The sequence below is a fragment of the Leptinotarsa decemlineata genome, unplaced genomic scaffold (genome assembly GCF_025532065.1).
Source record: "Leptinotarsa decemlineata unplaced genomic scaffold, Ldec_3_MD MMD2_tig00000026_RagTag_RagTag, whole genome shotgun sequence".
In the NCBI taxonomy this organism is placed as follows: Eukaryota; Metazoa; Arthropoda; class Insecta; order Coleoptera; family Chrysomelidae; genus Leptinotarsa; species Leptinotarsa decemlineata.
The window spans coordinates 8,527,658-8,671,836 of NW_027412539.1; the positions used below are offsets into that span (position 1 = coordinate 8,527,658).

Consider the following 144,179-nt stretch of genomic DNA (forward strand, 5'->3'; position numbering starts at 1 on the left):
TTATCTAAGCTTTGCAACCTTATAGGTCTCTATAAGAAATTTAATGTTTGGACTGATGTTTGCAGAATTACTCTTATTGGATCTGGGTGTTTATCGAAGAAAACCTTAACAAAAAAGATCTACGAGTACTTACGATATTTTGACGAGACACAATCGATCTAATAATAATGATCATGCTGACGCGGCTGATAACAATATTTCGTGATGAACTTAGTCGTTTTCAAATTTAACAATTTATTGAAAATAAATGATACCATATAGAAGAAATACCAATTGAAATCGTTCTGATGGATCTTCAATTCCAATTCAACGTGATAGAAATTTTCAGAAGCTTGTTAATAAAAGATCATCTGCCTTTGTATGATTGGTCTTGCATTTGTTTCAGCATATTGAAATACCCATAATATGCAAAAGTGATGACTCGGGGTTAATACAGGGGTCAAAATAAACTATCTTCAAGTTTATTTTGTGAAGTTTTTGTTTACTGAAAGAAGGATTTGCAATAATTAGTGTAAAAAATCCCAAAAATCTTATAGGAAACTGCAAAATAATACAACGTTGTTACAATGTTGTTATTTGAGTTTTAGTTTCATTATTTTCACACGCAGTTAGGGGTCTCCAAGTTCTTGAAAATTTCAAGATCTCGTTTTGCCAAGAAGTAATTTCAGATTTCAAGATTTCTTGTTAAGAAAAAAGAATTCTTGAAATATCTTGACTAACAATGAACACTTTAAAACGTATTTATATGTGAAAAAGATAATATATTTCAACGTAACATAACATATTTTAATTCATTGAACACTTTTTTTGCTAAAACGTTTTACATTAATGTAAATTAGAAACAATAAAGGATATTTACCTAATTCTAGATTTTATTTTAATTAACAAACTAAAATTCTCTTTACTCTGACTTCGGTTCAATTAATCTAAAATACTATTACTTCCACTTTCACTTGCATAACATTGAAACTTGCTTCAATCAGGCACCCCTTGAGAAAAACCTTTGTCAAATAACATCCCATGAATTGCTTTCAAGTGTCTTTTTGACCCAGAAGTTCCAGAATATTTCGTTTTTAGAAAAACACAATTATGTTTTTGAAAACATGGTATACATTCGGCTATTTTATCATTTTTTTGCCATTGGTACTGGTGTCCACCTCAATTTAAAAAAAGTCGCAGATTTTGTTTCATGTCTGTAGTGCCAGTATCGCCTCTAGTACTACTACTATCTATATCCTGCATTGATAAATGCTGCTGCTTTTTTCTTCTGCTGCCACTATCGCAGACATATTTGTCATTCTCAATATACAAGGTGTTCCTTAAACACATGCTAATATTTAAGGAGGTAATTCTTAGACCCATTTTAAGGAAAAAACGTCCTATGGACGTATGTCCTAAACGCCTTAACTTTTGAGATACAGGGTGGAAAAGTTTTCAAAAATAATCAGTTTTTTAATAATAACTGAGATAATTTTGTAGACATCTTTGGCATATTTGATACATATGTTCCATGCCTCAAGGCGCATTTTCTGATGTACAATTTTATTAATTTTCTCTGCGAGTGGCGTACGTACGAGTTTTGAAATGTATATTTTTGGCGAAAAAAATACTACGCCACTGCTTTATCTTGAATTAAAAATTATTTTTAAAATCTCCATACATTTTTGAGCACATTTGATTTGCTGGGTTTTCTTTGGCCGACGCATGGTTTTCGCTCAAAAAATTTAAAATTGCTTTACTTAAGGATAAATTCCGCACGCAGCACCGCTTAATAATTTTTGAAAACATAAATTTAGTTATCCCGGAATAAATGACGTGTAGCAGAATTTATTTACTGCACCTCTTGGAAATATGGAGTTTGTCGATATGTGATTTCTTTTAAAGATTAAAAGCAGAAAAAACAGCGTACCCACCATAGCAATAAAAAACGAATTCTCTGTATGTACAAACGTCAGTAGCTAATATTGATGTTGGTTTAAAGTAAGGTGTTGGTGTTATTGTTATTGAAGTTATTTTGGTAGTCCGCTGTTTTTCTGAATATCAGTAAATATGGTAAATTATACGAATGCGGAAATGGCGCAAATGCATTACGTATATGGCCTTGCCGATGGTAATGCAACAGAAGCCAGGCGCATTTATCAGGAAAGATATCCTAATCGTGCCTTACCAGATAGCCGAACCTTTTCAAATATTCATCGTCGACTTGGGGAAACTGGTAGTTTCGAGAAAGGGACTCCGGAAGGTAGACCTCGTGTAGTAAGAACTCCTGAAATTGAGGAAGCGGTGCTGCACGAAATTGAGGAACATCCTGAGACGAGTACAAGGAAGATCGCTAGAACTCTAGATATTTGTCATCAAATTGCTTGGCGCATTTTGGTTGATTTTTTTTTATACCCATACCATATTTCAAGAGTGCAGGCATTACTCCCCAGAGATTTTCCACAGCGTGTGAACTTCAGTCAGTGGTATCTACAAAGTATTGCACTAAATCCACAGTTTGAGACACAAATTTTGTTCACAGACGAAACAAATTTTTCTCGGAATGCCATTCAAAATTTCCATAACAATCATGTGTGGGCTGAAGAAAATCCCCATGCAATAACCGAAACCCATTTCCAACACGAATTTTCGGTTAATGTATCGGCAGGAATTATAGGTGATCATCTAATAGGCCCATTTTTTCTGCCAGGACGCCTTGATGGTCGTTCTTATTTACACTTTCTCGAAGAAGACTTACCTAGGTTATTGGAAGATGTGCCACTTGCGTTAAGGAATCGAATATGGTACATGCACGATGGCGCCCCTGCTCATTTCAGTGTAATTGTCCGAAACCGTTCAAATACAGTTTATCCTAATCGTTGGATAGGTCGCGGAGGACCTCAGCAATGGCCAGCAAGATCTCCCGATCTCAACAGTTCAGATTTTTTTTATGGGGTCACCTTAAAACTCTTGTGTATAAAACTCCCGTTAATACTTTAGAAGATTTAAGAGAGCGAATAGTTGCCTAGTGTGAAACTATACGAAATACGCCGGGAATATTTGAACGGGTGCGTAATTCCATGCGTAGAAGGGCGGAAGCATGCATACTAAGTGCAGGTGGCCACTTCCAACAATTTTTATAATCAGTTTTGGTATTATTACTAATTAACAAATTTGTACTATTCGTTTAGACTTACTGTCACAAAATAAAATAAAACTTGTTTTTGTAAAAAATTAATTTTTTTGCAGATTATGTTTTCAAATATTATTAGGGAATTGGTAATGCGTTATGAAGCAATTTTCAGATTCTCATTCATTTTAGAATTGATCTAATTTCTTAATTTGCTTTCTGTCGATTTTTATTTTTTTGAGTGAAAATCATGCGTCGGACAAAGAAATACCAGGAGATCAAATTTTCTCAAAAATGAATGAGGATTTTAAAAACGATTTTATTTTGAAAAGAAAGCATTGGCGAAGTACTTTTTCCCCAAAAATATTCAATGCGAAACCCGTAGGGATGCCACTGTTTGAAAAAATACAAATTTGTGTACATCAGAAAATGCGCCTTGAGGCATGGAACATATGGACCAAATATGCCAAAGATGTCTACAAAATTATCTCAGTTATTGTTAAAAACTGATTATTTTTGAAAACTTTGCCACCCTGTATCTCAAAAGTTAAGGCGTTTAGGACATACGTCCATAGGAAGTTTTTTTCTTAAAATGGGTCTAAGAATTACCTCCTTGAATATTAGCATGTGTTTAAGGAACACCCTGTATATTCATTCACACTCGCACTAGTAGTCTCGTTAGTCTCACTGATTATTTCATATTTACTTAAACCGTAATGCTTACGTTTCTATCTATTGCTTTTTGTTAAATATTCTGAGCCAGAATCGGGACCAAATAACTCGGCAGACGATCAAAAATAAAACGAATTTTGCGTTCGGGAATCACCGGACCGGGTAATAAGGAAATTGAAGATCCTGAAATTTCTTGAGTCAAGACAAGATATAAGACGTCAAGAAAACGTCCAAGATAATTTTTTTTTTAATTTCTTGATTTTTTCTCAACACAAGAAGTTGTTATTAAGACAATAATTCTTGTCTTGCCGACCCCAACACACAGTATTCTATTTTGTGTCCCTGGGATATACATGGAAGATAATGATTGGATTGTCTTTGGGTGGAATTTTTATAACTGCCAAGGAAGTTTACTTTTTTGAACGCACGCAATTTGTAAACATGGCTGCTGCTGAAGTTGCCATGACCTTTCCCTACGTTATTAACATGCAGATAAGCAATCCAACTATTCTGTGACAGTTGATGTTTGTTTCGCCGTCTGAATTCGAAGAAGGAGAGAAATATAATATTTACAGCCATCTTGATATACTCATGAAATATGCATTGCCTGGTGGGAATTGCACATAAAAGTTGAGGAAATATAAAATGCGTTTTAAGGACAAGTGCAGTTTCAACTCAGCCTGGCATACTGAGTTTATTATTTTTGATACGATATAAAATGAAATAATGACATTTATTTATCGAGAGATCGACTAGTGACTATGATTTTCCTGTTCATGATATATCAAAACCCGAAACATTTTCTCATTTTACAATAATCAAATAAAATTAATGGTCTCTACTCATTACATTCAATTGATCAATTATTTCGTTTTAGAAAATATGCATTTCCAATATCTAAGATTCATGATGATGTATAAATATTCCAATTATTAAATATTTTCATTCAAGTCTTTTGACAACAGTAAAAAACTATTTTTTTGCTACGGGCACGAATCTTTCAAATTGTATTTCAGTTACACAAATACGCCTGTAGCTGTACCAAAATGAGTTATTTGGCGTATTTGCAGTATTATATGTGAATTCTCTCAAGTGATTAGAAAATAAAAATACTTTATCAAACTCTTATGCTTTTAAACAAGTTGTGGCTTTACAGTTTTTGAAAGATTCAGAGAGACTGCCCGAGTCACTTGTCCATATCTAGGTTAGGTTAGATTGGGTCAAAAGTGAGGGGGTCTATTCGACCTTCACCGCAAGCCGCAAGGGTTTATTGTGGCTCACCTATTAAGACCAAATGAACCCAGCTTCTTATTGAAGCCGATTACTTCATATGGTAAGCGATCTTTCAGGTCAGATGGTAATAGCGTGGCTCTGCCAATCTCTGAAAACCTGATCTGGTCTGCAGCGGGGCAGGTACAAAGTTTATGCTCTGCTGTTTCATCATTTTCCAAACAGAGGCGACACATACTGTCTTCAGACAGTCCGTAGATCATCCCTACTGTAGTTCAACAACTGTTTTGTTTCAAGCTTAGAAGGGTGAATGAATGTTTTGGAGTGAGCCAATCCTGAAAGATTTTTTTGCCATCCAAGTGTGCAATGTTTGCTGCTTGCAACTTGCAACACCCTCCTTTACAAGGGAGTCAGCAGCCTTATAGCCTTCCAGCCCAGTATGGCCAGGAATCCACCCCATAGACAATTTGTTGAGTTTTCTAACTGGGGAGAGTCTCGTTTTTGACAATTTGCTACCAATTTAGACGTTGTTCGGTATAGGAGCCAAGAGCTTCCAACGCCGCTTGACTGTCCGAGAATATTTTTATTAATTTGTTTATGAGGTTGGATTCTACAAATCTCTCCGCACACAATTCAACAGCATAGAATTCCCCTTGAAATACAGTCGCAAAGGTCCTTAGACAGGTTGATATCTCTATCCTGGGTCTACAACTGAAAACACTTGCACCAGAGCCTGAAGGTGAACCAATAGCTATCTGCTTTCAATATTTTTCCTTCTCCTGGAGGATCCAGTTCTTTCTACTCTGGAAAAATACTGTATAAGGCAGTTCGTAGTTGACAGTTAGAGGCATAAAGTCAGAGGTCATTTCTAGAATGCTGTGACTTCCAGTGTCAACCAGCAGTTTAGTGTACTCTGCATTAGATTGATTTCTGCAATTGGCGATGTGCAAAAGTATATATGCAGTCCATCTAGCATTCTAGCCTTTCTTTCTCTAGAAAAGTGTGGAGAGGAGGTAGACCTAGAAGTATGATAAGGGCATAAATAAAATAAATGTATTGAACACTAGAATAAAAATACTGTCTCTGTCACACGTTTCGCTGATCAAGTTAGCATCATCAGGAGATGAGTAGGGTAGTTTTACAACAAAAACACGTTTATTCGTTTATTCAATGAACTCCTTCCTTCGTATAGGCTTCGTTAACTTTTTTATGTTTGGATGGAATGAAATTGTTATAGAAGTTGATAATCATAGCAGATAATCGCGGGTGATAATAATTTATTTACAAGTACTAACATGACAACAAACAATAATAAAACGAAATTGATTCAGTGATATATACGTATACAATATACGCTGTTATTCCGAATGAGTGTTGACCATTGGCAACTTTGTAATTATCAGATATACAAAATTGTTTAATGTAGCAAACTAATAACATTTTTACCGCCGATCAAGAAGATAGAAAGAAAAAATACAATTGAACTTCGTGTTTTTTCAGGTTTGGAGAGGAATAACATTTGTTTTCACATCAAATTTCAAACAAAATGTATCACATCCGGGATAAAAATGAATGAGTTTATATGACCATAACTAAAATTGAAAATTCTCAAACTCTCTTGTACACTACAAAATGAATTGATTTGTATTTGAAGAAGATGTTCAACCCCTTGTTCAATACATGTTTGTTTGCGTTTTTCAACTGCTTGAACTTTGTTATGATTCTACCTTCGACTTTACCTGACTGATTTTTTCCTCCGGCAATCTTTGAAGTATCGATCTGTTTTACCCTTGCATGTCAGTCAGTTTCTTTCTGTTAACGTCGTTTGTATACATCCATTTCCAATTGGGAATTTTCTTCATGAATTTCACATAAGTTTCAGTTGAAGTAGTTTCATAAGAGAACGAGCCAACAATTCTTGAACCAATCACGACGTATCGAAGGCTGGAACTAAAACGATTTTATGGTCCGTTTTTTTGTTGATAACATTAAAACTATGTATACTTATTCAAGTAATGAGACATAAAGAAGTGGAGGAAGTTTTCCATAAAAAAAGTTCCAACTCCCGAAATGTACTTCATTTTTCCTCGGTTATTTCGTTTTTACAGTCGTAATTTTTCATTCACTTCGAAGACATTTTTCTAGAAGTCATTCCAAATCTAATTGACAATAATAATACGCAAGGAATCGTTTTTATTGATAGTACAAGAAACAGTACAAAGATTAATGACAAAAAAAAGTTACATGAGATTCTGGTAACTACTCATTGGCGAAGTATGGTTCAGAGGATCGATACTAAGTGGGAAGCATCTGTACACCGAAAACCCATTCTCACGGGTCATTATATGAATCAGAGTCCAACCACCATCAATCTACCAGAAGTCTCTAGTGAATCGTGCTTTCATTCTCTGTTATACGAAGTAAGGTCTCAAGAAGGAACTAGGCATCATCAGAAAATATTTTCAACGGAATGGCTACTCCAAAGCGATGGTAGAAAAGATCTTGGCTAAAAGACAGCAGGAGCCTCGCAAGGAAGATAAGCCGTCACAACCAGTGCTTGCACTTCCCTACGTCAGAGGATTATCGGAGAGGATAAAAATAATTGGTTGCAAGTACCTGGTTCCAGAACCTGCTTCAGATCCGGTTACACTATCCGTAGCAGCCTCACGAAAACCAGACCACCAAACGCGGACTGCGATTCCAAGACTTGCATTGATCGGATACTCTATGAATGCGGCAAATCCTATATCTGTGAAACTAAGAGACCATCCAAAGTCCACATTGCCGAAGACAAGAGAAACACAGCGAAAAGAAACCAGCAAATCGGAAATAGCAGAACATGTTTGGACTCATCATCAAAACGTTATTGCCTAATATAGTTGATATTTTTAGCTATTCATTCTAATTTGATTTTTTTCTTTCATAGATTTTGAACACTTTCAAACAAACTATTCAAACTCAACCAACAAGCACCACTCCATAATGAATGCTACCATATATAAAAACATTATAAAAACAATTAACGGTGATGGTAACAAGACAAAAATAAATAAAAATAATTTTATCGGTCTGTTGCTTATTTATTATCGATTTGTCCAACAAGCAAAAATTGATATTAACGACTATCGTAGATATAATCTTTATATTTTTATGCGAATTTCCTGATATTGAATATCTTCAATTGCTCAGGCAATAAATTGTAGAGTTTTACATCCCCGAAAAGACATTTTCTCTAAAATTGTGCAGTGCGATGTCGTGGCATAAATTTGTTTTTATTTCTAATTCTAATGTTTATTGAGTGGATATCTTCAAGCAGAATTAGTTTTTGTATCAAAAGGAAAGACTGGGGAATAGTAATCAATTTATGAACCCAAATGAAGCCATTTAAAGGCTTCAGAAACGAATTCCATAAATTAGGCAACAAGAATTTGGTACTGTGTGTATTCTTTCATTATCTGAATCACGAGAAAATTTCCACCCGGAATCATTAATGTGTGTCGGCAAGTGAAAGTGTGTTCTTTTTGTGTTTTGTTCTGGTGTTTGGAAAAAGTACTTGTTCCGGTTTGAATTTCACGTCTAGGAAGTAGATATGATTTTCATGTGTCGTTCCCAAAAACTATACTCTTAGACGGAGATGGATGTATTATAAGTGCCTGCAGTCTTATCATCCAGCGACATCTTCTCCTTTCAGTTTATGACATACGGTAAAACAATCTTGCACAACATGGCAAGGAATGATAAAAACATCACGGTCACTACTGTGACTGGTAAGTTTATTGACTCGCGAATGATTTACGACCTTCGCTGCTTGTTACTCCCGTGTCTATCGTTATTTATGGTATTTTAATTCAAGTGTACGATCTGCGAAATGACAAGTCGTAATGATTGATTATTGGTGCTTCTCTTATGTTGATAACGAACAAAACAAATAACTGCTATCGGTCGACATCAGGAAATATTAAGAAGAAGTTAGAAATACGAGAAGAGTGCAAAAGTGACTTGATTTCAATGATGGGCTCAGAATTAGAATTAAGTAATTCATTCCTTTGTCAGTGATGAATATGCCTTCTTTTTTTGTATACAGATACTAACATTTATTAACTTCGACTGAATTGAAAAAATAGGTACTGGAAGTACCTATTCTTGATGACGGAATGTGAAGTATCGACGAATATCTGAACAGCAGAGAATAAAACTTTCTGTATGCGAATTGTTTACCTATTTTAATTTTTTGAAGCTTGTGTTGTTAATTTTTTCTGACATGTGAAAATTTTTCACATAATATTACGTTTCCTTTGGGTATCACAAAAAAAAGGGATAACCGGTCAAGCTCTTTTCCCTGACGCTACGATACCACGGAGAGGGCTGTTATCAATATCCAATCACCATTTTCTGCAGCGTGAGGTCTACAATTGCCTTGCGAAAATTTATACCTTAGAGCGACAAACCGGTATGATCTAGATCGATATAAATTCGTCTCACTCGAAGCTGAAAACTCTAACGAATTTCATGATGAAACATCACCAGTGTCTTTTCCATACTGCGAACGTAATACCTGGTTTCGGGAACCCGATACGCATCCAGGCAGCTAACTATACGGTTCATCAAGGTATTAAAAACGCTATCTTGTCAGAATATGATGAATCCTTTCTTTTACGACTTCAAACTACTCGCCTGAGAAAAGCAGTGGTCGGGTACTTTGATCAACTGAGTTATTCAATGTTGTTGGTGAAAATTCCATGTATTAGCTTAACATTGTGTAACCGCAGGAGAAAAGTGTTATCTGAGGCTTTGATATGAGTCTTTTGGTGAACGTGTGATTACCACATTCAATGTCGAAAACTAAACCAAATTCATCAGTTGCTCGGACAGCTGTCTCTTAAAGAAATGCTCTGAACTCCTGATGACTTTATATACAGACTCGATTCAGACTGGATGATTTTATGTAGGTAATTCTGTTACGTAGACACGTCCACGTCATCTTTGTTATCAGGGGAAGTAATACTGTGGATTCGGGATACAAACTAATATAGAAATACATAGGTTTTCGGACTTTTACGGTCGAGTTCATACAGCTCCGCCCGAGTCCATTTCACTACTCCAAAATAGTAGAATAAAAAGGAAACAGTAAGCAAATTTGTGTCAGCATCAACTTTATGCTTTCTCGACAGTGTCGATGACCAGATCTATTTGAGTTTGTGCCATGAGGATAGTTTGAAATCCTCCATATGGAGCAGATGGGTGACCTTGTGCCTCTGATCTGCAGGTATGCCATAGTTAAACCTTCAATTTCTCCAGAATAATGGCACTATTGAGATGCAGAAAAGTAGGAGATCGAGGGATTCTCACTGAAATACACCCGTTTTGGAGGTGATCGGCTCAATGTGGACCAGATGTTATGATGAAGCGAGCCCTTCAGTGGTACAAGTTGTTCACGGCATGTCAGTATATTGCCAATTACCGCAAAACATCTGAATTGATATAAGATGAGCTCATGTGATATTGTATGACTGAAAAAATCAATCCAAACCATATGGAGGTTTCGTATCAGCTGTCTTTTTTTTCGACCATGATTGGAAAACTTTGTTCACATGGAGGTGGGTGTTTGATAGTTTTTTACACCAATAAGTGTTTAGGCTTTCTCATTCTGAAGCTGCATAGTTCTTCGAACTCACAAGGGTTATCCAAACGTCACCTGGGTTTTTTGTTTCTATAAAAGTATAATACTTCTTTGTTGAGATGTTGCCCTTTCTACTCGTGTAGAGAGTTCTTACCGGCCCCTCGAATGACAGAGCTGTGAAAATGATGTAGTGTTCATTGTCTGTTCATTTTAAACTGACGCCGATGAATAACATACCTATTGCTAGGCGGGTTGAAAAATTCTTGTACGCGCGGTTGAAATATTTATTTCAAAAACCATAGATAAAAACACTCGAGTAATGATTGAAATCCGAAATAGAACCGTAACTCCTCATCGGCTTAGGTTAGGTTGATGAAAGAAACCTTTTTGCTCAATTTATCATTTTAAATTCTAAAAAGAATCTTTTTGTGGAAAAAAATGGAGACATATCACAATACTTTGCTGATTTTCCGAAATTCCTGCTCGAAAAAACATATTAGTTTTATTATTGAGCAAGACATTTTTTCACTTCGTCAATTTGACTTAACCACGATATTTCAGTGGGTAACAAATACCGAATTCGTTTTTTTTTCAAAGACGTTCTGTCCTACAGGAAAATTCTTAAGGCGGTCTAAGAGCGAAGCTTGTGTGAAAGTAGCGATTCACGTTGGATTTGAATCGTTAGAGATTAAATTCATTTGGAAAAATGTTATCAGAAAGTTTATTCCACATGCACGAAATTCTCCAAAGCAGTGAAGTTCAAGGTGTATTGAGTTGAACATCAAAACGATGAGTAGCCACCGGATGTCGCGTATTTTTTATATGTAATGCTTTTAGGGGAATCAAATATGCCAAGTTACTTGAACACCTACCGGAAAAGTATCTATAGAAGAGAGACAAATCTCCAACCTTTCTTTGATGTTCTAGACTATCAAGGTGGCAAGTGATGTTCCTGTTTCCAATCAGGTGGATGGCTCTTTTCTGGATAGAATCCAACAGCTTCAGGGTATGTTTAGGGGCGGAGCTCCATACATGGGAACAATTCTACAAAGAATGCTTTATAAAGCATCAAAGGTTGCTGAGGAGTGTACAGTTTTCTGATTCGGAACAAGCTTTTTAAAAGCACCCTTTGCAATTCTAGCAACAGGAAATGACTATCACCCTCTATCAATAGATCGATTCTGAAACCAGGGTTCCACAGGATTCACTATTTGGTATATAGGTATATAGGTGATATCTTGAGTAGGGATAGACACGTACTGGAAGAATATTATGAAACAATAACAAAATTTTAATTCAATGGTGTGTCCATAAATGTTTTGTATATTAACTGCAGAAACTCACAATGTATTACCGTCTTTATCAAAAAGAGAGAATGTGAAAATCATGCCTTTTGTGACATCAACATCTATCGAAAACAAACAGTTCCAAGTTTTTGAGAGTCTTTTTGGATCAATGTTTGTCATTGTGATTGATTTCTCAGTCGAATTCCATCGCGTATCAACTGAGAAATCTCAAGAATACAGTAAGTACATATAGTTATGCTACTCAAAGAGAACTTTGCCCAGGCCTACAGAAAAATTTTGGACTGGCAAAGAATATTGACAAATGTACCTTCAGAGAGGTAAGGGTATATATTTTAACTTCTACATTTCTCAAGGAACTATTTCTATATATTTTCAGAAATATCTGAAAGTTTTAGGCCAGATCAGACATTCATAATGTGCATACCAGACAAAAAAGATACACTAGATGTTTTGTATGCAATTCTCCATACAATGTATGCGAAACATTCTGAAATGCATCACCAGTTGGAATAAAAGTAAGCCAGAACTTTTTTCTGAATGAGTATAGGTAGTATAGGTATTGATACGTATTTAGTTTACAGGGTGTTTGTTAAACATTCGGCACAAAATTAAAGGACTATTCTAAGGATATTTTGTCCTTTGATTTTTGATAGGGAGCTTTGTTTCGAAGATACGGAGCGAAAAATAATATCGACAAAAACAATGTTGGACTGAACCTACCAAGTGATAGAAAATCTAACAATTCTGTTGGTATCTATCAACAACATTCTGATTAGGTACTACAAACGGCTGCAGACATTCAATTTGCTGGGTGTAATGGAATCTTCTTGTAGATTTTTGGTGATAAATTTTTATTGTCGAAATTTTAATTCGCCCCGAATCTTCGAAACAAAGCGCCCTATTAAAAATCATCAGAAGACAAAATATCGTCAGAATGGTCCAAGGAATAGTCCCTTAAAATTTTGCCGCATGTTTAACGCACACCCTGTATGTGTATGTTAATGTCGAAACTGATGTAAAATTGACGAATCCTATAACTACAATTATGTATTAAATGTAGGATAAAGTCTAACAAAACGAAACCGGTCGTAACAAATAATAAACTCAAATGGAAATTAGACAATACATACAATTTTCGTTTTAGGTATTTAATATAGATGAACTTTGTCTCTTACACTAAGTAATTTGAACTATTCGTCACGATAAGAATAACTGGACGCAACACAGGCCATTACGCGTCGCGTCTACTGTAAGGCTACTGCGGATGATGCGCGAGAGTAGGGGGGCGGGCTAAGCAATGAAGCGTCATCGCCGAGAACGCGACCCAAACGCAGCAGACGCGTGAGGGCAGACGTCGTTGACGGTTGTGTTAGTTTTGCGAATTTTTTTATAGGTAACATAATTCGATTCTCGAAGCTATTCATCATTCAGTGCGGTTGGCATATTTTTTCAGTTACTGTATTCTCAAAGTAAAAAATATAAATTACTAGCTGTTGCCCGCTCTTATATTAATGTACAGCCGAAGTTACTGAACCTAGAATCTTGAAATATGCAGGTAGGTTCTTTGTATAGAGTAAATAAGCATCAAGAGAGGGAATAACGAATTCTCACCCCCCGAGAGGGAAAAATAAGGGTTCAAAGATCTAATTGAATTTGGTCAGTTTTGAAGTTGACAACCTGAAGTTTTGGGTTATTAAATGAATATTGCAACTATTTGTGGGCAACAACTAGCCTAAAATATTTGTAAGACCAATTATAGTTGCAGTCAGTGATTTTTTATTTAATTTTCAGCAATTCTGGAAATATGTACTTGAAAAGCAGTTACTTCAAAAATTAATTTCTCCCGTATGATTATTGACACATGCGGTTTTTATATTACATGTACATTTTTGTAACAAACTGGAAATTTTACTAGCCATTGTAGCTCATGGAGAGGAATTATTTGAGTTTTTTTTTGAAAATCGAATAGACGCGAAATATTTCAGCTTTTATGTTGTTATTAAAACTCCTATAAAATACTGACAGCGCATAAAAACCTTTTGAAATGGCGTGCATATGCCTTCCGCCGACTTTGAAAATTTCACCGTGTAACGACCCTTTCAGCCACAGTTGAAGGGCTATTTGAGTTCGGCATGGTGGAGGGACAATTAAAAATATATAGCCGTAGGAGGGATTTAACACTGTATAGTTTCTTTCTCCGGATATTCCACAAATCAGTTCTGTTTCTGACTCTACAAAGTTTAGTGCGAAATGTATTTCGTTCAAGTTTAATTTTATGTCGTCGAGATAAAAACAAGTTTCAATGTTGAGAACCATCATATTCGTTTATAGCACGAGGCAGGTAGGAATTTTTATTGGAAACTGCGTTCCTTTCGAAGCGATGTGCTGGTCTTTTGCTGTTCACGTAAACAGGTATTGAACGCGTTCTGTTTTATCCAACGCATACTTGCGGTTTTTCGCATAAATCTATTTTGCAGTTATTTTTTCATTAGTTTGTGACGTACACTTGCTACTGTAGGTACTACATTAACTACACTTGCTAATAGTATTGCCCAGCTGGAAGTGACTAGCTCTTCAGTTTGCGGAGGTAAGGGCGCGGTTTGACTTTCGATTTTTATAGGAATTCAATTGAAAGTATTGAAAATGGGTCGCCAAAATTATTGGTCTAATTTGGACGCCAACAGCTGTTTGGTATCAACCTTCGAAGAGTAAATAAACGCCTTGGAGTGAGCCAATCCGGGAAGACTCTGTCAGAAGTAAGTCCATAAATCTTCTTGCCATCTAGGTGTTCAATGTTCGTTTGGCAAAGCCTAAAGCGTTGCCAATGACAGGTTCTGGTGCGATGAAGCTGCTTGCAGCACCCTCCTTTGCAAGGGAGTCAGCAACTGCATTGCCTTCCAGGCCATTATGGCCAGAAATTCAGACCAGAGAAAATCTGTTGAGTCTTCCTATCGTAAAGAATCGTTTTTGGCTATTTTCTACCAATTTAGACGTTGCTCGGTAGGAGCCAAAAGCTTCCAACGCCGCTTGACTGTCCGAGAATATTTTTATTGACTTGTGTATGACGATGGATTCATCCAGTCTGTCCGCACACAATTCAATTGCGTAAATTTCCGCTAAATGGTCGCATAAGTTCCTAGATAGGTAGATATCTCTGTCCTGGGTCTGCGACTAAAATCACCTGCACCAGAATTGGAAGGTGTTTTTGATCCATCTGTGTACCAACAACTATCTGCTCTCAATATTTCCTTCTCCCGGAGGATCCAGTATTCTCTACTCGGAAATAGTACTTTATAAGGCAGTTCGTAGTTGACAGTTGGAGGCATAAAGTCAGAGGTCATTTCCAGGGGTTTGAGAGCATCAGTATTGTATTGCACACATATAACTATAATAAAACAATATAAATTTAACTTATCAGGTACACAAATACATATTTGAATATAAATATCAAATATATTGGAACAGGAGCAATAAGAAACTTTCCTCCAGTTATCTCAAAGGTGCGATTTTGTTCCATCCTTTTCAAAAAAGAGAACGTATGCTTCTTCACTCACAAGCGGTTTTGGGGTGTGAATCGTTGTATTTGTACCACGTGCCAGTATATGGGTGTCTGCAGTATGCTGTGTAATGCCCTCTGGAAGTAGTCCCACTGTGATTTATAAGTACATATAGATTAGCTACATTTTCTGCTGCAAAATTGTCCATATCCAATCCTTCTAGAGGAAATTCGATAAAAACATTTAATTTGCCTTTAAATATTTCTGTCAGGTAGAATCTTTTCAAATGAAATACTAAAATATGGGAAAACTTATGGATTGTTAGGGACTTTGTGCATGCATTTTCTCCCTTTCTTGCATTTCGGTTTTTCATTTCCATCCAAAGTTTCTTCTCTTTTGAACGAATCCAAGCATTGCCACAAACTCAATTGATCAGTTCTTTGTGGTATGGAGAGAGACAAATCCCAGAAAGGATCAAAGATTACTGATGAGTGTTCACAGTGTGTGTATTTCATCGTGGACTTCAATTGACCTACGAAATTATCTACAATCTTTAAGTTATGCATCCTCAAATATGTGAGCCATGAATGACTTTTGTGCATTTCCGCTGTCGCTCAATTTTTCGTCAGTCTCCGTTAAAATTGGTTTAGGTTTCTCATTATTTATATTAACGTCTTCATGTAAACCTTCTAAAAGATAACGAAAGAAAACGTGGGCGTCTTGATGGGCATTACCCATGAATCGAGGAGCAAAACTTTAAATCTGATATTTTTAGGAGACTGTATTTACTACTCTATCAAATTAATCTTCCGACCACAACTCCTTGATGACTTCTGCAAACGCTTTGATTAAAGTACCCTCCATACTAGAAATACTATTATCGATATATTTCATGAATTCATCCTTTTTCAAATATTCGAATAACCATCTCGTATTTGATAAACATTGGATTACGCTGTTCATGCAACAGGAGTTACCAATATTTTTCAACACATTTAGCCCAAGGGTTGTGATTGAAGAATTTATTACTGGACAATTCGAAATATCTTTGAAAACCATTTCAGAATTTGGCTGAGAGAAAGTATTTTTTCCATTTTCTTTTGTTTCAGTTCCATGAAAAGGTTTGTTATTAACTCTCTTTTCTTTATAAAGTTGGTTTTCAGGAAACATGTAAATTTCAATTCCTGGTCGTAATCATGTCTTCAAAAACCATCAAGGAAACAACAATCTTTTTTTGTTTTACTCCAGCACTGATATGCGATCTAATAATTTGGCAATCTTTATCAGCAGCGGAGCGGCTGTGAAATGTAATACTGAACTGAAGGTCTTCTACCTAGTGAAAAATATCAACATTATAACAACCTTCAGAATGTCCTGTAACTCACCTCGATAGCAACTTCAATAGAATTATTGCGACAACATTTGCAAAATTATGCTGGCAGTTTCTTTTATCATGTGACAGATATGTGAAGACAATGGGATGGTAAAAAAGGTAACTGTCGTTCAAAGAAAATCTACAAGAACTTTTGCCCTTCTCTAGTTATACAGGAAAAAATGCGCTTGCGCTGTTTTTGTTTTTTTAAGGAATATACTTGTTATTTAAGAGAATATAAAAAAATGGAAAACGAAAGTTTTATTGTGTATTCAAAATGAACTATAACGATGTAACAATGGATCTTTGATTAAACGTTTCGTGTTAACGAGGCCGCCATCAACCCTTTTTTGATAGTGACTTGTTTCAATCATTACAAATAATAATGAGGCGGTAAAATCACAATTCAGTGGTTTGTTACACTTGATATTTTACATCGTTTCATTTATAATAAATAGTTTCTTATTAGTCAATGGGCTATATTTAAAGACTGGCAGTAAACAAATCTAAAGAAATGAACTTTAAACGTTCAAGCCAGTCTCGAATATACCTACACAGTCGGTTGAATGGACTGACGCCTATCAGAAAACAACTACTCCCCTGGCCAATTCCACGAAGGGCGTTGGATTATATCCAACAGGCGTCAGTGCAGGAATCTTCTGTATCTCCTGCATATGCAATTGGCAACACAACTGAAAAAGTCGACCTTCAATTTTGGAACGGGCACACTTGCAAACCGTTTTCGGGCTCATTAGCCACTCATCAGTGTGAGATAGTGGCCATCATCGACCAAATATGATATTCCATATTTGAAATGAAATACTCTGAAATAATTCCGATTTTCAGTTATGGAATATCATTGACTTTGGGTGGATGATGGCCACTATCTTGCACTGATGAGTAGCTAATGAGCCGAAACCGGTCTGCCAGTGTGCCCGTTCCAAAATTGAAGGTCGACTCTTTCAGTTGTGTTGCCAATTGCATATGCAGGACATTTTCTGTGAAGATTCCTGCACTGATGCCTGTTGGTTATAATCCAACGCCCTTCGTGGTATTAGCCAGGGGAGTAGTTGTTTTCTGATAGGCGTCAGTCCATTCAACCGACTGTGTAGGTATATACGAGACTGGCTTGAACGTTTATAGTTAATTTCTTTAGATTTAAAATAAATAGCACCATTAGTGACAACAAACAAACAGATAAACAATTCATTTTATAATAAATTTTTGGTTGAAATGAAACCAATAAAGAAATATGACTAACTCCATTATACATGCTCTTTATTGGATGCACATTAGGTGTCTGTCCATACAGTTTCTGTGGCAATTTTTTTAGCATGATGGGTGTGATGCATCTCATATTTTGTGTTTGAGATTGTTGATATATGTACTAGGGATCTAACAAACTTTATCCTTCTGGAGTCTGGGGATCGAGCTGGCCAAGATATTGTTTCATTGTTTCTATTTCATTTTTTTGGGAATAATGCATCTATATGTTGGAGGGTTGATGGGGAGGGCCACCGTATTGTTGAAAATATTGTATTTCACTGCGGATGTTCAGTGACATATCATCTAAGTAGGCATCAACCTCATTGGATGAAAATGTAGATCCATTTCACCATTGAAATGTTTATCGTGAAAGGAAGAAATTAGTATGTTTTTGCCCAAAATTCCCAACCAAAAATATATTCCGAACCTTTCCCGGAAATTGGTTTCTATATGTAAATATTTATTTGTATTATTCCACCTATAATGGACCTTCCTCTCAAACTAACCATTGTTGGTTACTTTTGATTCGTCCGTCCAAATTATTTTTTCACAAATATTTCTTCCCTATTTCTACGTCTTAAACACTTCGCAAAGTGTACTTTCCTTTCGCAATTTATTTTATTACGATGTATTTGTATTTGTTTTTTTGTAATGTTTCTGGTATATTCGTTGCATAATCTTCAGCTGAGGTCTCCGTTGTACAGCTCCATTTTATTCAGGTGTCCTCTAAGCGGACAATGACCGGTTAGTAACCCTGTAATTATTCTGAGCCGATCCCTACTATATTGAAGTAGTTCTTCGGTACTTTTCTCGGACGGTTCCCTAATGAAGGTTCTACTGTGTTTGTTACCAGCTCCAGAGCTGGTTCAGGACCTATATATGAAGTTGATGATCTGCGTCTAGCGCATTCATCAGCTTTATCATTACCTGTGATTCCTGAATGCCCTGGCACCCAGTACAAAGTTAATTTGTTCCTGTTTGCAAGTTCATTCAGTTCTTCATGGCATTCCCTGACCAGTTTTGATGTCACCTGCTGTCTGTAAAGATATTGATCCGCTCATTTCTTTGAGGTCTCAATTTAATAAGCCTTGAACACTTCCGCCTGAAAGACGGATGTGTACAGTCCTACCGGATAGCTGTAGTTTAGATTTCTATCCGCTCGGTATATTCCAGCTCCCGTTCCATGTTTGGTCTTCGATCCATCTGTAAACCAGGTGTTTTTTCAAACAAATTGGTCCATTCTGGCCTCCCACATTATAACAAAGTGTAAAGGAGGTAGATTTAGGAGTGTCTCCAATGCAGCTGTTAGGGTAATTCCCATTGCTCCCGGCATTCCCAAACATGCAAGTCTTTGCACCTTGCCTAGTTTGTTGAGGGCGGTCGCCTGCTTCATCTTTGGTCAACAGACCAGATATACCATGTCTGTTTTTAGCCCCCATGTTTTTCCATAGGTGCATCTGGCGATGCTTTCCTCTTTATCCTGTCAAGTGTTAGTTCCAGGTCAGTTTGGAATCTAGGATTACTCCCAGATATTTAACCTCCCCCGACACTTGTATTTCTTCACCTCGAAGTTTTAGAGGTTCGAGACCCTCCGTTTTAGTCCTCTTGGTGAATGCTACTATGGTCGATTTGGATGGGCTTATGTTAAGCCCTTCTTCTTCGGTTCATCATGTTATAATGTTGTAATGTAGTTAAAGGGGGCATGCATGCCTTCTCTACATTATTGTATTTACCCTGGACTAAGATGAATAAGTCGTCTGCATAGCCCAGTGCTTTATTCCCATTATGGTCCAAGAGACATAGTAGCTCGTCCATTACAAGGTTCCATAAATTGTACCTAATTACACAACAATCGTATTTGGACCAAAAACTAATATTTTCGTAACTTACCATGATTGATAATTATAAAAATATTCTTTTGTTCCCTTGAATGTTTTATTGATGACCCATTCATTTTGTGGAAATTAATATTAAATTCAGGATAATGAAAATAACTTTTATCTAATTTCTACTAAGATTTTTATTTGTTATGATCGGTTTTGGTTCATTAAACCATTCTCAAGTAAATAGTTTCTCTCAATCGTTTCTCAAGAATGGTCTTTCAAGAAATTTTGTAGGTCCTTGTAAAATATCTGTCATACCCGTCCAATATTGAATTATATCCGACAGACATTTATACAAGATACTTCACATAAGTTAGTCTCGTAGATATTTCTCGTTCACCCAGCAGCAGGACCATTTTTTAAGGACAAAACCCAGCACTACAGGAAAATCCTTAAGGCGCTCTGAGAGCGGTAGCTGTGCAAAAGTAGCGATTCATATTGGATTTAAATCGCTCTTGGTGAAATCAGTATATTGGATTCTTGGTTTTTTACCAATAGGCCGTTGATAAAAAACAAAAAGAGGGTTGGAGACAATATGAAATCCTGGGGAGCACCAGCGTTGATGGTGAAAGTATTCGAGAAATATCCATCGACTACCACTTGCAAGTAACGTTTTTTCAGAAAACTGGATGGCCATATACAAAAATAATCCGACAAGCCGTAGCATCGGAGCTTGGCCAACAAACCCTCTTGCCACACAAGGCCAAAGGCGTTAGAAATAAAAAGCGCAACAGCTCTGGACTCTCCATGATTCTCGATGGCGTTATTCCAAATATGGCTGACATACGATAGAAGGTCGCTTGTTGATCTTTGTTTCCGAAAGCCATATTGATGATCGCTCAAGATGTTGAAGCCCTCCCAATATTTGAGGATATGGTGGTTTACGACTTTCTCCATGATTTTTGTTATCAGTGATAGCAACGCTGAAATTATGAACGAGATGAATTTTGATAATCATATGAAATGGGTGTTGGACCGGTTGAATTGGCCGTCAAGTACGGTTGTATAGTGATCGATAATGCACCATATCATTTCAAACAAATCGTTTATACTATATCGACCATAGCCGATATGCAATCATGGTTTCAGAGAGGAATATTCCATTTGACAAAAAATGTAAAAACCTGAATTTAATGCCCTCATGAAGAACTATCATGCAAAATTCAAGCGGTATGAAATAGATCAGCTCTTTCTACCAGCAAATCACAACGTTGTAAGAGGATTACCACCATATCACCCGAATTAGAATTCAAATGGGTCTCTAAGAACTGGACTGCAAGATTACGTCGCAATAAGAATGGTACTTTCAATTTCATTGATGTCATACAATATTGCGACTATTTGTTTAACAGTTTTTTCCAAGCAAAAGAAATCTTGTTGTGAACGACAGACTGAATTTGAGAAGGTACTATTTCATGTCAAATGAACCCATGATAGACATCATGGTTGATGACCATTGATTTCCATGATGAGGATAACGACACTACATCGGAACAGGAATATGGGGATGATGTTATAGAGGATGAAGATTGTAATCTATCCGGAATCGAAACACTTCCTGACAAAAACTGTGTATCAACATTAGTCGAAAAATCATATTATAATGTTCAGGCAACCAAAATTCGTATCTTTGTGTATATATAGTGATCAATATTGTATATTATCTACCTGCACGTTTTACAATCATTTCTAGTAACTATGCATTCAATATTTGTTTGAAGGTGATAGACAATGTTTCATGATGAATTTCATTAGTTCGCACTTTCATTGAATAACTATAAATAACAATTATATTGAGCAAAAAAAACGTGAAATGAAATAACAGTGAAATAAAATACCAGTAAAAATAGCACAATTGAACAAAAATTTGGCAATGCGAACATTTAATGGTCTCTTAGTTTCACCGATATAGGATTTTCCGCACTAACAGAGTATCTGGTAAATGCAATTCTGGGAATCGCAGTCCGCGATTTGACGCCTGGTTTTCGTGAGGCTGCTACGGATAGTGTTTCCGTATCTGAAGCTGATGTTGTACTTGGACACAATTCCTCTCATCCTTTCCGATAATCCTCTAGTGTAGGAAAGTGCAAGCACTGGTTGTGACTGCTTTTCTTCCTTGAGAGGTTCCTGCTTTCTTTTAGTCAGAGTCTGTTCCATCATCGTTTTGGAGTAGCCATTCCGTTGAAGATCATTTTTGATGATGTCTAGTTCCTTCTCCCATGGTTCCATATTATGAAGGTGTCGTCAACGTATCTCAACCAGACACGAGGTTTCTTGTAGACTTCTTCAATGGCCAGAGTTTCAAACCACTCCATATATATGTTGGCTATGACTGGTGAAAGTAGCTATCCCATTGGCAGTCCCTCATCTTGTGTAACGAATTTGTCCTTTAGTTGGAAATAACAGTTTCGTACACAGCATCCTAGTAATTCCATAATTATTTCTCTAGGTAGGTAAATTCGTTCTATTCCAGGTCCCGGTCTTCGGATAGCTTCCTCTGTATGATTTTATATATCAGACATTGGAAGTCCGAACTAAAGAAATTTATACATTCAATTGTCCATCAATTATCGGTTGTAAGTTTATTCATTTTCTCTTAATTCATTTATATCTAATGAGAATGTTCGTATCTATGTAATACTCATTATTTTTCAATTATTTTCCACCTACACAAAAGGAAGAATTGGGGTTCCCGTTTCCTACTGGTAAATGTGTAGCCGTATTTATTTGTGCCAAAATCTTTAATCGATTGCACTTCCTGATTACAGTTGGTAATGAATAATTACCATCTCTCTTTATCGTTCGCGAATCTGGGAGGCACAGCTAGATTTGCCAAAGTGTATGTCATAATTCCATGGGTCCTCTGTGTATCAACGAGTGTTATAGTTTTGTGAGACTCCTTTGATTTGATCTGTTTAAATCTGCTCAAAATCTGGTTTTCCGTTAACCAGCTGTCGCACCCCTACGAACGACAACCCTCAGAAGTCGAAACTTGCGAGCTAAGGACTAACGAGGTCTTATCTTTGACCGTGGGATTCCTTACACGACGTGTGATTCCTAATGCGACGTTTATTCATGAGAGACTGTGTAAAGACTTATGTTTTCTGAATTGTTTGCGTTTATTGGATAAAATGAGTATTTCCGGTAGTCAGCTATCGCCCACGTTCGAACAGCAACCCTCCAAAGTCGAAACTGGCGTTGCGCAAATTGAGGATTAACGAGGTGTTGTCTTTTATCGTGCGACTCATATTGCCACTGAATTAAACTTTGAATACTTATGGCTACCATAGAATTTGTACATTGCTACGGAGCTCCATGGAAGTAATCGAGTATATCAGTAGGCATTATTATTATGTACAATTATTAATTATGCAATTTTTCTCAGGCATTGATAAAAAGAAAATTCTATCACTACAATTTACTTTTTTTGACGATATCCACAAACAACTACATTCATCCATATTTTCAGTTAATATTTAATTTTTATGTTATCATTTTCAGTAACGATTATATATTCGAATGATTATAAAAACTCATCATATACCTAAATTACTTATAAATAAACATTCACCGCCCCCTGTTTTTTCCTTGTCTCCCAACTATTTATGTTAAAACTGTCCCATTTGGCAATCCTTCTTTCTGGGAATTCTCGAAAGTTTTCCGTGAATCGTGCTTGAAGGCTTTTTCTGAAACGACTCGATTTGGAGACGTCACCTACATCTAGTAGTGAAACTCAAAAGCAACATTCACTGGAAAATCATAAAATTTTAACTATTCATCATCCAATGGTATTCTTTACAACGTATGTCTGTCTCGGTTTTCGATCGTCCCGCACGCTATCTCGGTCTCGCTTCAATAGGCGGGACCCTATCGGTTGCCATGGTGATATCGACCACTTCCCGCGGCTTATTGGCGGCAGAGGCATTAGAGTGGCCACGTGACTGCATCATTCACTTTTCACCATTATGGCTGAAACGCCAGGACACGGGTTCTCGTCGTACGATTCAGTCACGACCTACGTTGAGAAACGTCTTCTTCTTACTTGTTGGAGGGTTTGGTGATTGTGTAATTGGCTGTTAACTACACAAAAATGGGTTTTGATTCTGTGTTTTTTTAATTGTCCCCCTACCTTATCAAACCCTTTTCTTTTTGTGTAGTAGGTAGCACTTGTATGAATTTTTGTGGGTTAATTGGTTACAGGGTGGCTGCCGGTATTTAACAATCATTTACAGGGTGAAACATGTCGATTATGACTCGAATGTTTTTTTCTGCGATCATTCTAGCATCAAGAACTGTAACGAGCTGCTAACTTGGCTCAAATTTTGTTTCCGAGGCGTTTAGGAAGTTTTGTTTTGTTATATGATTGTTTATGATTTATTTATTCATACAAGGTTTCAAAAATTATCTGAAAAAGTTGTACTCACGTTGATTTTTTGATTTTCTCCGTCTGAAAATCAATTTTTGTTCTTTTCATTTCAAACTAAAATTAATTATGCCAATTGCTGTTTACGAGGTATATCATAAAATTGTATTGTGCTATAATCGAGTGCATTATGGCGGAGTTCCATTGTAGGTATTTGAATATTTTGAATCTATCCAATGAAAACAGGCTCTGGTGTGGAAAAAGTACTTTCATTAGATCCATTTTAACGCCAATGGTTTCAATCCTAAATCCATATTTTTTGAATCCATTTTGTTTGAGTCCAACTTATAAGAAAACAGTTACAGATTTTATAAAATCATGTTTCATGGAAAGATTAATTCATATGAAATAAATTGTTTCCTGATAACATTCTATCGTATATTGATATCACCAAAAGTTTATTACATTATTATTATAGTTAGAATCCAAATATCTGATATCAAAAGTTGTTTGTGTTCATTCTTTTTTTTTTAATATTTTCAGTACCTATATTTTTGGTATGTATTTTCATATTCACAAACTTTTTTACTCTCTGAGTTCCTTTGAATAAGAAACTGAATGTGTCGTACATAAGTGGGTATGTATGTTACATACAGAAAACCAGATGCCTATACCATAAATCATTACCAATTATAATATTGTTATCTACATCAACGCCAAAAAATAAACACTCATCTCCAGACTGCCATTATAGCGAAATTCCTCACAAGTAGAGTTAGAATCCCGGTTATATCTACTATGCATGTTGGTACACAGCCACGATCTTCCAAAGATATATATTTCATTGACGTCGCCCCTCAAATGTAACATTTAGTTCGACGTTTGGCCGCTAGACCATTAAGGCAGCACAGTCCCGGCACTTGAATATTTTGTTACCTGCAGGAGATTCAAAGAAGATTAAATTTCTTGAAATTTGTCGGAAATATTTGAGTATTGTTAATAGGCGTGAAATATGTTTTGGATGGAATTATTCGAATGTATCATATGGTTGGTTTAGAGGTGGTGAGATTTTGAATTGTATCGCTTAGACCATGATTAGTAGTAGGTATTCATATGCGGAACAAATTTAGATGTTTTCCTAATTTATATAATACAATTTGAACTTCAGAGGACGTTGGCTCATGGAAGGTTTTACGTTGGTCATCATGACTCCCATTTGGGCAATATTTTTTTGCACCTTTATAGATTTTTGCAATTGGAAGTATTCCTAACAATATGTTTCTAGAATAGTTAGTATTGCAGCAAGTATATCTGTTTAAAAAAATCTGTTTTAAAATCTGTTTTTCCGTTAACCAGCTGTCGCACCCCTACGAACGACAACCCTCAGAAGTCGAAACTTGTGCTATTTGGTAAGCTAACATAATAAGAATTGCCTTTAATAAAATGTAGCTATTGTATGAAAATCTGTCATTTTCACATCGTGGTGTAACAAAATAAATGATGCACTTATTTACTATACTATTGTTTCACAATAGTGGGCACTAAATTCTTAGAAATGACTGTGACGTTTTTGCCTCAAACTGCCACTTGTAGTGGCGTACGAAAATTATATACTGAACATATGAGAAAAATCATGATTAAATATACAGGGCTTTTCAAGATGAGCGTTAATTAGCCGTTTCTGGCAAACTATTCAACGGATCAACCTGAAAATGCCACAGTATGCATAAGTCAATATGACCTACACGCCTAGAATTTTAGACGAAGCGGCGTTGTCGCTTCTACTATAAAGTAGCGGCTTCTTTCATTTTTCAAATGGAACACCCCGTATATAATATCATATTATGATTTATTATCACTTTGTCAACAAATTTATATACTATTTTCCTATACCTATCCTCATAGTATCACTCCACTCCATTTCAAATTTGATCGTTTTAGTGCAAGAGAGTTCAAGATTATCAGCATTTATAAAAGTTCATGTTTGGTAAAAAAAAATATCGAAATTAATTATTATCTTCTAAACGGTAATAGATAGGTATAGAGAAATAGTATATGAATTTGTTGACAAAGTGATAATGAATCGTAATATGATATTACATACGGGGTGTTCCATTTGAAAAATCAAAGAAGCCGCTACTTTTTAGTAGAAGCGACAACGCCGCTTCGTCTGAAATATTTTAGGCGTGTAGGTCATTTTGATTTATGCATATTGTGAAATTTTCAGGTTGATCCGTTAAATAGTTTGTCAGAAACAGCTAATTAACGCTCATCATGAAAAGCCCTGAATAGAATCACAACCTTGACAGCAATGTTCAATGCAATAATATTCTTGAGAATTCAGTGCCTACTATTTTGGAATTGTACTTTGGATATATACTACGGGGTGTCCCATATAAGTCAAATGTAAGTCAAAATGAATGCAATAATATTAGTTTAATAAAATTAATCCATCAGTTATGATTTCGTTGTCTGTTCAATTTTATCTAGTATTTCTGTACAATTCAAAATAAATGTTTCAAATTACCAAAAAAATTATTATATTACATTTATTATTATAACATTATGATAACGAAATCAATTAGTGATCAAAAGAATCGTTTTAGTGAGTGTTCGAACTGCCTTCCTTCACGTAGATGACACATATTGCATCTTTTTAGTAATTCCCGATTCGTAACAGCTAAAAGCGTCTCTCGCGTTATGGAAGCACAAACATTTGTGATACTATTTTTCAAATCCTCTACATTTTGTGGAAGTCGCATATAAACTAAATCTTTGATGTACCCCCACAAAAAGAAATCTAGTGGAGTAATATGTGGATTTCGAGCTGGCCATGGTATTGGACCCTTATTTCCAATCCATTTCTCATTATAAGTATCATCCAAATATTGAGTAACTATTCTATTACTATGTGGAGGTGCTCCATCTTGTTGAAACCACATATTCATTCGAGTTTGTATTGGTAAATTCTCCAAGAGATTCGGCAACACAAGTTGTAGAAAAACCAAGTACCTCTCCCCATTGAGAATTCCTTCGAAAAAATGAGGTCCTGTCGAATAACCATCAATGATTCCGCACCAAACATTAACCCTCCACACTGACTGAAATCTCGTTTCTTGCACCCAATGAGGGTGTAAGAAACGGTCAGACCAATAGTGACAATTATGTTTGTTTATTATACCGTTGTTATGGAAACGGCTTTCATCACTCCATAATATTTTTTTTCAGAAAGTGATCATCATCATAAATACGGGTGGACAACCATGCAATGAAGTTCAATCTTCTATCACCACCTCCTGAATATGGGAATATATTTTAGCTATTAAAAATGAAACATGAAGATTATTACCTGGATGTAGTTCTTGAACCAAATGTATTTTGTATGGATGGAATTTGTTCCGTTCATCAAAACATCCATTTCGTGCCAAATATTTGGCTAAGTCAGCGAATGTTTTGTCTGACGGTAATTTTCTGTCAGGATACCGATTAGCGTATATTCTCACTGTTTCTTTTGAATTCCTTCTTGCTTCGACATAAATACATTTCATATCCAACTTTTCTGCATTTGAAAATTGAACAATTTTTCGATTATATATACGAAAAACCAACACAAAACTTTCGTCAAATCTGACAGGTCTTCGACAGATCGATAAATATATGATTGCATTCATTTTGACTTATTCATGGCCCTCTTTATAATACGCAATAAAATTGCCTTTTTTCATCAGTATTCAAGGGAAACTACAAGTATATTACATGGCTGAAATCAGAATAAGTTTAAGTTGTTTAGAGATTCAAAATTGTAGAGAGATTCAAAATTGTTAGCCTCAGCCTTCAAAATTGTTATATCATTATCAAAATAAGTAATTATTTGAATAAATTTACCTATCTATTTATATAAGAAATCGGTTCTGCTTCATAAAGCATGGAAATCGAAGAACTTTATTATTTCCTTTTATATCTCAATGAAAGAAAAACATTTAAACTGCTTATTTACCACAACGTTATTTGAATTCCATGATGACAGTTTGGAACAATTTAAACAAAGAAGTAAACAAGTTTTATATCATATTCATCTTAAAAAATATTTTTCTGTCCTAGAATATTAGATATTGATAAGGAAATCTACATGATTATGCTAATTTATTTTTATAGACAATTTCGAATGAATAGTCTAGGATTCGTAAACTGATTTGAAGTTTTTCTCTTCTTGAGTTTTATACTGAAAATGAGAATTCAACAAATGTGTTTGCATGAAGTACCTTTCATTATATATCTCAACCATTAAAAAAACCTCTCCTGATAAAATTTTGATGGCCGAATAAATATTTTTTGAAATTGTTCTGACCCAAACGTCAAAAATAAACGTTGCCTGAGCTCATAGGAGTTTGTTTTGTATATTTCAAGTGATGAGCCATCGTGACTCAATAACATCTGATATGCCTCTTTAGTCTAAGATCCTGATCAGAAATGACTTTCATCTATCTGTTCAATCAATTAAATAAAAATAAATCGCATGTTGGATGAGAAAATGCTGACCAGAATATGATCAATTCAAAACTCGTGTCTTTTAACATTACCCTCAATTGTTGAATGAATACATTTTATGCTAATCGAAAATATGAAGCCCATAGAATATAAAAACATTGGGTTGGGTAGTTTTTTTCTCTCGTGACGATTGAGTTGGCAAAACAGGTAAATTTATTCCATCTCATATATTGTTTAAAACAGAATTTTTTTCATGAAATGTTATATATTTTTTCAAAGTGCCATCATCAAAATCAATACCTAGCAGAGACGTCGGAGTGACACCAAATCACTTTTGAAGCCATTTTTGATCACGACATATTGACAATGAATAACTATACTTACGTAGAAGCACGTTCTCTCAAATCTGACAGTTGAGAGCCCTTATCAGAAAAAAAAATTAAAGAAAGAAGTTACTTTTCCCAAAATCCAGGGGTGAAACCCAAATCTCCCAAAAAATTCCATGTATATAACATTTATCTCATAAAGTTTGAATGCTACTTGGTACCGAACAAATCAAAGTGTCCTTTTCAAAGAAAAATACAGTTGGAAAGCATTTTTTTCTCGAAACAAAAAGCAATAACGGCACAAGAAATACAATCCAATATAGTGTACAAATTGAACTGTGTAAGCTGTCACAAATGCTATGTTGGTCAAATCGGACGGTATCTTAAAACACGAGTTTTAGAACAATTTGCGAACAATTTGGCTTCAATTTTAACCGAATTTCAACCTGGCCTAATTGTTCGCAAACAACCCAGTATTTCCTTGTTCGCAATGAAATAGCGGTTATTTTGATATGATATTTATTTATGTATGTTAATATATGGATGTATATTACTATAATATCGTCTTTCCTTTCTTCACTTGCTAATGCAATATTTACCTACGTAATAAAATATATTCAACCCAATGTTTGTATGTTTTATGTATGGTGTATGTATGGTGTAACGTTAGTTCTAGAAGCAAATTAGTTGATAAGTAGAGTTTGGAACCTCTTGTGTGAAAGGAATCAATGGAAAACACTTTTCTCTCATAAAAAAATACTGTATTAGATAACCAAGTCAGCATTAACTACGTTTAAGTCATGTCCTGATGATGTCAAGTTGGTTAGCGAATCTTGCGTCAAGTTTCATTATTTTTGTTCTGGTTTCTATTATTGTTATTGCTTTTTTTTGAAACTTCAGGTCAATAAACTAGCAGTAGTAAAATCTGAATATTGTTCATATCAACTTTTGCCGGTGAAAACGTATTTATTTAGATAAAACTTCCACAAAGTTCCCAATTATAATTGCCCTTCCACAACTACTGATTTGAATCGTAACAAATTATTGATCTGTATGATATCATGAATCGATTGTTTTGAGGCATAGAGACACTCTCATCACTTGTCCAATACAAATATTCATCTGTGAATTATAGAATTCAGTGAAATTCTCGAATTTTTAAATAACGTAAACAAATTTTCCATCAATAATTTTTATTTTTTAGATGACTCAAATATTCGATTTTAAATCAAAACTTTGTTAGAGGATAATAAATCTTTCGAAAAAAGCATTTCCTTCATTCTTTGTCGAGCTATTCGTGGCTGTCGGAACTTGGCTCTGTGACGTCAACAATGCCATTGGAGACGCAATTCATTCACATTCCAGTAACTTTACTTCTTTCTTGTGATGTGCTCGTCTTTCCCATTTTTCTTACTCGCTCTGAATTCTATTGTCGACACAGCCAGATTGGCGGGAAGCTAATTTAGTTAATAGAAAAATTGGAAAATGTATTTTCTCTTCACGATCGATTTAAAAAACATTGTTTGGTCGTTGAATATCACGAGTTGTTCAATAATTCATTGGGGTGCACTTACTTATATTTTTTTGAAACTGGAATCTATGTTCGAATATTCATTTCACCATAAATTCATCACATCACTAATAGGTATATCAGCCTAATTCAACTTTGTCATTATTTGAAATCATAAAAAATTTAAGTAGAAGTTAGGAATATTTCCAAGATTTTTTGTCAGTTCTTATAATAAGCCTTCAGGTAAGGAATACTGTATATTACTGGAGCTTTTTCCCAACACCAAACCGTTATTTTAATACCTCGACACGTGTTTCGATCACCAGGATATCATCTTCAAGAGGAAGATCAAATCAGTTTGATCTTCCTCTTGAAGATGATCACTTGGTGATCGAAACACCGGTCGAGGTCTTAAAATAACGGTTTGGCCCAAAGAAAGCCTAGTGGAAAGATGATTGTCAAAAAATTATGTTATTCCATGTGACATCATTTTCATTTCTTCACGGCATTCTAAAGTTTATCCGTATTGATATAAATATTTTTTTCGTGACTGTCTACACTCATAATTTATGTTTCAAATACAAAACTAACATCTAGTCAACAGAAACAGTATAAGTGCCTTTATTGGTCTGGACAAAAGTTGTTCCTACTCCTCCTTCTTTTTTTGTAAAAACTTCGAAATAATTCAGTCGGAGAAGAGATATTTGTATATGTGATGTCATTGATCACGGTTTTGTGAAATGTCAATTTTTTGAGTATGTTCTTAACTTTTGAATATTCATTATAATGTTTGTGAACCCAAAATCAACAAGTTTTCCAACTATACTACCTATCAACCATAACATTTTTAATTACACTTTCATTTGACTATTTTATGTGGTACAGTTTCCCAAAATATCTTGTCTGTATCTGTCTGATAATTTCTTCATAATTTCATGATAAGGTCGCTGATGACAGTTTCACTACTGAAATTTATCTTTTCGTGTTCAGTAAGTTTCCTGGTCAATTTCTAAATCTGCATTCCCGTTTATGATATATTCAGTTTCATTAGTTCGGACTTCAATTGTCTGATATCATATGAGGTTGAGTGGAAGAACAACTCAGTAGCACTCGTGCTGAGTTGAACTTCGCCTTTTGTTATGTCAGCAACTAGCTCTCTAATTTATTTAAATATTTGTATGTAACTACAGCTGGGTAACAATAAGGACGCTTATTATTATTATTATATGAAATGATTTGAAATCCCTGAAAGAACTAAAAAAGAAGAATTGAAATGAATAGCTGCAAATAACAATTATATAAAGAAAAAAACGTGAAATGAAATAATAGTGAAATGAAATACAAGTAAAAATAGAACAATTGAACAAAAAATAAAAATAAAAAGTTGAGAGATTCCAAGCCAAGTTACTTCGCGATGTTTCGATTGTTAGTATCCACAATCGTCTTCGTTTTTTTTTCAATTTTTTTTTAATTATTCGTTTTCAGTTCTTTCGGGGATTTCAGATCATTTTATATAATATAAGACAATGAAAGTCCGAACAAATGAAACTCATCATGAAACATTGTCAGTCACCCTCAAACATATATTCAGGCGCTTAATTTTAATACCTACTTCTTTTAGGAAGATTGGATAGGGTAAGGCATTAAATGTTGGATTCATTTCGTTCGTATCAGGATTCAATTAATTACAAATCATTATATAATTATTTTATCAGATTTTATTATTCACTTGTGAACACTCAGTGATTGATGTTTGGATTTACCATAGTAGTGTATCTTACGTACATTTCCTATAGTAGTGTATCTTACGTACATTGAAAGATTATAGAAATAATTTATCCCCATTTAATTTAGCTCCAATGTCATCAAAGATGAGTGTTCATCTGAAAAAAATGACCAGTTGGTAAAGCGATTTTAATGCTTCCTATAAAGATTCTATATCTTCCTGATTGAGGTGTCACAATTTGTATGATTATTATTTTCGATCAAACCAATAATATTGAAAATATTTTTAGTACATTTTCGTCAAATTTGTACTCGCAGGGTTGTCAATATATTTTTCTATCTTTGTTGATTTTCCACCCATATGAAACTTGATGTGGAAGGATGATAATGGACGAAAATGGTCGATAATTGATAAAAATTCATGATAACTTATTTGAGCAATACCTTATTGTGATATTTTCACTGAACCGTTTGCAAAACAGCAATAAAAATTTCACTACACAGCAGCTTCTCCAGTCGAGTTAACAGTTCCATACCAATTAGTTGGTAAATACTTACTGATTAGTTATAACTCACCAGAAACAGCTGGAAACACGTGGTTGGGTTTTGTAAACTGTTTGTTAATTGAATACGTTAATATCGAATATTTTCAGCATGTTGAAAACAGTTGCCAAAAATGTTAAAGACATCGCTCCGAATATTCTGATTTAAGTGGTTTTTCTGTGTAAAAAATGAGAGTTTGTACTCTGTAGAACCTATTCAAATATGTTAATTATTCACTCATTTCCTTGAGTTTTACACTTCAATTCGTATTCAAAACACTCAGTATGCTACTTCTAAGTTCCCTCAAAATTATGTTTTGCGTACTAGTATATCCTTAAAATAATTTATTGTTTTATAACAACTGTTTTGCAACTTACCTTGGTCATATAATAATGTTTTGATAAGAACAACTTTTTTTAACCAATTTTTCCCTTTCGTTATTTCAAATTTTAGTGTCTATTGGTTCTCGAAAAGGTAGTATAAAGTTATTGTGGTGGAGGCTAAAATGCAATATTCAATATTTCCGTGAGTAAATATAGCTTTAGCATCTTTTTAACTTTTGATGTTGATAAATAATGAAAGCTTTACACAAAAGGTGATAATTCATTAATGAAATGACAGTTCATTGAAGAAATACATAGGTAAAATATCTCCTTCTCCATTTGAACATTTTTATACTCGGTTGTTCCGAAATATTTTTCAATGAACGGTATTTTAATTTTTGTTCACAAATATTAAAAAAGTACCTGAAAACCAAAAAATAAAGAATGCATCATTCGAGGGGGATCTTGTCGAACCAGTTTTAACATATTTACGTGCTTGAAAAAACTCAGTTCGAAATATGTTATATTCAGAATTTCCCTTCAACCTACGTATTTCGATATTGAGGTAATATAAGGAGTAAGAATCAAGTATTTCTGTCATTTTGTATTAAACCAAAACACACTTTTTGTTTGGCCTTGTGATGTCGTCCGACGGTAGAAGAGGCTGAATATACCATGAAAATCCCTTTTGATAGTCTTCAGAAATATTTCAAATGTTCTGTTCAATGAAATAATTTCTGATGAGTGAGATGCTACTAAAATAATTTTTTTCAACACAGAAAGTCTATGAAAAATTTGTAGTCCAGGCAGGTTAAGTTTTACAGCCTTTGAATGAAACAGAAAAAGAGAACAGCAGTAGTAACATATTTTATCACATTTTCTTATACCTCTTGCATACAAAGATAAATGGAATAAAAATGCATAACACTTTTTTTCATGATAATACTTGCTGCTACCTACTCAAGTCATTTGCTTGGCAAAATTTTGAAAATTATCCTTCGTGAAACGTGATTCAGTTACAGTTTCCAATTCATATTCGAAAATGTAAATTTTCTCCCAAATAATATTAGTGACCCTTCCCTCCTTTCTAAGTTTATTATAAATATTCAGAACAAGCACTATTATACATAAAATCATTACAATTCTTGTAAAATCGATTTCTGATCATGAAACTTAATTATTTCAATACATTGATGGATATAGCGTGGTAGGCAATTATGAAGAAAAGAGAATTGAAACTTTCTATGTTTTTTAACCACTTTTATTTGTAACTGACGTTATTGCAGTTTAGTTAAATAATGTCCTTATAGGACGAAACTGCAGTAACGTTAGTTACAAATAAAAGTGGTAAAAAACAAAAAAGTTTCAATTATCTTTTGTTCATAATGAATTATTTCTATCCCCGAATGAGTAATTATATCCTTTTTTGTCTGGGGAAAGGCTAAAATGCATCAGTCACAAATACCTACATTAGAATTCTCTCAAGTGCACGAACATCTCGATATTTAAATAAAAAAACAATTCAGAAGAGAAATAATTGAGCTATGCACTTCATTTCAATGGCTTCTCTTCTACGTGCTTCGTTGAATTCAATTATTTCTGGAATTTGAATGGAAATGAAACAAAGAGACGCATAAAGTTTTATTGACTCGTTCTTGATTCATTTACAATATGTTTTCGACCTTCATAGCCCTTCAGGTTCATTGCAGTGGACCTTGAACAAACAAAAGTAAATAGTAAGTCTGATGACATTCAACATTGTGACGGGAAATATCGTTATTATTGCAAAGATAATTATTATTGGAAAGATAATTTATCGGAATTGTATATATTTCACTAGTTCGGACTTCTATTGTCTACTATATAAGATGATTTGAAATTCCTGAAACAACTAAAAAAGAAGAATTGAAAATGAATAGCTGAAAATAACAATTATATTAACCAAAATAAACCTGAAATGAAATAATAGTGAAATAAAATACAAGTAAAAATAGAACAATTGAATAAATAAAAAAATACAGAAATGAAAAAAGAAAATAAAAAGTGGAGAGATTCCAAGTTACGTTAGTTCACGACGTGTCGATTGTTAGTATCTACAATCGTCTTCGGGTGATGACTGGACTGATTCCTCCGAGAGATGACTATTTATAGGTCGTTCGAGTACTTTCACTTATCCCCGCTTTCCATTTTCCGCTTCACTGGTTCCGTGGGAGATGACCGTTTTGGCGGGAGTTGGCCATTTTTCGCTTGATGATGGGTTTCCATATGTTGCGTATTTCTACGCTGGCTTGGCTGAATACGTTGTTGGACAACTTGTATGCGGCTTCCTTGAATTTTCTCCTAAACCAATATTCAATTGTTCTATTTTTACTTGTATTTTATTTCACTATTTTTTCATTTCAGGTTTATTTTGGTGAATATAATTGTTATTTTCAGCTATTCATTTTCAATTCTTCTTTTTTAGTTGTTTCAGGGATTTCAAATCATCTTATATAGTAGACAATGGAAGTCCGAACTAGTGAAATTCATCATGAAACATTGTCAATCACCTTCAAACAAACGGAATTGTATATGTTATGATTTTCGTGCTTTACGTATTAAAATTTTTGGTTATACGTAATGTATCTAATTTACGATTGAGAAATACTACAGGAAAGAAAAGAGATGAACATGATTAGAATATATACGTTAATATAAATTCAAAAAAGTTAATACTGAGCTAATTTTTTATTTAACGTACTTATTTAATGTTTTATACAGTTTTGAAATTAAAAAAAACATGTATTTTTCAGATCAAATAATCATTTCACGCTGGAATAATACTTTACTTACTTTTCAAACGATCTAATGATGTTTTGTTAGAAATAGAATCCGTACTCCATGCATTTAATAATGTACATTTCAAACCTATCAGTTTTTTGACATGTGGTATTGGGTTCTATACTTATGTTCGTTTAAATCATCTATGGCATTCGTTCCTCAAATTTCATCAAACTCTGAAAACAAAAAACTATGTTATTCAGAATGTACACTGAAGGTGGGGTTTATAATTATATTCTCTTGTAGAACGAAGAAATTACAAGTTGATAAAATAATGTTGAAAAATAGTGAATTAGTTGCTTTACTCGAAAAACATTGTCCCAGATTCAGGCAGTTTTTTTTTCAACTTCAAAAAAGGAGGTTATGAATCCAACTCATACGTATGTGATATTATCAAAACTGCAATATGTCCACATATAATAATAATTAATTAGAGCTTCCAAACAAATGTACAAGTAATAGGTATTTCAAAATCAACTCGCAAATATTTGGCAGATACATTTTTTACTAATAGGTATATCGAAATTCATCAATACACGTTGTTTTCACTTCTTTGATTGACGACTTGTTTATTTTGAGGAAATTCATGTTCACTGAGGATACACTACAGAAACACACTTGTCTATTTTCCACGATATTTCTTTATTGTTGAGTAGTTTCGGCTATTACACCATTTTGAAAATGGTGTAATGAGTAAAGTATAAGTATAATAAGTATAAGTAAAGTAAGGTTCTTGAGAATGGTCTAACAAACCGAAACCATCCTCAACAAATAATAAACTTAGTAGAAATTAGACACAAGTGTTTTTTTATTTATCCTATATTCAACAAGAATTTCTATAATATAAATAGGTTATATTATTCGAACAGGAAAAATTCATTTAATTAATAACAATACCATTATGCTCGTATGACGAAGTGGGACAAGAACAACAATAAACAATTCTGATGACGGACTTGAACTAATGAAACAAATTAATGAAGCCACGCCAATGATATCGATTTGAATCCTCATATAATTTCGTAAACCATTGAATCGATATTTTGATCGATTTTCAATGTAATATACCTGAACTTATCAATGATTTGATTCCTCTCAAAACCAAGTGATTCCAAAAACGTTAAGGGGGTATAATTTAATTGAAAATTCATAATTTTTACATGTTTGTGCAATGTATAACAAGAAATGATACTGACAGGTAACCAATCCTTTCTACTCAATTTCTTCAGATGTAATGATTGTCTCCCCATATTTGATATAATTTAATAACCTTTTCTGATATTTTCGAAAGAATCTCGTTATTGTCAAATAATAAGAGAGTGTAAACTGCAGGTTTTCATATCTAACATTTCATCTACGACTGCGGTAGACATTTAAAAGCAGTACTCTAATTGTCCTCACAGGATATACAGACAAATATACACCAGCGGGTGCTGTAAACTCAATTAGTATTTGTCAAAAAGTATTTATGCATTATTTACAATGTAATGGATATTCATCAAATTCGAAGATTCTCGAAATCACGGTATTTTCAATATTCTCAATCAAACAGAATACTCATCATTATACTTTCCGGCAGCAACCCTGTATGAATACATCCTATTCTGAACTAATAAGGAAGAAAAGCAAACAAACAAATTACCAGATTGGGTATCTTTGATCGCACATTCCCTGATTCGGTATCACAGAGAAGTTGTTGGAGCGCCCGAAACTTATTGATTGCCGACCCAGTTCTCAAGTCTTCTCTGCTAAGAGACAAACTTTTAATAATTTAGATTCACAATAGGAACCGATTGCTTGGGCCATCACATCCCAAGCTCTAATGAAATTGGGACAATAACAACAGCCGGAAGATATATAAATACAGGGAAGTATTTGGAAAATATATTGGTTGTTGAATCTAACATTTGCTCGGGGTTTTGTTCTTTTGAAGTGGTGCGCGGGCAATGTGATTAAGTTCAATTTGCACTTTCAGAATGCCTTAAGCAAATTTAACCAGAATGGAAAATTTCCATGATCCCTTCCTTCGTTTCTCTTCGAGGAAAACTTTAGTTTTCTCACAAGATTTATTCTAATCTTCAAGTTTCAGGTGGAAGTACAGGGTGTTTCCTAACTACGGTACTTAACTTCAGAGGGTGATTCGTTTCAAGAAAAAATAGTTCTCATGAACATATGTCTGGAGTTGTTTCGTTTCTGAGATACAGGGCGTTGAAAAGAAACGGTATTTACAATATATCATGAATATCCTTACTCCGATTTGGTTGAAATTCGCTACAGTTATTTGAAGTAATAAGGCGCTTATTTAGCTCTAACTAGGTTGAAATTAATAATTAATAGGTCCAGTGGAGTGTCAGTGGGCACCACAGTCGACAATATTGGGAAAAAAGTACGCCACTGACTTGCTGTAGTTTTTCATTTTTTTTTGATCAATCAATTAAAAATAGAACTTTTTCGTCGCTTGTGTTTTCTTCATATCTAGCTTCGTTTTCGAGAAAAAAATTTTAAGCCACTTTGCAAATCATGAACACCTGCTTTGAGTGATAGTGGTGTCATATCAGTGAAAGTAAGAGATGTCAATTGGCAGTGATTTCATCATGAATAATTTTACTAACGCTGAAATGGCTGACATGCAATTTGTTTATGGATTAGGAGGGTAGATACTCGTATCTTAACAGAGTAATCCCATTTGCTAAAACATTTAGTATGTGAAATATGAGTTTTAATAAAAAAGCAGGAGGTGGAAGATCTGAAACTGTGACAACACTTGATCAAGAAGAAGCTATACTTGATGCGATATAGAAAAAGATCCTTCAAAAAGTACCAGGAAGAATGCATTGCAGCTGAAAGTCAGCCTAAAAACCGTATGGACAGTTATAAAAAGAAACCCCCTATACCCATATCACAAATAGCGGTTCCAAGTTCAACTGCCTCGGGATTTTCACCCAAGATGGTTGCAGATTCATACGAAAGCACAGAGTGTTAATTTTTCACCAAACATTTTATTTACGGACGAAACAAATTTTTCACGAGATGCTATTATGAACTTTCACAATGACCGTTTTTGGGCCAACGAAATTTCGTTGAAAGAAGAAAGTCATTTTCAGCAACAATTTTCGCTGAACGGTAGAAATGGTTGGTGACTTCCTAATTGGGCCATTTTTTGCACCAGCAAAGTGAATCCTGCACGGACTTTTTGCGAGATCATTTACCCATTTTGTTAGAAGAAGTAGCGGTACTTGTAAGAGGCAACATGTGGATTATGCTTGTCAGCATCTCTACATCACCTATATCATAATCGCTGGATTGGACGTGTAGGACCTTAAAATAGACCAGCTGGTAGTCTTGATATGCATTCTCTAGATTTCTATCGATGAGGTCGTCTAAAAGCTCTTGTTTATAAAACTCCTGTACTAGATGTAAACGACTCGAGGAATCGAATAATTGACAATTGCAATGTCATGAGGAATACTCCAGGTATTTTTGAACGTGTCAGACAATCAATGACAAATCGAATGCAGTCGTCTATTTCATCAGAAGGTGGACATTCAGCTCATTTACTTTGAAGTCGAAATTGTTTATTTACTTTTGGTTGTTCGTGGATAGTTTTCAGAAGTGATGTTGTTTCTCGAAAACAAAGTTTGATATGAAGAAAAAGTTATATTTTAAGTTGCCTGATCTAAAAAAATAAAAAACTACAAAAACATTCAGTGGATTTCTTTCATTTCTCAATATTGTTGGCTATAGTGCCCACTGGATGCCACTAGACCTAATAATTTCAATCTAGTTCGGAATAATAATCGCCTCATTACTTTAAATAACTGCAGCAAATTTCAACCGAATCGGTGTAATTTATAATATTTTATAAATACCGTTTTTTAAAACTTCAACGCCCTGTATCTCAGAAACGAAGCAACTCGAAGTTAGGAAACACCCTGTATACTCAATATAATTTGCAGCATTCTGCAAATCAAATATACCGAACTCGTGATGCTGACGGTGAATTATCCTGGCGTCGTAGAGGAACGAAGAACGTTTCGAAGAGGATTCCCGAGCTTTCGGTCATTGTATAATATAAATTAAAGAATATGTTGTGGAAACAGATTTAGTTAAGTAATTACGAGAGCAATGAGAGAAATAAGTGAAGTGATGAAGTTTTCAATCACAATTTGTGATCTCTATCGACGTGGGGTTTGTATTGAAACTGAAGGGCGACATTTTGGAGATTTTCTTAAACTAAAATATTTTTATTACTTTCGTTTCATTATTAGTGATCCTGAAAATGATATAAAGTAACTCTTATATAGCGAAACGAGTAAATTCAAAGTGTTTATTGAATTGAATTAATAAATATTTATTTGGAAGTTATGTCAAGTTTTTTTGGTTTTCTGGGGTAGGTATTTCTCATTTGCTGAGGGTTTCGCAAATCCCCTTTATAGAAACTATGAAATATTCGAATTAACTGATACTCGAACGTTTTGTAACTTTCTAATGAAATTCTGAAAAAAAAAGTTCATAACTCGCAAACTACAAAAACTTTTGGGGTATTTGATGTCTTCCTTGCGAGAATTTTTTTTTCTTCAACATCATGTTGGTTTGAACCACCCGGTAAATTTTCTAACAATGTTACTTTATATGCAATTTTTAGGAGGTTGTAGGGTGTGACAGTTATTGAAACTATTAGTTTACTTATTCTTTTCCATACAGTCTATGGTGAACTTTCCTAATGAATTTGAGTTACCAAAAAATTAGTTCTTATTTCGAATTCAATTGAATTTCTTGTAAAAAATGTTGATACCAGTGAAAACATTGCAGGCAGCGTCGCCGTCGTACTACAATGAAAGTGAAACAAACTTTTGTGATTTTGAAACTCATTTTTGAAAATGTTTCATATATTCAGAACTCAGGTTATTGTTCAATATTCAAATTAAACATGTTCAGATTGATACTGAATAACAGTCATTTATAGTGCTGATTTTTAGCGCATTGTACTCGCCTAGTCGAGCACAAGCGGAGTTGCCGATTGGGACAGACCGAGAAGTCTGCAGTCGCTAAAAATGCACTGTCCGACGGGGAACACAAAATCCTTTCGAATACCGAGAGGCTAGCAACTTCGAATATGTATTCAACAAGAATGTACTTGTAAGCCACAGAAATACACAAACACCAAGAGGACTTCAGGAAGAGAGAACATATCTACAACGATCTGGCACAGAGCATTGAAAAGCGCCAAAACGAAACCAAGTCACCCAAATCGCGCGGGAAGCACGTGCGAACCCGCCATTATAGAAAGTGTGCGGAAAATTAGCGCTAAAAATTACATGGCAGAAATGAGAGCTTCAGTTTCAGTTAATACATCAAGAAGAGTACTTCGACAACGCCACCGAAGATGACTACACCGCAGTTGCGATTGAAACATTTGGAGATTATAACCAAAGAAGACTACGGCAAAATCCGGAAACATTGACACCAGCCGCGAAAGTCTACATTCTTATATTCCCACGTTTATTTAACTTTTCGTATCTTTTGATATTTAGTGAGTTGCTCAATATTTCGCCTTAACAAAATCCCATTAGTTCCTTATCTGAGAGGCGGCTACTAGATATGCATTACGCCGCATCCAATAATCATAATCAGAAATTGAAAGCAATATAATCAAGGGTAACATCGATTCGGTGGGGGCGAACAACCCTTCCTTGCATATATATACATTTATCATGATGAAACCGTGAGATCGTCGGTCGACATTGCATCCTCACCTATACGGTGCGCTCGGGGCCATTTCAGAGCTCAAACGAATCTCCTATTCGACGTTGAAATACGGCCAAAGGTCCTAAAAGCTCTATGCCAGGAGCGAGCCGTCTACTAAACTGATGAGAAATGAACATATAAAGCATGATGTCAGCCGGGCTGATGGACGAGTCTTTCACGTGTCGCCAGAAGTCTGTTCTGTCTGTCGCGAGAATTTTTTGAGTGCCTGCTAGCCCGTTCTGTATGCTTCGAAGCCCGGTTGGAGCTTTCTGTAAAGCTCGAGGGTGTTTTGGAAGCGTCCAGCGTGTGTATCGGTAAGAAACGCGTAGTGAATCGCACAGAGATGGGATGTGTTTGATTTGAGTGAATGGGTTTGTTTGAAAGTAATTACTTGTTTATTTGATCCAATCGACCTATTGCTTGATTCTACGCGACCGTTTATTTGTTTTGAGGTAACTTCGATTCATTAAAACTAATGAATTAGTTGGATCAAGGGCGGATTTACGAGTACAAATCAGGCATATCGAACAAATCTAGAATGTTAGTTTATGCCATTATTTCAATAGGAAATTGGTAGTGACATTGCAAAGAGGACGTTCTTCTAATGGGCGGAACAAAATGCGTATAATTGAAGAAGTGGATAATTGAAGTTTGTTATTTATTATGTTTTACCGCATATACCCTCAGATGACACAATAGAAAAGAGGTTTATTGAATGTTCCATGAACGATAGCCTTCTACGATTAAAAATTGTTAGATAAATATACCGTTTCCACGGATCTTTCTGAGAATTCTCATCTTTCGCAATCTGTAAGAATAAAAATTATAAATTAATGTATAAGTGAAGAGAAGACAAACTTTTAGTTCACCCAGATAAGTTACGTCTAGTGAATCGTGGTTTATTAGAGTCGAAATTGAATTTTGCGATATACCGGGTGACACAGACTCATGGTACCTACCCCCCCCTTTTTCACGAAATTCTAAATAATAAATATGCTCACAAAAAGGTATCTTTTAGCGTACAAGGAGATTTTTTATAACTCCCTACATGATTTTCTAAATTCAATGATACCCCATATTTCATATTAGAATTATGAATTGGAACATATGGTTCTGTCACTAGACTTAATCCCTATAGACCTCTTTTAGGTCCTCGCGGGTTATCGAAGGAATTGCCATGAAACACATAGGATAGGGAAAAACTTTTGTCTAATTTCTACTGAGATTTTCATTGGTTACGTCCGGTTTCGGTTTATTAAGTTAACGTCTCAAGTCCAGATTTGAAACACTTTTCTCAACACCAATCGAATTGGTGGAGATGAACCATACTCATTTCTAACCAGATCTTCGACTATTTATATTTAACAGTGTACAGTTCCACTTTTAATTATACATCAGTGATTCCTTGAGAACAAATTAGCAGAAAATTTTTCGTGAAAGTTTCGATTTCAACAGAGTGATTCATTCATGTTGGGCTGTTCGGATCGGGATTCTTGTGCCTGATCATATTCTCATGTCACATTCTATTACTGCCAGACATTCGAATGTAACCAAAAGCCAATCTCAACATTCTCAAACCGACCTAATTCATTCTATGATCATTCTCCGAAGTGTGTGGACTTTTCATATCGACGAAATAGGATATGTGCGCTGTGGTCTTTAAAACGAATTTCAACGGCTCGTTTCGTCTGACCAATATACTTTTTGTTACATGCCTCAGCGCTTATTTTATGTATTATTATCCACCATTTTGTTTCCAGAGTTGTCTTGTTAAAGTGAACAAGCAGTTTTGAGAGGCACTTTCAGGTCCAGTAGAAAATTCGATCTATAGTCCATTAGTGTCTCTTCGTTCATATGGAATAACAATGACCTTTGACTTGGCATTTCCTTGAAAAATCGAAAATTTACGAAAATGCTCTTTAAATTCAGATTTCCTTAATTCCCATTTAGAAAGCTATCAAGAATGTATCTAAAAGTACTGGTACTCTTCCTGGAGACATCAAATTTAAAAAAATGGTTGCTTCTAATCGCCGTCTAGATAATTATAGACCAAGTGATGAACAATTTTTCCAACTCATTATATTCAATGTTACCATTTAAGTAGGTACGATTTCTTGTTTTATTGCCATAATTTTTAAACCAAATTGGCACTTAAAAAGCTTTAGAAAATGTGAAATTTTGAAAATTTCAGTCAAGTCTGTCTAGCAATTCCTCAAACCTACTAAATTGTATCATTCGCCTTGGTAAATTCCCAACCCACTCGGTAATTAACATGTCAACAAGTTTGCGTTAATGAAGTGAATTCAAGAAAATTAAACGCGAAACCGTCGACATTTCATCGGTACCACTTTCATAAGGATGAAGTAGTTGCCATCTTGATATCTACTTTATGCGCATGGTTCGCGAAATTGTACAAATCTGATAATGGAAAAGCGTATTTTTCCCCGTTTTATCATCTCGATTCTGTCCAGATCTATCGAAATTTGCATGCGAATCGTCGATCGGAATCGAACGAAGCGATATTTCTACTTAGGTTTTGCAATAAAAACTTTGACTTTATGTTAATTAAGCGGCATATATTCTTCGGAATATTGTCGTGGATAATTAAGACTTGTCGTGTTATAGGCCCGGCTCGGATGTTATGAGGATTTGCATGGTAATGCGTCGTTATCGGCCGAATGACCTGGCAGAACTGGCATGGTGTTTGTTTAGCAGATTGATCGAAATACGGTTTGCTCGAAGGCCCGTCCTTCTGCAGAGTATAATTGAATTGCCATGTGGGATTGGTCAATCTGGATTGGTTTTTTGTAGATTTTTTTTGTATCAGGGGAAATATAATTTGCACGTTGTTTCTTCATTTGAAGAAACCTTTGGATGAATTTCACTAGTTCGGACTTCCATTGTCTAATATATAAAATGATTTGAAATCCCTGAAGCAACAAAAAAGAAGAATTAAAAATAAATAGCTGTAAATAACAATTATATTAAGCAAAAAAACCTGAAGTGAAGTAATGGTGAAATAAAATACAAGTAAAAATAAACCAATTGAACAAAAAATAAAAATAAAGAAATACAAAATGAAAATGAAGATAAAAATAAAAAAGTTAAGAGATTTCAATCCAAGTTTTTTCACGACTGATTCCTCTGAGAGATGACTATTTATGGGTCGTTCGAGTACTTTCACTTATCCCCGCTTTCCATTTTTTCCGCTTCACTGGTTTAGTGGGAGATGATAGTTTGGCGGGAGTTGGCCATTTTTCACTTGATGATGGGTTTCCATATGTTGCGTATTTCTACGCGGGATTGGCTGAATACGTTGTTGGACAACATGTATGCGGCTTCCTTGAATTTTCTCCTAAACCAATGTTCCTCTCTTTGTAAAATCTCAGCTTGGGACCACTCGATGTTGTGTTGATGGGTCCAAACATGGTCTGCTATTCCTGATTTGCTGGTGTGTTTCTTGTGCTCGGCAATGTGAACATTCAATGGCCAATATAGAATTTTCTGCACTCACAGGGTATTCGGTAAATGCAATTCTTGGAATCGCAGCCCGCGTTTGGTGGCCTGGTTTTCGTGAGGCTGCTACGGATAGTGTTACCAGATCTGAAGCATGTTCTGATTTCCATCGTCTAATATAATATAAATTGATTAGATAACCCTGAAAAAAATCAAAAAGATTAACCGAAAATAACAATTTTATAAAACAAAAAACTGAAATTACAAAAAAATAACATACAACAACAACCAAACAAATAAAAATTGAAATATTAATAAAAGCTGAAAAAATTGGAAAAATTAAAAATATTATTAACAAAAAATGAAAAAACAAAAATTAAGAGATTTCAAACCAAGTTATGTCACAACGTTTCGATTGTTAGTATCCACAATCGACTTCGGGTGATAACTGATGAAATACACCAAGAAACATTGTCAACCACCTTCAAACAGGTTCTGATGTTGTACTTGGAACCAATTCTGATCCGATAATCTCCTGATAATCGTCTTAAGTAGGGAAGTGCAAGCACTGGTTGTGACGGCTTCTCTTCCTTGCTAGGCTCCTGCTGTCTTTTAGCCAAAATCTTTTCTCCATCGTTTTGGACTAGCCATTCTGTTGAAGATCATTTTTGATGATGTCTTTTAGTTCCTTCTCGAGACCTTCCTTCGTGTTACAGAGCCCGAAAGCACAGTCTAATAGAGTCATGATGATTCCTCTTTTAGTTGATTGACATAATTGATATAATTGTTATTTACAGCTATTTATTTTTAATTCTTCTTTTTTAGTTGTTTCAGGGATTTCAAATCATTTTATATATTAGACAATGGAACTAGTGAAATTCATCATGGAACATTGTCAATCACCTTCAAACAAACCTTTGGATAGTATTGGTAGATTTTCAGGAGAGATACGTTTTTAGAAAAAAAACTATTCGGCTATCATTTCTCTATTTTCATTAAAAAAACTGGGGATCTTTAGAAGGGTGGAAGAAAGTATTTAACTCACCTGGGCTGAAAAGTGCCGGTACTAAGAACGAAACAAGCTTATTGTTTTTAAATTGGCTTAATTTATCAACGTTATCTTCATCAAGAGCCACACAATTATTCCAGGGCCGCTCTAACATTTACATTTCAATACCACTTTCGTAGAACGATTTATCTTTCGCCTCAAAAGGCCCCAGTTCAAGCGATATCCTCTGCATTCAAGCGAAATTTCTCATCGGTGAGCATTTTTTAAGGTCTGCGAAGAGACAGTAGTCGCTGGGAGCCAAACCTGACGAATGCAGTGGATGTGGAAGCAATTTGAAGTTGAATTCAGGTAGTTTCGTCATTATTGAACTTGTGACACGGTGATTTTTGACAAGGTTCCTTGTCTTGATGAAACAATTTTTTTCTTTGCCATGTGCGGTCGTTTCTTTGCAATTTCGGCCTTTAAATGCTTCAATAACGTTATATAATGTTCACTGTTGATAGTTTTTCCCTTCTCAAGATAGGCGATAAATATTACACCGTGCACATCCTAAAATACCGAGATAATTACCTTTCGAGCCGAGCTTTGGACAAGATTTGCCAGTTGCTCTTCACTTATATGATGTTTTTTTTACTTCCGGAGTGAACTTTTGAGATATGTGTATTTTGTAACATTTTAAACCGCTTTTTTGAGATGTCTTCAAGGTGATTAACGGATTTTAAACAGATTTTTTTTAAACTTGTGTGACAAATATTCATTTCGGAGGAAATTTGACGTGTAGATTTCGCCAGGTTCATGTTTATCTGCAAATTAATATTTTTTTTGAGAAGGACACATTACCTCATACATACCTCATTTATCAAATTTTCTTTAGTTTCCTGGTCCATTCTGTCTCCGTGTTTTTTCATTGGCTTTTCAAACGAACCAAACTCGGTGAGATTTCGATCCAATAACTTGAACATAGTTCGATGTGGTTGTCATCTTCTGTATCTGTAGAGTAGGGAGGGTGAGTGTAAGACCACGCACTTAGGCCACATGTGACCCATTGTATATCCTCCCGAGGAGTTGTCCTCCTAGGTCATCGTCCATCCTGTCCTTTCCAGGAAGGTGGACAGGTCGCTGGAAGACATATCTCCTTTATATCGGCAGGTGTAGGCCAAGACTCGCCGAACACACTCTCTTATTGACGATAACTCCGGGCACTCGCACAGGACATGCCTGACAGTCTCATCATCCTGTTCACACATCCTGCATTGAGGTGTGTCCACTAGCCCCATATTATGGAGGTGTTTCCTTAGTTGACAGTGGCCAGTCAGAAATCCTACTGTAAGGCGTAGATTTTTCCTGGTCATCGCCAGATATTTCTTCGGCGCTAGCTTCCCAGGGTCGCCCAAGGTGATCCTGGCAAGATTACATCCTTTGATCCCATTCCATCTCTTTAAGGATTGAGCATGGGTGTAACATTTGACTAGTTCCGCAATTGTCGAAGTCATCAGGCCGTGGGTGCCACTGGGTCCTAAAAGTTTTACTCCAGCCGCTTCCTTGGCTAAAGAGTCGGCAATGCGATTACCTTTACTCCTGTCCTGCCCTTTAACCCACCTCAGGATAATTTTATTATCTACCGAGGCTTTGGCTAAATCTTGGTGGCACTCAAGTAATAGCCCTGAGGTAACACGTTGTCTGTTCAAGGCTAATAGGGATTGTCTGCTATCAGTGCAGATTGTTATGTTTTTGCCAGAAATTCCTTTCTTGGTTATTTCTTTTGTGGCGATTGAGATACCAGCCAGTTATGTTTGGACCACGCTGGTATTTCTTCCCATTCACCACTTAATCCTTAGGCTTAGTGACCTGGAGTACACTCTACATCCTGAGCTTTCTTTGGTTTTTTAGCCGTCTGTATAAATCCGTATTGCATTTGTAGCATCTGACTCTATGTTCTGCTTAATTTGTATTTTGTAGGGTTTACTAAACACAAACCTGGGTTCAATTGCATCACTTGTTGCCTGCAGCAGCGGTTGCGCAGTAAGCGCTTCTCGCCATAGGCCCAGCCTCAATTGACCCATTCCTACTTCGGGGTTTATACCAGCCGTGCGCAATCGTACCATGGCCATTAACGCAACCTCCTTAAAGTACAGATCCAGAGGGGTCAGACCCGTGATTAATTCCATTGCCGCGGTTTGTGTTGTTCTCATGGCTCCTGTGATGTTTAAACAAGCCAGTCGCTGTATTTGATATAATTTTTGGATGGTTGTTGCTTGTAGAACTTTCGGTCCCCATGCATTGGCTCCATGCGTTAACATAGGTCTTATTATTGCAGTGTAGATCCAGGTGACCACACGGGGTGAAAGACCCCATGCGCGTCCCACTGTCCTCCGACATTGCTCATAAGCGACGTATGCTCTTTTTGCTCTACCTCTTCAGAGAAGTTTAGTTTGCTTTTGAAGATTTCGGGAGGTTTTAAGCCCGTTAAACTTCTTTTCCTGGTGAAAAGGACCATCTCAATCTTCTTGGGATTGATCGACAGTGGATGTTCCTTACACCATGTTTCTATTAACTTGCACAGTGTGTTTACAAATTTGCCGGTCTGCAAGATAACTATATCATCTGCTTTGTGGTTGTCATCTTAATAAGGTGATTCAAATATCTGAGATTATATCTGTTCAAAATCTGATTTTCCATTAATCAGCTGTCGCCCCCATACGAACGACAACTCTCAGAAGTTGAGAAACTTGTGCAAGCTAAGGAGGTCTTACCTTTCAACGTGTGATTCCTAACACAAATTCATCATAAAAAAAGTGTTTTTCCTTCAAATGATAGCATCCTGTAGGTAGTTCAAAACTGAAGACCTTTTGGATATACGTTCTTTATAGGAAGTGTTTCCTTCACAGATTTGTAAAGAGTTTATTTTGTATATATGATTGCTTTATTCCTTCCTCCAGAAATCTGCCACATTTTTTGTATGAAGATGGAAAAGTAGAAAGCCAAAACTTTTCTTGTCCATAAAATAATCTTTCGTAATGAAATTTCTGTAAAAAATAGAATATATTGAATTTCCCACTAAAAATTTGTATTAATGAGAAATCAGGTCCGAGCGTTTGAAAAATTATTAATTCATTAACTTTTAAAAGTGTTTACCACACCTGAACCAAATATAAAGTAACACAAGTCTATCTATTGAAAAACTGAAAAGTGGTAAGTTGGGTGTAATGAGAACACCGATGAATTTCCGGCGTGGGGATATTTTATGTGTCTTCAGATTAGATCATAAATAGCGAGCGACTAATTAGACGCCAATTATATGTTTTATGATTAACGTTAGCTTATTCAACAATTCAATTTGCATATTACTTAGATGGACATGCCGCTAATGCTCTCACTTTGTTGCAATACACTTAATTGGATCCCTCGTTTGTAAGATAACAACTTTAAAGAACTAATTCACGAAAATATAAATACTAATTTGCAACCTAGAAATTGTTGTTAATATGGAAATATTTTTGTGTCCAACTTGAAATTTTTCATAGTTAATTTTAAATAAAATGTTATGGGAGTATAAAGCGAATAAGGAAATTGATAATACTGGCAAAAGCCGTTTTCATCAACGGGCATAAATCTAAATATATATAATTGTAATTATGAGCTAATATTTTCAATTTTTCATTTGTATTGGCTCTTCCGCAGATTTTATGCAGATTTTATCAAAAAGACATTTTTTTTTTGCTTACTATGTTTTTATGATTATATAATGAGTAACTTCCAGAGAATAACATCAAGAAATGTGTTTATTTTTTATGCGAACAACTCGCAAAAATTTATTAGAAATAACTAGTTTCAGTTATGAAGATCGAATAACACAGAAATAATTCCATTTGTACACCAAACTTTCGTGATGGAATTGAAACAATTATCATACAAAGGAACGCGATACAACGTAATATATGAAAGAGTGCCTCTGAAAATTTTAACCAGGAATTCTACTTCTTGTCATCAGCTTTTTATTTGTACCTTTTGGAGATCCTTGAAAGACGATTTAATTGAAATCCCGGCAAAAACTTGACGATATCTGACATCTTCTTCAATTACACTTTGTAATTATTGCACTTATTTCACTATTTCACTGTGATTTTTCTCGCCCTTAAACTGTTATTTTCGAACTGAAACTTTAATCTTGACACTGTCTTGTATATATGCCACAATGGTACATTCTCGAGTATTCGTTATCATATTCTAATATTTTCAAATTCTTTTCTCAGAATCAGTTGAATAGTGGCCTGCGCCATGGGCGTGTAAAGTAAATATTCTCATTTCGCAAGAACACATATATTTTAATGACATTTCAAATTATTTAACTGTCAACAAATTCATTGATTTCATTAGTTAGGATGGTACGAGAAGGATCTTAAAATTTCAGAAGATTATATTAAAGGGTCGTCTTTGGTTGAAGTTTTCACATCAATGAGTATTTTTACCATATTGATAAAGATCATACGAATGCTGCTTTATTAAGCTATTGAATATTTCACCGAATAAAAGTGATGAAAATCAAGACCATCGAACTCAAGTTTGATCTTTTGAGAAGAAATTTCGAATATTTTATTTTATATGAAGTTATTTTAGTCAAAATTTGAGCAATATGCCTTTACCAAATTGTTTCCTTAATCAAAGTTTTTTTACTTAGACTGGTTAGTGGTACTGGTAAGTGTTACAATCAATTGCTGTTATTGATCTCATTTGCATATTTCCGTTAACCCAGCAATGATGGTGGGATGAAGCTGATGTTCTTTCCAACCCCCATGGGCAGAGAAGGAATGGCAAAATGCATACAATAGTGACAATAATAGCGGAGGGAAAATGGTTTCTCAGTATTCACTTATCGTCCTTTGTTGAAATAAACAAGGCCACACCCTTCACATGCCTCCTACTGTGTTGGTGTGCCTATTTCTAGGTGACTAAATTAGTTGTGTTTTGCTGATACTCTCGTGCTCGTTTATGATTTTTCCGGAGGTATTGAAGTTTCAGTTGCGTTATATTACTTTTATTGAGAGACCATGTGTATCGAGGGTGTCTGTAACTATATTTTCGTTTGCCCGAAAAGGTATTTATGCTGATACATCTTGAGGGAGGTAAGTTGAGTATATTGGAATTGATTCACTGGAATTACCAGGTCCATCAAATGGCACAAACTTCTGATCATTGTGTCTAATAGAAATGTTTCATGCGTTTTTCAATATCAGTAATATGTATTGCTGAAAACGTTTGATTTTTCTTCGATTGAAGAAATGGTTTCGTATTGCACTAATTGAATAAAAAATTGAATGTTTTACGCTTAGAAAATCAACATTCAGTCTATTTCATAATGTGAATTGTATAATTACTATTGCATACAAATAATTATTTTATTATTTGTTTCGAATATTCGTGAGTGATGAATATTCAATGATATCACCCAGTAAAAAGGTAAAATTGGAATGTCTTCTCTTGAAGTTCACCAACAACGTACTTTTGTTACAAAGTTTCACAATTATTTCATGTGTATTTAGATTCATTTCACACTGGACAAACCCATGGAAATACATATACTTGAACTTGTGTACATGAATCAATATCTTTTCGTTCCGACATGAAAGAGATCATCGTGTTGGCATTCTGAATGAAAGCTTCACTCATTGTTGGCCCTAACCAAAAACCATTTCTGTTCATAACCTTAGTGAATACGGTTAGCTTACTCAAAATCGCTCTAAAACGAGCTCTAATATTAGTAAACTCGTACTCCGTGACGTTCAGAAACTTACTCGCGGAGAACATTCTGCCCATTTTGCTTTCAAATAGAGTTGAATCATACTCTGTGGAAATACGATATTTATAATAGTCCATGTATTCGAAACAAAAATGTATATCTATATTTCATTTCCATTTGTTGTGTAGGAGCAGAATAGTTTCCTAAGTGTACTCAAAGTATCATATCATAACATCATCGTACTCTGTTCTATCGGCGTTCAACGATAACGCAAACCCAAACACATAGCTGCAGTTCCGAACGTCTTGAGACTCTAAAAAAAACCTCAGCAAGTAATTCACTTCATTCTGTGCGGTCTTTGATTTCAACAGAACCAGTTTTCTGATCATGCATAAGCAAACGCAATACCGCGGGAGAAACAATTGAGCAGAAGGCAGCTTCTTCATCAAAATTGATTTTGAAAAAATGAGCAGCAGTTCAGTGGGTTTTTTGATACTGCTGCTCAGCAGTGAAATCATTCAGCTGCAGCAGTGATAGTGTGGAATAAACTTACGTAGCTTCATACTTCTCCATTGAAGCATAGAAAGAGGGCAAAGAAAAAATAAATGTTATAGAATTCATCGCCATTCCTTGAATGAATGCTGTTTGTTTACCGACTGCTGCACCTTGATCTAGAATCATCCTACTCTCTCCCTTCAGTTGGTGGATCCCTTTTCCGTATAACGTTAGACTTTGATCGTTTCCAATAATTTATCTTTATAGTAGTAGAAAAATCTCTTCATGGAGAATCTCGTTTTCCATGAGTCGCTCAATTCAAAGATGGTTTGTAGGAGCTTGATGATGTTACTTCTTCAGACAAAGCTTTTTTGGTCTTTTGCACACCATTTTCGCAGCTTTAAACTCTAGGACATATATCAGAGTAGCCTGTAACGTTTTGGGTCTACCCAGCCTCAGAACTTTCTAGGTATATGTTCCCGGCCTGGCTGTTATTTCAAATTGCAGACTTTATACAATTTAATACAATACAATACTTTATTTTTCCTGAGACTTTTTTACCAGCATGGAAATCGTCATATACACAGTAAAGATTTGAGTTGAAAAATATCAAGTGATGAAATATGGAACATACATAAAAAAAATTAAATCAATAGTAGATGTAGGAGATCAGATCAGTTTGAAAATATTCATCAAGTGAATGAAAGGCATTTTTGTAGAGGATATTTTTAACGCTATTTTTGAAATTAATGGGATTTCTTAATGAATGTTGGAAGTTTATTAAATATTTTTATAGAAGTAACATGAGGTCCGTTTGATACAGATGTTAATTTGGGTACAGGAACTATCAGATTATAATTTTGCCTGAGAGTATAACCAGCAGCTATGCGGATAGTATCCCTTTCCTGAAACTCATGGTAATAGTTCTTAATTTAAGTGACCCAATTTAAAATATACATGGATATCACAGTTAAAATTTGTAACTCAGTAAATAACTGTTTACAAGAATCACCATATTTTTTAAAACACATGGTTCTTAGTATCTTTTTTTTGAGCAATCAACTGATCATTAAATTTGCTGCTGTTACCATAGCAGACTAAGCAATAATTTAGACATGAGTGAACATAGGCATAGTAGTAGCTCAATAAAATATTTATGGGGACAGAATTTCTGAAATTCCAAATAACGAAACAATGCTTCGATAATTTTATAGAAATACAATCAATACGATTATTCCAGGATAATTGGGAGTCAATGTTCAACCCTAAGAATTTGACTGTTTTTTTTTCTGCTCAATAGATCTAGTATTAGCTCTAACCAATATACTGCAGTCCACTTCTCTAAGCGAGAAAACAATTGTATTAGATTTATTGCTATTTAGTACGAGGCCGTTTCTGGCGTATCAGCGTGGTCCTTCACGAGAAGGAGAACTCAATAAGAAGGACGTATCATCAGCAAACTGTACAGTACAATGTTGTCGAATAATATTAGAGATGTCGTTGACGAATAAGAGAAAGAGAATAGGACCCAGGACACTACCTTGGGGAACACCTGTTAATATGTTACGATTTTCAGAATATAATATTCCAGATTTGAGCCTAACCTTAACAGATTGTGATCTGCCAGTCAGATGAGTCTTAATCCATTTTAGACTTTGGCCGCGAATTCCAGTATCATAAAGTTTATCGAGGAGAAGTTGATGGTTGATGGTCCACATTTACTTACCATCGAAGATAGGACTTTGAAGTTTCACCCACTTGAGGTGTTTTTGAGCTAAGCTATCGGCATTCAACAGAAACGCAAATCTAAACACAGAGCTGCGGATGTGTTCAACAGTTCCAAACAAGCCAGGGGTCATTATTGAGACAAGTGTACTCTGTCCAAATGAAACTGGTCGACTGGTTATGTATCGAGTTAGTCTTTTAAATGACAATTCACTTACATATTTTAATTTTTGACATATTTGACATTGTCAGCCATTCTGTATGATCTACCATCTGAAGAATTATTATGTCTGTTTCAGATTCCATTATAAAATATTCAATATACAAGAGATTAGTGCAAAGTGTTTGGGGAAAATGAAAATTTTCCGTTTGTCTTATTGAAACATTGAACAATTTGATAGATTCATATTCTGCTCAATTCCTTTGTTCACTTCTGACCTGCCATTATGACATTTTGGCAGAGTTTTAACATCGATAAAATTATATCTGCTGAAAAAGTTACCTAGGTTAATAGAACGATAAATAAGTTACAACCATCCATAGATCATTACCGTAGGAAACTAGAATTCCTTATCCGTCGATTTGTAGATACTACATTTTCTCTCCGATCCATTTCGGTTAACGACTTGTTTGACAAACAGTAACACCAAATCTGGTATTATTCTTATTGAAAAAAAAAATTATTTGAAACGTTCAATTGGAAAAAGGTGTTACACAAGGATCTGTGGAAAATCTTTGGGCCAAGGACTTAACCAAATTAATATGGATATCCAGTCCAAAGATCAGTTACAGAACACGTGCTTGATGATAAACAGCTTCGCGCAAACGGCTTAGGCTAAACTCTCAGGCTTGCCTGATTACCTCCGGTGCATTCTGCAGCAATTGATCAGCGGCCATGGAAATCCTAGTCATTTCTCGTCTCCACATAATTCTGGACAGCCTACATAATTTGCATATGTGAAGCATCGTAGACTATTGTTCCTATTCTGGAAACTATTTCCGACTTATGCCCTCTGACAGTCAAGTACGACCTAATTTCGAGTTGAGAGGACTGAATCCTCACACTGAGAAAGGGAAACTGGTTGACAGATTGGTCCAAACACCTCCAGGTTCTAGTGCAAGATCATATAGTCGCAGGCCCGTGACAGTGTGAAGAGCTTTGAAAGAATGTATCCAGTAGCAAGATTTAACAAATTGTCTCGGGTCTGGATTCTCTGCCACCCTGGCCTGGAAAGTAATGAAGTTGTTTGTCCCATCGCAAGGGAGGACTTTCCACGCGATTTTGTACCAGAACCTACCAGTGAGAATTTTGGTCCATTCCAAGCATCTATACATCTTCCGAAGTATATTGAAAAACAATCATCAGATTGCAGTAGGAATGACCTACGTTGCAGTAGGCGAACTTACAGGTCACTGTTGTCTCTCGTCATATGTAGAGAATTGTAATGTCAGAAGTTTCGACATGCCGTCTCTGTTTGGAAGGTGATATTTTCTAACTGACGTGCAATATGGGTAACAATAGACCCTTGCGTTGATCCTAAATTGACCTAACGAAAATTCAAGTTCTCTACTGGTCTAATTTAAACGTTGAATATTTAAATAGATCGATAATCTAATCAACTCCTTTGAGCACTCCTCACCAATTGTTATGATAATTTCATACAGTTTGTGAATGACTAAAACACATTTGCTGATAAAGTTACCTTGGTTTATCGGGCGATAAACAAGTCAACTATCCATAGACCGGGTTATTACCATAACTTACTCGACTTCCTCGCCGCCTTTAAGTACGACATTTCCTCCCCGATCCATTTCATTTAACAGTCTATTTGTCAAACACTAACACACATCCCCATTAACTTACCAAATGGCGATTGAAGCAATTATCTTTTTCCAGGTGACGTGTCGTGTCGGAGAGTGGAAAGTGCAGAGTGCGGTGATGGATGATCGCGCAGTGCGTCGCGACGTTCCTGGCGGGCGTCCTTGTGTCTGGTATCGGCGTCTCCGTCGTCGTCGTCTTTTCCGTGCCGCCGCCGATGGGCGTCGTCCCGGCGTACGGGGGGAGGAAAAGGTAAGCCCATTCATCACGTATTTATTGCTCGATAGTGTATTGTTTGTTTCGCTATGTAGCGGGTGTTTTGTTCCTGGGCTATTGGCGTGTTGGAATACCGCCTCGATCGTAATATCGAAATTGTCTCGTATTGGCGATAATTGCCGAGTAGAAAATTAGATCTTTCGAATGATGTATCATAACTGGTATGTTACTATTTGAGAAGGTATCATCTCATATATTTTCAATATTAGAGAATTACAAGCTGTTCCATTCAAGATCGACGACATTACTGACTGTCAAAGTGTACAACATGAATTAGATTTAATCAAACTCTGGTGTAATAATAATCATCTACAACTGAATGTATCCAAATGTAAAATAATATCAATTACAATAAAAAAGCGAACTTTAATGTACGATTATTCAATCAACAATACTAATATTTACAACACATATAATGAATATGACTGCTGATGCAAATAGGATGCTTGGATTCATAGACTGAAATGGCAAAAACTTGAAAAGTATAGCCACCTTAAAATTGCTATATTTTGCGTATGTCAGATCCAAGTTAGAGTATGGCGCTGTGTTATGGAATCCAGTTTACGACTACCAAAAACATCAATTAAGAGTGTGCAAAAGAAGTTCCTAAAATACCCCACGAGAGGCATCGATCATAATATTTTGTTGACACGATTTGATATGACATCTTTGGAAAGCAGGAGAGTTATCCTTGCTATAAAATTCCTTCATAAATTACTGAGCAACAATATTGACAATACGGTTCTTTTACCCGAGATCAATTTCTTAGTACCAAGAAGTGGAGGTCAACACAATCTGAAACTTTATTGCGAAGCATCACGCACAAATGTTATGCTACGATCACCATTGCATCTTCAGTGAAATCTGTGAACATTGCTATATTCATTTCGACTCTCTGAACGCCTTGGTATCGTGTATCCACAATCACTTTTATTAATTCTATAAATAACATTTGTGTCAGTACTGCTACATTGCATGATTTGTAACTTTTTGTGTTATATACTCAATTTTTCATTCCTCTTTTGAAATTCTACGTATACGAATATTCTATATATACTTTGTTTTACATTTCTATATTCCATTATTTTCAATATTTTTTCTGTGACGGGAAAAAAGTTTGACTTTTTATCTCTGATGACAGGTAACAAAATGTCACTTTTCATATATATATATATATATATATATATATATATATATAATGAGCTGTTTTCTCGAGTTTGGTTCCGTGTTCTGTGTATTTTATCCCCATAAGGATTATTTTCACAACGTTTCGGCAAGTCTCATTTGTCATCTTCTGGTGATGTCTGGTTTTTTTCAACTAGCACACCGAAATATTTATGCACGATATGTCCAACACGTTCCTTTGATATGGATGCTCTTGACTCCTACCAAGCAACGTCTAAATTGGTAGCAAAGACGTTTATTTACCCTTAGAAGTTTGATACCAAACAGTCGTTGGACTACAGTAAAGATGAACTACGATGTCTAACAGGCCTTCTTACAGGTAATTGTCATTTGAATCATCATATGCAGAGACTTTTTTGAGTCCGAATAATGTTCATCATGCCAAACCTTGGTTTCAACAAATTTTTTTTTCGCCAAAAAGCAATGCTGTATCAATACATGACACGTCATTTTATCCGTTTTCTTCAAAGTAACAGAAGTTACTTCACTAGTCCAACAGCTGTGATATTTATACACGTGCCTTTTGAAGTTTAGGGTTAACTAAAAACCATGTGAATTCAATCTGTGTGTTAGCCTAGTAACTTAGTCCATTTAATATATTGTTTTCATACACACTGTTACATTCTCTGAAAAAAAGCTTCAATAACGTATAATACTTAGCATCAAACTTATCTCTTTTTTTTCCGAAATATGTTCCGTTGATATCGTTGTGTTGGATGTCAAGAGAATATTTTCAGCATATTGGTTCTACCAGAATTCATCAGTTCATGTGGAATCTATAATTTTTTTCAATATTTTGGGAAATCAATCGAGTTTATCAAATTTTATTAGTACATGTTTTCGAAACACTTTTTCAAGCATACTTCTAACGATGCCTCTATGCAAAAAGGTAATATAAAAGGCGCTTTACATGCATCGAAGGCCTAGGGCCTTGTTGTATAACCATTACAAGAAAGTCATGTATTCATAATCTATTCTTTACTTTCTGCTCCACGATCCCTATTCATTTTGCTCGGACCAATACGTTCGTTACATTTAAGTGATTCAAGTACTCTTCCGTACTGTTCATCCACATATTTTGAGATATATTTCCTTTTTTTCTCAGTAGGTTTTCTGTTCCATTCTTGTTGAAACTACTCTCTTCATATGGTCGTACTATTTCATCTTCTAAGCCTTGCCATCAGTTTTCAGTAAGTAACTAATCACTGACTTCGAAATACATTGTCACTATAAGATGGGACTCTGCCATGATGGACCTCCTGTTTGTAGCTACTCGTTGGACTCCTTATGGACCATAAAGTAAGGAATCCGACCCTGAGTTTACAGAGAAGACAAACATCGAGAAAAAATCTAGAGAGCTTCTTGGTTTTTCAAACCTTGATCCTGATAACATAACTAGGAGGCTAGGTGGTGCAATCAGGAAGCGACTGAAGAGCAGGATATCTTATGAAGCAACCTTGTACCAAATTCATAAACGGAAAAATAGAATTTGCTTCCGCTCTAACGATGATTTACCTAAATCAGAGATGAATGAACCATGCGTGGCTGTAGATCTCTCGCTGTAAATCCTTCTCATCCCACTTTTTTAATACCAACGTTTATATCTTGCATATACTAAAGTTGATCTATAGTAACTGTAGATTATTTATTCTGTTTATTCTCAACATTTTCAGTTTCTTTTATCACTTTTTATTTTCTATCCCACTTCTAGGTTTATGTAAATCCATATATGCTACATTTGAATGAAGTTTATTTTTTTATTCACTGTACTGAGCGCATGAAATAAATTTAGCGAATAGACTTTTTTCACACCGGATGTGTCGATGCGCATTTCGCAAACAACTGTTCTGTTTAAAGAATTTTTTTTTCAATATTCGATTAAACAACAGAACATAACAATGTCGGTATTTCATTTATTTCGTTCCACCATGTATATCTCTCGTGCATTGGTGAATATTCCTCAGGATAAATCCCTTCGTTATTTCTATTTTCTTTTCCAGCTTCGAGATTAACTATTAAAGGGCTGAACCTGGCCTCTAGAGCCTAAAAAATGCGTGGCTGTTGACCGCATTTCGTCGGTATATTCCACATTTGTACTATGCTTATTCTGTTCAGGAGGATGAAATTTTTTATATCCTTTCAGGATTTCGGCACTGCCTTTCATTTTTTCTCTCCTTTAAGCCTCAATGATTACGTTTCTCGCCCAAGAATGGGTGGAAATTTTATGAAGGTGATGTTGGCAAATGAGTGAGTTTTCGGAAGAGATGGAAAATTTGTTAAGAGGCATATTTGTTGAACCTTTTTTCATTATGCTTTTCATTATGCTTGAATTTGAATGAAATTCATAGGTCTTTCTTACTGAATTTTTATAATAGCTGATGAAGATAATATATAAAACAGAGGTATTTTATTCCTTATTTTCAGCTCAGCATATACTTACAAATAAAACGCATGAAGAATTTCTTTGAAGTTATTGAAATAGTTTGAATAATTTACTAAAAATCTAAAAATAATCTGATTTCACAGGTCATATAAGAAAAATTTTTACCGATTGAAATATGTATTAGGAATTATTGTAGCATATGCTGTAAAAATTGTTTGACAAAGCAGTAGAAACACAATTTGTTTTCTGAAAGTGCAGGTGATGTAAATTTTTAATGGAAAACCATGAGAACACATCATTTGATTTTACGTTTTCCTTGTTATTGTACTGACAGAATAATTTGTTTGAAGGTGATTGACAATGTTTCATGATGAATTTCACTAGTTCGGACTTCCATTGTCTACTATATAAAATGATTTGAAATCCCTGAAACAACTAAAAAAGAAGAATTAAAAATGAGATAGCTTGAGTATCAGCATCTTGTATCTCATTTTCAATTCTTCTTTTTTAGTTGTTTCAGGGATTTCAAATCATTTTATATAGTAGACAATGGAAGTCCGAACTAGTGAAATTCACGATAGAATAAGTATCCTCTGTTATGTACTTTTTAACAAGCGAAATAAATGAATTATTATTATTATTATTACCTAAATACCTACATTTTAATGTACCAATTCAACAATATACAACAATGTACCAATAATTAGTCCATTTGGGTTTCATCATTTGGTCAGAAAAAAGCCCTATCTGGCTAGCATGGCGAATCCAGCAAAATTGCAAAAAAAAGTACATCAATTTTACATCAATTTGTAGCTGAATAGTTGCTAATTAGTTGCCAAAACAACGATTTTGTTGCTCGTGCCGATCCCTAGAAATCGCAAATAATGCTATCGTGATATAAAGGTAGCAAGGTAACCCAATAAATTATATACTTTTCCTTTGATCTTTATAGAAGATTTAGTTGCTAAACCTTGGATATAGCGATAAAAATTTAAATAATTTTTTTTTCTGATCTTGTTATCTTGAAACTGATTTTTCCTGGAATTAAAGATGTTCTAAATTTGTTGCTCACCAAGAGTAAACTTAAATACACCTTGAGTATCAGCAACAAAATAGTTGACACCGAACGGCCGATTTTACTTTTTTTTTTTAATTTTCCACATTCTTGCTATCTTGAAACTGATTTTCCTTAGAATAAAAAGAGTTTCAAATTTGTTGTTCACCAGGAGTATACTCAAATACACCTTGAGTATCAGCAACAAAATAGTTGACACCGATTGGCCGATTTAATTTTTTTTTCATTTTCTGCGTTCTTGCTATCTTGAATATGGTTTTCCTTGAAATAAAAAGTGTTTCAAATTTGTTGCTCACCAGGAGTATACTCAAATACACCTTGAGTATCAGCAACAAAATAGTTGACACCGATCGGCCGATTTAATTTTTTTTTTATTTTTCCACATTCTTGCTATCTTGAAACTGGTTTTCCTTAGAATAAAAATTGTTTCAAATTTGTTGCTCACCAAGAGTATACTCAAATACACCTTGAGTATCAGCAACAAAATAGTTGAAACTGATCGGCCGATTTTTTTTTTAATTTTCCACATTCTTGCTTTCTTGAAACTGGTTTTCCTTAGAATAAAAAGTGTTTCAAATTTGTTGCTCACCAGGAGTATACTCAAATACACCTTGAGTATCAGCAACAAAATAGTTGACACCGATCGGCCGATTTAATTTTTTTTTTATTTTTCCACATTCTTGATATCTTGAAACTGGTTTTCCTTAGAATAAAAATTGTTTCAAATTTGTTGCTCACCAAGAGTATACTCAAATACACCTTGAGTATCAGCAACAAAATAGTTGAAACTGATCGGCCAATTTTTTTTTTAATTTTCCACATTCTTGCTATCTTGAAACTGGTTTTCCTTAGAATAAAAAGTGTTTCAAATTTGTTGTTCACCAAGAGTATACTCAAATACCCCTTGAGTATCAGCAACAAAATAGTTGAAACTGATCGGCCGATTTTTTTTTTAATTTTCCACATTCTTGCTATCTTGAAACTGGTTTTCCTTAGAATAAAAAGTGTTTCAAATTTGTTGTTCACCAAGAGTATACTCAAATACCCCTTGAGTATCAGCAACAAAATAGTTGAAACTGATCGGCCGATTTTTTTTTTTAATTTTCCACATTCTTGCTATCTTGAAACTGGTTTTCCTTAGAATAAAAAGTGTTTCAAATTTGTTGTTCATCAGGAGTATACTCAAATACCCCTTGAGTATCAGCAACAAAATAGTTGAAACTGATCGGCCGATTTTTTTTTTAATTTTCCGCATTCTTGCTATCTTGAAACTGGTTTTCCTTAGAATAAAAAGTGTTTCAAATTTGTTGTTCACCAGGAGTATACTCAAATACCCCTTGAGTATCAGCAACAAAATAGTTGACACCGATCGTCCGATTTAATTTTTTTTTTATTTTTCCACATTCTTGCTATCTTGAAACTGGTTTTCCTTAGAATAAAAATTGTTTCAAATTTGTTGCTCACCAAGAGTATACTCAAATACACCTTGAGTATCAGCAACAAAATAGTTGAAACTGATCGGCCAATTTTTTTTTTAATTTTCCACATTCTTGCTATCTTGAAACTGGTTTTCCTTAGAATAAAAAGTGTTTCAAATTTGTTGTTCACCAAGAGTATACTCAAATACCCCTTGAGTATCAGCAACAAAATAGTTGAAACTGATCGGCCGATTTTTTTTTTTAATTTTCCACATTCTTGCTATCTTGAAACTGGTTTTCCTTAGAATAAAAAGTGTTTCAAATTTGTTGTTCACCAAGAGTATACTCAAATACCCCTTGAGTATCAGCAACAAAATAGTTGAAACTGATCGGCCGATTTTTTTTTAATTTTCCGCATTCTTGCTATCTTGAAACTGGTTTTCCTTAGAATAAAAAGTGTTTCAAATTTGTTGTTCACCAGGAGTATACTCAAATACCCCTTGAGTATCAGCAACAAAATAGTTGACACCGATCGTCCGATTTAATTTTTTTTTTATTTTTCCACATTCTTGCTATCTTGAAACTGGTTTTCCTTAGAATAAAAATTGTTTCAAATTTGTTGCTCACCAAGAGTATACTCAAATACACCTTGAGTATCAGCAACAAAATAGTTGAAACTGATCGGCCGATTTTTATTTATTTTTTTTCATTTTCCTCGTTCTTGCTATCTTGAAACAGGTTTTGCTGGGAAGGAAAAGTGTTTTGTTTTTTTCGTCGTTTGTGTTTTATTCTTATCTAGCTTCGTTTTCTACAAAATTAATTGAAGCCACTTTTCATATCATGAACACCTGCTTTGGAGGAGACCACCTGACAATGATAGTGTTGTCATATCAGTGAAAGTCGAAGTTTTCAATTAGCAATGGTTCCATCATGAATAATTATACTAACGCTGAAATGGCTGACATCCACTATATTTATGGATTTACAAATGGAAATGCGGAGAAGAAGCACGGATAATAATTGGAGTTCTAATAAAAATGCAGGTGGTGGAAGACCAAAAATTGTGATGACGCCTGAACTAGAAGAAGCTACACTTGATGCGACAGGTATTTTTGAACGTGTCAAATAATCAATGCCCAATCGATTGCAGGTTGACGTTTTGCTCATTTACTTTAAGGTCGAAATTGTTTATTATTTACTTTTGGTTTTTATTCCATGTTGTCCATGAATAGTTTTTAGAAGTGTTTTTTTTTTTTGAAAACGAAGCTGTATTCAATTTCCTAATCTAAAAAAATAAAATATTACGGAAAAAGTCAGTGGAGTTCTTTTTTTCCTCAATATTGTTGGCTGTAGTGCCCAATGAGACGCCACTGGACCTAACAATTTCAATCTAGTTCTAGATAAATAAGCGCCTTATTACATCAAAACCTCAACGCCCTGTATCTCAGAAACGAAGCAACTCCGGATATAGTGTTCGTTTCGGATGTTATTATTGCTATCATTTCTTTTTCTGCTCATAAAAACACATATAATATATTTTTGATGTAGATATGTTTCAGATAATCATAAAAGGTTTTCTTATTCGAAGTTCATTGTAGAAAACGCTCAGAGCAATAGAAAAAATATGAATAGTTACCTAAAAATGAAAAAAAATACTCTCGAAAAACTTTACGGTACATAGGGAGACGTGAAAGTTGCTATTGTGTTTTTATTCAACTCAGTCAAACAATTTCCAGGGCCGTAATTTAAAAACCCAAAAAACTAATTTGGAATTTTTTGGTTTATCCTGTATATCTCCAGAACCAGAAGAGCTATATTCGTTTTTTTACATCATTGAACAGGTCTTTGAAATACGCAACTTTGTCATAATTTAACCGACACACTATCTCTTATCGTTTACGAGATCCTCATGTACAGAAACGAATTTGAATAGCCCTGTATATGATTTTCAGAAATAACATCAATAAACAATACTGGTCTCGCTACAGGTATTGTTATAATCAGCATTTTACTAACACTCATTGAGAATTCATAATACGTTGAACAATCAATGAGTTACTGATCCAATAGTGAATAGGCCATGTAACCAATAAAAATTTGACGTAACAATCTGATGGTACCTTGTATGTAAATAAAGCCGGGTAATTCTTCCTGAAACCAGTCGAGCGGACATTTCATAGGACGCTACACGCCCGTTTCTATTCAAAACGTTTATCTAATTTTAGAAAGTTTATACAAACTTTGTGTTCCATACGGAATTTAAATCGACAGCTATTTACAGAAGGATATAATTTCACGGCGTGGCATCTAAAATCGTTGAGACATGTCTCCGAAGGTTTTAAACTATCATCGCGACCTCTGTACCAAAGGCATGGGCGGATAATGGTGGTAATTGGTAATGTCTGCTTGGAAGTACCTAAATATGTTTGCGTTGTAGTTTGAATATGCATAGTGGGTAATGAAACTTGGATAGCTTTAAGAACCGCAGGAGTCGAGTTGGTGAATTGGTTGAGTTCACATGTGTTCAATATACATCAAGCTCTTAAAAATATGATGAATAGTTATTGGATTTAGAATAATACGTAGACAACTCTATTTTAGTAATCTCATTGAACACAAATATTGTAATTGTTATTAACAAATTATGAAATATTTTTATACTATTAAATATCAATTGAAAAATTTCGGTACATTATGGTGTTATCTGAACAGTTCAAAGAATAAAGGTCTCATTTTCCGACCTCCGTTTTTACGACTGTCACAAGTCTAGACGCCATTGAACACTGGACAGAATATGTGAACATGGTGCTTTATGAGTATGACGTCACACATATGAAAAAGGTGAAATCAGAACATATGTCGGTAAATTAATCTATTAAAAACACTATTTCCACACCAGAACGAAATACTGCCTTTCGATGCGCATTTCTCTAATCGATTTAGCATCAGATGACTAGAATTTTTAGCCACCTCATGATGATGCTAACATGGTTAATAAAACCCCAGTCAAAATCAGTATTTTGTTCTGGCGTTGTAAAAGTGTTTTGATAGATTCTTCTCGCATATGTCACCCATCTTTGGAACAATGTATTCGACAAACACGCAGAGTCTCGAGCTGTTTTGTTTGATATTTCTAGGACCGTTACTGTTAGGATCTCGATGTTGTGGCTAGTCAGATCATTTTTATAACAACGTTATTTATGATGTTTCTCTTCGGATACATTTATCATCAATGCTGGGGTTCTCCAGGGATCTATATGGTCTCGGTGTTTTCTATGAATATAATCGATCTATAATAATAATAATAGCGGTTATTACTCAACAGCTTTCCATTTATAGGGCAAAAATTATTAATTCAATTGTACAAATCATAGCACCATTTTATTTATGTACAAAAGAAAATGAACTTCATACAAAACAAAAATAAAAATGAACTATAAATCATTATTATTCATTCATAATTCACAGATGTGCACGATGTTCATTTTTCAGCTCGCATATACTATAATAAAAGATATCACATGAGGTAGACCGCTGTGGTATTATTTCTAGATGTTGATATCTGTACAAGAACATTTATTGCAGAAAGTGATTCCGGAGAATTAATTCTACCATTCAACCACCTATTAAAAAAAAAGCGGATACTTGTTTTCTTTTTTTTTTTTCAAGAGATACAAGAGTAAATGTTCGCAAAATAGTTCGGTATAATTGCAATTTCTGTGAGGATACATGCCATTAGTGTCAAAACGTAGGTATTTCAAGAACTTTTCTTGAACTTTTCAATATTTGATATATACTGATTATAAATGGGATTACATATTAAAGACCTATAATGTAACTTAGACTTACTAAGCTGAAATATAGGGAAGTGAGAGATAAAATATTATGAACAACCTTACAAATTCTGACAATAAAACCGTTAGAGTGATAGGCAGAGTTAACAATAAAATTAATGTGATTTTAAAAGATAGTGTCAGTTCTGTTGAAGATAGTTTCATCTTTTCATATATGCCTGTTTGGCAACAAGTTAATATTTAAACGAAGATCTGGAAAAAAATCGTCTTGGGGTGATAAAAATCAACGAGAATCTAATGCAATCAAAATCAAGGTATCAGTCTTTTTATGAAAATAGTCATTGTATGTAATTTTTCTGCATTCTTAGATGTGAAATCTGTCCGATCCTGGAAGTGAAAAGTCCGAACCTTTTTCTACAGAAGTTATTTTGACGCTCTAATTTGCAATTCTTTCACGAGTGTATCCGATCTTTTGAGCTTTCCACATTACCGAAATAGATTCATTGTTAATTATGTTGGTAATTTGTTGTTGATTTGTTGCTGTTTTAGAATTTTCATTTTTCATTCCGTGATAGAAATTTAAGGCAGCGTTTAGCGATGAGCTGGCCTTGATATTTATATTTCAGAAATGAAGCTAAATTTTGTTGCTGATATGCCGATTCCCTTTAGTAATACATCTTATTATTCTTTGAACATATCGCACTCCGTCGAGGAAATGGAACTTACAAGGTCGGAAATTTGCCCAAAAGGTTTTCCCATCAAAAATAAAAGGCGACGGGGCGGAGCATTTTTTTAAAATTGTTTTTGAGAAATTCGCCTTGCTTCGTTACCATTGACCCATCCTGTGTATCATATAGTTCGCAATTGTTCACTACTTCCTCTGAATGAAACGTAAGACCCGTCATGTCGTACTTTACATTCTGTACATTATATTTTGATGTAAGCAATCCGTTGTATCGTTACTAACTTCAATTAAATTTTGGAAAACTAAGACGATAAACCCGCAACCCATTACTGCATGGAAACATTAATTGTCCTTATCTGGGGCATTCCAGGTTTCGCCCCAATTTGCAATTTGTGTTTCTCTGGCAACTTCATACTGAGTTATGGGTTATTTTGAAAGTAGTTTGATATTAGTATGACAATTAGTCAATTCGGATTTTCACTAGATTGGAAATAGATGATAGTCCTGTTTTTCCTTTCTTCAGAAATATTCTGTTTCTGGTATAAAGATGGAGAAGTAGAAATTCAAAAGGCTTCCTCACCAAAAATATGTCTGTTCTAAAATATATTGCTCTTTCAATTTAAATAAATCTCCTAAGGCTCAGGATTGAATCAAATAACCGTTAGAATGTGTTTGGGTACTATATTCGTAACAGAAGCAAAATTGTCTCTTCCGGTGACATATAGTCGTTATGTTGTCCAAAACAGTGCCAATGAGGTGATAAAACAAGTGTCGTGTCCAGAAACTCCGAAGTACACCATTGAGAATGATAGTGTTTCATGTAAGTGCCATTTTATATCAACACCTATGATATAAAATGTGTAGCGTCATTCCGAAGTAGTTCTTTTTGAGTAATGATATAAGTAAAGGAGAAATTACGGTTTGCTCTCAAAATAGTTGATAACTGAAATCAATGGGGTATTATCAGAAAAATACCAAATTGAAATTTCGGCTAGATATTATGAACAACAGCCGGTAACAGATTATTTTAACTGCATATACTACTATGCAAATCAGTACTTGAAATATTTATAAGTATTCAGGTTTTCATTGTCATTTTAAAAAACGTGGATATAAAATAATAATTTGTATGTAGAAAACAATTGATGTTTATTTTAAATTCACTCACTACAATAACAAAAATTGATTGTACAAATTTTGGTCCTTGTTTTGTTACTGAATTTCTCCAACAGTTTTGTGGGATATATATATATATATATATATATATATATATATATATATATATATATATATATATATATATATATATATATATATATATATATATATATATATATATATAAATAGATAAGTACTCTTTGATCATTCCCATATTGATTTCAATTTAAGAGCCACCGGTATACAGCTGTTTCAGCCTATTGGGCATCGTCAGTACCGGGCAGGCGGTCCTCGATTGAAGACAAAATGAGAAAAAACCAAGAAAGTACTTGATAAAAATAGCTGCGTAAACGCAAGCGAAACATAAGTGGAACCACCTATTGGTGTGACACCCAAGTCAACTTGCCAAGTTTGTATGTCAGTGTTGGTGGTTTGACCAATCAACCGACAACTGCGGTAGCAGAAATTTGGGAAGCTAACCTGAAATGCCATCGGAAAACGAATCCACATGTTTCTAGAAATGATATGAAATCTAGAAAGGTTAATGCAGTCAAGCTGCTGGAAAATAATTCCATGAAAATCAAAAAATAAATAGATAAGTACTCTTTGATCATTCCCATATTGATTTCAATTTAAGAGCCACCGGTATATAGCAATATGCCCAATAGGCTGAAACAGCTGTATACCGGTGGCTCTTAAATTGAAATCAATATGGGAATGATCAAAGAGTACTTATCTATTTATTTTTTGATTTTCATGGAATTATTTTCCAGCAGCTTGACTGCATTAACCTTTCTAGATTATATATATATATATATATATATATATATATATATATATATATATATAATATATATATACCAAAATTATATAATAGTATATATAATAGTAGGCACTAAATTCTCAGAAATATTATTGCATCAAAATGAAAACATTGTTCGAGAATATTCCACAGCAATTGAAACTATTCTGGACTATTCCACAATGCCCTGGGATATTCCCTAATATTCATGAATCATTTATGAACAAACAGATGTGCCTGGTATGCGAGCATTTTTTGCCATTTTCTTGTCATGGAAAAATAGGAATTATGTTGTCTTTAGAAATCATGGTTTGCATTTTCAACAGAGTAACGACGAGGAAGTTTCTATAATTATTTGGATCATTTATTTACAAAAGAATTTTTTTAAATAATTATGACTTTTCATTTCATTTTCACGAGTGATTAAAATTCCATAAAAAGCCATAAAGAATTGTTTTCTAATTCTTCATATTATTATTCAGTATTACTCAGTAGCGACAGCTTGATTTGTAAAGAAACAAATTGATATAGGTAATTATCTTTTGAACCATTAGACATATGAGAAAGGTTATTCAGTGGGTTTTTGTAAAAAACAATTAATTGTTCTTAGAAATGAGACGAAGACTATGTTCATAGCTTAACACAGCTGTTAAAGCAATTGTTTATAAAAAATAAAGATGTTTTCGATATTTTCATATCTTTTATGACCTATAACTTGTTGAATAATGCAAATACGACAATTGGGGTGGGGTTACGTGGGATCTGGAACATCTATAGCCGCATGTTGAACCGATTGCCGGCGTAGCGATGCATGCCGTGGCTACGGGTCGCCATGCGCAAGCGACTGTGCGATACAGTTGTGTACAGTGTATACAGTTGTGTTTACTACAGTATATATAACCTGTGTTTCACTGAATAAATTATTTTTTTAAATAATTAAAAACAGAATATGTCTGAAAGTGATAATTTAGAAAATGAAAGTGAGTAGTCTCCTGCAGAGAAAGCAAAATCACCCCATTATCAAGTCATGACTTAGATAATTATATTTTTATATTTTGTAATTGAATGGTGCATCTATCTGCTCATTAAGCCCACGTATATTTGGTCTGTCTAAGCCTCTAAAGTAAAGGGTCAATCAATGTAAAATCTACTCTCTTGGTAGATTGAAATTTACATAATTTTCATATTTTTAAATTAGTTATTAAATTATTTTAATTTCATTCTTGAAAACTAATGCACTAAATCACTTGAATAATTAATTTATTTTATTATTAATAGGAACATCAAAAAATGAAGTAAATGATTAATTTTCTAATAATGGTGGAATTTATATTTGAACACTTATATTGATATGATATCATAGGAATCACAAAATATTATTATTGGAACTGGATAATACCAAGGTCAATCAAATACAAGACATACTATTACTTTTATGTAAGATTCTATTGATCTCATAGTATCAGAATATACTAATTTTTATTTCAGTTTCTATGAACACTTTTATATTTTTTTGTGAAAGCTAATGATAATAATGATGTTATGTCCAATAATTTTGTTATTATTGTTGCACTAATACTATCAAAGATAATATGGAACAGACATCCTCATCGTGGTTTCTCCCCGGACATGCATGTGAAATATTTTATCTAGTTGGAGTTCAATATCCAACATGGCAACCGGAATACTCGATGCTCAGACTATTATCTTCAACTAGAACTCGATTCCGTCGGACCACGCCACACCCAGGCCAGCATGGCGACGTGAACTTGCTCATTTTAGGCCGGTTATGCTTACAGTCTGATGCGAGGGTTTTCAATTAGATAGAAAGCCGTACTCTTTTTAAATTGCCATATAGAGCTCGGTTGAGCGATATCTCTTACACGTTTGTAAATTACTTTCGAAAGTGATTAACTCGGAAATACTTCTAAAAGTGCTTCATTAATTAGGGTCGATGTGGTGATACCGAATGTGTTCTCTAATTAGTTGGTTGAGTTGGTTACAGTACGGGCACATCTTAGATAATGATGATTACGAATTTTAGTTTTATGAAGTATCGTTGAAAGTTCGAAAAAGGGACTGATGTGTCCTGAGGTTTTGTATAGTTTTGGTATCAAAGTATCCCAGTCCATAGATAACAAATAATCATGTCAATCTACAGGGCTATATTTCTGTCCTCATATAAAATATGAAAAACCTACTTTAAGAAAACTTTGATTTTGTAGCTAGATTGTGTTCAGGAAAATCCAGGGCAAAATGAATTTGGTGTATAGTTCAAGTAAAAGATATAGTGCAACCTACCTTCCAACAGATTCCCTTTAATAATATAGTTAGAGAGCTAACTAATTTCGTTATTCAATATTTCTGACTATATAATGTCCGAGTTGAACCGCACTTAGAGCTGAACACAGCAAGTATAGAGCTAGTGACGAGACTTGTCGTCAAGGGAGATTGCGACTTCGTCCTCGAGTCAGTTCCAAGTGATTCTTCTGAATGGCTCCAAAGCAGGAGTCGAAAAGTCGAAAAGAAGAAAATTACAGACGCGGTTCAACCCGAATATAAAATAAAAATATATAATAGTATTTATAATAAAAATGTCATTTATATAGGTGAGTGGGAAAGTAGAGATTCTAATAACAGGGTGACAATTGAAAATACTTCTGAATAATACCTACTTACTCACATATATATACAATCCATCGTTCAGAAACACTTTTCTTCCTTTCTTGAGAACTTCTGATGATTTTTCTTCCATATTCTTTGTTTCACTACCACTGACGTCATTTAAATCAATAATGAATTTATTTCCATCATATTTATGGAAGTGTCCAATCTCCATATAGTCTTTTTCAACTAAAATTACTGTTTAAATCCTTTTCTGTCAGTCTACTCCGGTAATATTAGAAAATTCTTCTTTAACTAGGTATATTGCTCTTTATGAAGTTTGCTTTGATGCTTTGTTTCAATTTTCCCCAAATCAACTCGATGGGATTGAACAAACAAAAATAGGGGGAAGTCTCAGTATGGTGTGTCCATACATTTCAGCAATAATCTCAAGGGCATACACTTTTTCAAATTTTTTTGTCTGTTAATCTTCACGTAGTTGGTTTTTGGTATAATAATTTTCAAAATAGAAATTAATATCTATTGAAAAACTTTGTATTTCATCTTTTCTCGAATTTTTATTCGGTACTTTGATGAGCTGTCGCGAATGAGGAAGCGTTAAGAACTTTTACACTATTCGCATCCAAATTTGGGATCAATGTGTTTTCAAACCATTCTTTGAAAATATTAGCTTCCATGTTCTTATGATAGTCAACATTGCAGTCCTCAATTTTTTTTCCACATAATTTGAAAGAACTCGGAACTCATCCTTTACTTCCCCCGCAATGCACAATGATTAGTCGCGATCCTTTGTTTGCAGACATGTTAGGCGTACATAGTCTCGAGCCATCAGTCCATCCTTTCGTAATTATGTCGTGAGTGTCGTACCAAGTTTCGTCCAAATAGAAAATTTGCCGTTGTTCTTGTCTATATATAGTTATTTGTTCCAAGTATTTGTTACCCAATTCCACTATTCTTCTGCTTTCCATAACTGCTTGTCTCTTGTTTATTATTTCAAATCTAAATCCCAGTTTCTTTATCCAATTCTGAAGAGTTTTGTCACAGCAGCCGGAAGTATTCAATTTCTTCCTTATGATTTCAGTTGTAGGAATCTCTTTGCTTTTGTAACAATCCTATATTGTTTTTTCAATGATTTTATTAGATGAACATCTGAAGGTTTTGGTAATCCCGTATTACTTCGCGTTATGCGTTCATAAGGTTTGTTTCTGACTGTTTTACGTACAGTTGAGAAAAAAGTTTCAGTCACATCTGATGTTGCTTGTAATACCTAGTTTGTTTCCCTCGAAACCCAAACTTGAAACGTAGATTCTTATATACCTTGAAACATACTCTCTGTGTTTCAATATTCAAATGCATCCGAATCTTATTCACTGGTATCTCTTTTTCGCATTATTCACCGTCGCTATTGGAATCACTACACAGGACAGATTCTGCGTTGTTATCACACTCGTTATTACTATCAGTACTTGTCCAAGGACGCCACATTTTAAACATATAACAAAAATTTTAAGTATATAATTATAATAGGACAATTATCGAATTTCATCACTCAAATCGCGATCAGTTCCTGAATTGAACATTGACAACACGACTCTTATAACCATCCTCGCATTCTATTCGTCACCGACACCATCCGTCCACGTGGATTAGTTGACGACGGCTGTATTTCTCTGTATTGGTTTTTTTGCATTTGAGATCGCCGACAGCTTTAACTATGCAGGTTACTTCGACTATACTAACAAATTTTGACGTATATAAATTGCATTTTTGGAAATTAGCTGAAAATTGTTCTATATATATAGCTGTAACATTTAAACATACATAAGGACATATTGTAAATAATAGAAAGGCCAATTGTAAAATTAATTTAGGGTGGTATTACTGATTACCTACCTGTATGATGTACCTGATTAGTATAAGTAGCTTTAGTTTTGAGTAGTTATTAGTTTTATCTTCCTCTTGAAGATGATCACTTGGTGATCGAAACACGTGTCGAGGTGTAAAAATAACGATTTGGTGTTTGGAAAAAACTCCAGTAATATTCATTGAAATAGTATTATTTTCTGCCTGAAGGATTTGATATTGGTGTATAAATCAGGGAGAAGCTGATTTTCTCCTTGCAATCTCAAATTCAGTTCGTTCATATGATTTGTCAAATCGACATAGAAGGCTAACTTCCACATCCATTCACTATTTTCTGAATCGGCAAAAGGGCGCTGCTTCTCATTTAAAAAAGTTTCGATCTCTGCTCGAAGTTCAAAAAAGCGCTTAAGGACTTTTCCGCAACTAAGCCAGCGTACGGCAGTATGATATGGTAAATCATTTTCTCCAATCTGTTGAATAAACTCGCGAAATTGTCGGTGATTTAGCCCAGTGGATCTGATGAAATTAAGAACTGATATGACTGGTTTTAGAACTTCAGACATATCCAAACATTTTCCGCACAAGAACTGTTGATGAATGATACAATGTAAGACTAATGGTTTTGAATCACCATCATTTTTTACAGCCTTTGACACAAGTGCAACCACTCCTTTATTTTTACCATACATATTTTTGCCTCCATCAGTTGTTATATATTTCAGATGTCTCCATCGAAGGTTCTTTTTATTGATGGCATTTTCAACTCCCTTAAAAATATCTGCCCCAGTTGTCGTGCCGTGAATACTATCAATATCAAGAAGTTCTTCATTCATAGTTTTTATCTACTCCGCGAATAAAAATCAATACCTGTGCAGTATCTGACACATCCGTTGACTCATCCAATGTTAGAGAAAACCACTCATGATGTCCATTTTTGTCAGACAGTGGAGATGATATATTTTCTGCGATGTCTTGCACCCTCCGAGCCACGGTGTTTGCTGACAAACTGACAGTTTTAAATAAATTTACCTTTTCGGGGCATATTTCTTCAGCTACTGCAATCAAGCATTCTTTTATCATTTCTCCATCGGTGAATGGTTTGCCACGTTTTCCGATTTCAAGAGCCACATGAAAGCTGGCGCGAGTTGCAGACTCTTGTTCAGTATTCACTTTGGTAAACAAAGATTGCTGCGATTTGAGTCCGCGTTTCAAAGCTTCAAATTTTTCCTTCCGCAAACTTCCTGTATACTTGGGGTAACTTTGAAGATGTTTCGATTCATAGTGTCATTTAATGAGAACAGCTATGGTTTCATTACAAATTAAACATCGCCTTATTACTGGACTCAATCACAAAATACTGAAAGTTCCATTTTTCTTGGAACGTTCTGCATTCACTGTCGATTTTTCGCTTCTTCATATTAACAAATCACATATAAAAACAATAAGTCAAATCAAAATACTTTTATTGACGGGTGTTACTTTATTTCACAATAGACAGTTTCGCTTCCTTCGCCTTTTCTACGCAGACTGACTCGCAGTTGCGCCGCTAGCCTTTTTATATGCAATTATCACTGCCATCTCGAGGTGATCGGAATACACTAGCTAGAACCAGAACTTTCTCGAACCAACGCGGCAATTCCAAATATTTAATTATGCCTAATGCCACCTAGCGGGTAGCTGAAAAAGATAGTACATAGTACCACTACTCGCCACTAGATGTCGATAAGTGTCACAATACACAATAATAATCGAAATGCAAAAAAGCATAAGTTTGCTTAGGTCACGCACTTTGCGACTATCCTAGTCTAGAAATATAGTTAAGGGCAGAAATTGGCCCTTGGAACAAACTGAAAAAATCATTATGGCTCGAAGGCTTCCAAGTTTGGAGACCCTTGGGTTAGGTGAAAGCACTCGAATCTCGAGGAATAAGTCCAGTTATCATCCGAAAACGATTGTGGATACTAGCAATCGAAACGTCGTGACATAACTTGGTTGGAAATCTTTCAATTTTCATTTTTCATTTTTTGTTAATAATATATTTTAATTTTCACTTTTTATTATTATTTCAATTTTTAATTTTTTTGGTTGTTGCTTGTATGTTATTTCTTTGTAATATCAGTTTTTTGTTAAATAAAATTATTATTTTCGGTTAATCTTTCAATTTTTTTCAGGGATTTCAAATCAATGTATATTATATTAGACAATGGAAGTCCGAACTGATGAAATACACCACGAAACATTGTCAACCACCTTCAGAGTAAAGGATATATTGGACAGAATGACAACGATTTTGGACGATGCGTTGCATCGTCTGGTTTACAACATTGAAAAGTTTTAGTGGGACGTCAGCAACAATACAAATGCTTTCTATTGCAGAAATTTATTGTTCTTCCTCGCCCAACTTTGTGTCTCTTGATTAAAGCAAACAAAAGAGCGTCATAATATAAACACCAGCGTTATTAACAGTGTCAACACCATCTCGACCATATAGGCTGAAGCAATAGTCAATTACCGTGATGTACCATCTCACAAATAGGCTATTTCGATGCGAGTACGGTCCTTATCCTTGAACCCTATATGATATTTTGGAGTCGTTTCACTCGAATTGAACACGTGTAGCCCACTGCTTCAGAAATGAACCGAGTCGAGTTTATGGGATAAATAAAAAAAGGTATCGACATCGTGGGAAAGAACGAGGATATACAATTTACGTGTTGATATTTCCGATTATTATAGGTTTTTTAGGCGCGGAGGCCCGTGATTGTGAGAGTTTCAAATCACTTTTTGATTGCCAAACTCTTTTCGATTGACTTGATTCGTTCATTATGTTTTGCACCGTTAAACCTGTTCTATGTGTACCTTGACTCTCCGGGAAAACTAGAGTAAGGTTTATAAGTGTATTTTTATATATAGATTTCATCCATAAATAAAAGGTGATAAACAGGGCTGCAGCACCTACAGATATTACTAAAATATATAGTATATGTTTGAAACAGATAAAACAACCAACAACTGTTTTCATTCAATTGAAAAATATCTCACTTTTAATTACAGTTAGCTCGATATTGCAGTTTTTTTCCGATATTGCAGTTTTTTGTTGTTGTAATCTGTTTTTATCTCGAGCCTCTGAATTTACCGTGTAATATGTTCAGATTTATTTATTTATTAATATGCATCATATAAACAGGACCAAGTCAATATCCACTCGCTAATGAAAATAAACATCATTATTATTATTGTATCATTATTATAATTCGATAAATAGACATATAGGTACGGCGAGGAGCTTTGTTTTATGATATTTATATAAGTATGTCTTTTTTGTATATTTCAGACGCCGTTTCGATGAAATAACAATAATGATATAATAATAACGCAGCGCAATGTATATCAATATTTCCTCAGAAAAGTGACGACTTTTACTGCCGACATAAAAATTAAGAACAAAATTTCAGCTGCCCTTGAGTTGTGTTCAAAGAATGTATGTTGATGATTTTACAAGGACTTTGAAACCGGTATATTTAAAATAGATTTCGTCTCTGTTCTAGTTTATGGGACTATGTCGTACTTTGCTAAATCTACGGCACCAATTTCTTCGAGTGTTTGTTTTTTGAAAAGAAACACTAACCCAGCAATGAATCACCATACATAATATTGAACAGGACTCGGCTTTCGAAATACCTTTTTTAAACAAATTTATTTTGTTATAGTTTGATAATAATAATGTCTTAAACATTCAGTTGAAGAATAATTGATAATTCTTATATATGATGAACAACCGGGGTTCAGCTTCAATAATAATAATAATGCTTATATTGAAAGGATGCCCAGTACAAGAGATAACCTAACCTAACAAATGTCAGAATTCAAAATCTGCACATGATTAATCAAGGCAGATATTACTCTTCTATCTAACCAACTCAAATTCTTTCGGTACGGTACCATTCAGTTGTTTGTTTAAAATCTGTTTTTTCGTTAAATAGCTGTCGCACCCCTACGAACGACAACTTTCAGAAGTCGAAACTTGTGCGAGCTAAAGACTAACGAGGTCTTACCTTTTAACGTGTGATTCTCAACACGTGATTAATGAAGGTGATGAATTCGAAACAAAGGCGAAAATCATTGAAACCGATATTTTTAACGAAGAAATAATTGAAAATTTATTCCATTTCAACCGCGAACTTCAACCGGAAAAGAACTCTGTATATTTCTTGAAAAAAAAAAGATTTCATTCGTGACAATGCCATGATTTTATGAATGAATTGAGTGGTTTATTGTATAATATTATCCAGATTGGTAGGTACTGAAGAGGCAATAAGTCAAGTGTTTTTATTCCGAAACATTTGATGCCCATCATTGAGTATGGCAGCGTTGCATGTAAGAGAAATATTACCTCCCTCATAAACTATATTGTGTGGAATTCTTGTGAGACATCTGATTCAATAGCATGACGAATGTATGGAGTACAAACTGAATAGAAAAATGTTTTTTGTATAATTTAATGTTCATGTAAAAGTACTTGCTTCGAAAGAATTTTTCTTTCATGTAATTCAATGTTCATAAGAAAGTAGTTGTTTCGAGAGGTCTTTTTTTCACTTTGTGTCTGAAACTTACTTCTTTGCTTGGTCTACTCATCTATGTATACATAGAGTTACTTATTTCAAAACGGATGTGGGAAGAATCCCACATTTTTTTGTATAAACATGGAAAATTAGGAAGCCAAAACTTTCAGAAGTCGAAATTTGTGCGATTTAAGGACTAACGAGGTCTTATCTTTTAACGTGTGATTCCTAACACGGGTTGGACGATGGCAAGTGACAATCGATCGTTAAGCCTGGGGCTTGAACCAGCGACCAACACGGCGGACGATTTTAATGAGTGAACAAAGCACCCACGTCGAAACGACAGGCTACCGTCCGCCTTTCGGTGGTCATTAATATTTTAAATGGCGGCGTATATGCTATTTTCCGAGAACTAAATATGGCGGCAGCTTGAGGTAATGAGGAACAAAAAATATTGCCTAGGATTTAAGAATTGAAATGTTTCACCAATTCACGTATATTTTTGTTGTTTCTATTAGTTCTGAAACTCTTCCTAGCTTTAACAGTAAAGTGTACCTCTTGAACCGCAAAAAGTCGAAGATTCATTTTTCTGTACCAGTGAAAAAGTGAAGGTTTTAATTCTGCTGTATTTCATTGTGTTATTAACTCAAATGACTAAAGAAAAAAAATGGTCTTCACACCCTGTATGAACAATGGAATTGTATATTTCCTGTTGTTCATGCGATATACCTGTTTTTCCATTCTTTTTCAAAGTCGAGATCAAAAATGATATACCTATTACAAACATAAAAAGCAATATACTCTCCAAATATCGAAATGCATCCCAATTTTTGTCGAACTTTTCCTCGTGAGGTGTAATTTCTTAACTAATGATAATTTTATTGAATATCTTTATTTGTTAAATCACTTTATTTGTACTTTTTATCCTCTTTACAAATCTATGTTCCTCCGTCTCTCTTATCCCAAGGATATTCTTCAATAGAATCTTCAAATTACTTCTTATTGATCTTCCTTGTTTACTTTACTTCTTTCATAATTCCTTCATGAGTATAGAAGGTATTCCTTTCCACATCAAAGCAGTCAATATGATATTTGAGAAAGCGCTTTAATTGATTCTCTTCCTATCCGCTATTACTGCTGTTTTCTTGCCAATATTTCCTATCTATAATGGACTGGGCGCATTTTCCCGTAACGCAAATTTTCATTTCGAATATGCACGCTGTCTGTATGTTCAGTTCTGGGCCGATGGACTCAACTTCTTCCTGTTTTTGTTCAATAATCCACTATTTCTCAAGGAGAAATATTTACTACAGAAAATTGTCTGAAAAAGTTAATCAAGAAAAACACTACCAACTCGTTAAAGGAAACGAAGAGACAGATATTCTTTCGAATTAGGTTTCCATTCCCATTCCCTTTTTGTAAGACTTACATAGAAAATGCCTTCCGGCAGAGACAAAATATTCCTCATTTCTTCCATAAATGATGTTACATAATTTCTAATTTATAACACCTCGACACGTGTTTAATCTTCCGCTTGAAGATGATCGATTGGTGATTGAAACACGTGTCGAGGTGTTGAAAATAAAGGTTTGTTGGGATGTGTTGGAATAAAATCCCAGTTATATTCTGGAATATATAGTTGAATTTTTGACTTCACATTTCATACTACTGTTCGTTTCTTTTCATTTTCATTCACCATTTCATAATTTTTAATAGAAGTATATAAATATTGTAGAATGTATTAAACGATTCTTCAGCTACAGAAAATTTCGTAATATTGAAAACAGTACGATCTGAATATTTTTCACTTACAATCTCATTAGATTCGCCCTTCTTTACATCTCTGGCTATATTCAACTGTTGCTGACCGCAGAGGAAAATTGTAATATATCTCAGCTGCTGCTAACTGCTGATATGGCAACCACCTCCTCGTCTTGGCTCACTAAAGTCGAAAACCCACGCCAGAGTAGAATATTTGAGATGTACTTTAACATCGTCTCTTGCTCATTTACTGGAAATGCAAAAGATAACTTCAATTAATTACTCAGTCAGGAATTTATATTCTCGACAAAAATAGTGACTGCAAGCGTCAAAGGGAGTAGAGTGAATTAAACTGTGAAACTGAGTTGTGAGTCCTAAAGCGTGGATGTTGGTTTTCATACAGGGGGATTTGATGTTCCACAAGCAGGTTCATCAATATTAATTATGAAACACCAATTTTTGTTTGGAAGGTTTTGGAGTATTTGCACTTACAAAAGTTAATAAACATTTTTTTGAATTATAATCTGCTTGAAATAATGTGTTTTTACTTTTATTCTTTTCTACCAGTTCAAAAACAAAATTTTCTATCCCTTTTTGGGTATCTACAATATGAGAAATGGCACATATCGTATCTATAGGTGCTGTGGATGGATATATCGATGAGTAAGTGAGCAGACGTGTTTAAAATCGCTCCAAGTTTAACTGTGAATAAGCTAGTTGAAAACCAATTGATTGATGAGATTCTTATATGAACATATAGCAGATAAAAATTTCTAAAAAACTGAGTAAGTGTATTCTAGATACTCACAACAGCAAATAGAAATTTGAAGAAATCCGCAGAAAAAATTGTTCAAATAATACTAGTTGTACCCGTTCTCCAAAAACAGCTGTTTGTAAAAAATCTCCCAAGAAACCAGTACAGATATATCGAAAAAATCTATTAAATAGTACGGGAGCCTACGCATTATTTATCCACGATAGACGGTAACTGTTCTGGAGAAATGTCACAAAAGTCTATGAATGATCTCCATGAATTATTAGTTGAGGTGAGAGCTTCAAACGAAGAAATTAAGAAAGAACCGAAGGAATTTAAAAATACCGTAACCCAAGAAATTGCCGATTTACAATCAAAAAATGAAGAATTAGAGGAAGAAAACTGTAAACTGAAGCAAAAGATCCAATATCTGGAGAAAGGAAATATTAAAAATAATATTATTATCTATGGTATCCCCGAAAGTTCAACCCCTGTGTCTGACGTGGTCTCAAATATTATACGAGAAAAATTGAAAATAAAATTTTGTAATCAAGAGATAGCTGACATTTACAGAATTGGGAATACATGGGACAACTCTGCCAGACCGGTAGTTGTGAAACTATTGAGGTTTGCTGTTGAAGCAGAAATTTTGTCCAAGTATAGGAACAACTATAAAAATTTTAAATCTTCAACTAGCCAGAAGGCACTCTTTAGAAGCCAATATAAAGAAAAATATCCTCTACATTCGGGGTAAGGGATATACTTACGAAGTATTGATTGATGAACCAATAGTGGATAATCTGATAGTTAGCTCTTCAGAAAATCTTCGTGAACCAGAAAAAGAAGCACTGTATAAAAAACGTAAGTTGGATCTAACACCTATAAAACCAACAGGACCAAGAACTAGGAGTAAATCTGTTTATAAACGTACGGAAATAACAAATAAGTGAACTGAATTTTGAAAAAAAAATCATTTGTTTTCACTATTTAATTTTTGAATTTTATAGTTCATTTATATTTTTTTATATAGTTTTCCTTCTTTCATTGTTTTTGCGTAATCTTGAATGTAATAGATATAAATAAATGGATCAATTCATAAGAGATTTCCAGGAAGAGAAGATTGATACAACAGAACTTTACTCTATACAGGAATTGAATGAAATGTTCGAAACATTTGAACTTAAAAAATCGTTTTCTATATGCCATATTAATATTCGTAGTATTTTCAAAAATTTTAACCAATTAGAAGTTTATATCTCGCAAATAAAAAAATCATTTAGTTGCATAATATTAACTGAAACTTGGGAAATCAAAAATGAATTGTTATATAGAATAAATGATTATGAGATGATATACAATGGAAAACGTTTGAATCAAAGTGATGGGATAATCAAATATATAAAGAAATATCTCAGATAGAACAGTGTTTCGAACTGATTATTAAAAATTAAATTTCTATTTATTTTATTTTATTTATATTTATAGTTTCTTTTTCTGTTGTATCTCTTTTCAAAATTTGATTCGCTAGCAGTATTCATTAATTGAATTATCTAATTATACTCATTCTGCTTGTAAGTAGTTGTCATAGACAGGTTCGTCAGAACCTAAATGACTGAACTATTTATTTGCAAATCTGTAAATGATTGAAATTTAGTACATGTATTTTGGTATTGCGAATAAATTATTATTATTATTATTAAAGGCATACTGTTCGTATCACGAATACATGAATGAAATGAATAAAATAAATGAATAAAATAGTAGCTAACCAACAGGTTAAGTGGAGGCGAGGAAATCTCACATTACGAAAACTCCATCGACAAAAGTCTTTTGTCGATCCCATAAGTAGCGTTTTCGTGAGTAAAGATGTCATCGCCTGTGCTTGGACTTGTCTTTTGAAAACAGAGTCCATAATGTATTCCTAGTTCAGCCTAATAGCATCACCCAACTAAGTTGTGTTAAATAGTGTTGACTGGTGCTTTTGGCTTCTACTTTCGAAAGGTTATCATTTCAGAAAATCAATTGGTAGTCATGCATTCTCATTTGTTATTACATCAATTGAGCCATCAGAATTATATCATGAAGTAGATTTTATAGAAAGCAGAGTTTCTAACATTTTGCGTGAGTCGAAGTACCGTTTAATTCTCAACACTGATAGACGCCAAAAAAGTAGGGTGCGAATGATTTCATGTTGATAAATTTCCAGAAAAATTAAAGAAAAAGTTGTAAACTTTTTTGTTTTGCATAAATTCACCAACCGATCCAGAAGCTATGAAAAACTGAAAGAAAAATAAATGATAATCCAGGATGTTTTAATTGATGGACAAGCTCTAGAACATTCATCAGTTCTAACCTGGTGGCTACGATAAGGTGACGATAGGTAGTGTCTTGGGAAACTTATTCATTAATTTATTCCTGGAAACCGCTGTGTCGCAGCAAAATATATTAGTTCAATAACTGCCGCATTGCCTGTCTGCCGCAGAATTTGCAGACGAAACGTCAAAATAACAAATACTTTTTCAGACATAGATAATAAAAGTCTCACATTGAAATAGATTTACAAGTGAATTTGAAGTTTCTCAGAGATGTTTCTGATGAATTTATGATAAATTTGTATTCGGATATTGAAGTGTATCTGATCAATGCGATGGAACATACTGACTCCTGAATATTTCTAACTGACGAATTCTTTACACAAGATGTGGGACTGCCAATGGGATCGCCACTTTCACCAGTTATAGCCAACATATATATGGAGTGGTTTGAAACTCTGGCCATTGATGAAGCCCGCAAGAAACTACGAGTCTGGTTGAGATACGTTGACGACACCTTCATAATATGGAACCATAGGAATACTGAAGTAGACTCCTTCCTGAAACACATCAACAGCGTAAGACCTTTCATCACTTTCACATTGGAGAAGGACTTCCACAATGCCATTCTTAGACGTTCTGGTGAAGAGGACCGACACTAAATGGGAAACATATGTATACCGAAAACCCACTCACACAGGACAGTATCTGAACCAAAGGATCGGGACGTCGTGAAGTATTTTGGCTTGGAATCACGTAATTTTTTGTTTTTTATTTTTTGTTCAATTATTTTTTTACTTGTATTTTGTTTCACTGTAGTTTTATTTCAGAAATTTTTTGTTGAATATAAGTATTATTCTCAGCTATTCTTTTTAGGTTTTAATGTGTATTGGTTCTTTTAACGATTTCAAATCATTTTATATAATATTAGACAATGGAAGTCCCAACTAATGAAATTCAAAGCTCATTGTTATAACCAATATAATTTGTGATATCAAAGCTAACTTGTTTATTTCGTTTACATTTTAAGTTGTCATTCGCTATAGATAATCATTGAAAGATTATTTCGTTCCACGATGAATGTTTTTTCGAGTTTGGGAGGCAAGTAGTAACTCAAGATGTTCTGAAGCTAGTTTTTATTTAACACAAACAAATATTTTCCTTAAGACGCTTAATTTTCACTCCGACACTGTTCGAGCTTATTCTGGTTGTCTAAATTTAATTTTCGCCTTAGCTTCATTCGCCGAAGTTATGTTTGCCGTTCCTGCATTCCCGACTTGTTTTGAGCGTAAACAGTTTAATTTTGTTGCGGTTTTATATATATGCAAGTTTGGTTAAATTTGCGCTGCGCTATTCCCTTGAACGGTGCGAGGTTTTACTGTCTTGTTAGTTGTTTGTCGAGATAATTCGACAACGTATCCTCATCCAGTAGCTTATTTATCTCGACCCGTAGAGAAAGAAGTGTTTATAGAGTTAGTTGGGTCGTCTAGACGTTTCGCCTAGGTCAACGTTTAATGCGGTGACCTGACAATGAACCTTGGCAATGATAAGACTCGAATCATGTTTCAAGATAACAACAAGATCGTATTCCACACATAATAGGGCGGGTTTAGGAGATAACTTAATGAATAAGCATAACTTTAACGAAGAAAAATTAGAGCATAGCCGAGTTTCTCCCGACGGTCATTTTACGATTCTTGCTAAAGTGGTGTTTATAAGTAGATGTTTCAAGTATTATTTTATTCATTTCATTTCAAGTTTGGTAACACTGCAAAATTTCCGGCTAATTCAATGAGTTACAAATCAGGAAATGAAGTATGGATCAGAAAGTATCATTCGTTTTTTAATTCGTTTGGTGGTGGAATCACCAATCTGAAATTGCTTTCGTGTGAATGTCGGAAATTCAAGAAGTGAGACTTTATTGTGTAGTGCAATGAGATACATTAGTTCAGTTTTAGTTCAAACTTATTATTTTTCTTACATCCGTTTTTTTTGCATCCCTAACATAATTCTGATTCAACGTAAAAGAAAAGCTTGAGACACTCCAAGTAAGAATTTTTATCAATTTTTCTCGTTTTGAAATTAATACGGGAGAAATAAGACGAAACAGTAGATGATGATAAAATAGGTAATTTTTTTTTTCTATAACAGATTCATTCTCAAATATTTACCTTCGAGAAAGTATAATAGGTCGCAGCTTTTCCAACACTTCTATTTATTTTATTATTGACAACTAACCTAACTTTGCCTAACATTTTGACATAGCAGACATGTAACTGTTAATTTTTGAAAATTCTATTAGTAAAAACTAACCTAACTTGAAAACCTATCGTGTTATATACGCCTTCAATTTCAATATATACTTTCCAATTTCTGACCATCCGGAGGAACTCGTCACCGCCGGAAGATGATATCCCCAGTGAAAATGAACACTATTGCTTTTTATAAATGTAAAAATTTATAAAATGACACAAATAGTACTTTTCCACACCGACACAATTGATTTCTTCTCCTAAAAATTATGATTATTCATGATTTCCCCTCTCAAGTGATGATTATTCATCAAATTATGGCTTATATATTTGATGAGCGTACCTATTGACACAAAATTTATCAATTTACTATTTGTTAGATAGCCATCTAGATCACTGGATTTCATTCCACGTGATTTATTTGGAGTTTATTCTAGCCTCCAATGAAAGTTCAGAATGAGACAAATATTCCAACATTACTTACTCTCTTAAATCATGTATTGGCTGTATGAAACGAAATATTCAATACTGCATGATTTTCATGTGACCACTTATATTTTGTGATTTGCACCTCTTCAATGGAAATATTCGAACAATCAACTCATTTCTATCTTAAAAAAAACTGATCAACGTTTTGATTCACTTACCTAATTCGAGAAAAACTCATTCCGGTAAAACGACCAAATCAATATTGGTGAAAAAACCGGGGTTCGGCATCCAATCACTCAATCCAATTTAAACACATCTGCTCTGATTAAAATTTTTCCGACCGTAGTGACTAATAAAATGTACGTAGTGGTAGAGAAATTTGAAAAAAAAAACTTCCTGCATGGAAGGTTGGAGAAATGTGTTCGCAGAAATAGGATTTGATTTTTACGATATTTATCGAATTCAGTAAATGTATAGTGTAGGTATTTTTTACAATTTTTACGTTTCAATTTTCTGGAATCTCATTACCAGACAGTTTTAGTATGGTAGACTTTTACACACTGTATATGTATTCGAATAGTTCAAGGAAAGTTTTTTGAGCACGGTAGCTATCGAAATAGATGCAGTTCGTCTCATGAGAGACTCGATAATTTCTTTTTTAATGAGAGATTTGAACCTCTGTAAATTTAGCGAAACCACTTACAGTCAAATTACAGAAATATATTTTTTTAATTTGTCGAATAATTGTCTTAAATTTGTCCTGAAAGAAAAATAGTGATCGCCAGAATTGATGTTGAAAAAAATCAATATTAGCACAGAAAAATTATGGATGTATCCCATTTGGCAATATTATCTATATATTAGTGTATTTATTTTTCAATAAACAATGTGCGAAGTGGGCCAAATTGGATATTTTTAAAGGGAAACTCCTCTTTTCAAGCTAGATAGAGTATCAAGTGAGAGTGCATTACACAAGGAAAAAAAGTTATTATCATCGAGATATAACCTTCGTCGTCGCAGTCAACGCACATACCACTGATGATGTCTGCCGCGGTGGCACACGAAACGTTTGGTACTACAAGTTTCATTCTACCATGACCTTCCAATCCGAATTTTGTTTTCTCTAATAAGTTATATCATTTCGTGATGTTCGACTCTTTTTGTTTACCAGATTTCCATATATTTTTCTGATAATTGTAAATAAAGAAGAATTCATAACTTGGATTTCATAACTCTGTTTTCTACTATATTTTTTGGTAACCGTCTCTTATCGGGACCAATTATCGAAGGTCTCTAGGTTGTAGGACATCGAAAGATCTAAGTGTAGCCCCCTTCTTCAAATAACTATTTGCCCTCAAAAGTCGTTAGTAAAATTTTAGCGAGCTGAGTTTTCATCTTCCAAAAGCTAATTTTATTTGAGGTTATTCGAATAATTAATTTTCATTCCAGTTTGTTGTAACTTCTATGTTTTTGACCGAGATGCACAAACTAGGTGGTTGGGTAGGTCTAAAGTGAATGGGTCTATTCGAGCCTTCCGCAAGGGTTAATTTCCTCAATCAAATAAATTCAGATCCTAAACGAAGCCAATTCGATACTTTATTTGGTGAGCGATCTCTCAGGTCAGCCGATTAGAGTGGGACTCTGCCAAAAGGTCTGCTACCAGGTTCTGAATTTCCCAGTGAAGTTGTCAAACCATATTTCATTTTCCTTAATCTAGTGAGGACCTGATCGGAAGTCAGTCTGCAAGTACTTTCATCAGGAAGGTAAGCAACACAATTGTGTGGCTTTTGAAGAAGATATCTTTTGTCGCTCTTCTTAAACTGTCTGGTAGTCTATACATCCAGAATAGATAGTTATAGAATTCCTCATAGACTTATCCTCTTCGGGAAGGGGAAGGGAATCAAGCGGGCCAAATCAGTGAATCACTTCCGTGGAAGTATGTATAGAAAGGAGACCAATCTCAAGTGTTCTAACGGTGTTCCACAGGTTTTCAAGGTTGCTTGTAATTTTTAGACCTTCAATTAGGCAGATTGCAATCTCAGGGTATATTTTGTGGCGAAGCTCTATCTATATCTATGTACGCGCAATACACTGGTAAAAATTTTTCCACCGGTACCGGTGGCAATTTAATTACCGCCCATATTAGCGAGAAATTACTTTCGTGTGTGATCTTACATTCCATGCGGAATATTACTTTGTAATTCTACCCCGAAGACAAGTGTGGAATTTTTCAGTGTAATTTTTCATTTTGAGTGTACTTTTGTGTTGAAATAAAACTTTATAGGGTAAATTTGCGATATAAATTTATATCGAGATATTACACTCTTGACAGAATTTTACAGTAAAATTTTACACTCTTATATAATTTCACAGTGGAATTCTATACTCTGATAAAATTTTACGGTGTAATTTTTCATTTACGGGTTATATTACCTTGCGATATTCCGTTGTAAGAAGGTCCGTATTCAGAGTAGTTTTGAAGATAATGATACCTCAATCGGATGTTGACTCTTGACTCTTAAATGACCATTTTTCCTCATAATTTAGATAATTGAATGCACAAGACATATTACACATTAATATATTAAAAAAATATGTATATACAAAATTAGTTCATATACATTCTTGGAATGAAATTCTACAAAACATTTTTTTTTTTCATTTTCAAAAAAGTCAAATAACAGTACAAAATAAAAAAACCATTCTTCAAATTAACACATTTTCTTTCTTGCTCATGGTGGTATTATTCGGAAAGAGAAATGAAAGTAATATTCCTTTTTCTATTTTCCTCAATTCCTGTTATTATCCTAAAAGAGAAATGAAATATCAAATGAATAGGTTTAGAAATCTAGAAACACAGTAATGAAATACAGTATGAAATAATTCGCGATGTGAGGTTAGGATATACTTGTAATAAAAAACACTCTATAATGCATAACGAGAAAACTCAATGAATTCATCTGTTTATTGGACTAGTTATTGAAATTTTACAAGAAATTTACTCACTTTCTTTACTTATTTTCACCAACAACAAAAATATTCCAATGCACACGTCAGACAAACCGATGCGCTTCTGTAGACAAGAATGAACAATACAATAATCGCTCACAAATACAAGCGTGATTTTACATTCGATAAAGAGATGGCGAAAATTTACATTTCACTAAGGGAGAATACCCATCGTCCAGTTAGTAATTCTCTTCACATGAAATAATACGTTATGATTTCACACATATATTAGATGAATATTTAATTCTCAATGAAAAGTACATTGCCTACTGAAATTACGCTCGGGGATGTGAATTATTCAATAGAGAGAGTATATTTTCAATAAAACTGAAGTAATTTTTTTCGTTCGAAATGAAAATTCCGAGGTAGATTTCAATCATTTTTCCCGGTGTATTCCAAAGAAGGTGTAATTTGATCGCTACAAAGTATTAAAAGTTATTGAGGTGTATACAATTTTTTACCGAAGATGTGCAACTAGCAGCTGATCTCGAAATCCAAAGAAATAGAAGAGACATACAAATGTGCTACCGTCTGCAAGAATATTGGATTTTTGATTTACTTTGTTGATTCATGATACGGTATGATGGTTACGGTATCCGAAAGAGAACAATCGATGGCTAGTTGAGAGGAACGTTATTTGTGCAAGATGGATAACTAACAAAGACGGTATGGCCAGCTATATCACTGAAGCTAAATTATTAAATTATCATGCCAGTCAATGCGAAAACATTGGAAATATTAAGCGCAACAGCCCAAAACCTTTCTTGATAGCATTAATCGATAGGTGGGTAAGATGTAGATCATTCAGTCAAGCCAGTAATGCCAGTTTGCCGAATTTGATATGTCTTAAAACATGTGTGATTTCTCTTGTCCTGAAGTGAAAAATGAAGTAAAAAAATGTGAAAACATTTACTGAATAACTCAAGCAGGGGGTCATTTGCCTTCTAGTTATCAATTCAGATACTAATTACGACCATGGGCTTGTTCCTATTCAAATGCCGTACAAGAAAAGGAAGATGGAAATAAGAAAAATTTTTTTGTTGGGATAAATGACCTCTCTATGCAAGCAAATGTAATTTATATCGTCATAGTGAGATCAATCCTGCAATTCAATGTCGTTGATTTTTGTACGGTCGATCTTACATTTATGCTCCTTGAGATGACATTACAAAATAAATGGCCAAAATTCATTATCCATTTTGAGACTATAGAAACCATACATTTTTAAGAGGTATCAAATGACCTCCTAAAAATGTAGCTTGCGGTCTAATTGTATTTGAAATTCAGTGGTGACTTTTCCTACATTCAATTTCCTCTTCAGCTACCTATTTTTGTAACTAACGTTACTGCAGTTTCATCCTATAATAACATTTTTAAACGATTACAATAAACGGCTACATCCATCAATTTGTTCTGATTCTCATCAGGAAGATTGGACAAATTACGCTTGTGTCATCTTTAATTCATCCACTCAACCAATCGTCAATTCTTTCGTTTCGTTTTTCTCCCTTTTCGGATATGCATATACATGAGAGCGAGTTTGGAAAATCGACGCCCAAGACGAAATATGCATACGAAGCGAATAATTTCGTCTTGTACGTAACAATATAAAACCATGAATTATTTATTTAATTGGGTTAAACGCTTGAACCAGAAATGGTCGTATCTCTCTCTCGCGTGACTTCCGCGCCAATTGCTGGGAGCCATTTTCGTTTTGCATACGAAATGCAGTTATCTAATAATTTATTCGCGCAGCTTACTCTTAGTTCGTTTAACAACGGCGGCAGTTTGTGATCATTAATAGTCAAGCACCCGTATTTTATTTTGAGTAATATTTATCTTCGATGTTGTATAATTTCGATGTTGTGGTCGAAAGGATGTTTTGTGATTAATGGAACGCGGACTCTGGATTGTTTAGGGGTGGCTATAATGTGTATCGCAAATTTCATGATACTACCCTTGCTCCTATGTCACAAAGTGACGATACTTGCCAAAAATAGGCCAACAAAACTCATGTATGACTATTTCTGCATTTTTGTTCCGTCTCCATTCGATAATTAAAAAAAAATCTGTAAAAACATTAGTACTAGAATTGTTTTGGCACACGATTATTACATAAACGAAGTTGCAGATGTCATCTCATCTCTGAAAAACTCCTCCTGTCCAGATATTCATGATCTAAACAGTAAAATACTGAAAGCAGCTGGTGATATAATTGTGGAACCCCTAACAGAACTATATAATTAATTTGATCTTCCAAACAGAAAAATTTCCTGACGTTTTTAAATATTCAAAAATAATTCCTATCTATAAAAAGGGTGACCGTTCGGACACTGGAAACTATCGACCAATAGCAATCATTTGTATATTTTCGAAAATTATTGAAACTTTACTAAACCAAAGACTGACCAAGTACTTCGAAGACAATAATTACTTTAGCAACTCTCAATTTGGCTTTCGATCCAATCGTTCAACCATAGGTGCAGCATCAAGGATTCTGGAGAGCCTGGTCCAAGGTCTTGAACAGTGGCGCCATATGGGTATCACCCTGTGCGACCTGTCCAAGGCTTTAGATTGCGTCTCCCATGATATTCTACTACAAAAACTCAATTATTACGGCATAAGAGGAGTAGCCTTCGACCTAATTGAGTCCTACTTAACTAACAGATTTCAAGCGGTGCTATACAATAACTGTGTATCCGGTTTCAGAGATATCAAACTGGGTGTTCCTCAGGGCTCTGTATTGGGTCCGCTGTTGTTCATTATCTATATAAACGATCTGACCCCTTTCCTATATCCACTCGAAAGTGTTCTTTTCGCAGACGATACCACATTAATTTATTCGCACAAAAATCACAACTCACTGGTCAGATTGGCTAAGGAAGTGGAAGAGAAAGCCGAGTCTTGGTTTCTCGCGAATAGACTCAAACTAAACAACGAGATATTTTTTTCTCAGTGTACATTGTGGATGTGGATAACTTCACACCCGTGAGTTCTCCGGACTGTTGTACCGTACAGTTTAATTATTTTTACGCTTTTATTTCCTATTGACCTGATACGAGAGAAATTGGGGCAGGTAGACATATTTTGATAATGTTAATTCTCTCTTCACTTCGTATGAAATTCTTGTGAAATTGTTTCTGTTTCTGAATTTCTGCATATATAGTCTTGGGTAGTAACTAGTTCCATTGAGACACTGTAACATAAGTTCATGTTCAATTACTGCTGATTTGTCAGTTTGTTTCAGATACTTGCACTTTTCTAACGTTACTATCCAGGAGTATATAGGGTGGTGATGGATCCTGAAGCATAGATAGCATTTCAACCGGAAAAAAAGGTGACTCAACGTTAATAAAAACTAGCTACCTATACTTGATTGTTTTAATATAAAGTCATTCAATTGAAACGATAATCAAATAACCAAGAATCAAGGCACGCGCATCACCAATGGAAAAAAGTAGAGACTTAAACCAATGGTGCATGGTATTTGCTTTAGGGACAACCTGAACACCAGTTTCGTTGCTTCATCACGTTTAATAATGTCTGCCGTAGTTGTAGACGAAACGCCAGGCATAAAAATCTGCAGACGATAGACAGTCAACTCGAAAAATAGCATTGACGTTTATTTACGGCAATGAGAGATTGCACCCTTCAATGACTAGATTTGAGTTTCTGTCCAACCGGCCTAATTACAACATTTTTGTCTATCCTTGCTTGGGTATATTGCAAATGAATAGAAATATCTAGGTACAACACTCGTGAAAAATGTATTATCTTTTTTATTCCTGATTTGTATTTGGGAATTTTCCACAACTTGAATTCGACAAAATCGCACTTCAAAAACGAAATAACCTAGCCATAAGATTCTTCTCAAATGTTTCAATGGCAGTGTTCACAGTCATTACAAATATATTCATCGAATCATTCCCCAACACCACGGCCTTTGCATACAAATCAACATTTCTCGGATAATTTATTCATGTGTGACTTCTTCCGGATGTCTGGTCCGATACAAACTAACAGAGTTAGTCTTTTTTGTTATTTCAATGATGTGGGTCTGCACACGTTCTAGATGAGGATTCTGTCATTTAGTTTGTTATAAATTTCGTGAATCTGAAGAGCGCCTTAGATTACATGCCCTAGGTTACAAGTTAGATTACAATATCAGAAATTCTCACTTAAAAAATGCACAAATTAATTCGTACCAGTATTTTGCAGAGTTTTCATTCTGTCTTACAAGGAAGGGGTTTTTCCTTCTTGTTGGAAGATTGCTCGCGTTCAGCCTATTCCCATAAAGGACAAGAAAAATCTTCCAAATAACTATATAACAGTCACTTTGCTATCATTGATATCAAAAATCGTTAAGACAGCCGTTAACCACCATATCCTTAACAACTTGGAAGGTTTCAACATCTTGAGCGATCGTTAATATGGCCTTCGGAAACAAAGATCAACAGGCGATCGTCTATCGTATGTCACCCATATTTGGAAAATCGCTATCGAGAAACATGGTGAGTCCAGAGCTGTTGCGCTTGATATTTCTAACGCCATTGACCGTGTGTGGCATGAGGGTTTGCTGGCCGAAGTTTGATGCTATTGCTTATTGAATCATTTTTGTGTATGGCTCTCCAGCTTCTGATAGAACGTTTCCTGCAAGAGCCCATCGATGGATGCTTCTCGAATACTTTTACCATCAACGCTGGTGTTCCCCAGGGATCCACATTGTCTCCAACCCTCTTTTTATTATATATCATTGGGTAAAACTAAGATTATAATATATTGCTTCGCTGACGACAGCACACTTGTTTCGTCATTCCATTTGGATTTTAGTGTATCGGCTGCGGATGCACATCTTCACTGGCAACAGGAGGTTACATGTCTTAATGAGGTTCTAGAAGTAATTTTGAATTTGGGTGGAAGTAACCAGGTTCATTTCAATGCCACAAAAACACAGGCATTGGTTTTCTCCAAAATGATGAATGTTTTCGAATCGGATATAATAATGTCAGGACAGATAATTCCGCTTTCTGCTTCGACAAGTTTGTAGGGGGTTGAAATGGACACCAATATGTCTTGGCAGAAGCATGTCGCTGGAATTGCAAAGGTTATTCCGAACCAGAAAACTATAGACGCCTCAGCAACTTTTGATAATTTATAAAGCTCAGATCAAACTTCTTTGGAGAATTGTTTTATGTATGGAACTCCGCCCCTAAGCATACCCTGAAGCTGCTGGATTTCATCCAGAAAAGAGCCATCCGCCTGATTGGAGACGCGAACTTCACTTGCAACCTTGCTAGTCTAGAAAGTCGAAAAAAAGTTGGAGATTTGTGTGTCTTCTATAGATACTTTCACGGAAAGTGTTCATGTGAACGTTTTTCCAAATAGATAATCTCCAGCTATTCAAATCCAATATGTATTGCTTGTGATTTGTCCTTGAAAAAAAATCTCACATCAACTTAGAAACACCAAATTTATCTAGGGTGTTCAGAAAGAAATGAAAAGAATGTCCTATCAACAATAATAAATATTCAGTCTTTCAAATTGACATTTCTTCCAGTTCTAGTACACTTTTTCTACTGTACATGCCAACCAAGACAAACATATTGACTGTAAGTGAGGTGAGTGGGAGATACAGTTGCAATTTGAAAGTTTCGGTATCGAAGAACATCATCACCAAAACGATATCGTCACTTCAACCCATCTATAAGCTTTTCAAGAGTTTTCGACTGTTTCAGTTTCGTGTTGATTGATACCTTCACTATACATCTTTACAGATGGTTACACCTGACGCAGTCACAGGCAGTCAAATCATTGTGCACTATCAAAAATGTGAAATATTATGAGGATAACTTTTTGAAGGTGCGTATCCATTCGAAACAATTGATTACGAACACGTTACGTTAGGGTTAAGGGTACTGTTACTATGGATGAAAATGTGTTCTGGCGATTACCTATGTTCGAAATCCTCGTCAGAATACTCTGATAGTCAGTAATAAATTTTGATTTCTTGAAAGTCTACCAATCAAGTTATGGTTGTTGAATGGTGTAAAAACAGATATTTGACAGTAGAGATGATGAAGGAAAAATTTCAAATGTTAATCCAAGAAGTGTGGAACCAGCCGGACCGAGTATTTCAGGATGATACCAGCCACATTTGAATACATACTGAAAGGAATAGAAGAACTCATCCAGTTGCCAAGAAATTACTCTTTTGTGATAGTATTTGTCTTTTATGTCCCACAAACACCTGTCCTGGTACACTCGACTTATCAATTTGGCTTTAGCCATGATTCCATCCCAAATTCAACTGATGAAAACACCAAAAGCAGTAACTAGTAGCACGAAAAAATAAAATACAGACATCGGAAAAGTCTAGGGATATTTTTAAAAATGGCAATAATTTTTTTTAGATCGCTTTAGGGAAAAAAAAATTGACGGGTGATTATTAAACGAATGTAACTTACAACAAAATTTATTAAATGGTCCAAAAATACTGAGTGCGCATATAAGCAAAACTAAAAAAAAATATGGCTCTTGGCACCCCGAAAAAAAAATCATAATACAAAAAAAATTGAAATCAGTACAAAGTATGGCCTCCACGCTGGTTTATTACGGCCCTACATCTATCGTGCATCGACAAAATGAGATTGTCAATGTCTTGTTGAGGTATATTTGCCCATTCAGCGATTAAAAGCTCTCTCAATTGAAACGTTGTGTGAATCTTCCCCATATGCGGAGTAATTCTCCGTTGAAGCATGTCCCACACATGCTCGATGGGATTCAGGTCCGGTGATTCTGCTGGCCATGGCAATACATCAACTCCTTCGTTGGTGAGCCAGTCAGTCACTAGACGCGCGACATGTGGACGAGCATTATCGTGCATTAGGTGGAAGTTTTCACCAACAGCACCAGCAAACGGACGGACGATAGGTAGAAGAATGATGTCGAGGTACTGTCGAGCTGTGAGGGAGCGATTTGGAAAAACGAGATCGGTTCTGCCGCCGATCATGATTCCGTCCCATAGCATTACTGTACCACCTCTGTATGTGTGGACTTCCTGGACGTGTCTCAAACGTTCATTATTTCCAGGTCGTCTCCACAGTCTTACTCGACGAGAATCTGGATGAAATCCAAATCTGGATTCGTCTCTAAACGAAACTGTGGCCTAATCATTTGCATCCCAGTTTTGATGTTCTTGACACCACTCTAGTCTTCTACCGCGATTGCCTCTCGACAAAGGTGGACATCTAAGTGGCCTTCTGTTGTGGAGATCTGCTTCATGCAGTCGATTTCTGACAGTATCACGACCAATGGTTACCTGGTGCGTCTGCTGCAACACGTTAATCAACTCAGGTGCTGTGATTGTCGGTTGTCTTCTTGCAGTTAAGACAAAAAATCGGTCTTGAACTGCAGTTGTAGCGCGTCCTCGCCCTGGATGTTGTTCGGCTGGACTGCCAGTTTCACGGAAACGCCGCCACAATCGACTGATAACACTTTGGGAGACCCCCAAACGAAGAGCTACATCATTTTGTCGCATGCCACCTTGAAGAAGCCCTACAGCTCTATTCATCTCAGCCAATGGTAAGTAATGGCGTTCCATGTTAAAGCACAATATTTCCAGTTTAATTGCTGAGCAAGAACTGCATAGAATGTACAAACTCGACACTTTCAGATTATTCATTTTAGCCGAAAACCTACAGTTTGTAAAAAACTTGATAAAAGATTAGTTACCGTTTTTGCAGGTTTTGTTGAACCCATAGAAATCTACAGGTTGGTCGAGTGTACCAATTTAATCGAAATTAAACGACCTCATGCATTTATTTTTATGATATTTAGTATGTTATAAAAATATCACTAGACTTTTCCGATGTGTGTAGTTTTGACATCGACCTGCATGTTTTGACTTGGTGTTCGCTGCCAGTGTCAACAGTGTCATTGGATAACAGGTATTTGTTTGTTAGGACGAAATCGTTAGATCTCGCCAGTCAGAACGCATTTTTGTCCCAATTCACATCCTTAGTACCTAATCCTTCCCAAATGGAGACGGAGTACTGTTGGATGTTTATCCGTATCACGCTTTACTGTTCGACTCAAACCACAATTTGTCGGTCGTCGAATCAAAGGATTATTAGTATCTCGTGGCGACAAACTGGGACGAGTATATACTTGTATGTATCGCGTATCTTCGAATGTTGCATGCGACTTTTTTTCGTGTCTTGTTTGGTTCAAAGATTGATAAGGTGAAAATTCAAAATGCTTCTGAAATAGCCGGACATGTACAGTATAACGTTACGGGACATTGGTTCGTATTTTGGTAAAAGCAGACGACCATCGCGCTCTACCTTGTATATACCCCGTTCTAACACTCTCGTGATTTCGCTGTCCCATTTTAGTTTTTTCCCGCTTAACCATCAGAACTAGTTCGGCTCTGGCACTTGTGCTGATGCCACGTCAAGCACGCTACGTTTATCGGACTTGTGCCAGAGGAGATAATGTAGGGTGTATTCCATACTCGATGATACTAACATGTTAGCAAATAATAATCATAGCGGTCAGTGCTATGTTTCCGCTGGCAAGGGTGATACCTTTGTTTCATTCCATTTTTTTCATATCTACTATTGTTTCTCCTGTTCTCAATGGTCTTCACATGAAGAGTGTGAACTTTCACGAGAGGAGATAACTGTGTCAAAGCTATTTTCTGGGTTTGTTGGCCATGCTATGCGGGTTTTTATAACCGCCGTTTCGTGTACAACTGCATTAATGAAGACAATAAAGCAACACACTGCTCCAGTTATTCTCACAGCACACGTTTTCCACACCATCACGTGTTTCCATGAATTCATTCTATTCTAGATCTTTTAGACAGCTTGCACATATCTGAATCGCGAAGAACTAATGAAAGGCTAATGACCACAATGTCTATGCATCATCTCATAAATAAATGAATAGAAATAAGCTAAGCTAATGAGCATTGCAAATCGCGTGGTGCATTCCTTCAACAATGAATTACGTCAACTAGTCTGCATAGTCTCGGTGGCACTGAAAGTCACTATTATGCATTCAATGTCCGACATCGTAAATAATGATTTGCATACTCGATTCGACAGATTTGCATGAGCGGCGAGAGAACAAAAGAATCCCTAATTGGTATGTCGGTAATCAGTTTTATGCGTGCTCGCAAATTCGGTCATGTAAGGCAATGAGGTACTACAGTGGAACTAATTTGAATGTGCATGGTGGTTGAGCACCAGGTTGTTCACACGCGATTTTTTTTCATGATTTATAGATTGATTTATACTGAGGAATGGTGTTGGATCTTTTATATGGATATGCATAAATACAGCAGGAAAATCTTCAGAAGGATCGGAGAGTAGTGCCCATGGTTTGAGCTGTCTGTTCAAATTTTCCTCGACAAAATCGAGGGCCATAAAGGTATCATAGAATACACCGAATACCATCGTTTTATGTGAAAATAATCACAGCAGCATAAATTTTTCAAAGAATATGATTTTTTTTAACCGAAATGATGGAAGTTTCCGTGACAAAATTGGAGACCATAATGGTATCATAGAATACGCCGAATACCTTCGTTTAATGTGAAATATTCCCAACAGTACAAATTTTCAGAAAATGATTTTTTTATCAAAATGATACAAAGGGTTACAGGGGGTGTAGTTTTCCGCAACAAAATGGAGGACCATAAAAGTATCATAGAATATGCCGAATATCGTCGTTTTATGTGAAAATAACCTCAGCAGCACAAATTTTTCAAGATATGATTTTTTTATCAAAATGATAGAAGGGGTTGCAGGGGATATTCTTTTCCGCGACAAAATCGAGGACTGTAAATGTATTATAGAAAACGTTGAAAACTATCGTTTCATAAGAAAATTTTTATCACTGATATGAAATTGTTGTTCTAAAAGACGGCTTTTCATGGCTAGCTATGAATTTCAATCACCAATGGTGGCTTGGCGCACTATTTTTCGTTAAAGATAAATTCCCCCAATCCATGGCTGAAACCCATGGCTGCCTTTACACTGGTAAAAAATTAGGTGCATTTTATTTATTTTTTCCAATATTTACTTATTCATCAAATTCTATTTTGTCCCCTTCAAAGTTTTTTCACCCCAGATATATCGAGCCAGCGTGTTTTTCAATCCTCGAAGCAGTTGTGATATGCACTTTTTGGTATGTCTTTGAGCTATCTCAGCAATTCAGTTTTTACCTCCTCAATCGTCACAAAACGCTTCCTTTTCGTGAGTCTCTTCTATCTTAGAAACAGGAAAAAGTCGCAGGGTGTCACATCTGGTGAATACGGTGGCTGAGACATGATTACGGTGTTGTTTTTGGTCAAAAAATCACGAACGGGTAATGACGAGTGAGTAAGTGCATTATCGTGATTTGTTTTTTCACATTACCGTACGTTTTTTTTTCTAATTGAATTCGACTTGAAGATTGATTCGACTTTGGTATCGTCGGAAACGTCTCCAACAGAGGAGCAATATAAGCTATTCGCCGTCGTTTACCACAAATGAAAAAATGCCAACATTGAACACTACGTGAATGGTGCCTTTCACGTCAGCTACAACTGCAGGATAAGGTACAAGGATTCTTCGGTCAAAACCGTGCAAGAAAAAGACGTACTGAAACCCCAAGGAACGCGAGTTCCTTATTCGCTGTTCTACAGGAAAAGCGATTTGATCCGATCTAAATAAGGTTGCTGCTTTTACGTAGAGTTCAGCGTCTGGAATCTTACGGAATTTCTCTTCTTAGTTTTTATTGAATTTGATATTTTTTTGGTTTTAATGAATTTTTTATTCTTTCATCTTGTAATTCATGACATGATGTAATAATTTGATAAAAAATCTATTTGTGATCAATTTTAGTTAATCATAATAAAAAAGGAGAAATAAAAATAAAAAATATGTATAGAATTCCAAATTATATTATAAATATTGCTTCTTGCAAGCGGTGCACAACTTCGAGATAATACTCCTTATTGTCCGTACGATCATGTGTAGGAGAACTGCTGATGCACTACGCCACGATAATCGAAGAAAACAGTGAGCGAAGCTTTAACATTTTATCGAATTTGGTATGCTTTTTTGGTCTTGACTCTTCCGGTCTCTTACATTGAGACGGTAATACTTTGATTTCAATGTCATAACCTGTTATGACCTTTTCAAGCAAATCTGGATTGCCATTGACGTCATTCAAAAATTCCTGAGCGATGCTCATGCGGCGGTTTTGTCGGTCAAAATTCAGCTATTTTGGTACGAACTTTGTTTGTTTAATGAATCGAAGAGGTTTTTTTGTATGTAAGTGTATAACTATAAAATTATTGCAAAGCGCTTTCGACTTTTGTCAGCATCAGTGCTCACCTGAAAGTAAGTGATCTAATTGAAAAGAAGTTTTGTGAAAATAATTTGAAAAACATTTTTGAGGTTATGAAATTTAGGAAAACTGTTTATGATTACTCACTTGTCAGGCATCAGGAAGTATCAAAAACAAGTACATAGCACATTTGTAATATTTTATTTTTTATGGCTGATAGCCAAGGAAATACAGTCAATGTATTATATGAGAGAAGGGCAATTTGAGACAGAATGTGTCAAGTCAAGTGTTATGTTGAAAATAATGGTACCAACTTGAGAAGTGATTCATTATGGATTTTAAAAATGTTTTTGTGGAGAAGCCAGTATAGAATAAAGTATTTTAATAAAAAAATTTAATTAATTCAATTACAATTCATAATCCTCTTACGAATGGGAAGAGAATCTCTGTTCAAGTTCATTTGAGTATTCAAGCAGAGATCATTATTGGAAAGTTCTTTGGAAATCCCCAGCTGATGAAATTTTTATTATAAATTTTATGTAATTTTTTTTAAGTTCTATTGCAACTAAAGTTATGATTGTGAAGTTCAATGTGGTGGCCAAATGCAGATTTTTCAGGTTTTTTCAAATGTTCATTAATGCTATTGAAGAGGGGTCTACAGGTTCTACCAATGTAAGATGAGAGCAGTTAAGCTTATAGACTCCACTTCTATGTAATTTGTTAATTTTAACTTTGGAATTTACTAGAAAGTTGCTCAAGTTATTTCAAGATTCAAAAGAAATTTTTGTACTAGGTATGGTATTTTCTATAAATTTGGAAATAACATTACACATATTTTGATCTTTGTTGCCACAAGCTTCCTGCCCAAAATTTACGAATAAATTGCATGGCATGAGCCAACCGATATGCTGACATGCTCTGCAACTTCTCTAATAGTGATTCGACGATTTTCCATAACAATTTTTCTCATTTCCTCAACATTTACATCGGTTTATGATGTGCTGTTACTTCTAGGGCGAGCGTCATCAATCACCTCTTCTCGACGTTCTGTGAAAAAGCTTGTGTCACTTGTAAACATTTTCCTGACTCAGAGACAGTCACCGAATGCTACTGTCAACATTTGAAGTGTCTTTGAGCAATACATTCCATTTTTTACACAAAATTTGATGCACATTTTTCGATCCATTTTTGTCGATAGCAGAAAACCGCCTCCAACTTTTATGCCAACAAACTAAACATGCTAAACAGCTCAAACATTCGCCTTATTTTTTGAACGGTTACATTGGAGTGGAATCGGTGTTGATTATATTGTTTTAGAAATACGATTTTGAAACGTTAATTCCACAAGGACGCCACTGTCGAATTGAAAACATTTTGTTAAAATGTATTCCAACGTATATGAATAGAACTTCGAATATATTAACTTATATTGCGAAGCGTTAATTACTCTAAAAAAAACAATAAAACATATCACAGTTCTCCATTTTCATTATTGGAAAAAATCTCGACTGTCAATATCCTTCTGCTTCTGAAAAAACACAATATAATAATACTTTCTTTCTAGATATACTCCTATTTTCAACGGCTTACGTGCTTTCAATCTTTACAGATTTTTTTCATTTTTCTTTTGAAACATTACCAATGATTAGCTGTTTTATTGATTTTGTCGTTCTTCGTGATTATCGACCATAGGTCGCTTCGAGTTTGTCAACGTTTTAGGAGTGCAAAGATCTGTTTCCTCAGTGTTGTCGAGTAATCTACTTACAGTGGATAAAACTGCTCGTGTTATCGAAGCATTAATCGACATTCATCAACATTTATAATAAATAATTTGTAGATTTGTTAGGTACATGTAATAGCCGTCATGACAAACCACGGGTCCGTAGGACGAGTGGTTTTATTTATTGCTGATTGCTCGAGAGTCACTGACATATGTACTCATAATATTTAATCAAAGCTGTGACTTCCTGTATAGAAATATTTATGGAAAGTTTCAATATTTTGTCACAATCATATTTTAATATTTGGTTTCAATTCAATTCAATTCAAATATACTTTATTGTCTGAAGAATAAATTTTTATTGGCAAAGCCTTGTGCGAAATATAAATAACATATAAATGAAACCACAAAATTATCACAAAAATAAAATCACTAAAATTAAGTGAACATGAACTGAAAAGAGACATGTAAATAACAATAACCTAATACAAACGTTCAGGATATAAGAACATGGTCTATAAAATTAAATGAATCAATTTAAACTAAATTGATTCAAATCAATAAAATACCGTAGATATTACAGTTAGTCTACTCAATTAAAATGATCATCGTAGAATTCTGCTAAGCTATAATAAGGTCTCACAGAAATCAAGTCTTTCAACTCGTTCTTAAGAGGTCTAAGGTCATTTATGGTTCTTATAGCTTGAGGAAGGTGATTGAAGATTGAGACCGTTGTAAATAATGGAATCTTCAACTAGGGCCGAAGGAGACAGCGGTAATTTGAAGCTGAATCTTTGCCTGGTTTGATACATTGGCTCGTCCAAGTTGTTAAACAAGACCCTACTTTTGAAGAGAAGGCAGATTGTCTCATATATAAATAAGGAAACCACAGTTAGAGGCAAAAAGAGGCCGACAAGAGTCCCTAGGCTTGGCTTTGCATATGCATCGTATTGCATGGTTTTGTATTAGTAATACTGATTGAAGGCATGTGGTAGAACACACACCCCAAAAGCAAATACCATAACTAAGATGAGGTTCAAAAAGTGAATGATAAACCATTCTAGCTTCTGCAGATCCGAGCTCAAATGCAGTTACTCGTATCGCATAACATCCAGAGGAGAGCTTGGATTTCAAAGTATTCACATGTTTGTTGAATTTTAAATTATTGTCAATGAACAAGCTAAAGAATTTAGAAGTTGGTACGTTGTCAATTTGAATATTATTTAGATGTACGGCTGGAATCTGGCAACAATAGGACACTACTTTCGTTTTTGATAAATTCAAACTCAAGAGATTCCAGTCAAACCAGTCTTTCACTTTCGTGATGTCATTCTCAATAACTTCATACAACGTATGGTTGTTAGGAGCATGCCATAAAATTGTGGTATCATCAGCAAATAAAGTAAACTTTCCTTGGATGTTAATAGACGATAGGTCATTAATGTAAATTAAAAATAAAAGTGGGCGCAGTACCTATCCTTGTGGGACGCCGCAAGTAATTTTACTTTCATTTGAGTATGAAGTGGTTTTGGCCATCTGGGTGCGATCTGCTATGTATGACTCAAAACACTTAAGACTTATTCCAGTTATACCGTATCTACTGAGTTTCCGTAAAAGAATTTTATGATTCACGCAATCAAATGCTTTGGCTATATCACAGAAGACCGCAGCCACTGTTTCTTTGTCATTTATGTTGGAATAAAAATTTTAAATAAATGAAAATATGGCAAGTGTTTTTTTACTTTTAAAAATCAAAATGGCAATCACTTATCTATTATTTTCTTTTCAATCAGAAAGCAAAGGAGTCTTGTTTTAACTAATTTTGCAATTTAGCCATTGCAGAAATTAGACAAATTGGACGAAGACTTGATGGACCATTGATGAGACTTCTCCCTTTGGCAGTGCTAACACAATCGTGTTCTTCAAAAAAACTGGAAAGATTCCTTCTCTGAATGAATTATTTATTAGACCAACTAATATATCGGGTATTCTTAAACGAAATATCTACAAATTTTTTGTGTCTCTTGCCAGTAAGTTCAATAATGATACACCAAATTTTCTACTTTTCTACTTTTATAATATTTGCTTTTGGCTAGTTTGACTACAATTCTGTTCAATTTGATCAGTACCGTGACAGTGATTGAAATTGTGAGAGTAATTCATAACTAGGCCCTGATAATAACGTGTGATTTAAGAATAATTACACTAGATGTGTTAATTTCATGGCTGTCAGTTTTATCGCTGTTAAATTCTGTTTTGGTGTCCTAGCCTTCAATTGTTTCATCATTTTATCGCTTAGAAGGAAATAATCGCTTGAAAATTTAGGTACTTTTAGGTACTTTTCATGCATTTTTAACATTTGAAGAAGAAAAACCTTCTTTGATATCAAAATATATTCACTTTCGAGTTTCTCCTCTGGAAGACCATTCTTGTCACAATTCAGCCATTTTAAAATTATTCTCTCTTGGAGGACAAATAATGTGGCCTCAGTTGAAACGTGTGCCTTATGTTTTCAGGAACATGAATATTCATATGATGTCTCATATCAGATGCCTCTATTAAAAACGGAAAATATATTCAAAATGAATTCCGCGTTAGTCCGAACCTAATTAAGATCCAGCGATAATCTTCTCGGATATATGATTGGCTTGAGTCGAGCACGGCTACATTAATCCATTTCGCATAGTTGCGGTCGGAGTATTCGAATGAATAAAGAATTTAATGGCAATTTATCGCCGATGGTAGTCGTTTGACGGAGTCGCTTATATTTTAATTCTACCAGCAACCATGTGTTAACAGGGCCCAAGGTTTTTTTTGTACTCCGATAATGTTGCGACCACCCAGCTTCAATATGTGCCAGCAGGGACGTACTTAGTACTGATTGGTACTTAGTACACAACATGGTTTTCCAGAAGTAATTAACAAAATATTCAGCTAAGTTGCTGAATATAATTGAGAAACTTCTGAATAAACACATTGTTTTCTACAAATATTGTAATATAAATATTAGTTTTTAACACCCCGACACGTGTTTCGATCACCAAGTGACCATCTTCAAGAGGAAGATTGAACTAAATCTACATACAATGTTATCCTTATTTATACCTTAGGTACCTATTTCACAATATTGCCTTATCTACTAGGCCTAAATTAACTTTACAATGGGTCCTTATGTAATAGTCAGGGAAATCTGATGACTAAAAATATTATTTCAACAAGCTATAAAGCTGGGGTTGGCAAGTAGTTTCCGGTGGTGTCCGGATACTGTGGGAAACTTTTGATGAGGATCAGAAAAAAAAACTGATAACAATGAGGTGCTACCTAAATGTATTATTTTGGTTTCAAATCAAATTCTGAATTTCTAAAATTAATGTGAGAAACTACACCGACGGTCTTGACCCAGTTTGGTTCTCGGGAAGAACAGCAAATTCGAAACGGGTCTTCTATTAGGTGTCCGTTATTCTTGAACGATATTTATTTTTCAATATTTTCATCTTTGAGAAAGATGTTTCACATACGTATGTCAAGCCAAACATAGTGGCCAACTTTATAGCCAGTGTCTTGCCATTTTCTTATTTTTTCGAGACATATTTGGTCCAAAATTCTCATTAGGATACCGTTTCATACATTTGCAAAGACACATCTTCTTGAAAATCGATTTTCTCTATTTGAAGTGATGGCCTTGACAGATTAAACAACTTGCCAGCTACATATGTCCATTTTGCCGCTACATCGTTCCTAAGATCGGCCAGATTCCCAATAACTGAACAATGTCTCCTCAAGAGTTCTTTTTATATCCAAGAATTGTCAGAAAATGAATGAATTTTTTGTTTTGCAAGATATTCAGCTTGCGAAGAAAAGCAGACACTCTTTGTATCAGATCACATATTAATTTAACATTTCCTTGTAACTCTATGTTGAGCACATTCAAATATTTCGAAATATCTTTTAGGAAAGCCACAACCAGAATATTGCGCTTGTATCTTTCTGCGCTTGTATGGCTCTCTGAGCATATTGTGTTCTTGTGCATCATGTGTTCTTTAATTAGCTAGATGGGAAACTAATGAAACCATATCAGTTGTAGGTACTGGTAAAACAGGTTAGCTAGGAAACTTAAAATAAAATAAGTTAAATTCTATATGGTTTAAAAATATTTCTTTTAATCAAGGTATTCTTTGCCTTATCTACGTAATAATTTATACTTGGTATACTTGGCGGTCCGAGGTTCGACCTTTCGTGGTCCGCAAACGGACCCCGGTCCACCTGTTGCTGACCGTTGCTATATAGTAAACTATTGGTACAAATTCGTTATTTATAAGATTATCATGTTGACTTATTTTTGAGATCTCATGGCATCTAAATGCTTGTTGTTAATTTGTCTAACTAATCTTAATGAACTGATTTCTATGGAATGATGTTGTTGCGAAACATGATGGGCGACTATTGGTTGCTGCTGCTGATTGGAGTTGCTGATTGGAAGACCAGAAAAATCAGCAGTCGCTTATTATGTTTTGCATCATTTTTGCAACAAAACCATTCCAAAGACTTCAGTTCATTAAGATTAGTTAAACAAGTTAACAACAACAGACATTTAGATGCCTATGAGAGCTTAGAAATAATGAGTCAACATAATGATATTATGAATAACGATGTAAGACTTAATAGTTCACTACATAGCTTGTTGAAATAATATTTTTAGTTATCAGATTTACCTGACTAGTAGATGAAGCAACAGTGTGAAATTGATTTTAAGACGCAGGTAGATACCTAGCAGAGGTATTGGAATTGGAAAGTTGTACTGAGTTGGCCAAATTGGACACTTTTGAAGGTCAACTCCTATTCCCAAAGTAGATAGATGAATACTGATGTCTATGTCAAATTTTATGACAAATCTAATGGTGCTTGTGATGCACTGTTTGGAACCTTTGGTGTAGTAATGAATATTACTGGAGTTTTTTCCCAACACCGAACCGTTATTTAAACACCTCGACACGTGTTTCGATCACCAAGTGATCATCTTCAATAGGAAGATCAAACTAAATATACTTATAATGTTATCGTTATTTAATATGTGTAATTGATGACTTGTTTACTTTATGGTAATTCATGATCACTTGAATGAAATGAATAAAAACACTTTCGTCTGAATACCACTGGTAGATTTTATTTATACCACCGGTTTCGGGTTTGACCCCTTTATCAAGTATAAAACTGTTTTATTCCTGATAATGGGGTCAAACCCGAAACCGTTCCAATGGTATTTAGACAAAAGTGTTTTTATTCATTTCATTTAAGTTATCGTTATTTGTACCATAGATACCTCTTCTAGGTACCTGCGTCTTAAATGTCTTTAATTTTACAATATTTCCTTATCCACTAGTCTTGAATTAATTTTACAATGTGTTCTTATGTAATATTCAGGTAAATCTAATAATTAAAATGTTATTTTAACAAGCTATAATACAGTATGCTATTCCACCATCGATATTCATACTCGTGATATTATTATGTTCACTTATTTCTACACTCTCATAGGCATCTAGATGCATGTTGTTGTTAACTTATCTGACTAATCTCAATGAATTAAAGTCTATGGCATGGTTTTGTTGCAAAATATGATGGAAGACTGCTGATTTTTCTGGTCTTCCATATTTTAAGTGTGCTTAGTGTTCCTTATATCTTATATAGATCTTTTTGTCTGTCCTTAATATTTTGCATCGCAGTCTTCGAATTTAATTTCTTAAATTCCAGACTTCCGACTTATTATCAGATCTGCCACCACGAAAGCAGTCAACACCCGCATTTTAAAGTGCTTGGAAGTGAACGGCCAGCGATTCGAACATATTTTGAAATATTCCACATGATTGTTTTACTTTTTTATAATTATTCATATCAATATTTCCAATTTCAAGTTTCTTGGTGCTTTTTTAAAGTTTATCCAAACTTATTGAAATTGTTCTGAATTCGTATAAATTTCTTGAGGTTCATTGGCGGTACATTCGGATACATTTCATTGAACTTTCTACATGTTCTGCTGATAATTTTGTCACACTGTCCAAAAATAATAAACAAATTCATAAGAACTTCGTTTGAATAGTTTTGTTCCATCGTTTTGAAGGTATTTGCAACTTCTGAAGTGACGAAAATGTCGATATTATTAGGAGAATGTCACAACGCTACTGTCAAATAGTAATCATGGCCTGCTTACCAAATACCGAATGGAAATACCATTCTGAAGGGACATTTTCACAAATAAATGTTCATAAGTCCGAAACTTGACTAGTTAGGTATAGGTATGATATACATAGAAAGAAAGCAAATTTCAGCAGCTTTCCGAATTTTCAATAATATACAGGGTGTTCCATTTAAAATAATCAAATTTCAGCAACTTTTTTGAGCAAACGAAAAAACTGTATTTTTTTACCACCCTGTATTGAAGTAACGGAGATTAGGCGGACGTGTGGGAAGTGTCCAAGTATCACCTAACTCCAAACCAAATTTCGATATCATAGTACTTCTTAACTAAAAGGTATCGGCATTTTTAGAAGTCATGATTTTCGAAGAAAAAAATTGAAATTAATTTTTATTTCGAAAACAGTAACAGATAGGTATAGGGAAATATCAAGAAAAGTTGTCGGGCAATTGTTGGAGATTCCAAAAATAATATTATATACAGAGTGTTCCATTTGAAAAATCAAAGTTGCTACTGCTTTCTAATAGAAGCGGCAACACCGCATTGTCGAAAATATTTTAGTTGGCTAGAGAATGTCCGAATATGCCCTCCATTAAATTTTCAAAGTGATCCGTTGTCTGGTTCACCAGAAACGTCTAATGTGCCATCCACCGTGAATCAGCCTGTATTTATCTTGGTTTACCTCGTTTTTGAAAGTCGAGATTTCGTTCATTCTTAACCTAAACTTCATCATCTACAATAATACCCCTCGAGAAACCGTTAGTGGCTGCTATTTCCTGTATTGTACGTTTTTCTTTTGTGAACCATTCATGTGTGAGGGGAAAAGTCAAAAGATGATGCACTAGAAAATTCAACCTAGCACGTTTGTGCTGTCTACAGTGATGTGAACTGTCAGGAATATACCTGTACGTGCTTGTTTCTTTTTTAAATATATCGTATTTTAACCCTCCATATTGGCTCCTCATTACCAAAACGTCAAGAAATGGAAGTTGTCTTTTATTTTCTAACTCATACGTGAATTTTATAAATGGAAACCTGTTAGTTAAAAAGGAAACAATCCTCAATATTCGATTTTTTGTTATCGAATATCCATATCACACATCCACATCATCCACATACCTTAGCCATATCGTAGGAAAATACTTTGACTTTTCTTTGGTTTCCAGCAAATTCGAAATGGAAAGACTTGTTACGTAGATTAACTATTCTTTCACATGAAAATTTCAGGTTCAATATGCTCTCTCTTTCCGTACTCGTTAAATATATCACTATTTTCAGTAGTTCCAAAACATTCTAAATTGCCAAAACAGTGTTTTTTTTCATATTATGTGTCAGAATCAGTGTTGCCATCGAATTCAATTTCCCACTGTTCAATTTCCAATCGAACTCATTCGATTAACGCAAAAATATTTTCGTGAAGGTTACATCTGGGTCAAAATCAAACAGTGCGTCATTAGTAATGGCCGAAAGATATGGCGCGTCCTTGCTTTACCGGTTGTCATTGGCTGGTCTGGCTGGTCTGGTTTCTGCTGCCGTTACAGTTGTCAGATTCAATGAATTTATCGATTATTTCGGTTCGAGTACCTCTCAATTAGTCACAAAGAAAAAAGTTTTATTTTTAATCGTCGGTGGAAAGTTACTTTGTTTGGGAATGTATATAAATAAATTGGTTTCTGACATGGGGATTTGAGTTAATTGAGGATTTATATACCTATGTGTCGTTAGTTTTGGCTGCTCAATATAATTAATGAGGGGTTAGAAAAATACATTGGAATTATGGGGTGCCGGTTTACGGAATTATTAGTTAGGTTCTAGGTTTTTTTAGGTCCTTGATGAGAAATATGTTGGGTATCAGTAAAAGAACTGTGAATATTAATGAATAAGTATTACAAGAGAAAGGGGTTTATTTTTAAGAGAGATTACATTTAGGGAAAAAGCCTTTCGGCTTTGACGTCTTCATTTTCATTTAAAAAAAATGTGGGAAACTTTCAAAGTAAAAAAAAGGCAAATGAAGTTAGTTTCAGATACAAACTGGGAGAGAAAGTCCTCCCGAAACTATTACTTTCACATAAACGTTGAATTACACGAAAGAAAAATACTTTCCAAAGAACTTACTTCATATGAACATTGAATTATACGGAAATCATTTCTTACCATTCAGTTAAAATTCAGATATTATTCAAAGAAACCCTACGCAATATAATATGTGAACTAGTATGAAATTTCAGTCACTTGGAACACTATCATCCTCAATTACGTACTTCGAAGTTTCGGAATAAGCCACTTGTCTCATTACCTCATCAGCACCGTTCTGAATATATCATAAAATGGATTTAAGACATCCATATACTTATTTCGTATTCCCAGCCATAGGAATCTTTTTTAAATTGAAAGAGGTATATTTTGAAGAGATTAGTTTTTTGTATGGAGATGGAGAAGTGGATGCTAAAATGAGTTAACCAGAAAGTCATTAATTTCGTATTTCCTTTGAAAATTGAAAATTTTTGCAATAATTTGGAGTTCCTCTTGAACTGATTTTACCTTTCTATGTTTTTCTATTAGTTTTTGTTACTCAACACTTTAATTTTCAATAATTTTTAAATTTTAGATTCTGATTTATAATCAGCTATACCTTTTCATGAAAACCTGAAAAATACTCCATTTAGGGAAACGGTTATACTACAATTCCATATTAGTAGGCACTTAATTCTCAGAAATATTATTTCATCAAAACGAAAACATTGTTGTCAAATTTGTGATTCTATATAGACATATTATTACCATTTTTCCTCATCTGTTCAGTTTAATTTTCGAACGCCACTGCAAAAGACAGATTAAGGCAAAATCGTTGGTAATTTCTGAGTATTTAGTGCCTACTATTTTGGAATTATAGTATACCAAGTTGAATTTAACACTTAAAAAAAACTGATCCTCAATGTAGGTTCTATCGGTACAAGTCAACTCGAAAATTTCGAGATATTAGAATCAAAGTGTAGGTGCTTCGTAACATATTACTTATTGATCACAAAAAATAACTTGGAATTGCGAAAAAAACTAAATTTTTTTTTATTTTTTTTTTTAATATTTTACATATCTATAACATATATTTTATGATTACGGTTCTTAAAAAATACAAAATTTAGAAAAGTTTTACTGTTTTTGTAAATGTTGTGAAATATCCAGTGTTTTGAAACTTGATTTCACCAAACTATGCTAACTTTGTCAATAAAAACTATATATACTTAGTTTCATATATTTCAGTTTGTCTGTTGTGACTCTATTATCAAATTTTTTCGAAAATAAAATAAGAATTGATCAAATTCTCAAGATTTTCATCGGTATTATCCAGTAAATTTTATTTTCCATAACCGGGTATATTCATTGTAAATAAAACAGGAAAAAACTGTATAATGTGGATGATAATCTTTCTATTGTGTTTTCTCTGCCAAACAGCCGGCTGGTGCCTTGAGCAGAGTGATTTATCGAAAAACAGTATTTTCTCTACGTAACTTTGTATACCTGTTGCACCTGCTAAGATGCAAGATGTTCGTGTGGGACTGGCAAATGTAAATCTACAATACAATTTTCAAATATTTCAGAACGACAAATCTCACGACAGCGTCGTCATATGCAAAACTTTGGGAAAAAACGGTTTTCAAAATTCTGCATTTTATCAACGTAACTATTGAAAAAAAATATGTTTCAGGAAAAGAGGTTCAAATTCAATAATTGCGAGAAGTAGCAGAATTATAAAACAATATCCGGGAACAGAATGAAAAATATAGAAATCAAAATATTCATTGATCTCGTTTAAAATTTAGAAAACCCAATGATTTCTTGATAGTTTCGTAATAAATAAGAGCTAATGAAAAATTAATTGAATCTTTCATTTTTAGATGCATTATTAAAAAAATTACCTATTATTTAAATTACTACAAATCAATTTCGACAAGGTTCACAAACATTAATATGTTTTTGATTTTTTGTAAACTAAAAACAATGTATTTTTGAATTTTTATGTTAACAGATACGAGTACAATAACTGCTATGAATAGGGAACTGAATTTGTTAGTTGGCCATGATAATTAATGTATGTTTCTGACAGACATATATATTCCTGTCATATACATACAGCAATAGATTATATTTTTCTCAATTTATACTTTTATCCATGCTAATTTGATTACTCCAATGTAGAATAAAAGTTTTTCCTACATAGTATAAAAGTATAAATATCAAAATGAATGATATATTGAAAATGAGGTTATTTGCTATATTTATTAATTATTTGTCGTTATCTAATGTCATTGCTAGTTTTCCTGTTGATCTTCTGAAAAACATCAAAGCATTTTTGAAATATAGCTTTGGTGAAGATTTGTAATTTTGGATATCTAGATACAGATTAGATTTCAGTCGTAACATTTTCCAGAATCATTTAATTTTACTAATTGAATTTCTGAAGTATTTTGACTGAAGCGAACTGCCGTAGTTTCTTATCATGACGTTGCGGAATGCCATAATGATTACTTTCTGAAGATTTGAGCAGAGACTAATTTTCGACTGAACTTCCTGAAGGCACCATTTTCAACCCGTTACATGCAAAATTCATTTAGGTTCTTCCTCGTAAATTCCAGCGGAAAATCTTGTTATTTGTGCAGTGTTCGGCGCGAGACAATTTGCTTGGAAATGCCTCATTTCGTCCCAGACGAATCTTGCATCAAAACTTTTATATCTGTAGATATCTGAGCTAGTTTGTACTTCTGGCGAATTCCAACTTTCTGTTTGTGCATATCTGTCCGAAACCAGATATGCAATTCGACGAAAATCTGCGCGCTTTATTTCTTTGACGCCGAATTTTTTTACGGTTATGGTCGACGATAACCTTGTTTGGCAGGCTCCTGGGGACAATGTGGTTCAATTGTTATTTTGCATGAATTCACAGAGAAAGGTGTTGCGCTTGAAGTAATTCACCCTTTCAAATGTTTTATTTTGTACAACTGTCATTAAAAGAGACATTTTTAATGGTTGACAAGAGTATTAAAAGATGATGTTTACAAAGTAGCGTGTTGAAAATATTTTTAACATTAGTTTTAAGATTATTTTCAACACGATTTTTTTCGAACAAATAACAGTAAACAAAACATAATTATTCAATTTTCAAGGAAGTTTCATAATGAACAGACACCAGCAAGAACTTTAAATGTGACTTTAAATAAAACGCGTGAGCTGTAAACTATACTGGTGATTCGGCGTCACCTGACACGGCTACTTCGCAGCAAATGCGATAACATGAAAATAGTTAACTGATAAGAGATGTCAAAATCTGTTTTTAAATATTAAATTCATCTATTTTATCATGAAAACAGGACAGTTGTACAAAAACCTTTGTATGACATTTGTGTTAAAAGTGAGTTTTATTTTGTTCGTGAAATTGCTCAACTCGCTACGCTCGTTTCGCAAACTTTTTCACTCACAAAATGAAACCTCACTTTTAACACTCATATCATAAATAGCTATTTTGAGTTTTCTCAAAATTTTATTAAAAAAAAATCTCTATTCGATGGATTTGACAAAGTAAGTTAATTCTGTTTGAAAGTTAGGTACAGATGAACAGTATAAGAAAATCCAAATATAGGGTATGAAGAATCATATTGTGAAATCAAATCTGAAAAAAGTTTTCTGAAAGTAGAACTGTAGCGGCAATATCAATAATTTCGATTTCCGCTCGCGATGATCGGATCGGACATTTGAAAAAAATCATTATAACAGAATGAATATACCTATCTATTAGGAAAAAAAATAGGCATTATCTCGGCACGAGAATAAACAATTTAATAAACGCAATTTATCAATTAACTTTGCCATTGTTTAATTACTGTTTTGAACGTTACAAGTGAATATATGACAACTCAGTCAATTTTCAAATGAAAACATGGAGGTTTTTTCTTATTAGAACCATTGTTCAAAGGCTTTAGAAAAGTAATTTGTTAAAAAATTATGAAATTTTTTATTTTTCACTGCATTAATAACAAGGGAATGTATTACAAATTTAAAAATATAAATGAAGCAATCAAAAAATTTGTCCATAATTACTACCATTTCGTTTTTATTATTAAAACATATATAATAATGAATGTTCTTCATTTTGTAAATGTTGGTGCTTTGAATTAATTCCGTGCAATATTTTTTTTATTTATTGCTTTACTATGTCCCGAAATCAACACACATACCACCGATGAGCCGCAGTATCAGACGAAACGTTTGGTACTAGGGGTTCCATTCGACCACGTACTACTCGCCCGGGTTTTGTTCTCTTCAATTTAGGACGTTTAGTCCCTCTAATTTCTGGAATAAAATTGTTCAGCGTCAAGGTCATTATCGTGGAGGTGGCCAAAACCATATCCAGACGTAAAAGTTTCCACTGTTTTCAAATTCGTGACGAAAATATGTGTTTCCGTTCAAAAAATTACCGCGATAATGGCCATAGAGGTAAGTATCAAATCTGATTGCACCATTTAGTAGTGAGAAAAAGTCCTTGACATTTTCTTTAAACCTTCTTCAAAATGCGTTCGTCAAAAGTGATTCCGCTCTTTCCATAATCTTGGGAAATCTGATCTACACCAACAATCTATCCTTTCTAATATAAGTTCTGATATCAGTGATTTTTTAAATAGAGAAATCAATTGATAGCAGTCAGTTGAAATTTTCAAAAATTTGCACTCGTAGTACCACTAATGGTGGAACTTTTTTCAACTTTGATTGGATAGTATCAGTCGGCCTAGTACTCCTAGTAGTTTTGCTTTTTCACCAAATAGTTATATTTAGGCTATGAAAAAATCGTTTGACATTGAAATTGTATCAGCCAGAATCGTCAAAAAGTGTTGACTGTTTTTCGTAAGTTGTTTTCTCAATTAATCGTTGTTACTGAAAATTATATATTTTTGTAGAACACATGAATACTTGGTCAATTTTTTTTATGTCGCCATATTATTCCCTACTCGTGAATAAAATTTTCTCTACAATTTGCCCAAGGTTATCTCACGGAAAAAAAATTCGATAAATAATAGGGTTGTCATGAGGAAACGCGAGGTGAATTACGCATATTTATTAATCAATCACTTGGTGAAATACATAAGTATATCAAATATTGAAGAGGGTATATTTTTAGGAGAGACTATTTCCTGGAAAAGAAAGGTTTTGGTTTTCTACTTCTCCATCTTCAACACAAAAAAATAAGTGGGGTTATTATATGAAGATGGAGGAGTAGAAAGCCAAACCCTTCTTTCTCAAAAATATGAAATATATTATTTCAAGTAACATTTCGTGTGAATCATTTTTTATTGCTCAAAAATTTCTCCCAATTCAAATGTTTCTTGATATGAAAGGGGGATTTTTTGTTTCTATTTCTCCATCTTTATACATAAAGTTATTGTAAATGGTGATTAAGGGCTTTCATGATTTTATTTCTATAAATATGTATAAGAATTGAAAAAAAAGTTTTTTGGCTTTTCACCTCTACCTTTATTTAAAAAAATGTAGGGATCTTCCAAAGAAAGTGAGAAAGCAGTTCAGTTCAAAATGAGTTCTTAGGAAATACACTCCTTTCATTTGTGCATTTCGGTTTATTCAACAATCACCTTAGCTTAAATTTCACATGATTGACGTGAAGATTCCATTCCAAGTGCCTGTCTGTGATAATTTCTCAGTACTTTGACATTTCTGCTGTGTATGTTTTATCCAAGAAGTTCTAACTCCGGTTGTTGAACTATTTAATTTGATCCAGTCACACACTCCTATTTGATCTTATTCGTCTTTTTTGTGCATCTGTCCGTTTCTCCTTTATACAGTATAGCCATACCATCTGTAGATAGATCAGAATGTCACGAGACATTTACGAACTGATTAATGGAGGTCCAAGCAGTGTTCTTCGTGGAATTCCATAACTAACAGTTGAGCCGAAACATTATGTCATCAATTAATACTACATACTTGTTTTCGATCCGACTGATAACTTTCATTAATCACGATGCACTGAATCTATTGGAGCCTCTGGAGACACTCTACATTTTGTTTTTATAAGAGAGAGGACATTGGCAGATCAAGATCTTCAGATGATGTGGTGCTGCAGGTTTTTCCGGGTTTTCCTGCAGCTGAAAAAACAAATGCGCCACTGGAATCAATGAAGTCGCCCCGGAGTGCCAATTAATTTTTATTGTTGTTTTTATTTTCATCGTTGTATTAAAATAATAATTGAAACATGCATTGGGAATTTTTGTTAAAACGTCGACTTGTATCTGTCCAACAAAATCGGGATCACTATTTCCGTATCCCAAATTTTCGACGCAGCTCCTTTGCATTTTCGCGAAAAACTCCAAAGCCGTATGTATATTGCAAGGAATCTCTGAAAGCACCCGGCATACGTGGAGGTAACAAAAGGAGTGCTGTTTTATGCATGCTTGCGCTACCCGAGAATAACTTCAAACATGATGGAAATGTATTTTTTTCATGAGGGTAATGTATTATTGAGCCTCGGAGAACAGAAAATCGTCGAAAGCTTTCTGCACAAGATGAATTTTTGCTGAGGATTGCGGTCCCACTTTATTTTCGTCTTTTATATATGTGTTCTCGGTGTCGACACGTGTGGTGGTTATTTCTTGCTGAGATGCAAAGGTCATTCAGATATCTATCTATAAATGGTACGATGATTTGCATCCCATTTCAGAAATTAGAGCTGTAAGTCTGTAAATACTTGTATATTGACACCCCAAAAGTTGTCTCAAAACCTACACATGGTAGGGTGTATGCAACTATTAAATTTCAAGGTCAAAGGTTACAAAAATCGTTTTTTTTTGCGCTTTTTTTGTAAATATCTCATTTCCTATGGGTTTTTTGCTATTTGTATTCATCATCAATATTGTAGAATACAAAATTCTCTACAAATTTTGTTTCATACGGTGAACCGTTTTCGAGATATAGGGCGGAGAGCGCGCGATCACAGGATAACTTCAGGTCAACCGGTGCCTCCGGTCGAAAACGCGCCATATATATTTGAATAGGATGGCGACCGTTGAATATGATGTTGAAGAAAACCATCTTCAGGACTATTTAGAGCGGCTTTCCGAGTTGAAGGGTGAAGTGGATAATTTCGACATAAAATATAAATACGTAATAAAGAAAGCCGCCCTAAATAGTCCTGAAGATGAAACAATAAAGTATCGAAACGTCGACAATTTAGAAATTGGTTTTCTTTGACCGAATGCCCGCCAACTTGACAATCAAAAGCGCCATATATAGTTGATGAACTATCGATAAATCAATAATTATATTATATATTTTATCATTTTCTTCATGCATTAAATCTATAGATCTATTCAATAATACTGATAACTGTTTCCTAAAATTAAAAATAATTGAAGGACGGATATTCAGACTACAGTAAGAACGTAAAAGCTATGGAGCAGCAGAGAAGAACTGCTGCACTTTCAAAAACGTATGAAGTCTGTTTCGATGAAACAATGGTTGTACCAGTTACTCAAGAAAAATTCTTATCGAATCGAAATAACAAAGATATGCTCATTAATATGTTAATTGAAAAATTACAAGCTGTAAATATTACTTCTTGACAAGCCAGAGATGATGCGGATGTTCTTATTGTTGAAACTGCAATTGAAGAATCGAAATCTGAAAAAACTGCAGTTATAATAGGACAAGATATTGATTTACTTGTCATTTTAATTGGGCGTACACTGTCTTACGAACAAGAAATTTTCTTTAAAAAAGTTGGGAAAGGAAATGTAAAAACGGAGATATACTCGACTATAAGTTTCGATAATTATCCTCATTCCAAAACACATATTTTATTTCTGCACGCATTAAGTGGCTGTGACAAAATTTCTGCGCTTTTTGAAAAGGGCTTTTTGACAAATTTGGATGAACTAGCTGCAGCATTTGAGGAAGAAAATTGTTCGGCCCAGAGATTATTAGAGAGTAGAACTCAAACCTTATTGGCAGTCTATAATGCTTCAAAATCTGTGAAAAGTATCGATCATCTTCTTTATATGCATTACGTCAAGTCTACAAAACTCAATAAACCTGTGCAGCTTTCAAATATTCCACCAACAAGTGCAGCTGCTCATGAACATTTCAAACGTGTATATTATCAAGTTCAAACTTGATTAGGGCATGATTTGGAACCCCAGGTATGGAGTTGGGCAATGTGAAACGATTTTCTGGAGCCTATCATGTAAATTTGACCACCTGCTCAAGAAGATTTGGTGAATACAATTTTCTGCAACTGCAAGAGTGGTTGTGGTTCGCGATGCGAATGCAGGAAAACGGGCTTGCAATGCTCTTTAGCTTGTGGCCAATGTAATGGGTAAGCTTGTCTCAATGCTCAACCATATCAGAGCGACATTAACGAAGATGGAACCTTTGACCCCGAAATCATGGAAGAACTTGAGACAAATGTCGTTGATGACGATAATGAAGACCAGTTTGAAATTTACCAGCAGCCGGAAGACGACGTTGAAGAGGAAGAAGATGATTAAAATTATAAATTTTAGTTTTTGTACTCTTCATTCAATTTTTTTTACTTTTGATAAAAATAAATGTATTGAATGATATTTTTTAATAAAAAGATTAATTCATAATTTATTGTTTTTTTTTCATCATGTAAGAAGTTAGTTATTAGGTTAATATTCAAATATAATTCCTATAATTTCATTAACAATTCTGCAATTACATGGGCAGGTAAGTGTTGTTAAATAAATTAGTACTGAATAATAAGTGGATAGGCTAGGAAAGAAATGATAAAATATAAAATAATACTTTATAAAAATTGACAAATATTTATATTAATTGATTTATCGATAGTTCATCAACTATTCAACTACGTGTTAGGAATCACACGTAAAAAGGTAAGACCTCGTTAGTCCTTAGCTCGCACAAGTTTCTCAACTTCTGAGAGTTGTCGTTCGTATGGGGGCGACAGCTGATTACCGGAAAAACAGATTTTAAAACAGAACAGATTTTCATATATGGCGGGTTTTCGACCGGAGGCACCGGTTGACCTGAAGTGATCCTGTGACCGCGCGCTCTCCGCCCTCTGTCTCGAAAATGGTTCACCCTATGAAAAATGTTTTCAAACAAAATTTGTAGAGAATTTTGTAATCTACAATATTGATAATGAATACAAATAGCAAAAAACCCATAGGAAATGATATATTTACATAAATAGCGCAAAAACCGATTTTTGTGACCTTTGACCTTGAAATTTAATAGTTGCGTACACCCTACCATTTGTAGGTTTTGAGACAGACAGAACGTACTATAATGACTGGACTATCTGGCTTCCTACTTCTCCATCTTCATACAAAAAACTTCCAAAGAAAGGAAGGAACCAAAATGAACTCTTTACAAAGATAATCTGTTGATCATGCAAAGAAGTAACTTTCGTTATTACAGTTTATTGTTTGATTTTGACTTTAAAGTGTTTCACAAAAATAACGCTGGAGAAAGCCATTTATACTGAAAATCATTCAATAAAATGTATTGAGTTTGAATATGGATTTTCATCAAGTATCGACCAAATCTATTCCATATGTACATTGAATTATAAAAAAAAACACTTTTTCCTATTCGGATATCATTCGCTACACAATATAGTATATATAGAGGTAAAAATTTCACTTACATCATCAATGGCGTACATGCATAGTTTCACAATAAGAGACTTACTTGCCTTATATCCTTGGAAAAAATTAAATTATTATGAAGATAAATACATTTTTCAAATATAACAAGAATGGTTAGAGTGTGCGGAGATGGATTACAATACTCAACTAGTAGACAAAAAAACACGCCCTGATTGGGCATTACCAGACCAATAAGATAAATGAACTGATTAGGCAAATGAATATTTCAAAATAATATTTGATACATTCATCTCTATCAATCCTACACTGTAAGATCTGGTTTCGTTCGGAGTTTTGGTCACGAGGTGGAACCGTTACTATTTTCTTTCATCGTATGTGCAGCAAAGATCTGCTGCTACATGATTTTCTCTTCTCGACGCAGTAATTAGACTGATTTTGATTTATTTTAGAATAAGTTGATAATCGATACATTGTATTATTGTCCATATACTTCTCCGTGCTATTTTATTTTCACTGACATATGCACAACCAACTTTTAAGTTTTGATTTAGTTTATCGTTTATTTTTATATTTCAGTGAATATGAAGTACAAGTTCTAAGAGGTCCTATGACTTAACACATTTATTTCTGCATTTATTCATTTATTTTATTTTCGTTTACCTCCTGAAATTAACATTACTATTGTAGAATGAAATACTTTCCGACAAAATGGAAAAAGTATTCTCATATTAATTTATAGCAATATCTATTTAGAATAAGAATGCCCGAAGGAATACAACGAACGGGAAAGATTGACTTTTCGATGTATATACTTCTGAACTGAACACATCACAATATTAATTGTTTCTATCGTTAGTGTGTTTAGTGAAAAACTCCACCACACTATTTCATTATGAATCTTATCATAATGAGCGAAACAAACAAAAATTATTCCAATCAAGTCCAAATTGCCGTAGATATTCAAACGCCTTCGCTACCCAGTGAAACTCTAATGCGAACGAAAACAACATTTGACACCCACTTGTGTAGTTACTTCACTTCTCCACTCTTTATCATGACGATAATATCAAAACAAACGTTGAATGAGTTTTTTGACTTCGAATAAATGTATCTGTATACTCGTAGTATCTAAGTACTTGGTTGTCACGTTTCATAATGAGATATTTTTATAGTTGCAGAGTCATTCTATACCTATTCAGGCTGATATTTCTCCGAGATTTGAACGTTTCTCATCGTGTAATTAGTTTTTGTAAACATAAAAGCCATTCTTCAGAAATTATTCATCTATTTTCTTTATCATGCTATCACTGAAACTAATAATAAACATTTATTTCAAACACATTTTGTCAGACGTAATTCTTCGATAATTTCATACCCGAAAAAAGTAATGACATTCAGCACTAGGTATACTATTGAGTGCATCATGAATTATTGAATATACCACTTCCAAAAAGTAGTTTTTGAAGTGAAATCTAATATCATGAAAGAAATTGCTGCCAACAATTGCTACCGGTAGATAAACAAGCACTAGAGTCACAGAACACTGACGTGGTTTATCAAACCCTCCAAAAACGCCTAAGTAGCTTACATCAGAATGAGCAAATTTATAAATAACGTTGAGTAACACATCATTATCGAATAGATCATAAATTATTGACTTGTTGGTATTGTGTGATTCATATTGGCCAAACTGGGATAACATTTTCTGAAAGAGTAAAAGAGCATACACGAATTTTTTTATTGGTGCGACCAACTGAACATTCGCAAATGATTTTTTAGAGGAAGAATAGGTGATCAATATTTACAAAAAAAAATATTTTGTTGTGTAAGCTTGGGATGTCACTAGTCACGTCTAGTCATTAGTTAAATAGGACTTATTATCGATGTTGAACAAAATCTTAAATTTCAAGGATTGAAAATGAAATTTCATGTTTGAAGATTAAATTTTGACTTTGTTTTCGAAATTTCGGGGATTAGAGATGAAATATCATGATTTAAGAGAAAATGTGAAAATGTAAGTATAAATTACAAGATTAAAGTCGAAATTTCAAAATCAAATTTCGATTTTAAATTTCGAAATTTCGAAGATTGAACACGAATGTAATGAGGAGCCGATATGGAGGGTTAGAATACGATATATTTTGAAAAGAAACAACCACGTACAGGTATATTCATGACAGTTCACATCACTGTGGACAGCACAAACGTGCTGGGTTTAATTTTTTAGTGCATTGTCTTATGACTTTCCCTCTAACACATGATAGGTTCACAAAAGATAATCTGTTTAAATCTGTTTAAAATCTGTTTTTCCGTTAACCAGCTGTCGCACCCCTACGAACGACAACCCTCAAAAGTCGAAACTTGTGCGAGCTAAGGATTAACGAGGTCTTACCTTTTAACGTGTGATTCCTAACACGGAATCACAATACAGGAAATACAATACAGGAAATAGCAGCCACTAACGGTTTCTCGAGGGGTATTGTAGATGACATAATAAAGAAGAAGTTTAGGTTGAGAATGAACGAAATTTCCACTTTCAGAAAGGACAAAACCAAGATAAATACATCTCAGTTCCATACCACCAATATACGAGGAACTTTGGAAAAATTTTCAAGGAACTAGGTATGAAAGTGATTTTTAAAACAAGTCATACACTACAGAGCCTTTTGGAAAGTCCAAAAGACAAAGTCGAGAATTCGGAAAAGTCTGGAATTTACGAAAGTGAATGTAAGAACTGCTATGCAAAATATTATGGACAGACAAAAAGATCTATTAAAGTAAGATATAAGGAACACATACCACACTTAAAATATGGAAGACCTGAAAAATCAGCAGTCACCCATCATATTTTGCAACGCAACCATTCCATAGACTTCAGGTCATTAAGATTAGTTAGACAAGTTAACAACAACAGGCAACTAGATGCCTATGAGAGTGTAGAAATAAGTGAACACAATAATATTATGAATAACGATGACGGACCTACACCAAAGAGCATACTATATAGCTTGTTAAAATAAAATAATGTTGTTGGGTTTACTGATTACTACATAAGGACACATTGCAAAAATAAATTTGGATAGGCAATATTGTGAAATTCATTTTTATATTGCTGAAAATTGTTTTATATAATAAACATATATTGTAAAATAATAGATAAGGCAAAATTGTAAAATTAATTTAGGTTGGTATACCTGTATGGGTGGTACGCCTGGATGGTTTACCTGTATGGGATACCTATATAGCATAAATAGGGTTAGCTCGCATTAGTTTCTAGTTTCAATCTTCCTCTTTGAAGATGATCACTTGGTGATCGAAACACGTGTCGAGGTGTTAAAAATAACGATTTGGTGTTGGAAAAAAACTCCAGTATTATTCATTACTACACCAAAGGTTCCAAACAGTGCATCATAAGTAAGAAATTTCAAGTTTAAAGATCAAATTTCGATTAGAGACTTAATTTCATGTTTAAAGGGAAAATGTCAAAATTAATGTCTAGTCACGTCTAGTCATTAGTTACATCAAGCCATAGGACTTATTATCGATGTTGAACAAACTCTTAAATTTCAAGGATTGAAAACGAAATTTCATGTTTGAAGATTAAATTTTGACTTTGTTTTCGAAATTTCGGGGATTAGAGATGAAATTTCATGTTTTAAGAGAAAATGTGAAAATGAAAGTATAAATTACAAGATTAAAGTCGAAATTTTGAGGATTGAACACGAAATTTCAAGTTTAAAGACTAAATTTCGACTTTATTGTCGTAATTTAAGTGATTACATGTTTAAAGAGAAAATGTCGAAATTAATGTCTAAAATTCTGAAGGAAAGTCGAAATTTTGAGATTGAACTCGGAATTTCAAGACTAAAGACGAAATTCCTAGTTGAAATAAGAAATTTGTGAATTGGGGTGAAACTTTCAAGAATAAATTTGAAATTTTGAGTAGAATTTCGAAAGTTGGAGATTAGAAACATAATTTTGTATTTAAAGTAGGAATTTCAAAATTGATGTTGAAATATAGCTGGTTTCGTACCAACAAGTTCATTTAATTAAACAAAATGAAACTCGGTTTTGCGTATCTTGATTATTTTGCTTATTCCGAAAGTAAATAAAGTGCGTAATGTGTATTCTCGTCTCGAGCCGAATTTTCCAGAAATGGAATGAAGCGGGTACAAATTGGCCTTTTAGCTTTTCCGAATCATCATCTCCGGCTCAAACGCATCGATGGTTTTTTTTTCTTTCTTGAGTGTATGTGCACGGCAAAAAGGAAAACGGTCGCGTCGGCATGTATCGAATTCAAATGACTTTTTCTTTTCGCTCGGTTTGATGTGAGAACGTCGGCGGATGTCGGGAGAGATTAGGAAATGCGATAGTTTATTGCCGTTTCTTCGTGTTCTCGGTAGTTTAGAAGATGCCGTCGATTTGATTAATGTTTTGGTTAATAACGTATTAATATACAGGGGACCGCGGAAAAGCTGTCTCGCCGCTTTCGGAGAAACGATGTGAATGTAAACCTAAAAATTTAATATTTCAGTATAACATTTTGTAATATTTCTCATAACAAAAATAGGTCACCTTCCTGATGAGCAAGACAATTTTTTTTCAAATGAACCATGAACATTTGGTTCTTCTGGAGATCCCTACTAATATTTTTAGATAGAATAACGTTACTTTGACCTTCGAGACACGTTTACGTTACATCAACCTCATATTTACCAGTTCGGGTAAAAACTCAAATTAATTAGACGTCAAAAGTTGGAATATTAGGAAATTGAAACCACTAGCTTGAGGGTAGGAATTAGAAGTATTGTCATCAAATCATCGTTTTCCATTTGCCGGAAATTTAATTCCACAGAAATATGGCGTAATTTCACATTAACATACGAGCACAATATCGATCTCTCTCTCTCTCTCGGAAGTCCACGAGGAGAGAAAAAAAACTAGAAAATCACTCTGTGGTACTCCAAGTGCAGAGCGAAACTAATAACGGGTGACGAAAACTAACCTATCTATCATCTATCCATGATTTGTTATTATTCACGATATTGATGGAATGCTGGGCTTTTGATTTTATTTTTGTGTGTTATATGTGTTGTTACAAAAAGAAAACCTTTTTAATAGTGTGGCGATAATAAATTACGGTAATTTACTACTACAGTGTTATCAAAACGCGTCTAGAATCAAAAAATTTTTTGTCAAAATTGTCTAATTATTATCATGGATAAAAAAAGGGTGCAGTCAGCTTTCGACTGTATTTGTAATACAGAGCGTTTCAACAAAAACTTGACCTCCCCCTGTAAGTTAAAAACGGACGTGTAATCGAAAATTTTTATTTCTAGAGGGACTGATTCTGATATAAAAATCATACCCGAAACTTCACCAACCTGCGGTCAGCAAATGGTTCATTCCTTATTGAGAAATCAAATTTTGAACATTTCATTTAAGAAAAAACAGAAAATTTGTTGTCACTCATTTTATTGAGAAATTCAACAAAAGTAATATCAATGGCAACACAATCAATGGATAAAGTTTTCAAAATGACCTCCATCTAGTTCCATATAGTCTATTTTCGAAAGCGTTCCTTACATTATTGAAGATATCCGGAGTCAGAAATCGGGATTCCCGAACAATTCTCTGTCGCAGGTCTTTTAGATTTGTAGAATTTGTTTAATTAGTAGCAAACGTTTCGAAATAGACGACACTGTTAGTTTTTTTCTGCGCTGGTAGTTTTTGTTGAATCTAGTTGTAGCAGAACAAAAAATAGATAGTTGGCAATTGTCACTTCGCGAATTATTATTCAGTCATCCTTGTTCACTGTGTTTCAACATGGTTTGTTTTGCTGGAGAAAGAATAGAAATTATTGCAACCTATTATCGAAATAATGAACATGCTAAAGTTGCTGCAAGAGTTCATAATATAAACCATCCAGACCACAACATGAGCCATCAAAACGTTAAACAGAAGACCTGCGACAGAGAATTGTTCGGGAATGCCGATTTCTGACTTCGGACATCTTCAATAATGTAAGGAAAGCTTTTAAAAGTAGACTGTATTATTTATTGTATGGAACTCGATGAAGGCCATTTTGAACACTTTATCCGTTGATGGTGTTGCCATTGATATTACTTTTGTCGATTTCCTCAATAAAATGAGCGATTGCGAATTTTGTTTTTTCTTAAATGAAATGTTCAACTTTTAATTTCTCAATAACAAATGAACCAATTTCGAAAAAAATTACAGAAGTAATAGAGGGACAAAAATCTTCAATTGGTGTATCACTCGACCCCCATGCCATTGAGAAAAATACGGGGGGTATTACAAATATTTTTGTAATAATGCCTTCATGGTATATCAGAAGGTATCTGATTCGAAAAATCCGCAGCCTTCCAACCCGGAAAATAGTGACAATGAGAATTTTTTTATTCTTTCACCATAAAATTGTGTAAATATTTCAGATATTGATTGAAAAAATGGGCTTTGATAACCTTTTTCTAGTCAATAATACCACGCGGTCTTCGTGATTTTTCCGCTTAGTTTCTTCACTATTCCTTTTCTCAATCTGTGAATCATATGCCTCTTTCAATAAAGAGTTCCTGGCAACTAGAAAATGCGACCTCGAATTTTCTATTCGTCAAGAAGTTATGTCTAAAAGCAGCGCCCATTTCTACAACAGAAATTACTCCCAACGTTTGAAAGGATTATGAATTGGTCGGCTAAATTGATGTGCTTTTATATGGTACTAGCAGACCCGGCCACGCATTGCTGTGGCTCAGGTTTTTGTTATATTACATTGTAGTAAACTATTTAAAAGGTACGGTAGGAGAACATCAGTCATCAGGGGAAGGACTTTGAACACGATTGATGGAAATTTTCGTCTAGTTGATATTGAGCAAAAATCAATATAAAAATATCAATTTTAAAATTCAAGCATTGATTAATTAAAAAGCAGGAATAATTTCACTGTATTATCTTTACTATAATATGAATTTGATTTACACTTCAGTCTAAGTAACCGGCTATGCTAACACCAAAAATTTTAAAAGTAAAAACAATTGAATTTCACGGTATTTCGTTTACTACAAAATGAATTTAACTTATACTTTAGCCTCAACAACACGTGGTGGTTATGCTATTGAATTCTAGCTTGTATAACACGTTTGCAGCAGCGCCATCTATTGATTACTTGCCCAATCCATTCAACAGATATCGCCATCTGTTAAAATCGTTTGGAGTTAACAGATAATTGTGAATGTTAAATAATAGGCAAATAAGTTGCAATAAAATAATATTGGGATTATAAATTAAGATGTAAGCTATCCTATCTTTCAAGTTGGATCAAACTGCACACGATGTGCAAATTTTATTGAAATCGGTTGAGTAGTTTAGGATTCGGATCCAGCACTTCGAACAATTCGAAAGACAATATTAAAATTTTCGATACCGCCTTTTTCGAATAGGTATCTTTCGAGTTTCTTGAGGCTATCAGGGCATTCTTGCAGTAAAGAATAGCTACTTTTTGACGTGTTTATTTCGTACAGAAATCTATAAAATTTGAAGAAAAGTAATTGAAGATATTCGCCTTGATTTTCGCCACTTTTGCCAGTTATGAGTGATTTGATACCCTGAAGTTCAGCATTCAAGGCAAATACTTTGAAGGCTTTTCTCCTCTGCACTTCGAATAAAGGTCCTATGTTGTTATTTGGGATAGTTCTGACGTTTGTTTCGAAGATCAATCATTCTGATCTACTTCTTTCAAATGAAATTTGAAAATAGTTCCTAACTCTTCTAAATCACGAGCTCAATTGTAAACTGCCATTCTATCATGTTCACATCTGACTATGCAATTTTTGACACTAACCGTAGGAATCAATTTATAGTGGATTTTCTTTTTTTTGTCATCACATCAAAAAAAGGTTAGTTGTGCTCCTCTCTCTAACATGAATTTCTATAGTTTCCTAGTGTTCAAGTGGAGCAAAATTGACGTTATATCATCTGGGTTATAGTACCAGCTAGCGAATACATCGTCAACTTATCGCACGAAAAGCAACTTACGGTTTTTATTTTGAAATCTGTTTGAGTTGTGGTGCAACATTTCCAAGTATATCTTTGGATCATTCTAGTAAGTTTCCTTCAAATATATTGTGAAAATGTTCATCAGAAGTGAAGAGAAGATACGATAATAAGAAAAACTAAATAAATAAATAATTTCTCATTATTACTTTCATCCTGATAGGTACCTAGATCATTAAATGAAATATGAAAATTCGGAAAGCTTTCAATCGCGGAAACGGATAATGAATCGAAGAAAATTAATACATAATTCAGAATCAAGAGATTCCAGACGGTTTCCTCATGACTCTAAACGGAGGATGCGACTCAGCTCAATTCGCTCCTCAATATACGATATTTACCTTTCTCACGGATTAAATTAAGGAACAAAAAATATTATAATGAAATATTGTCCGCGACATACGTATTTTCATGGTTATTCCAAAGTAAAAATTTGTGGGTTCTGCAGTATTCATCAATAACATAAAGATTATATGTATTCTATCGACATCTATTAGATAAATGTGTCACATACACTATTTTGCTAAAAAAACATTTGTAAAAATGGAAAGAGATTGATATTAGTTACCTAATATCCTCTGTATTAATTATTATTTTATATCAAGGCGAAATTTGAAGTTACTCTTCATTTATACATTGAAAGCAACTCTCGATCAAGAATATTCACTGTCCTGATTCACAGAATTCAAAATAGTTATTTGAAATGAGGAATAGTTTATTTACGTCTTATGTATGTTCCACTCTGTTTATAAGTTTGTTGTAACATCTCCCGTTTTATACCATCTGCTAGCTGTAATGTAATGAATATTTCAAAGTTTCACGTTGAAAACTATGTTTATTAAATATTGTGGACTTTTTTCTTGCTAATGGTTGTTATAAATCACTCCCAACAAGATATTTCTATGTTTATCGAGTCGTAGATGAAACATATAAAACTAGTGATCCACACTGCAATGTGGCCTGAATTTTCAGATTTTCTTTGAACAAAATTGTTGGTTTTACATGAAAAGGTTGAGATGTTGAAAGATTTATGAGATTGCACAGCGGCCATCCATATAATCCAACTTTCACCTAGTTGGTGTATCAGAATATTCATTTTTCATATTATTTCTCTAATACCTTATAAAAATTCGGTTATAAAATATATATCAAAATCAACAACGATTATAATTTGAATTTAGATAAGTATATTTTTATAAAAAGGAATGCGAAAATTGCAGATTTGTGTCGGTTTTGTAATTGATTGCTTTCTTTTTTTCTTTTAATTTTTTTATATAAATTAAGATTAATTGATTATTCCAAAAGAGTTCGTAAACGAATAAAAAATATATATGGTAATTTCAACAATATGTTGACGAACAGAAAAAATTTGAAAACAAAAAAATATTTAATTTACTTTTGATGGAAATTGCATTTATGTGGAATAGACTTCCTGAGAATGTTTTCCCAAATGGATTTAATCTCCAGTCATTCAAATCCAATGAGAATCGCTACTTTCGCACAGGCACAGCTCTGAGAGTGCCTTAAGGATTTTCCTGTAATGCTTGTGTTTCGTCCTTATGAAAAAAACATGCGATCTGTATTACCTCAGATCGAAAATTGTTTGGAATGCAGTACATGCTTGTTCTTTTGTGTTTTTTGGTTTCTAATGATTTTTAGGATAAATCTGTTAGATTTTCAATTGATGCCACAATATAATTCATGACTATAGTTAAAACTGCAGAATATGAAATGCCACTAGACAAGTTATTGATTTTTTTATTCATTGATTCTGATGAACATTTATTGAAAAGTAGATCCTGAATTCCGAACGGATTCAGAAAATTTTGAAGATTTTTCGATATCGAAATGTTGTTTTATTTGATAAAAATACAGTTTGACCAGTATTAGTCATATGGGATTTTTGTATCAGTAGCTTTATTCAAAGTTTGAATTTGGCATTAACCTATGTTTTGATATAGTTAAAATAAAAATAACTCAAATAAATGTGGTCACTTGAATTGCATTATCTCCAATTTTATTTTCATTTGTACGTCATATGATATCCCACAATTTAACAAACAGTTATAGTAAGTGAAAAGTTGAATTTTATGTTGTTTTTAAGCCGAGAAAAGGAACATGTTTTATTATCAATCACTCGTCATGTGTAAAAGAGAAAAAGTATAAATGCAGCAGATATTGGATATTTATCATTAAGTCAGGTAAAGATGTCATTGATTTAAAAAGAGTATCATTTTGATAGTCTAATCAACAAGTTCAAAATAAAGGATAAAGATCCTAAAAATACATGCGATAGCTCATTCGATTCGGAATCACCTCTAGAAAAATGTTTTCGAAGGATTTTGGTGCAGGTAAAAACTTGCAATTGTTATTAACAAAATAAGATTTAAAAAGATGGTATTTAGTTTTTCGTTAATAGCTCAAACAATATTAATATTTAAGCCATTTTGAAAAAAGCTCGTTGAAGATGAGGAAATTTCCGATAAAAAAGTCACGACTCCCGAAACTCTATCTCCATTATTTATAATTTTAATTTGACGGTGAAAATAGGGTTCCGCGCGGCTGTTAAGGCATGCGCGCGCTGCCGCTGAAGAGATATTATCAAAAGAAATAATTTTTTTATAACATAAAGTGTCATTTTAAAAATTTGAATAAATCTAATATCTTTTAAACACTTGAATGTATGGAGTCCCGTAGAAAAAAAGTTTTATCACCATTTTTCAAAAAGTTATTCAATTGTTAACTAACAAATTTTTCCCAATCTCCGCTGGCATAAATATAATGGGATAAAAGGTATCAATAATTAGCCTATGAATTTTAAACTTCGTGGAGCCCTTTTGATATATATATATATATATATATATATATATATATATATATATATATATATATATATATATATATATATATATATATATATATATATACTTAATACTGCGATAAAAGTTCATAAAAAGGTATTAATTTGTTAATTAGGATTTTTTATAACTATTGCAAAATGATGCAAAATGAAATATCTAAAAATTGTTGATAATTTTTTTTTCAATTGATATTTAGCTATGTCTGTTTTCACATTAAACAATGGCAGTTATTAACATAGGATATGAATTTTTAACGTAATTTGTTCATTAAATTGTTTTAAACAAATAGAGAAATTCAATATTTTTGAAAAATTTTTTTTTGCAATTTTGTTGTCTAGAAATAATTATGATAAAGAAACAAATATAGCTGTTTTTATAATTTTTTTCTGCTCCAGAAAAAAAATAACGGTCAATATTTGTTTATAACAAATTGTTGAACTAATAAACAATTGAATAATAAATAATTTTTTTTGCCAAACTATTTAAAAGTGTAAATTATGATTTTAAAAAGCAAAATTACTTCTTAACTAATTATTTGAACAATCGAAACATAAAAAATCGATTTTAAACAATTAAAAATTAAAATTAGGAAAAATTTTTTTTAATCAAAATTATTTTTAGACAATAAATAAGCAAAAAAAATTTTCAAAAATACTGAATTTCTCTATTTGTTCAAAACGATTTAATAAACAAATTACGTAAAAAATTCATATCCTATGTAATAACTGCCATTGTTTAATGTGAAAACATATCAACAATTTTTAGATATTTCATTCTGCAATAGTTATAAAAAATCCTAATTAACAAATTAATATATTTCTATGAACTTTTATCGCAGGATCGTATGAAGTATATATATCAAAAGGGCTCCACGAAGTTCAAAATTCATAGGAGACTGGGAAAAAATTTGTTTGTTTGAATAACTTTTTGAAAAGTGGTAATAAATTTTTTTTCTACGGGACTCGATTCATTCAAGTGTTAAGAAGATACTAGATTTTTTCAAATCTTTAAAATGACATTTTATGTTATGAATAAATTATTTCTTTTCATAAACTCTTTTTAGCGGCAGCGCGCGCATGCCGTTACAGCCGCGCGGAACCCTATGTTCAACGTCAAATTAAAATTATAAATAATGGAGATAGAGTTTCGGGAGTCATGACTTTTTTATCGGAAATTTCCTTCAAAATTGCTTAAATATTAATATTTTTTGAGTTATTAACGAAAAACTAAATACCAATTTTTTCATCTTATTTTGTTAATAACAATTACAAGTTTTTTACCTGCACCAAAATCCTTCGAAAACATTTTTCTAGAGCTTGAATGAGCTATCGCTCATATTTTTAGGACCTTTATCTCTATTTTTCATGTTTTTGAACTTGTTGTTTAGACTATGAGTTTTATAAGGCAAAATGTCACATTCATCAATTTTTTTCTGTCCAAAATCGCTGTTCGGAAAGAAAATATTCAAAAATATTTAGTCATTTCTTTATTATTCTTTCACCTGATCCGTTTGAAGTTTAGTTTCATCCATTAAGTCAAATGGCAAAAAAAGCGTCTAAAATAAAAATAGCAAGAAAAGAATATTAAAAATACTTCTACGAGTTTTTCTTGGTACTCGTGAAAGTGGTGTTCACGTATTTTTTGTTTTTGTTATATGACCGTTTTACTGAATTTGAACAAAATTACCATTTGATCTTTTGTTGTAATTCAACCAAGAGAAAGCAATTATTTTCTTCGTAATTTTTTGATTTTGTGAAATATGTCGGTTACTATTTTTGGTCAGTTTTGTGACTAGGAATTTTTAATAATGGCAAGCTTTGATTCCAATTAATGAATATAGGATTTTGCAGAATTCTCAAAATGTAGATACTAGGGTCTAATACTAATATTGATTATTCTACCAAAATGTTCTATAAACGTAAACATTCATTATCATCATGTTAAAGAAAAACTTCAAGAAGATGAGTAAAACCACAGTAAATTACCTTTTGGAAAGTATCCAACAATCAGAAAAACATTTTTGAATGTTTATGTTCTCAAAAATATCAATGAATAATTGAGATTTCTATTCACTCCTATTTTTTCCACAGATCTTGGTTAATAGATAACACCCAAAACAAAACTAGCACACACACACCACTTTTCCTGCAAACCAGTCGATTAGTAAGTAAATCCTAGACATGCACAATTTGAAGTATATCACTCTACTAAATCCTCAACTTCAACTAAAAGTAACCTACGACTATAACGGGATCCACTTTACATGTTTTATTGCCTATTTTACTGCCAGTGTCATGTTTTGGCCATAAAAACATGCGTAACATTACATAACGGTACTCCTTGGTACTTCGACTCGCGTCGTAAAAGGACAAAAGGGTTGGGATAATGATCTTTCACAACATTGGCCTTCGTTAACGGTACATGCTTTTTGCTCTGATTCTTTTTCAAAATATCGTAAATGGTCCGACCTTTTCCAATTGAGTGTGAATGCATTCTTGAAGCGAGGTCAACGGATGTTGAATTCATTTGGTGGAGGGATTCTTTGAAGAAAGAACTGTTATTCTGGAAAATTCTCCTGATAATAATAATTATAAAAGATATCACTTGATTGGAACCTTCCTCGAATCGTCACACGAATTTCATAATCATAATTTTTGTTGACGAAGAACAGAAATATTTCTCTCTGATATTGAATGGAATTAAAGAAATTGCAAAAAAAGATCACACATTTTTTTTTGTTACCAAATCCACCTATTTTCAGAAAAATTTTTGGGTCACTAATGTAGTTAACTAAGTGTTCTGGCGATGTATTGAATTTATTGGAGCCTATGGAGACACCCTACATTTTGTTTTATGAGAGAGAGGCAGATCAAGATCTTCAGATGATGTGGTGCTGTAGGTTTTTCCGGGTTTTCCTGCAGCTGTAAAAGCAAATGCGCCACTGGAATCAATGAAATCACCCCGGAGCGCCAGTTGATTTTTGTTGTTGTTTTATAATTTCATGATTTGTATTTTGGAAGAGTTGAATAGTTGGTTTTTTAGGTTAAGTAATGATATAGATTTTGCAAATTTGGAGGTTCCATGCATTTTGATTAATTGAGCTTGGTGTACGAGGAATATATGGAAAAGGTAATGTAAACTTTAGGTTACAATGGGTCGATAGCCGGTTGGGTTGGCGTTAGTCGTCATTAAATCGACTTTTTTCAAGTGCAGAACACAAGTACTACAGGAAGAATGTTGAGGCGCTCAATGAATCAAAGTATTGAAAATCATTGGCACGAAATTGAACACTATACCACTATAGACAAAAACAATTTCCTTATTTTATTGAAATTTGTTTTTGAATTCAACTATCAATATTATAAGCAAATTTTTGGTGCGCGTTCCACTTTATCTCCAATTGTTTGTAATTTTGTACTAGATGACCTTCTGCCTGAAATTTTATATGAACTAGAATTTGATATTCCCCTCTTGAAACGATATGTTGATGATATATTCTTAGCACTCCCTTCAGATCTAATCGAAAACACTCTTGACTTCTTCAACTCTTTCAATCCACATCTTCAATTCACTTGTGAAAAATAAGTTGATGATTCTTTACCTTTTCTTGACATGAAAGTCATCAGGTTTGAAGGAAGCGTTCTTAAGGCTACGTGGCACAGAAAATCTATATGTAGCAATAGGTTCATTGGTTATTTTTCAGAGCAGGATGAAAATCAACATAGTTTTATCTCTTAAAGAAAGAATTGTCTCATCTGGATTTTGTTAAAAATGATTTGAAATTGTTAAAAACTATTCTAATCCATTCATATCCTCCTGAGCTTGTAAATGAATATTTATTCAACTTACCCAAATTCAATCATAATTCAAGTGACCCAAATTCATCTACTCTAACTTCAATTATTATTAGGTATGCAATTTCCGAAACAGATAATTCTCCTCCTTCTAATGAGAATAATCAAATTATATATAATTCTTCTATAAGATATATTTCAAATTTAACCCCTAAATTACTCAATATATTTCGAGACATAAAAAGTATTAGAATTTATACCAGAAATTATAAAACAATTTCATCCCTACATTCTTAAATCAAAACCCCTCTCAGCAACAAAGAAAAATCTAATATTATATATAATATTCCATGTTCTTCTTGTAATTCAATTTACATTGGTGAGACCAGTTCTAATCTATCTGGAAGAATCAAGTCACATAAAAGTGACTGCAGTCCCAACAAACGTTCTTGTGGACGAGCTGAACATGTTATCTCTTCATGTTATGGATTATGAAAATACAAAAATTTTAGCAGTTGAAAATAATTTCTAGAAATGGTTCACATAATTATAAATATTATAAATTATAATAATAACTTGAACTAAAAAAATCAGAAATACTAAATTTGAGTCGAATTTACAATTATATTTTAACTTTTGATCAATACAATCAAACAAATAATTTCAATATAATAAAAAATTATTGATCATTAATAATTTTTCACTTACATTCAAATCTCACTGTATATGCAAATATCATAATCACATTTTCTCTGGTGCTGTAACAAAATTTTCAACGTCACATTTGCATTTATCTTTTCGACTTTTATGTTTGGATTTATGTGCCTTTTTATATTTTAAACTAACTTTGGTGAGTCTTTTGTAACATTTTTATTAATATATAATGTTTCCATCACATTTATTTTGTAGATATTATTGATAAAGGAAAAAATAAATTTCCGAAAGCTTGACTAGCAAAAATAGTATTTTTATAGCCCGCAGAGACTTGTCTGAAATACCCTACGCAGTTATATAATAGCCAGTCAAATAAACTTAACCTTCCAATATATATATATATATATATATATATATATATATATATATATATATCTAAAATTTCCATAAAATCAGTTTCGTTGATGCAAATAAAAATTGAAAAAAAATCTGTTTAAATCGAAAAAACTCATGGTACCTTTTTTCTTCCTAGTGACGAGGCCTTATCACTGTTTTTCTGTGATTACTATAGTTTAAGAATTATTTCAGAAACCAAAATGTTCGTGAACTTTCCGGCATCAGAAAACTAAAAATTGAAATATTGAAAATAAATAGATTCTTTTTTGTTTCTATTGAGAATGTGAACAATAAACTTCATTAAGGTTGTTCCGCTCATTGCTATAGTTTAGGAAATATTGGTTAAAATTTGGAAAAATCTCACTTTGCGAAAAAAGGGTTGAACATATCAAAATATCTCAATACCAAAACTTTTCTAGTGTAATCCATAGTTTGACGACCGGAGACAAATTGGATGGTATCGAAAAAAAATTATAGAGCTGTGTTTGATTTTCTATACCTACTACAGTTTAAGAAATAGTGGTCAAAAATTAGAAAATATAGAGACGTCTCACATCATATTTACTGAATAAGTGTTTTAGCACGGTGGGTATTGCCTGAAACTGTGTATACCACAAAAATCATGTGGAATTGCTGGGGAAACATAAATGGAAAATTTAATTTACCCTATGAGTTTATGTAATTTTCAAAAAATACATACATTTCTGCAAATTATAGCAGTTTCGGGCATAAACAATAACTTTGATATTCTAATTCAGAACAATCGCCACAAATAAAGTTTGTAGAATTGAAAGTCCTTCTCGCATTCTTCAATACTTCCAACCAAACAGTGCATATTTTATATCGGCGCAGCGTATAAAAGAAGTAATCGCGAATTTTATATCGAGTAGATTCCGTTCTTGGTGCAATAAGAAAAGTTGCATCCTTTCGTATGTGAAATTCTTGTTTTCAGTTCGCGAACTTTAATCAATTTTATTGAAACAAATACCGTGGGACGCCTTTATATTTTCGTCCTCGAAGCGGAAACTAGGGCCATTGGAAATTTTCAATTTAGTTTGCTATTTGTTGAAAATAAGCGTGGACAGGTCCGTTGACGTAAATTTTGAGGCCCAACACAGATATTTTCTGAAGGCCCAATTTGGGAGAATCAACTTTATTGATACTGTGATACTTGATTTAGTATGTGTAGTACACTCAGTGAAAAACTATTTTTTTGCGATCCCATTGTTGTTTCTGAAAACATTAACTCTCCAAGTCAATGATTCATTGTATTTAGAAATAAAACAAGATCAAATTGTAATCGCATTTCAAATTCATTTACATATGGCAATACCTATTACTGAAACAATGCTGTACAACCCGATGGAAGCTGGTGGAACAACTCTCAAAAAAACATGGCGTTTTGTAATTTTTGAGAGAGGAGACTGAAATGGAACGGTTCGTGACCTTGACTAAGTCACAGTCGATTGGAGAAGATCAGTATTGGCTGTCGTCATGATTTTTTTCATCTGTGCAACACTAGTTTGTTTCCCAATGTTTTTCGAAAACTGTTCGGCTAAACATGTCCATGACTTTACACGATGCAATTTTCGGCAACAATGATTTATTTAGTACAACAGTATATCCATTCAATGACGCTACAAAAATAGCCCCACTGTCACAACCAGCAATCGCATTGCTTTTATCCATAGCTGCGAGATGACAAATACAAACAGGCACAACTGAGTGAGTTGGCAAGCGGCGAAAACAGAACAAGTCACAACAGGAAAGCTGTGTGTAGACGTGCGCCGCTACAAGTATTCACTTGCGCTTATAATGAACTCGATTGTCTCGCGACAATCGTTCTTATTCTCACGGCTCAATCTCTGTACTGAGACACCGTGAAAATGGTCCAAAATTTTTGCAGAGCACATTTTGTTTGCCTCACAAACTCACATGTGTTTAATTTACAAAGTAAATAACTGAATACGTTTAAAAATCTGTTTTTCCTTCAACCAGCTGTCGTCTCCTTATGAACGATAACTGTCAGAAGTCGATACTTGTGCGAAGTAAGGATTAACGAGGTCTAACCTTTCCTTTCGAATCCTAGCACGTATATAGACACTTACCACGCTTAACACTTTCATCGGCAACTAATTCTTAACATCTGAGTGAAACTGAAGTACACCGAAAACCGTAAACCGAATCATAATTATTTTTACTTTATAACATCATGCCACTCCTTAAACGCACTCGGTTTGTTCAGGTACACTGAATGCATATTTTTCCTTCTACAAAGTCCTCGAGACCAAGGTACTAGTATATATTGATGCATTCATGATTCTATTGCTATTGCTACTCTTGACCAGGGATGGCCAAGCTCCGTGATAGTCTGAGCCATCTTCCAAAATTTGAAATTTTTTGCGAGCCGCAACCAAATTCGTATTTCAAAGGTATGGAAAAAAGGAAAAAAATGTTTTTACAGAAAGTATATTTATTGAAAACATGAAAACAAGTACGAAATATACTTTTGGGTAAAAGTTTTTGCCTTTCTACTATATACTTCATCTAAATGTTGAACCTTTCAAAGAAAGGAAGGAATCTTTCTAAATAAATAATTTTATATGAACACTGAATTGTACAAAAATGTATCACTCCTTACCCTTTCAATTCATATAAATTATTCGTACTGAATTTGAATGTTAAAAATTGAACACATTCTTTTTACATCCTCTGAATCCTTTAGGAGTTGGTCAGTAATTGGTGACAGCACTTCTCATTAATTCTTTGAGATGATGGTTAGTTAATACTTATATGTGTGTGGATTTTAGGATTTTTAAAATGAAATGAACTGATTCACATAAGTATGTTTTTCCGAATATTAAAATAATTCGTCAAGCAGCCTTTTTTATTCAGGATACTTCGATTTTGGTACAAATTTCCAAAATTTAGTAATAGACATCGATTTATATTTCAATTTTAGAGCTTGATTTACTTGCATCTCTAATAATTCTAATTCTCCAGATGCTTTTTGGGTCATAATCATATTGGAAATAGAAAATTCACCTTACGTTACCTACCATTTGAAATCTTTCAAGTCTTGAAATGTATTTTGGAGTTCCGTCAATATTGCTTCTAGCTTTTTTTTTATATACACGTTGATTTTTTCTTGTTTATTATTTGAAGAATTATTTTCAATTCACGAGAAATTATAAAATTACGCCACTGCTCGTTCGCGCAGTTTTCGATCATTCATATCATTCTCAACTTGGGCGGAAATGTAATTTGTTACAACGTTGAAATATTTCATATTTGTTTTCAGTAATTCATAAGACATTTTGAAGTAAGAACATACAAAATATACAAATAAAATATTGAGGTGGATCAATCAATCAATATACTATATTGTCCAGGAAAAGATATTCTTATTGACAAAGCTTTCTATAAACCAAAGTCAGTACATAATTGAATTTGACAAATAGTATTCTATATATTCAACGAAAGTCATTTTTGTGGAGGAAAAAATCAGTTTTTTTATCGACCTTTTTTTGAATAATTGTTAGCTTCCACAATCTGAAAAATATAAAAATTATAATAGAGAACTTTATACAAGTGTAGAAGGGCAAAATTTTTAGTTCACCCCGATAAGTTACTGCGTAAAAATCAAAGTATTTTTCACAAAGAAAAATCTTCTATTTATCAGTAACTTGTCGTATTTTACGGAGGCCTCCGTCTTCAGAAATGGATAAAAAATTCGAATATATTCGCAGTTATTCCTTTTTTGATAGCTTATTTCTTTACTTCTTCGACAGATGTCAAAGAAGTTTTGAAATATATATATTCTATATACCACAAAATGAATATATGTATAATTAAATTCGTAAATATTACATAAAATAAGTTGACAAAGGCAAAATTTTATCACAATACAAGAAAGTGAGCATCATCATAATAAGATTTGAGCAATAGTTTTTTTTTTGACTTTTTTCGAAAAATATGGTGTATGGAGATTTCTTTCAAGCAGGGTGGCAAGTTGTTATATATCTTTTTACTCTCATACATTATTGATTTTTTCGTTAATTGGGGGATGGGGAGAGGTAAGTTTTTTCTCGTTATATGACGAGTATTATATATATCTTATTCGGGTGCGCTCAGAAACATAGAGTTTCAAGTATGAAAATGGAAGGTAAAAGTCAAAATTCTGTGTTTCATAAGTAACGGTTTGCAATGTTCGGTGTATTTAGCTCTGGACATGAATCTGACTGCTCGTTTCTGCAGGACGAAAACACAATCGAACAATTGCTTGCTGCAATAACATCAAAATGCAATACCGTATCGCAGGTGTGATTCGATTAGAGAAAAATATGTCACCTTACTCATTGGCAGACTTAGTTCCTCAGACACAACTCTCACTGCAAAGCAGCCCGATGCCAGTTTCCTTTTGAGACTTTGGATGTGGATATGCCAAGAAATTTGGTACAGAGTTTGTTCTCAATGGTTGTAGTGTCGAATATAAGAGGTTCATGAATGTATTTGAAGGTTACTAGGCTAGTTTTTTTGCATTGAAGCAGAGATGGTTCGAGTCGCACCAAATCATCTTCCATGGGATGAGCGGAGTGTCAGCAAAGCTGTTGTTAGCCTTCGAGAAAAAAAAAGAAAACAGAAATTTGAAACGGATATAAGAAAATCACATTACACACATACATTTTCAATAAGATAATTATTATTGGGTGACCAAATTTTTTGCGTAAACGAATGAGCCACGGTCAGCATGAGGAATGCTTTTTGAGTCTTTTTTTTTCAATTTTTCAACGTGTAGGATCTAAATTCACTTGGCAGGATATTGTAGAACTTAGTTGTCTTTAGATAGGTATTAAGAGACGTTTGGATCAAATAGCCTAAGTGTTTTGTAAAACGCAGTTCAGCATCAAACCACAGGTCTAAGTTATTCACTTCAGTAACAAAAGGAAGAACGTCACCATGTATATGAATATGAAGACAATTTTTAGCAATATCTCGCAATCTTTTCGGTGCAAAGACCATAACGGTCGACTTTTTGAAGTTTAACTCCAATTTATGAGCTGATGGAATATCATAGATGGTCTGTAGATCACGATTGATGAGGTTTTTAGCTGAATCAATGTCAGGGAAGTGAAAAAAAGAACTATAGTTGAGTATCATCTGCGTAATAATGAATATTGTATTTTTTTACCGACTATTGGAAGTCTCAAATATATAAGGTCAATAGTAAAGGGCCAAGGATGGAGCCTTGAGGAGCACATTTAGATACGGATAGAGTCTCTGAGCTGATACCGTCCTCATTGAGTTTGATATCAGAAATGTATCAGACACTTTTTTGTTATCAGTCCATAGTTTTTAAACATGAATTCTGTTTGAAATTCATTTAGACTGTAGTTTATGTTTTATTCAATCATTAGCAGGTGATGTACCTTTTTTCTATGTGTCTAAGATAATGTTGATTTTCTATTACTTCAGTTCTGTTCTCTTTGTTTTGTGTAGTCAACGATATTTTCGAAACTGTAGGTTGCGGAAGCTTGATAGTTTGCTTAAATAAAAATCAAAGTCTGTACCAGCTGAGCGACACCTCATATTTTCAAAAGTTCAATGAGGTATTTCAAATCATTGTGAATTGTCACTTCAATTTCATATTATTTTCGGATAAAAAGTACATGATCCTACTATGAATCGTGTTGTCTTCAAATCCCTTACGATGTAGTTCAATTACCTAATGTTATTACTCAATGAGTTATATCGTGCTTGGAATCGCACGGCAAAAGGTAAGACCTCGTTTATCTTTAGCTCGCTGGATTTTCTACTTTTGATGGTTGTTTTTCTAAGGGGGCGGCAGCTAGTTAACGAAAAAACAGATATATTTTTTTAATTCTAAACCAAAAATTGTAACTGTTTGTGGTATGTTTTGTTACTAATTTGCAATTATTATTATTATTTCAAATATTTAGATTGGGGTTGAAGCTTTCACATGTCTGCAATAATTTTTTTTTTTTTCAATACAATGTCGCTTTTGAATTCTTATTGACTTTTTTCTTTCAAATCAACTTATCACTTTCTTTTACCATTCGCCTTCTTTTCTGAATCGAATATTCACAATTGATCAACCCCCGTATAACGTGATGATACCGAGGCACGCTTTATTACCTCAGCCTCCATCAACGTCAGTTTCAATTACTAAGAGAACACGGTTTCTTTCCAAGGACGAAGGAAACCGTCGTCGAGAAAGTTCGGCCTCCCTCTGATAGGGGCGCTGAACGTTTTGATTTTTGCAATCTACCTTATCGACAATCGAAACAGCAGTGTCGATGTTTCGGGCGGCGTTGCCGGTCCATTAAATAAATTTATTTGTAGAGAGGAATTGTTGAAATTATGTTGTATAAGTTTTTTAATTTGTATATCTATTACAAATGTAAAAACACGTCTCAGACGACATTTCTTCTCATTTATAAATTTTGAACGACTTTTTGGTGGAGAAAATTGCGATAAGTCACAAGTGTTTGAGTTCTAGTTTGTATATTTTCATTTGGAAATAGCTTATTTATCATTTTGATTGTATACACACAACGAACGCCTTATTTAATATCTTTGAAACTGTTACTAATTCTTCAGCGAAAACTTCAAAAGTCCAATGTTAATTAAAACATATGACGGCAATGTATGTAGGTAATTGATGTGAGACGAATATGAAACGAACAATCCATTGAAATATTTTTTGTACAAGATAACATGTATTTGTCTGAAACTATTTTCAAATAGTTTTTTGAGAATATTTCATTGAAAAAATGAAATACTCTCCCACCAAATTCATATTCAACATGCAAAAATGGATTTACATATTTCATAGTGAAGTTTCTAAATTGTAACCACAAATTTCGAGGTATATTATATCAACTCTCTAATAAAAATAAAAGTTAATAGATTTCTGGAGGATAAAAAATATATATTCAAACAAAATGAATTGTAGAGTCTTCCTGTTTTGAGAAAAAACAAGATTTTGCAAAATTGTCGACTCGATTGTATAACTACCCGGCAGTAGAGTGAAACTTGAATCCTCTTCCGACTTGACATTACGATTGAAGTTCTAATTACCCACAGAGGGTTTGATATTATGAAATGTCTTTTCCCAAACCCGAATTTTTAGATCGAACATTTTAGTTTGTGCGCTCCAAGCAATTGTATAACCGGATGTGTATACTTTTTATAAGACCACCTCAATTAGCATTCCCAGTTCTGTTAATTTCTTCTTTACCTATGCAGTGATATTTATAGAAATTATATGTCTCTTCTATCAAAATTTTAGATCAACAACATTTTATTCTTTCTTCATTAGAATTTAGTGAGATTCAGTGTGTGGGTTTCTTCGGGTAATTCTTTTCGAATGCTCAAAAACGATTTTCAACGTATAATTTCATACGCTTCGTTTTGAATAACTGTTATTACAGTTTGGCAAATCGTCGTTCGGACTGCAAAACCTCGTATCTGCATTTTTTTCCTAAATGAATATTTTTAATAAATTGGGATTCCAAGGGTGAAACGCGTATGTGTGCAAAATCTCGAAGCGCTTCGATATTCCTATAACGCCAAATATACTCGGTTCTTAACCGCGTATTTGAATATAGCGAACATAACCTCGTATTTGACGCAGTTCCACATGGTAACTTATAGTGACAGGTGTTTGTCGGTGTTTTGTGTTAAAATCAATAAACTGGTAAGTATTAAATATTACAATTTAATGATTAGAGGGAAGCTTAAGGCCGTATATGCGTGCAGTAGTAAACAAACTGGGTTTTATGCTTTTCATACAGTTTTATTTCCATTTCAAATTATTGCATCATATACGAGTTTTTGACCGAAAATGTTTTTGGTTTACATTGCAGATACTTGATTTTGCACAATAAAAAGTCAATAAAGCCTATTTATGTATGCGTTATACATTATGATTTTATGGGCAGTTGTGACAGGTTTTCGTTTAAGATTAAAAAAAACTACAAAATATTAATTATTTTAATATTTTTGAATACTTGTATACTGTATACTGGACTAACTTTCAGTTAGTCTGCCGAAATAATGTTATTTTGACATTTATTTTGTCAATGACCTTACTATAGGGGCGCTTATTTGACTTTGCTCTAGCTGCTCATCCTCGAGTAAAATTATTTATCGGAAATATCAGCTTGAGTCTTGTTATGATTTGGACTCGTTTAAACTCCGTTGCGAAGGACGCAATAGGTAGCTATAATGCCTTAATTTTCCTGATTTTTTTTTGAAAATATAATACAGCGAAAAATAATATTTTACGACCTAGATAACTGCGACCGGCAAAGGAATAAGAAGGGTATTCAGTTTTTGAATATACATATTGCCAAATGTTTTAAACTTATTTAGATTTAAATATTTTAAGGGTGAAACATTTGGCAAGTGTGTATTTGAAAAAAAAAAACACCCTTCTGACGTCCTTAAAATTCTTTTGCCGGTCGCAGTTACCTTGGTCGTTTAAAACCTCTGGACTAAAATGTCTTTTTATCGCTTGAGGAATTGTATTCCTCCATTCAATCAGGATACAAACTTTCGGGATAAAAAGTTACAATTTAGTCTAGAGGTTTATAATAAACTATTATTTTCAGAAGATGTCCTTACCAAGGGGAAAAGTTATGGTGCTTAAAGCATTAGAACAAATTCATGGTCAAGAGTGCCAGATGCCTGAAAATACCTTTGCTTGCGAAACGTTTTTACCCATTAACGAAATTTTCCCAGATATGGACATTCCTAACTTTTACATTGATAACAATGTAATAATAGAAGAGGTTGTGGCGTTAAACAATTCAACAGTAGTTGAATTCGACAAAGACATTAAACAGCATCAAGACAAGAATGCAAACAACGAAGACGGAATTGAAAACCTAGATAACAATCAAGATAATGGAAATACATGTCACCCCGAAAATATTCCCCTTCAGGATGTAGAGAGTGACAACAACGACAGCGACCAAAACAGTGACAACAACGAGAGTGACCAAAAAAATGATCCTGACTGTATTCAACTAGAAGATGAAAACGACACCATCCAAGAAGAACTGCAGGATAACACAGCGGGATCCCAAT

The 144,179-nt window shown here is 34.0% G+C and overlaps 1 long non-coding RNA gene across 2 annotated transcripts; it reads right to left on the reverse strand.

Moving 5' to 3' along the window:
• Positions 1-34,816: 34,816 nt before the first annotated feature.
• On the reverse strand, positions 34,817-79,907 carry LOC141480933 (uncharacterized). 2 transcript variants are annotated; one of them, XR_012464641.1, is made up of 3 exons: positions 79,682-79,907; positions 36,067-36,230; positions 34,817-34,948 (listed from the first exon to the last, which is right to left on the reverse strand). It is a non-coding gene; the product is annotated as an uncharacterized lncRNA (long non-coding RNA). The 2 variants fall into 2 exon arrangements; XR_012464642.1 differs by lacking the exon at positions 79,682-79,907 and adding an exon at positions 50,273-50,595.
• Positions 79,908-144,179: the final 64,272 nt, after the last annotated feature.